We start from the raw sequence: 144,179 nt of genomic DNA on the forward strand, positions 1-144,179 counted from the left end.
TTAACAGAATCTAAGATATGCTTCCTGACACTACCATTCTTCCCCCAAAAGTCAATCCTGGGGCTTAGAATTCCATGATGTGATACATATTGTGATGTAATAGTGAAGGGGGAAAATAATAAGTAAACGTGTCTTTCATGACCCTTTTGCCGTTCTACCTTCTGACCTAGTGTATTCAGTCTAATCGTTCTTCTTTAAAAGGACCTGCCAGTTTCCTGGAAGGTGGCTATCATATTCCCAAGACTTCTCCCACCTAAGCATCCATTTACTTAACTGATCCTGATATACCATGTTCTCAAGGTCATTTGCCACCCTGGTCAGATTTCTCCAGATCTTCAACAGCCTCTAATATCATTCCTAAAAAAAACAATGTCTAGAACCAAATGTTCCACATTCAATATGGCTTGATCAGAACAAAGAATGGCAGGGCTGTCACCTCCTTTTTCCTTTCTTGACAATTCCTCCCATCAAAAAAAGACCATATAGAGCTCTGGGGTTCTGAGATGCGTGGTTTAAAGAAAGGCTTGTTATTAATAATGATTATTCATTATTATTCCTAGAAACTCTACCTCTCTATAAGGTTTATGATAGAATTAGAAGAATTTAAAATTCATTTCCTTTTTGTTGTGATGAATTTGACAAATGTCAATAAGTGAACAGTTCTATTCAAAGAAAAGCAGAAAAGGAAGACACGAAGTCATGAATCTCAGCTACTCTAGCATGGTTTTAATTTTTTTCAGTATCTCAGATTAAACATGGTAATTCTAATACTGCCAGCTTGTTTAAATTCCCTTCTATATTTTTAACTCCTCCTAATTATTTTAAGTGATTCACTCATTTTCTATTTGTCCCTTTTTTGGCTCATTATTAGTACTCTCTCTATTCCACAACAACTCTCTCAACTTTCTCCAAATAAAATTCCTCCCTTGAAAAAAAAAAGTTTAGTTAAAAAAAAATAAAATCCACAGATAAATTACACAAGAAAATGTTCATTTCATTCTGAACATCTAGTTCATCACCTCTCTGGAAAGAGGTGGAAAGCAAAATTCAATGTTGGTCTTTGGGAATGATGATTGGTCATTGAATTTATCATAGATCTTAAGTCTTTATATTTATTTTTTCTTTTATAAAATTTTAATCATTACATACATTATTCTTCCAGTTCTGCCTATTTCACTCTAAATCAATTCATGTGGGTCTTCTCAGATCTAAATCAGTAAAATCCCATTCCTTTCAAATATTATAATTTGTTCAGTCATTCCCATCTGATGGGGTACCTGTTTTGTATCCAGGTCTTTGCTATAGAAAAAAAAGGATATTATATTTTTTTACTTATTTATCTTTGATAAGCCTATTAATAAAATACAGAATAGTTAGAACACAAATCCATCAAGATTGTATTAATGTGTACCTGGGTATTGGCCAATCAACAATTGTTATGTTTCTTTTCTTTCACTTTTGCCAATTTGATGGATATGAGGTAGAATTTAGCAGTTATTTTGGTTTTCATTTTCCTTATTATTAGTTTTTGGAGTATATTTATATGACTTTTGACAACTTAGCCTTATGCTTTTGAATATTGAGTGTATGTGACATACTAATATATGTGAGATGCTGTAGGAGAAAGTATTCTGGTCAAGAAATAAAAATATCTGACTCCTGGTCTTGGTTATAACATGCATTTGCTCTAGAACCTTGTTACTAAATGACCTGTCACTTTCCCTCTCAGGAAAAGTATCATCATCTATAAAAAAAGGAGATTGAGCTGGATGATAGCTAAATTATTTTTCGTTTCTCAAATTCTTATGCATCCATATCCCACACAAAATATACTATTTCTTTTTATGAAAATTGAGCTTTTTTAAAGCTGTCATTCCTTGTGTCAAAATGAGATTTCTCCTCTCTTTTGAATAAAATAATAGAAAATGTCCATTGGCAATAGAATTTGACTTGTTATGGCAAGATAGTGATGCTTTATAAGCATTTTCTTGAAAATAGTGTATTATCAAGGGGATAATGACCAGTGATCCATCAGCAAATCCAGGGTAATTTAATTCCACAAACATTTATTAAGCAGACATTATATGCAAGGAAAGTGCTAAGAGCTTGGAATATAAAATTGAATAACACAAACATCTGCCCTTAAAATCTTCATAATCTAATAAGAAGAGCAGTCTTGCACAAATCTTTATGGTAAAAGGTACAATCAAAGGTGATAAGGTCCAAGATGAGCTTCAGATAAAATGTATACAAAGTGCTTTATAAATCATAATGTGTTCCATAATTTAAAACTATTTGGATTATTGTGTGACTGCAGTATTGACTTAAACTGAGTTTTCCTTCAGAGCTGATCCACAAAAGAGTACACCCTGCTCATTCACTTATAGTTTGTAGGGGAATGGGGTGATGCTTTCTTGATGCATGTCAAATGGAGTCCAGAACATTCAAGGCAGGCACAAATCTTCACTTGAATGTATAGAAGTAACATGATATCCTCACTGTCAGAGCATGCCAGTGCACCTGTGATCCAACAAACATTCATTCAGTGTACATTGCAGTGTGCTTGGGAATGAGGGAGTTAAGGGTAAAATGAAGCACAAAACTCTGCCTACATATTCACAAGTTAATTAAAGGAATGAGACAAACACAGTAATAATAATGATGCAAGTTATAATATGATTAAATGTATAAGAAAACTCCCCCAAAAGTGCCATCTTAGTCTACAGATGTGAGAGATCAATTTCAACAGAATAATGTCATTGAAGAGGTAGAACTGAAGCGGAGTCTTGAAAGAAAGAAAGGATGCTAACAAAAAGAGAGGAGAAGGGAGGCCACCCTAGACACAGAAGATATTATGTGCAAAGGAGAAAATGGAAAAAAGAAAGATTGAGAAATAAAAAAGAGTAGCATATGATCAATCTAAAAAGATAGGTTGGGCAATCATTTACTCTTTCTAAAGGACTGAATATAAAAAATTCTAACCACCTGGGAGGTAATAGACTAAAAAAAAAACAGAATGAGATAAACATTTTTGGTCATGGTCAATGTGAGAATTGATTTTGCTTGACTACACTTATTTATTGCCAGGGTTTTCTTTTCTTTTTTTTCCCATAGGGGGAAAGAGCATGACTGGGAAAAAAAATAAATGCTTTCTTAATTTTAAAAGTAATTAAAAAAAGGAAAGATGAGATGAAGGAAAGTGTTTTGGGACTATGAATAAAACAGACATGGTTAACAAAGAGTTGTGAAATATCTTACTTAGGTTTGATATAAAAAGGGAGAAAACAAACTAATTAGAGCTCTCCCCAAATAGAAATGCCTGTTTTGAGAGTGTATTTCCCATTACTGCAGATCATCCAGCAGCTCCTGCACGACCACAAGTTAAGAATGTTATAGAGGATATTCCTATGACATTTCCAACGTCCAGAAAGCATATATTTTATGGAGAGGGACTGACCATCAGTAAATGCAATATACAAGCTAGAGCTTACTCAGGAGTAAATACCAGGATAATGAAGATTTTTAAAGTCGTGTCATATGAGAATCAGTTGCATGAACTGGAATGATAATATTGAAGAAGAGTTTACAAAAGGATGGTGTAATCATTTTCAAATTTCTGAAGAATTACAACAAAGGGAAGGGTATAGATATATTTTGTTTGGCTCTCTAATGCCTGCATTGGACCCTTTGATAAGAACAACACAGATGAATTGAGATCAATCCAAGAAAAGACCTCCAAAAAAATGAAGAAGTTGAAAAACTAAAAAGGTTTGACTATTTAGGGTTGTAAGTTTACATAACTATAAGGATTCATGAAGAAGTTTCTAAATTAAAATTCTCAGTAGAACATCATTTTCTTTGACAAAAACAGAAACGAAATAATAGTTGAGTAAATTTCCTTCTCTCCTATTAGCTTTATAAAAAGTACCATTTGATGATAGGAAATGTGTATTTTTAATGTTCTCTTTCAGAATATAGATCTTTTCCAATTTTTCTCTATTATCATTTTTATTGATGTTTGTTAGATTTATCCAACTCTTAGGGAAAATAGTAACTAAATTCATATGAATGAACAAAAGGTTAATAATTTCAAGGGAATTGATGAAAAAAATTGCAAAAGAGGGTAGCCTAACCACACTAGATTAAAAATTATACTATTAAAGCATCAGTCCTAATAACTATTTGACTAAAAAACAAAGTGTGGATCAGTGGAATAGATTAGGTGCAAAAGAAACAGTAGTAAATGACTATAGTAATCTACTGTTTGAAAACTGAAAGAGTTCAACTTCTGGAATAAGAACTCACTCTTTCATAAAAACTGCTGGGAAAACTGGAAAACAGTATGGCATAAACTTGGCATAGACCAACATCTTGCACCCTAAACCAAAATAAGGTTGCAAACGTGGGCCCAGGATTAAGACATAAAAGGTGAGACCATAAGCCAGTTAGGAAAACAAGGATCAGATCTACAGAAAGGAGTGCAGTCTATGACCAAAGAAGTGATAGAGAACATTATAAAATGCCAAATGAATTCTTTTTCATTACATTAAATTGAAGAGTTTTTTCACAAATAAAACCAATGCAACTATGATTAAAAGAAACGCTGTAAGTCTGGAAATAATTTTTACAGTTAGTATTTCTGATAATGTCTCTGAAGCTTATAGAGAACTGAGGAAAATTTATAATAATATGTCATTCCTCAATTGATAAATGGTCAAAGGATGTGAACAGGCATTTCACAGATGAAAAAATTAAAGCTATCAATAGACATATGAAAAAATTCTTTAAATCATTATAAATTAGAGAAATACAAATTAAAACAATCTCATCTCTCAGATTAGCCAATGTGACAAAAAAGGAAAATGATCAATGTTGGAGGGAATGTAGGAAAACAGGAACACTAATGCATTATCGGTGGAGCTGTAAACTGATCCAATCATTCTAGAGAGCAGTTTGGAACTATACCCAAAAGGTAATAAAACTGTGCATACCCTTGGATCAGCAATACAGGTACTAGGTCTATATCCCAAAGGGATCACAAAAAATGATAAAAAGAAATCTCACATATACAACAATATTTATAGCAGGTTTTTTGGTAGTGGCAAAGAATTGGAAATTGAGGGGATACCCATCAATTGAAAAATGGCTGAACAAATTGTGGTATATGAATGTGATGGAACACTATTATTCTGTAAGAAATCATGAGGAACAAGACTTCAGAAAAGCCTGGAAAGATTTGTCTGAACTGATGCTAAGTGAAGTGAGCAGAACCAGAAGAACATTGCACACCTTAATAGCAATGTTGTGTGTTGATCAACTATAATAGTCTTGCTTAAGTCAGGAGTGCAATAAAGACAGTTTTAAAGTATTTTTTGTTGCTTTGGGTTTTTGCAAGGCAATGGGGGTTAAGTGACTTGACCAGGGTCACAGAACTAGACAATTATTAAGTGGATTTAACTGGATTTAAGTGGATATTATTTAAGTGGATATTAACTGGATTTAAACTCAGGTACTCCTGACTCAAGAGACACTGCTCTAACCACTGTACAACCTAGCCATTCCTCTAAAAGACTTTTAATAGAAAATACCATCCTCATGCAGAGAAGGAATGATGGAGTCTTAATGCAAACAAAAGCTTACTATTTTCAATTTTTAGAATTTGTTCAGGTATTATAGTTTTTCCCCATTCTTGGTGTTTTTTTTTCCCTTTTTATTCTTCTTTTACAACGTGATTAATATTTACATAGTTTAAACAGTTATATATATATATATATGTATAGTTATTTATGTGTGTGTGTGTGTGTGTGTGTATAACCTTTATTAGATTTTTTTCCGTCAGTGGAAGGGGAGGGAGTGAAAAGGGAGGGAGGGAGGAAAACTTGAAATTCAAAACATTACCAGAAATGATTGCTGAAGACTATCTTTGCATATAATTTGAAAAAATGAATAAAATATTTAAGATTTAAAAAAATTAAAGTACTCCATAACAATTATATTATCATTCCCCATCCAGAGGAAGTAAAACAAAACAAAACAAAATGAAATAACCCTTTAGAATCTGATGAATGCTTTATAAAATTATCTCTTATGTGTCTCTTTCCCCTAAGGAATTAGGATTCCTTATACCAAAAATGACAAATCTGTAAACATGTATCAAAAATATATATGTTCAATGCTAACCTGACTGTTTGACACGGGGCGGGGGGTGAGAAGGGAGGGTGAAAAGAAATTTGTAGCTTAAAAATGTACATTTAGGGGTAGCTAGGTGGTGCAGTGGATAGAGCAATGGCCCTGGAGTCAGGAGAACCTGAGTTCAAATTCAGTCTCATACACATAACAATAATTACCTAGCTGTGTGATCTTGGGAAAGTCACTGAACTCCACTGACTTGTAAAAAAACTAAATATATATATATATATATATATATATATATATATATATATATATATATGTATATTCCAGGTGCCTCTGGAAAAAAATAATTAGTTAAAAAATAGCAATTATATTGCTATCCAGTCTTTCTTTTTGAGGTCTGGCTAGTTGTTCCTCTATGATTTTAGTTTTGTTAACAGGTAAATGGATATTTATCAATTATATTGCTTCTTTACCTATGATGACCTTTAGCTTAATGTAGCCTTTCTGTCCCTGCCTTGTTTGATAACATGATTGCAATTCCTGAAAAAAAGTTTCTTGGAATCTTCTAATATATAGTAATTTTTTCCCCAATCTCTCATTTCAGTAAGGTATAACTTTATTTTTGAATGTGTTTCTGGTATCCAGCAAATAGCTGTGTTCTGTCTTCTAATTCACATTGTCATTCTCTTTCATTAAGGAGCTCCTGTCATTCTTTTACAATTATAATTGCAAGGTTTTCGTTTTCTTCCTTATCTTTTGTACTGATGTTCTTCCTTTCTCTTTCAAGTTATCCTTTTATCCTTAAGATTAACGTTGGTTACACTAATTTGATCTTATTTCACCAAGACTTTCTCAAATAGGCTCCCCACCTGCTTCTATCTACTTGCCTTATTCTAAATTCCTTGTGTTTTCTTAACTTCTTTATTTTTATTTTTATCCTTCCTTTCTTTCCTTTTTCTCTTTTTTCCTTCTTTCCTACTCCTTTTTCTTTTTTTCTTTCACAATCTGTCCTAGTCTTCTATCCTCTTAACTTGAATAACATTCATTTGTAGCACTTTCAATCTAGAAAAGGTTATATATCACTATTAATTTTATTCTTCCATTCCCAGAAACGTTTCATCTTTGCTGTCTAGTTTCCTTCATGAAAGGTAGAGATTTGGGAAGAAAAAATTTGAGCTCTTTCCTGTAATTCTTTCTGTCATTTTTACATTTGTTTCGCAACATCTCTACTCCCTCCCCTTCCATTTTTTGCTTGTTTCTTGTTTTGTTTTTATATGTTTGAGATCTTGGCTTGCCTCACTCCTAGGACTAGAGATTTATTTAGGAGGCCATGTGATATGATGAAATACATTCTATATCCCTAGTCATACGGTTCTGTCCAACCCTCTACTTTATAATTATCATTCACCTCTTATTTTTTCTTAATTTATTATTTATTTTAAACATTTTTTTTCTTTTTAAATTGAGCTCTAAATTTTTACCCCCGACCATGATTCCTTGACCCTCTGAGGAAGTAAATAATATATCAATATATATGTGCAATCATACAAAACATATTTCCATATAAGCCATATTATTAAAAAGTATGAGAAAAATGAAATGACAACATTATACTTCAGTTTTCATTCAAAATTTAATCAGTTCTCTCTCTAGATATGGACAGGATTTTTTTCATCAGGAGTGCTTTAAAATTTCTTTGCTCATTGTATAAATCAGACAAGTCACATCTTTAGTAGCTGATTCTTATGATAGCTGTGCTGTTATCTATTATATCAAAGTAATGCACAATGATCTCTCAGTTCTTCATACTTAATTTTGTATCAGTTCATTATAGATCTTGTTACGTTTTTTTCTGAAAACATTTCCCTCATAATTTCTTAAAGTACATCACAATCATGTCCCTACTTGTTCAGCCATTCCTCAGACCATTTCCAATTCTTTGCCACCAAACAAAGATATGTTACTAATATATTTGTACATATAGGTCTTTTCCCTTTCCCTTTTTCTTTATTCTCTTGAGATTCAGACCTAGTAGTGGTATTGCTAGGTCAAGCAAATTAATTTGATAGCCCTTTGGGCATAGTTCCACGTTGTTCTACAGAATGGTTGGACTAATTCATTACCAACAGTTCATTAGCACATTTATTTTTCCCTCATTCCTCCAGTATTTGTTACTTCTGACAGGTGTGAGGTAGAATCTCAGAGTTGTTTTAATTTGCATCGATAGCTTTTACTTTTTTTTCTTTTGAAAACATCTTGTTCATATCTTCTGATCATTTATCATCAGGGTGCTCTTATTTTTATATTTATGTCAGAACTATATATGTCAGTATATAGTTGAGTAATTAAGTTTTTATCAGAGAAATGTGCTGTGATTTTTTATATTACTTCATTATCTATGGTACCTTTTAATAAAATGTAGTTTCCCCAGATTAGCACTATTTTCCTTTTGCTTTAGCTGAGCTCATGATTGCTACTTCTAAATTTTTTTTTCTTTAGCTGAAGCAGAAAGATTTTGCTACAATTTTTCATTTTAAGTCAGTATGTATCTTTCTGTTTCCCGGTAGCACTCTCTCCAACCTGGAATTGTGACTTCGACTATCCCTGGACTAAGAGCTCCCAAAGCTGCTGCTGCTGCTGCTCCTGCAGCTGCAACTATTGCTGCTGCCTCCATATGTAGGAACTCCAGACATGACTTTACCCCAATGTCACAAAACTTCTCAGGACATTTTGTTTTCTTAGGTTTGAAAAATGCCTCACCTTGACTACCCCTCTCCCACTCAACTCTTCTAAGGCTAATATATTATTACTTTGGGCTCCCTACCCCCTTCCCCCATGAATGCCAGCTACTTAGAGTCCCACATTCCTAAGCTCCTTCATAGCAAGGGTTGTAGTCTTAGAATGAATGATTCCTAAAGACAATAGTCTCCCAAGGTGACTATTTTCACCAAATATCTTTTAATAGGTCCCTTTTGCTTTTCTTTCTCCCATATCTAAATGGTACCCCTGTATTTCCATCTCGGATCCTCTCTCCACTATTCTTACCCTTCTCTGACAATACTCCTCTCCATGGTTGACAAACTGTAAAAATTACCATTTTTTTCTCTACTTACACCTAAATGGGTAGAAATACTTCTCTGTCTCCCCTCTGTCTTGTTCTTCTTCCTCCTCTCCTCTGGATGTATGTGACTTATCTGCTCCCCACACACCCCCCCACACTCCTCAGAAAAATATTGATTTGCTGATAGGGAAACAGAGGTTTTGGTGCTGGGAATATTAATTCAAATCTTCCTTCTTCCTCACTTTTAAATTTCCCTTAAGCCAGGAGGCCTTTAAAGCCTTTTGTCTCTTAATGATTCCTTTCTATGTTTTCTCTAACCATGATCAAAACTTTTCTTAGACAACAACCTAGGCTTACCCTAGAAATAGGAGAGAATTCGTTCCATTGCTTAATCTTTTTTTGATAGTTTTAATTCTTCATTTTGTGAACATGTTTTGTCTTAGTGTTTACACTCAAATTCATGCTGTGATTTAATGATATTCTTTAAAGCAACAAAGAGAATAGCTCTTCTTGACCTGATACTTCCAAATTAAGAGGAACTGGTTTCTGAAGCAGAAATGATGTCAATCGTGGGAAAGAGTCAGCACTCAACTTAGAATTATAAGGGGGAATCAGGCATAGTCTGACATATAACTCCTAAGAAAGTCTTGCTTACCCTCCTCTTTAGGAAATGACTCAAAAATAATTACAAGTTTTGAATGATCATTTTTCTTCTGTTGTTTTTCATTTTCATATACTTCTACCCTCCAACCCTTTGATACAGGGTTTAGATTTTCCACTGCTTCTTCAGTTATTTTCCTTCTATTTTCCTTTCATAACACTTCTATTCTTCCTAGGAATATTTCATTGTCTTAGATAACCTGGATTCTAAGAAGGCATTCCTTCATCCCTTTAATCTTTCCCTCTAAGAAAAAAAAATGAACTTAAACTTCATGCTAGCCTAATTCTTAAATGACACTAGCAGGATTGCGTAAATAGGGAACTCTCTGCAGCCTGTTAAAAGGCTCCTTTTCCCTCCAAACATCAGAGAAGCTAGATCCTTCATTCTCTATAACTCTTGTTGATGGCTTTGGGGGTTAAATTCCTAACCGCCAAATCATGCATGTTGCCTTGTTTATAGATCAAGCTTGGGGAAATCAGTTGCTGGAGGTCCCTGATCCAGGCTTTAATTTGTTGAAATTTCCTAAGGTTTTTCCTTTCGATATGATTTTTTTACTTAATCAGTTACCTTTGGTTCATAATTAATAAATTAATACCAAGGATCCAGTAGAAAAGAAATTGCCCTCAGCTGTTATTTGGGAGAAATTCTGAAATAGAAACCACTTCTTAAAAGATTGAGAGAGAGATAGTTTATAGGAAAGAATAAGTGGTAAAAGAATCTGAGGAAGAAAACAAATACTTTTATCATATCATAAAATATATTCTTTCTATCCTCCCATACCACAAGCAAGTTAAGTGACTAGGCCAGCTAAGGTCCTCCTATCTCTGGGGATGGTGCCTTATCCACTGCAATACCTAGCTGTATGACCTTGGGCAAGTCATTAATCCCCAATTGCCTCACATCCAGAGCCATCTCCTGATTCATATCTGTCCACTGGACACAGATGGTTTTGAAGGAGAAAGTGACATTGGTGACTTTGCACGGCACCCCCCCAAATTCAATTCAAGTGCTTTTCATGGCCTCATCTTCCTAAGTCATGGACAAAGAACCATAGCCACAACAAGCAGGCTAAAATATCTTTATCCCAAAGACATCAAAAAAGAGGAAAATGTTAATAGCATTTTTTCTGTTTTTATTAAGAATTGGAAATCAAAAGGATGCATGTAAATTAAGGATGGCTAACTAAGCTTTGGTTTATAATCATAATGGAAAATCATTGCACTATAAGAAATGACAAGCAGGATGATTTCAGAAAAATCTGGAAAGATTTACATGAATTAAAGCAAAGTGAAGTGAACAGAACCAGGGGAACATTATGCACCGGGAAAGTAATATTATTTGATGCAGAACTATTAATGACTTAACTATTCTAAGCAACGCAATGATCCAAGGCAGTCCTAAAGAAATCATGATGAAACCTACTATACATCTCAAGTGAAAGATCTGTAATTGTTTTAATAAAGGTTGAAGCATTTGATTTTCACTTTTATTCTTTTTCTTGTGGATGTGAGAGTTGTTGATATTCTTTACAAATCCAATTTTCTCATATAAAATTACTAATATGGAAATGTTGTACATAACTGTACATGTATAACCTGTATCTGATTGTTTACCACCTGATGGGGGGGAAGGAAGAGAAGGAGGGATAGAACATAGAAGTCAAAACTTTAAAAAAAATGTTAAAAAACTGCTTTAATATATATAATTGGGGGGAATTATGTATGTATATATCAGAAATTCCTTCAAACTCAGTGATGAAATTTTTTTAATTATTTAAATTATTTTAATTGTATTGAGATTTTTGAAGTCATATAAAGGAGTAGAAATTTTCCAGTGAGCTTGACCATGTACTACTGCAGTCTGATCTGTTTCTTTAACTCTTAGGAACATTCATTGTACTGACTGGAATGTTAACCCAATCAGTGATATCACCAAAGTCCAATCTGCCAGACTTTCAAGATCATGAAGACCTGCATCCAAGTATAACCTCTAAATCAGGCTAATTGTGTGACCTTGAGCAAATCATTTCACCTATACATTTTCCAGGGGATTCTCTATAACCAGGATACAGATGAGTTGTTGATCTGAAACTGGGGCTTATTTCCATGCTGGGAGTTCCTCACAGCAATGAAATCAAACCCTCTCATGTCCAAAACGACTTTCAGAACTGGAAGGGACATCATGTGACTGCTCTACTTCTGACTAGAGAACTAGGCCAAGTTTGGGGAAATGTTTATAGATTATGTTGAGCTCTCAGAATCTGTAATGAATCAAACAGCCAAATGCCCTTGGCTGGAAATTCAATCTAGAAACCTGGTACTTGGAAATTCTGCCACCATGGTGATACAGACAGAAAAGTGAGTTCAAAGGAACAGTGCAACAGAGCTTAAATTAGCAACTGAAGCAATAGAATCTGCCAATCCTGGCTCTGTCATCCTTTAGCAAATATAATCACAGGAAACCACATTCACTTCCCTGTGAGAGATTTCCAATAAAATATTTCTAAAGCTCAAAACTGCAGTGAATTAATGTGCAATATGAACACCTGAAATACAAATGTTGATTTTGGATTCTATCCAATGCATCTCTCTGAAAATACCTGTTACTTATAGTTCAAATTCTGTTGACATTCCTTTCTACTCCTTTCTTACTCTGACATTACAAGGAAGTGCTTCATTTAGAAGGCAGTTGAGGACCTGAAAGAAGGCTGAAAATAATTTGTTTTCTATAATTTTAACTTATTAAAAAAAAAACTAGAAATAGGTAGCAAATGTATCTGTTTAAGTTTAGAAATCTGTCCAAAGGACTACTTCTCTGGAGAGGTTTTATATTATCATGCTTGCCAAGTCTACCCAAACCTGGGGAATTTAAGTGTCAAAGGAAATCTCAGTAGTGACAGTAAATGAATGATCTAAAAATACATATTCATCTAATCAATTAAGTGGCAAATGATGAAAGCCAACTGTTAGGTCTCCTTGAAATGAAGAATGAAACAAATTAAGGATACCACATGCAATTGACTTTGAAAATTAAGGGGGGGAATAAGTATGAAAATAACATTGTTTCATAGCAGATATATTAATATGTAATGATTATTTTATATAGAAAGAGCCCTTCCCCGCCCTGACAACACATACCACTAAAACCCCACTGAGCAGACATACCTGGACAAATTTCCTGATACTTCATCATGGAATAATTCTTAGATCAAAGGCAAAAAATTTACTGCTACTTAATATGCAAAAATCAAAGCATTGACTAACTTTAAGATATATTCAACTTTATTCATTCTGATATTCTTTACAAATCCAAATGAAGAAACATAAAGATATAGAAGTTAAATGAAAGGGTGATAGTGAGTTTCTTCTGGGAAGGGCCAATAAAAGAAGCAATGAAACTGGTTTTATTGCACATACAAAGATAGGAGAATGTGTTCATTTCTCATTGAAGGGCCACAATTAGGCAAATCAAAAGAACCTCAAAGAGGAAAATTGCTGTCTGTGCTAAGATACATTTGAAAGGATGAAAAGAGAAGAATCCCTGAAAATCTTACTATAAATCTTAATATAATATCCTCCAAACTAAGTTAACATGTATTTGGATACTCATTGATTTTAATATGAAAATAATCTTTAAAAATACTGTCAAAAACTATTTTGGAAAATGTGGATCAGGACTGAGGAAGGAAAGAGCCTTGTGAACTATTCAAAAACTTCATGTTTTATATTCTTTTTTAATTAAAGATTCAATTGGTACTGAATATGGTGATCAATCAATATTATATTATATATATGTATTATATATTATATATAATATATTATAACAAATATAATTGACTCTGCTAGGAAATAAAGACAACTCTCACATCCACAAGCCAGATTATTCAAAGTTTTTTCCTAAGCAATGATCCATTTAGTGGAGAACCTCTAAAGAACTGTCCCAATAACCTAATGTTACAGATATGCTTTTTTATACCTAGACTAAGGGAGAAAGGAAGAATTGGTGGAGCTGAAGGAGTTCAGGTGAAGTACCTGAAGGTAAAGAAAAAGAATAGAAGTTAGCAGGGAAAGGAGAGTCATTTAAAGGGGATCTAAGGGTCACAAAGGTAATAAATGGGAAATCCTTTCCTGCACACAGAAAGGTGACACAACTTATGGTTACTTCCAAAAAGAGGAACAAGATGCAGATACAATGACAAGGGAGAAAAACTGGAGCATATGGTTCCTTATTCCAAGCCTAATGAAAACAGTTTTTAAAAATTTTTAAATATTTAAGCTAAGCTGATCTCTACAATTATTTTAAAAGAAAGCAGATTACTTGTTATAATTGAAGCAATTGGTTTTAAATTAGCTGACACAGCAGTTCTATCAAGACTTGTTCAAAACAAGTTTTCAAATCCAAAGTATAATAGACAAAAAATAGTAAATTATCATTATTTCCCAGAAAAATTTAACTGATACAAAATAATAATTTCAATGAAGAGGAATGATCCTTGACTACAATTGACAGCAAGTACTTAATCTCCTTGCCAGGTGGGAGAACAAACATACCAGCTAAAGTCAACATCAGGCTATCTCTAGGGACTTTTAATGAACTCAAAATGCATAGTCTACTGATCTCAGGTTGCTCATGTTGTTCATGAGAAGAAACCCATAAATATTATATAGTATTATAAATGTATTAGATTGTTTAGTGGAGGAGAGTAAGTCAGAAAGGAGGTGTAGTTCCCTCTTCTAGATTGGAAAAGTTTATACTATATAGGATTTAGATAAGGATGCCCATACAAAAGTCACAGGTACACAGTTAAGCAATTGAAATGAGAAAGTAGCTTAAAAACAAGATAGATTGAGATAGATAGGAGAAATTAAAAGTGACAAATAAAATCTAGGTAAAACCAAAATATTATGGAATGCAAAACACAAATTTGGATGGACCCATCACAAGTCATGGGTGTGGTAATTCCCCCCCCCCCCAAGAATGGTTTGGGTGAATACAAGATGTAGGAAAATTCAAAATACTTTGTAGCCATCTCTAGATTTCCTAGAGAGTTCCTGGGGTCAGGAGATATTCTGGGTATGACAACCTTTAATAACATATGGTTATATTTAAATAGTACAATAATTTTTCTGAACAATATAATAAATCTATTCCAACAGCAGCATATTCTCCAATTATGGGTGACTACCACAAACAAAAGTATCCCCATTTCCCTCTATTTTCTATATTCCAACTATCCCTTGGCTTTCAAGTTCAATTAGTTCTCCACCTTGAACCTCCATTGACTCTCTACATAGCACCGTCCTTACTATGGGTCAGCCTTTTGTATCTTTTTTTTCTATCACAAGAAAGGTACTATAGGGTATAAAGGGAAAAGTAGTGTAAGTGAGCTCAAAATACTTGATTTTAAATCTTGGATGTGCTATTATGTATGTGATGGAGAAGGAAGGCACTTAACCTCTTCTAACCTTGTTCCTTCATCAACAAAATGAACTATCTACCTCATAACTGTATTGTGAGATTCAAAATAACATTTGAAACATGTATGAATTAAGTATGAATTGTTATATTATTATTATTATTAATAATGATACTAATAATATTTTTATCACTTTTTGTGTTCTTCTAAATATTGCAACTGGAACAAAAGCAATAGTAACCTCACCTTGGCTAATGTGAGACCAAGTAAAAGTTTGACCTTGGACTATGGTGACTAGTTGAATTTGATTATTCCTCCACAAACTTGAATTCTGCTTGATTATATCTTAATCAAATGCTTTTTCCTATGTGCAATTGCTTGATTAAACTTAGAGTTTCATCATGAAATACTATATTTAGTTTTCATTTTCAGTAGTTTGAGGAACATGTTTATGTCTCATCCACTATTCTGCCTTTATATTTTCTAACATTCCTACTCATAGATCAATCATAGGGATCAAATATAGCTTTAAGGACTTATTACACACAAATATACACATATATTTCAGCTAGCATGTAAGTTCTGAAATTATGATAGGTATTGCATATCTGCAACTATATAACAATACAAGAAGAAAATTAATATTCAAAGTTAGTTTTATTTCATTTTAAAATTATGCTAAGACAGTGACTAAAGTGTCCATACCACTTGACCCAGAAATCTCTCTATTAGACGTATATCTCAACTATGTCAAAAACAGAAAGATATGTCCCATATTAACTAAAATATTCACAGGAGCACTTCTGAGATAACAAAGAATTATAAATAAAATAGAGGCCTGTTGATTGGGGGAAAGCTTTAAAAAATATATGGCAAAAAAAAACCCAGGAATATTACTGAACTGTATGAAGAATGTAAAAAAGCATGGGAACAATAGTATGATACAGAGTAAAAGTAAGTAGAAAGAACAAAACACTACATAGCTAGGTAAATTGGAAAGAGAAAAATTTAACTGAATGCTATGACTTTGGTGACCAATAAGAAGATATGAGAAAATTTACTTTCCTCCCTTCTTCAGAGGTGGGGAACTATAGGTGTGGAACATGTATATTCCTTCAAGCTAATTAATTTGTTTTTAGCTTTGTTAAGCTTTTATTCTCTTTTTTCCCCCCTCCCCTTGATTACAAGGGATTCTTTACTGGATTCTTCTTTAATTCACTAGGAAAGGGGATGGAAAAGTCAGATTTCTCTTTAATGAAAATGTTTAGGGTCATGAAAAGCAACATGCAATTTCCCAAATACAATCCAATCTGTTCATCTCTTCCTGTCCAAGCCTATTCACTTTTGGGCCCCATTCACTATCAGCTATTATCTTTACAGAAGGGCTAATTTTATCCATTGTTTATCTAATCACATATTATAGTGGACGAAGAGAGAAAAAAACAAACATTTTTAAGTACAACTATATACTAGACAATATGTTAGGAGTTTCATAAATATCTCATTTCTACAACTGGACAATTACACATTCTTTAAACTTGGCTTTTCTTGAGTAGATTGTTGGACCTACCTCTTTTGTATGACTATGTACCTTATTTAGATATTTTTCTAATGGGCTAGAAACAATTAGGACAATATCATCCACAAAAGATTCATAAGACTTCACCATCTGATGACAAATATAAGGTTGTTTTTTTAATGCTGTAAACCTATACAACTCACAAAACATACAGAAACCTTAAGACATTTTAAAAATATACAAAATCTTACTGAACAAGTGATCCTAGGTAAATCATTCACCCCAAACACTTGCCCTAGCTGATCTGTAAAATGGTCATCTGATCTGTTTACCTCCTGGGGCTCTTGTGAAGATCAAGTGAGATGATATACTATAAAGTTCAAGACAAATCCAAGCTCTTGCTCCATTTAACATTCCCATCTCATAAACAGTGGACCCAAGAATATACTGTGTCATTGATCTCTGTGATAAACTCTAGTTCATCTGAATCTAAACAACCCAGAAAAGTCAAATTGCCAGTATTTTTTAAACTAAATAAATGATAAGTAAGCATCTGTCAGGGATTTTTCCAAAAGACACCTTCCTGAAGTTCATAGAGATCCACACTCTAACTGCTGCACCTTTCTCAGTGAGAGCCTGGAATAATAGTGAGAGCTGGCAATCACGCAGAGTACCCTGAGGCATTCATCAGTACATTGCAGGAGTCTGATTGCCTTCTGAATCATGGGAGTATGGAGAAATGGAAAAGATTAAACTATTCTCCATCTATTGTTAGTGGTCAAGGAAGGGAGAACTGGACAGGGAGTCAGAACCTCTGATCCTCAATAACCATTTGACTTTGTACAATCTTTAACCTACCTCGTAAAATGGGCACAATAATCATTGCGTCATTTTTTGTCACAGTGTTCTTGAAACCATAAAGTATGATATAAGTTATTATTATTATTATTATTATTTATTGACTCTTAATTGTAAAATAATAATCCATAAACTACATCACTCCTCCGGTTTATATTTTGATTTATTAACTGGATTTTAAATGTATTAAGTGCTATGCATTTTTATGTAATCTTCATACATAATGGCCTTGTTAAAACAGGCAGATGTTTCTTTGGTTAGATATGAATAATTCCTAGGTGATACAATAGATAAAGTGTGAAACTTGCAGTCAGATACATGCAAGCTATTAAACCCTATCAGGTCATTTAACATCACTACCTCAGTTTCCTTATGGGTAAAATAGTAACATTAATAACATATATACTTGTCAAGGCTGTTATGATTAACAAATGAGTTAGCATATGTAAAGAACTATGGAAATCTTAAGATCTTAAGGGGCTATGTAAATATTTGTTGTTCTGGTGGTGGTAGTGGTGGTCTTCTGTTACTGCAAATCCTCCTCCTGTATAATTTATAGTCTTAAAGAATTATCTAGAGACACTGAAATGTTAAGTGATTTTCTGACCATGCAGCAGGCAGGTCTCAGAGACAGACCCTGAGCCCAGCTGTTCCTGACTTAAAACAATTTGTATGCTTTAGGATGCTAGCTCTTTGGGAAGAAGGTAGGGCAAGTGTCAATATCATTCATATTTTTAAAGATAAGGAGTAAGGCTCCCCAAAGTCACATGACAAATAAATTACAGAATTCTCATTTGTACCCACATATTCTGACTACTCTTCCTCAAAATTTTAAATTAGAGGAAACTAGTTTGCCTGGATTGATTAGCATTTTATTTCTTTTTTTTTCTTTTTTTTAGGTTTTTTTGCAAGGCAAATGGCGTTAAGTGGCTTGCCCAAGGCCACACACCTAGGTCATTATTCGATTAGCATTTTATGTAATCCAAATGCAAACTTTAAAAGTTAGGTAATGATAAGGTGACTCATTCTGTATGTGTTAGTTTTTAAAAATTAATTCATCCTTTGATGACTGTCTAATTCAATGAAAAGATTATTTATTAAGATAGAATGCCTGCTAAAGCAGTGAAACAATTAGGCATTATCATTAATTGAGCAGAACTCTGGAAAGCATTCCTAAATATGTGACTAGAAAATCATTGAATATACACACAATAGAAGTTTAATGTATTGAATTTAATTTCATCACATCTGGTTGATAATTTTAGACAGCTTCAGGTACAACTGCAGCATTACAAATAACAACAGCCTAAAAGATGTCATACCAGCCTATCTGCTTTCACCCTCTCTCCAGGGGAAAAAAAAAATGACTTTGGGATTCTTTTGTTGCCTAGCAACAATGATTTTAAACTACCTAACAAAGTGGTTATAAACTGCTTTACATAAATGATCTCATCTGTTCTTCACAACATGCATGTGAAGCAGTTAGTGAGGTGGTTAATTATGTCCATTTTATAGAAGGAAAAGAATGATCTCAAAAGACAAATGGTTACCACTTCAATTATTTAACCTTCCTCTCAAAGTTTACCTTGTATTTTGCACATATCTCTATTTTTTCTCCCCCATTAGAACCTAAGGATATTTGGGGTATAAGGCTATTTATATTTTTCTTTATAATTCCAGTGCTTCATACAGTTTCTGCCATTTATTGATAGTGTTTACTACTTATAAGCATTGTGTCAAGTGATAAGGAAACAAAGAAATAGCATAAACAGTTTAAGCCCTCCAGGAGCTTACATTCCAATGAGGAAGACTAAACAAACATATCTGAGTGTATGTTTGTATATGCATATGCATCTATATGTGTTTGTTTATGTGTATATATTCATAATATTATAATCAATGAATACAAACTAGTTTGCAAGGGAGGGTGACATCTGGGTGAACCATAGTTCTGGATCATGGCAGTCAAAAAGTTATGAATGATAGTTTTATTGATACAGACCATGAAAAATGAAGAGGCTCAAAAACTGGGAAGCCAGGATGTTCAATATTTGTATTGAAATCTCTAAGTATAAATGTGAGAGTTGCAGAGGAAAAGAAGACTAAGATATACTAGTAAATGAATTTAAGAATGGAGAGACAATGATCTAGAGCCTTCTTTATGACAGTAGTCAGGTTTTGGATAGCTTTTGAAGATGGAGTGAACCTCAGTGAAGGTAAGGTTATTAAATAATGGTGGCAGAAAAAAAAACAAACTATGTTTGTGGAAATTAGGAATAATTAGTTAGAAACAACAAGTCTGTATATTTTTCCTGCTCTGTAAGGTATGAGAGAAGATATATCCTGTATTAAAGAGACTGCTCAGGGATAGAGTCTTCTAATGGGAATTAGACTTTCTTGAACATAATCATAATGATATTTATAAATTGCTTAAAGGTTTATGAAATATTTTGAAACTATCATCTCATTTAATCTTCATATCAACTCTGGGAGATAGAGACTATAATTCGCTCCATTTTTTAGATGAAGAATACTGAGACAGAAGTTAAATGGCTTGCCTAGAATCATACAGCTAGTGTCTGAGGCTAGATTTCGACTTATTTTTCTAACTACAAGTCCAGCTCTCTATTTATTGCTTCATCAAAGATGATTATTATCAAATGGAAGTTTATTATTGATAGAATAGGGGCACTAAAGAGAACAAAGAAGGCGATGACAGAAGACAGCAAGGGCTCTAGAGACCAAGATGGATGGATTTGAAACTCCAGCACTAGGTTGAGTCCAGGTAGACTTAATCCTTATTTCTAGGCCTTTGATGATTATAGAGAACTAAAGTATTGTTGATTTTCTCACCCTCTTTAATTTTCAAAACAAAATAGTGGGTTCCCCTCACTGGAAACCTTTGAGTAAAGGTTTGAGAACTACTTGTTGGGGATGCTATAGAAAGAATTTTATTAGTAATAGGTAGAACCAGATAATCACTGATATCCTTTTCAATTTAAAGAATTTGGAATTCCCTGGAATTCTCCAACCCACTTAATCTGTCCATCATCACTGGAAGTTGCAGCTCAGTTTCCTCCAATAAAAATGTGGAAACTGAACTAGTCCTTTCCAGCTCTAATATTCAGTGTTCATTTAAATGGCAAGTTGGTACAGTGAAAAAAAAATTTAGCCCACCGGTGCCTAACTAGAGCAATTGTTTATGTTGTCTCATCAGTAATAGATAATTCAGCAACTCAGTATACCTTTACCTCTATTATTAAAAGTTCTCTGAAATTATATATATATATATATATATATATATATATAATTAGTTGCTGGAAATATAAGTAAAAGAATAACTTTAGCTACAGATAATGTTCTTGAATAGCCAGAAGCATAACTGTGACATAGTAAATTTATAAATTGGAATTGGAAATGCCTTATATCACCTTAGAAGATATTTCTTGAATTTAAAAAATAAAGACTTCAATTCTGTTCATATTTAAAAAATTATAAAAATATATTACAACAGGCAGCACAGTCATCCTTGGATAGGTTGAGGCATTTCTTTCCTAGGTCGCCTTTTTACACAGATGAATCTTAGTTAAAATGAACATCAAACATTATTGAGTGGAATCAGTAAGATTTGTTGTCAAAAACAGTCCTCAGTGGATAGAAGGTTACAGGAGGGTTGTACTAAAGAGCAACTGATGTCAATCCTAAGGATGTGTTTTATTGTGCTACTAATTACTTTTTAGCCACACACCCTCATCTTCCTTAGCTACCACAGAGCCATCAAAAATGCAATTCTGGGACAATCACACAATTTTTCTGCATCCTAAGATTCCTAGTTGTAGGACAACCACTGTTACCATTTTATGTAGATATCTAAGTTTTCCATTAAAACTTTTTTTCAGCTAACTTGATTGCCCATTTGGCAATTCCACCACTCTGCCTGCACTCTAATAAAGCCTTCCTTTCCCCCTTTTCTTTAATTCAGATAATCTAGGGTTAATGCCTGTTCAATGGGATCACATTCCAATGGATCATTCTTCATATCATCTGCCCTCAATGTGATAACTTCTTTCATCTTTAATTTATTCATAAGACAGAGATTTCCCAGTAGAACAACCTAATAACACTGCTTCTGAAGCAATAGAATAATTGGCATGCTGAGAAGCACAGGTGTAGAAATTACCTAGAAATAGTATTTCAAACCACACTCATAAAGTGTGGTCAGTGCAACAAGGTGAAATTACATTTATGGCCAAATAACATAACTTGACATATTAGAATCAAGCAAGGTGACAGGCAGCTAAATGGTACAGTGGATAATGTACTAGACATAGATTTAGGAAAATCTGATTTCAAATATAACCTCAGACACTTACTACTTGTGTATCACAATCTCTGTTTGCCTCAGTTCCTTCATCTCTAAAAAAAGAATAATAATAGTAGCTACCTCTCAAGGTTGTTGTGATGATGAATAGATAAAATATTTCTAATTAGTTTTTCAAATTTTAAAGTAATATCAGTAGGTATATATGTATATGCTATTAGTAGTAGTAGTAATAATATTCATTTTGTGCTTGCTTCCTTTCTAATTGTGGGAACTAGCTATTTGCCTGTGCCATTCCCCCTGAGATATAGGAAGTAAGGAAAAAAATTTGGGGCTTAAAATTTGTCTTCAGGGATTATTTAGCACACTCAATCCTTTACTACTTTGGTTTGGTTCCTGATTCTACTTTCGAATTGCATCTTGTCACAACTGACTCCTCATTTAGGCCTTGGCAATGCCCCCAGTTTGATTATTTCCAACAAGCTCAATGGGAATCCCATTCTTGTGTCATAGCCTTTGGCTGCTTTTCTGACACCCCCTTCAGCCTTCTTTCAGGCTCCACCAAAATCAGTGATGAGTAGGTGTTACCTTTGTAGGAAAGAATAGAATAATAGACTTAAAAGAAACCTAATCTCTCTATTACTATTCAAGCCATGACTTTTTTCTGAAGCAATGGTTCTCAAAATTTTTTATCTCAGGATCCCTTTATACTCTTAAATTTTGGGGGGGGAATCCCAAAGAGTTTTTGATTATGTGGGGTTTTCTATCAATATTTATCATATTAGAAGTTAAAGCTAATAAGCTTTTAAATTTATATTTATTTATACAAAACAATATTTTATTTAATTATTTAAATGTATCTTTATTTATTTATAAAAACCATAAACTCATTACATGTAAACATGTGGTGGTTAAGAAATATGTTACCAAATTTATTTTTCTGAAAAATATATTTTTCAAAGAAAAAATTAGTGGCCAGCTCAGTCTTCTCTGACCATGGCCCAGCCAAAGTATCTTGGATGTTCTTTTATCTCTCTTTCTCTCTCTCTCTCTCTCTCTCTCTCTTTTCTCTTCTCTTCTCTCTCTCTCCTTAGCCCTTTCTATGTCTTATAACAGTTTTAATAATTTTTTATTTACATCCATGCTTTCCCAAGTCTGACTAATGATTCCTCATAGACAGAACTGAACCCAAGTAGCCAGAAGCTACATTTTGATGACCAAAGAAGGGATTGTCTCTGCCAGACTGGGAAATTGGATGGAGTTCCAGAGGTAAGAAGCAATACCCCCTTTTTTTTAGATGCTAGATTTTTAGAAAAATAGGAAAATTAATGATCCCCTGGTCCTCCTTCTTTATTTACCTTTTTTTCTAGAAAAATAGAAAAAGGTTGAGTTTGTAGGTTGTCAGCAAAGCTGAACCCATGTGGTATTTGGCAGTAGCCATGGTGCGGGTCTGTCCTGTTCAGACTGACCAGAGGAATGGCAGTTCTGAGGTGTGTTTTGTTTATACCCCACTGTGAGTGAGGGTTGTTAAGGAAGGACATTCGGTATATGTCCAAATGACATGTTTGCCTACCTACAAATTGATAGAGAATTAAAATGTGGGGAAAATCCAGTACCAATACTCCTCCCCAGCTGTGTGCTTGCACCTTGGAAGGAATTAGATTTTTGCTTTTCAAAAGTTCCTGGAAATTATCCTTGGGTGGTACTCTTTTTCTCTCTTTCTTTTTGAAATCTCTCTCATTCTGTGCCACCCCTACCCTCTGCAGAGGGAGGGAGAAAGGAAATCTCCCTTTTAAGAACTTTGAAACTCAAACCTTTGCCTCAGATGGAAAGCACGCCTCACTACAGGAAGGGTAAGAGCCCCCCAAAACTTGTTTTAGGAAACAGGGGATCCCTATGCCATTTTCCAGTTTTTGGTGGGGGAGTTGGGCAATGACCACGTTTTTCTTAGGCTCCACATTTAGTTGGGCTGAGAATGTCCCACCCTTGGGAGGGGGAAGGGGAGATGGAAAGATTGATTGGGAAGCCTGGTGGTCAATTAGTTAAAGAAAAGGGGAAGTTAACTTTTTCTGGGATTAGGAAATTTAAATCTCATCTTTTAATTAAGCCTGTTCTAATAACTAATAAGAGTAACTGGAGTTGAATTTTATAAAGTTACTTAATGTATGCAATTTTGACTATTGGTTGGCAGTTTCAAAATCTTAATAAATATATAAGAGATTCCTCAAGAAATTCTGATTGATTCTAAAATTTTTTTGACTGGTCTTAATTGGTACATTCAAAAAAATATAATATAACTATATAAGTATATGTGTATACCTGAATGTTTAAACATCAATGTGATGTTTTCACATCTCTCTACCAGCCTAGAGAGGTGGGAAAATATTTCTATATTCTGAGATCTGGTACTGGCAAATCAATGTCAGCTTGGTAAATTTGATACAAAAGAGTTGTGTCTGTGTCTAAACTCTTGTGCCTCTGTGTGTGTGTGTGTGTGTGTGTGTGTGTGTGTGTGTGTGTGTGTGTAATTCAGATCTGAAATAATTACAGTTACCTGAGTTAAATGTTACTCCATTTAGTTTGGGTTTTGAATTTAATTGCTTAAAAAGATTTAACTTAAAATTAAGTAATTAATGAAGTTGGGATCTGAGCCTATCCACTTATACCATTTGAAGGTTTGTAAGTGGCAAAGTTTGTGAAATGATCTCATATATGAGCTAACTCCCTGTCTCAAGAAGCTTTGAAAAGTAGACAGGAAAGCCTTTGATAGAGGAAAAGGTCACCACCTTGTGTTTAAAAAGAAACTATCTGAGAGCTAAATGTGAGTAATTTAGTCACCTAAGTTTTCTAAGAAGTCTTGAGAATTTGTGCATGTTAAGAAGGAAAATATAATTGGGATAAATTGTATTACAAGGAATTTGGGAATATTAAATCATATATAATCTACTGATTTCTTTTGGGGAAAAGATATTGTACTAAATTTTGTAATCTGATTTGTTTTGATGTTAAATTGATATAAATTGTCAACAATCTCACAAGGTCTTTTGTTGGTAAAGGAAGAAAGTTGTAATCTTTGTCTCATTTATCATATGTTTATAGAAGGGAATATATATGTATATGTATTTATTAATTATATGATATTCTTTTGTAACTTCAAAGAAATTATATTAGCAGTGTTTGGTTCTCTTGTGAAAACATAAGTTATTTGAATACTGTAATGTTAAAGCCTTGTTTTGAAGGGATGGTAAGGGAAATAACTATTGTTTTATTGCATTGGAATCAATAACACATGTTAGAAATTTAAAGTTACCTAAGATGTTCTAATGGTTTCCTGAAAGTAATTTGTATTCTGAAGATGGCTAGTAGTTTATAGATATTTCTAGCTATGGATGTAAAGTGGGATTAAACTGTGGTATTTTCTTTGAGGGGAAAAGAAGATAAAATGATGATTTGAGATTTCTCTGTGGCACTGAAAAGTATGGAGATGATGGGCAACCACCTACCCAGAAGGAGATGTTTAGTTCTTTTAAATATAGTTAATAACTAAATGGGTTCATTGCAAAAAGTTTATTTTGTTAAAAATATATATATATATATATATATATAGAATTAGGATTATTGTCTTTACATCTCAAAATCTGTTTATTGCATTTCATTTGCAGCACTGTCCTTAGTTTACATGAGCAACAATTGAATTATGATTTTTTCCCCTGGCACACTCTTGGTTCAAGCCACCTTATTTAACATGTTTTTAAATGCTTTCACCATCTTAATTTCAATCCAATTTATCAATTTTCTTTTTAAACTATGGAGTGAATGAAGTATAATCTGACCAGGGACACTGTACAAATATACAAATATGTGTATATCTCCCAAAAGTCTTGGTGCAATACAATAGATTAGCTATTCACTAAGAATTTATATAGTCAAAAATTCCATTAACTGTTTTGCTGTTGGAAATGACTGGAAACTCTAGGTCTTTTCTATGAACTAAATCAGGTCTCCTTCATCTTTTGTTTGTTCAGCTTATTTTTTAATTATTTTTTCTAATGATAGTTACTTTACTCCCTCACTTTCCCTAAACTGAAAAAAAGTAAGAAAATAAAAGTTCATGTAAAAATATGCATAATCAGGCAAATTAAATTTCCACATTAGCCATGTTCAAAAAGCAAGCAACATTCTTCATTATCTATCTTCTAGAATCATGGATGGTCATTATGTTGATCAGTCTTTCAAAAAATTGTATTTTTTTTATTTTTTACAGGGCAATGGGGTCAAGTGACTTGCCCAAGGTCACACTTTTAAGTAAGTATCAAGTGTCTACGGTCATATTTGAACCCAGGTCCTCCTGACTCCAGGGTTGGTGCTCTGTCCTCTGCATCACCCAGCTGTCCCTAGAATTGGTTATTTTACAAATTTGTTGCTGTAGTATGAATTCTTCTCCTACATCAGTTCATACAAGTTTTCCCAGGTTTCTCTGAAGCCAAGACCTCCATCATTTCTTACCTGAATATGAATCTTACTTCAAATCCTAAGTGATTAAGTATCTCAACCTCTTGTGTTTCAGTTTATAAAATGGAAATAATAGCATCTATCTCCCAGAGTTGTTTTGATAATCAAATGAATTAACAAGTGTAGATGGCTTGGGGAAGGGAAGGAGAGAAAGTTAAAAATATGAGCATACATGCATGTAAATATACACACAACCTAAATAACTGGTAAAATTTAAAAATGTTTCTGACAAAGTATTTCTGAGTTTCCTGTAAAAGAAATGATAATGAAAGCCTGTCAAAATTAATATATTTGCACTATGAATTGCAGGCATAACATGTAATACAATCTAGGAAAGAGCAAAACAAATAACTATATGAACAAGAAATAATAATGTAAGTGAAGAAAATAATGGAAAGAAAACTTGCAAAATAATGTCTACAACTATATGGACCAATGCATACATACATACATACACAAACACCCTTCTATGATTATTTGCTCATAGCAATTTACAAAACTGAGAAACACTACTCAGAGACTCTGTATTTCTGTCACTTAGGAGTGGGTCATATATGGGTGAATTTATATTGAGGTTTTAGGGGACTTAAAAATTCTCTCCCACATCCCAGAATTTCTCTCTACCATCGTACCACAGAATTTGAAATTCCTGGAATTATAGAATCTCTGATTTTACCTCAGACTTTGAGATACCTGATCAGAATTCTTTCTACAACATCCTCAACAAATGAGGAGAACCAGAGAACTTCCTATCTCCCTCCTAGGGCAGCTTGCTACATTTTTGAATGTCTATAATTATTAGGAAGTTCTTCCTTATATTAAATCTAAACATGTCTCTACAATTTCTCACCAATTTATTCAAAATTTTTCAAAAAGAACAGATACACTCTTATAGAAAACTGTCAAGCAACATGAGGAAGGAAAAACCCATGTGCTCAGGAAAACTTACAATTCTGGAACTATAAACTTTGGTTCCCTCTTTCTTTCTTAGAGCTGCTGTAAAATGTTTGTTGATAAATGCAGCTTCCATGATGAACAAATGATTTTATTACTAAATTGAGCTTATCTAAGCTGTGCTTAACTAACATATCACTGAGCATGATGCCTCAAGAAACTAACTGATCTGCAAAGTGATTTCTCTGCTTCCAATCTTTTCCTCTGCTCAACTGGATTTGCTTATCAACAAAAACCATAAAATCTATCATGCCTATTTTCAAACATAACTGAGCAGTTTAAAATCTATTACATTTTTCTCTTCTCTTATCTTTATGGGTTCAGATCTATTATCACATAAATTATATCTTTCCCATAATTATATGATACTTCTTATGTACATACCTCTCCAGTATGAAACAGCTTGCCATATAGCTGTCACTAACTACTGTCTCTGAACTCTGAGGCCAAAAATTGAGAAAAAAAAATCTTAGAATAACAATTTTCTTAGAATTCTTAGTAGACATATTAGTAATTAAACTTTAAAAAGACAGAACATTACATTTAAAAAAACTATCATGTCTTGTCTCCAGGTCATATCTTCTTTAAGATATTGCTAGAACCTCAATTGTTCCTTATATGATATGATCTTAAGGTCTTTAGTTATCCTGTTCACCATCCTCTGGAAACCCTTAGGTTTATCAATATTCTTTCTAAAAGATGGTACCAAATCAGAATAGAATAATTGAGATGTTATCTTTTTTTAGAACAGAACATGCCATAGCTCTAGACAATCCCAAAGACTGTCCTCATTTAATGTAGCCTAAATTTCCATTACCTTTTGTGCCTGACATCTTACTCCTGTTAATTTATTCAATTTATTATGTAGCTGAAACAAACTGACAAGAAACCACCATTAAAATGCAATTGTATTGTTGTTGCTGTGGAGTTATTTTTCAGGTATGTCCAACTTTTCATGACTCCATTGGGGGTTTCTTGGCAAAGATACTGTAATGGTTTGTCATTTCCTTTTCCAACTCATTTTACAGATAAGGAACTTGAGGCAGACCGGGTTAAGTGACCTGCCCAGGATATCACAACTAAACTGTCTAAGGTTGGATCTGAACTCATAAAGATGAGGCTTCCCAACTCCAGAGCCAGCATTCTATCCTCTGTACCATCTGCATTCCCAGAGAGCTTAATATGATGCATTAGGAGGAGCACTAGATTTGGAATCAAAGATCCATAGTTTGAATCCTGGCTCTCTTACATATAACCTATGTGATGTTGATCGAGGTTTTAACTCCTCTAAGCCTCAGTTTCTTAACTGCAAAATGAAGTCCCTTCTAGCTTTCAATCCTAAGGATACTGTGGTAACAAGCCATTCATAGATTCTTTAGCATAGCAGCTGGGAAGTATGAGGAAATTTCTTCTACCAGAGTACACCAGAGCCTTCTCTATAATTTACATAATTAGAGAGTTGCCCCAAATACTGAAAGGTGAGGTGACTTTCCTAGGGTCACACAGTCAGTATGTGTCAGAAGTAGAACATGAAGCCAAGTCTTCCTGATTCATGGTCAGTTTTCTTTCTGCTCTGCTGTCTCTCTGACTCTGTAGAATTAGGTTTCTAATTTCTCTCCCAGTAAAGCACTGAAGGAACATAAACAGAAAGTTAGTTTTGTTGAGATGAGAAACAGAAAAGGTCTTACTCTTGGGGCTAAGAAAAGTGCTATAACATGGATCTCTTTGAGGATAGGCAGATCCAAGAAAGGCTCCACAGGCAGCTGGTAGTGGGTGGGGGAAGTGAAGAAAGTGAAGGGGATGACAAAGAAGATAAGATGAGCTCAAAGAGGGTGGGGAGAAAAAAGACACCAAAAACAAATTTCACCTACGTCATATAATTTGCCTGGAGGTTTTATATATTTTCTTAGAAGACAATACATAGTAGAGAAAGCTAGGAAGACAAAGTAATAAGTTACCTGCAAGCATGCTATATACTATGTCAGGTCCTTAGGTCACTTCCCAAAACTCTAATAGGCCAGACTACAAGAGAATGACTTTCAAGAAAGAATTCAAAGAAAAATAGTCCCCACCCACAACACAATAAAAAAAAAAACAGCCTTTTCAGAGTCTGTAAAACTAGTTGTTTGAGGTCAGAGTGGCAAAACAATCAAAGAAGCAACCACTTTCTTTTTTATTTTGACTTGTTTTGGTTTTAGATAGAAGCATCCATGAAAATTGCTCTTCCTACCCATGCTATCCTGGTTTGTATCATTTCATCTAAGATATATCTTTGCAATGAGTTCAAGTCAGCAAAAGTATTTTAATTGCTGATGATATGTAAAATTTGAAAAATTGTCAACCTCAAAGGGTTTTAGAGTTGGGGAAGAGGAAAAACAAAATCTCTGACGCTCTGGAGAGAGAGAGAGAGAGAGAGAGAGAGAGAGAGAGAGAAGATGGCATAGCACTTGAGTTGCAATAAATTTGGAAACTCAATAGTTCAGCAGTATTAAAGAAATGACCTAACAGAATCAGAAAGAGTCTATATCTTAGCCTTTACAGCTGTCCATTACCTAAAGACAGATATCATTTAATTCATTGTTTCATCAACCTGTTATGCCCTCCACCTCCACTTCCTTAGAATTCCTTAGCTTCCTTCAAGGCTTGCCTCATGTGTCACCTACAGTCCAAGGCAAAAGTCTCATTTCCAATCCAAAATGATTAATACCTCTCCACCTCCACCACCTACTCATTTGATATATGCATATTTAATGAAATCACAAAAGTCCAAGGTATCTTGACTGAATCAATCAATCAAAAATAAACTAGATGTGAATAAGTCCCAAAACAATTTGAAAGAATCAGAGGGGTCTTATAACATTTGGGGAGGAAAAGCAGTCTATTAATTGGTTGAATCAAACACAGTTCTATAACTATGTATAATACAGCAAGTTGTTCTGAATTGAGCATACCAATAGTATTGAATCCAATTGTAGATGAATTCACTAGTAAGGTAATACTGAGAGGGAATTCTCCTTGCAAGAGTAAGGATATGTGCAAGTGAGGAAGGAATTTCTCCCTTTAATTCCCTAACCCCATCCAAGCAACAATATGAATTTGGGAGATCCAGCAGAGAACCCATGAAAACTGGGACTCAGTAACAGACCCTTTTGAAGACACCATTTATTCATTTCCCTGAAGTAGCAGTGGGAGCTGGGAGATATATGAAAGAAAGCCAGCAGAGAGTTATACCTAAGGGGACTATCATGAGAAAGGGAGAAAAGGAAGTAACCAGGAATTATGGGTTCACTTTAGCTACCTGTGTTCTAACTAGAACTCTGATGCAGGGTCCTTTTTAGAGATCTGGCCCACTAATTCAAATGGGATGGAGGAAGTAAAGAGAAGTATATATTGCCTTTTCTATGTCTGTGTTATTTTCCCCAGTAGAACACAAACTCCTTGAGGAGAGGAATGATTTGTTCTTTTGTTTTTGTATCCCAAGGTCTATTACAGTGCCTTTTGCATTAATAGGCATTTAATAAATGTTGATTGAAATGTTGATCCTCAGCATGAGGATCTTCTAGAGGACATTGTATTTTGAATTATATAGATCCATATAGGAAATTACTTGGAATAATTCTATCAAGGACTCATGAAAAATCAAGTCCAGAAAAGGCTACTTGCTTCCTCTGTGATGTTTCCATATACAAAATAGAAGATGGGTTTGAAACTTGGATCTGTCATTTATTAGCTGTGTAACTTTGGCCAAATCATTTGACTTCTTTCACTTTTAGTTTCCTCTTTTGTAAAAGGAAGACTAAATTATCTCTAGTCTCAAATCCCTAAATATTATATGGACCTCTTAATATTTTGCTCCCCAATACCTTCAAATGTTTCAGTCCTTTTTTGCCTTTTTGTAAAAGAATGCTTTAAAAATCAATGCTGAAATTACTTTAGACACCACTGATAATGTACTGCTCCTATAATTCCTGTTAAAATTACTTGTTAATAATAATTTTGATAATATTTGGAAATCTTAGTTCTGAATATAAAACAGCTATTTTCTCTCTGTAAGTCTTACAAGAGCTTGGTCCAAAGCAATATCATTTAAACTAAAAATTGTATCATTGGAGAGTCATGCCTACTACAGTAAAATGAAATGAGATTCCTCCAGGATTCAAGTGAAAGAGAAGCTTGCATGGAATAACCAATAATAGCTTTTGTTTATCTAATACCTTTCAGCTTATAAAATATTTTCCTATAATATCCCTTTAAAGTATACAGTACAAAAATTTTAATTTTATTTATTTTATCTTTAATTTATGGAATAAAACATGTATTTCTATAACATAGTATAACAAAAAATATGCAAATTATAACCCCAGTTTTACATATGGACATCAACAGGCTGTCATACATTATAAACATGGAGAAAACAGTATAAAGAAGAAACAGTAAAATATATCTTCAAATAAATGAATGATGTGGAGAAAAAGATAAACTGTTTATAGGATGAGAGTGAAGTGCAAACCAATGTGTGTTCTATTGGTATCACAAACTCAAAGAAATGAACAATGGATATATCAAATAGATTAAAATAGAATAAGATCTGCATCATTGTGGGGAATAGTTTTTTTGAAAAGATCCCAGACATATTTAAGTCTTTGAGGATTTAATGATGAGAGATCTGAGGCTCAGATTAATTATATTCCTTGTCCAAGACCACACACATATATGGTTGATATGCCTTCCCTCTCTGCCTATGGATGATAGAATTGGTTTTGTTTTTTCTTATGGTAAACACAATGAATGATTTATAAGTTGACATTCACTGTGGATTGAAACATGGAAATTATAAAGCTCCTAAGTCTCCAGAGATGAGATTCACTCACATTTCTGTAATCAGCCTCAGAAAATTAAGTGATGTTCCATGGATCAAACACAAAAAAACACAACCAGAATACATTAAAAGAAGACTATCTGTATTGGTTTATATCATAAAAAGCAATAAATTGAGATTGATTAGTAGCTGGAGAGAAGTCGAGAATTGCTATGAATCTAAAAGACCATTTATCATCTCAAATACAATTTGCCTGCTACTAAGAATAAGAACTTCCATTATAAAAAAAAAGCCAGTCTCTGAAAAAGGAAAGAAACATTAAATGATCCTTTGAGAAAGGTTCCTCAAATTCTGTATGTCCTTTATTACCCTTATAAAATACAATTCAGAAAACTTCATTTCAAAACCTGGCTCCATCTCTCTGGGTCTCAGTTTCTTCAACTGTCAAATCAAGTCTTGGATCTAGATGTTCTCTGTGGTCTCTTCCAACATGAAAACCTGTGATCCTCCTCTGTCATGAGCAAAGGCCAAGAATCAGAAACAGTAAGCCATCTAGTTTGTCTGGATTCTGGAGAGAGAGTTCAAGGACGGGAAAGAAGGGCATTCATTACAATGAACAGGCAGATGTATTCCAAGTTATAGGAAGCTCCGGGGGGGGGGGGGGGGGAGAGTTTTCCTATTTAAATTGGACTATACCTATAATCAGCTGGCTAGACACCCTCTACTTCATCCAGATATTAAACTCTGATAAAAGGGAAACTAGGAAAGGGAAGGAAAGGGAGATGAAACCTCACTTTCTTTTTTGCCACAGGACGGTCAGTAGGGGAGAACAGCATGTAAATTGAAGCTGTCTGATGCTAGATAGTTTGAAGATTGTTATTCTTGCTTTAATTTAAGAAATCTATGTCCAACTGAGCATGACTCAATAACTAAGCATCAAGCTTATGGGCAAATATATTTAGGAATCCTCTTTTTTATTCAATCAGCAGGTTTTTGTTAAGTGACTCCTTTGTAACATACTGTATGCTAGGTTACCAGAGATACAAAGTCAAAATAAAACATTCTTAACATACAAAAAAAATTACATTCTAACAGGGAACACAACATGTACCTCTAGAAGCTACAAGTACCTATACAGGTTATACCAAAAAAAAAAATTTACAAAATAAATGCAACTTTGGGAGGAGGGTGAACACATGAGCAGTTGTGGTAAGAGATATCAGGAAAAGCCCTGTTTGAATTTAGTCTTGCAGGAAGACAGGGATGCCAAAAAAGGGAAGAAGAAGAGGGAATATATTTCTGGTATGGAGAGTGGGGGAAGATGACCCCCTGATAAGACACAAGACTGAGAGTTGGAATACTATAAATCTGGAAAGGTAGACTGAAGCTGAATTTTCAAGGGCTTTAAGTATCAACAACAGGGTTTATATTTGACCCTAAAGCTTATAGAGGGTGATGTTTATTGAGTAGAGGAGGTCCATCTGACATTATAGTTTTTCCTCTTTTATCAGATAATTAATCAGGTAGTTTAAATTTATATTACACTTTACTGTTACAAAAAAGTTTTATAGATATCACCTCAGAGAGGATACTGCAGTGGACTTGGAGTCTGGAAGACCCAAGTTCATATACTTTCACAGAAACTTGTTAGCTATAAGACCCTGGAAAAGGCATTTTTCTTGTTTCATCATTTATTAAAAAGAGATAATAATAATATCTCCTTCATAAAGTTATTGTGAGGCTCAAAGAAGAGATGATATTGGTAAAATGCTTTATACAACTTAATCATTATTTAAATGCTTGTTATTATCATTACTATAAATTATTACTATTTTGATCCTCCCACCACCCCTTTGAAGTAGGTGCTATAATTACTCTCAATCCCATTTTATAGATGAAAAAACTGAGGCTGATAGAGATGAAGTGATTTGCTCAAAGCATATTAGTGTCAAAGCAGCCTTTCTGACTGACATGCTATTACACATTATTCATCTTTCACTTAATGTATAATTTCAGACTGATTAGACTAGGACACTTAAGCAATTTGCTGGTACATTTGAGTTTTCATGTCTTGCCTCATGCTATTTAAAAATCTCCTCCAACATATTTTTAGATTTTTCCCTAACTTCTCACCAGCTGGTGCACTAGATTCATATTTCATAAAATCTGTGATCCCTTTGCCTGTGTTCCTAACCTCTTCTGTTTTTCATCTTTATTGGGTTTAGCTAATCCAAAATCATCTCATCAACAAGCATGTATTAAACACCTACTGTGACCAATGTATCTACCACATTCTGGGAATGCACAAAAAAGCAGCCTCTGCTATCTACAATCTACTATCTAATAATTTGAAGAGAGAGAGAATTAATAATAAACATAATAATGTGAAGAAGGAGTTATTAATAGCTAGATAAGTAAAAGTAAAAATCTTCCCCTGGACAGTATATGATCTTAGCACCTAGAGCTTAGAAGGATTTCAGGAACTATCTAATCCAATCACTTAATTTTATAGATAAAGGTTCTGAAGGCCAGGATAGTCAAGTCCTTTGCCCAAGGTCACATAGGTAATAAGCACCAGAGGCAAGTTTTAAACTCAATACCTCTGACTACACAGTTGATGTCTTTTTACTGTACTTTTTACAGTACAGTACTTCCAATGAATTAAGGGTATCTAAAAGGTATATATGAAGTGTAAGTGGATTCTAAACAAAGGATATAGTTTGTGCAAAGGTATGGAGATGAAAGATAGAAGGCCAAGTTTAAGAAACATCAAATAGGCCAGAATAAAGCATCAGTCTATCAAATTATATTAAACACCTACTATGCAACAGTCACTGTACTAAAAAAAGAAATTACATAATTTTTCAATTATATCCAAATTGGAAAAGACCACTATATGTTCTAGGTGTAGACACTTTTGATCTATACAAAACAAAGAGATTTTAAGGATGGTTGAGATGATCTGGAAAAGTCAGGATTGACGAAATGGACTTTTAAAATAATTTTCTCATAGAAAATATCTCCAAGTTATTTTTGCTTTGACTCTTCAATGCAAGGTGAAGTGAAACTGGGGAAATAATTCATTCAACCTAATCTAATAAATATTTTCACAACATTTAGACAGATGAATTCATCTTTATAATGTAATCATCTCAGATCTTTAGTTTGTCATGTGTATCTGGATACTGACTTGTTCAAATGTTTGCTTAAACTATTGGTTCTTGCATTCATCCCTTTTCTAGGTTATCCCTAAGTTCTGAAATTCTGTGAGAACAGGCATCTAGGTGTCACAATGGAGAAGACCCTGCACTTGGAATCAAGAAGATTCTTCTTCCTGAGTTCAAATCTTAACTCTGACACTTAGTAGTTGTGTGACCAAGAGGCAAGTCATCAAATCCATTTGCCTCAGTTTTCTCATCTGGTAAATGAGCTGAAGAAAGAATTTCAGTATCTTTACCAAGAAAAACCTCCAGTAGGATCACAAAATGTCAGCTATGACTGAACAACAATTTTGCATGAACCATCCTTTCTTTGAGACTATTCTGAAATAGGATTTCTCTGTCTTACCCAATCTATATGTGTAGTGGTCAATATATAACCCTATCTCTCTACTTATTGCCTTGGGAATTTTGGCCAATTTTTTTCAGTCTTGTCTGGGCCAATTCACCCCTTCTTAGGCAGTCTGATGTTCTTTCCCCTTCTCCCCCAAGGGTTTACCATACTGGGGACATTATAGCTCAAGCAATCCACCAAGCTTCAACCTCCCCAGTAATAGGGATTACAAGTGTATGCTACCATACCCAGATAAATTCTCATTTAATAAAATAATACTCCCATTTCCTGACTTTCAAAAGACATATTTGTGGGGAAAAGGATTGACCCAGATTGTTGTCAAAAGATGGAGTTGAAATTCAGAGTATGGTAGGGCAAAGTAACTTCAATTTGTCACCCTAAAGTGTTCTTCCCTCTCCTTTTTTATGATCATTCTCTCCTATTGCCCACATATTAGTAAGGACCCAAAGATGATCAAGAACGTATATTTCTCCCCTTTCACAGTGAGTTCCATTTATATATCCCCAACCCTTTCCCTTCTGTCTCTCTCCATCATGGTGCCTGTCCTTTATGGTCCATTAGCCTTTTTGCTGGTACAGCTCCAGATGTCTTATAATTGGCCTTCTGTGGCCTTTGCTGTCCAGGCTCAATTTTAACTGTTGCTTTTCCTGTATACAAAGCCAATTTGCACTGATCCAAGTTAGGCCTCTGAAGAAATAATGTTCTCCCACAGGCCTGTTCAGGTCCACTCAAGTAGTAAGAGAAGGGATGAACATGTAGGCCCCTTCCCTGCAGCATCTGCCACCAGCTATGGGGACCTGGACAATAATCACTAATTCCTGATTGTGTAAGAAGTTGCTGGTGCTCATTTGCATAATTGTTCTCCCTTTTCACACACGGAACTTTTTCTTATAAAAGACAGAAATCAAAAGAAATAATTAATTCAATTCAGCACTAGGCTGCCAAAAGTCTTAAAACATCCTAACAGCTTTCAAATGTCACAATCATGGAAATAATTTGCAGCAAGCATCATTTTTTAAGCTGTTAAACTGTGTTTGATGGTAATAAGGCTGCAAACCTATTATGAACCCAAACAAAACATTTTTTATTCCTTATTTCCTATATTTTATTAATACACATTATTCAGATGATGTTATTTACCTTCAAGTGTTGAAATTGAACCCAAAAAAAGAGAAAGGTTTATGAACACAATTTTATAAATTGTTTAAAAAATGGAGAATAATTCCACTGCAATATACCTTCTCAAAATAACCCAAACACAAAACTCCTTATATATTATCTAAGAAATCCATTATAAGCCAAGTTATAATTGCAGAATCATTCTGCCAGTAGTGATTGTCACAAGAAAAGTCACAAAAAATGGGGAACTTGAATGCTAGCTGCCTATTCATTGTATGGCTTGCTCTAATCCAGCTCATTCTAGTCAATGAAAATTGGATTTTTACTACTCTCTAATTCCTGGTTAGTTTCCAAGAAGATGATCTACCCTAACATACTCATTTTACAAATGGAGGGGAAGATACAAACCCCTGGTCACATAGCAGATTAGACACAGAAATAATTGTGCATGTGTGTATGCATTTTGTGATAAACCTCAGTGGGTATGTGTGTGTGTATTTGTATGTATAATTTCATAGAGTTGTGATAACCCAATGAAATTATACATGTGAAAGTCACAATTATCTGCTCTACTAATCTCTTATGACACTCCCTCCTATAGACTTAACAAGTTAACAGTAAATAGATGTAACCACACGAGGTGGAAACAATAGGGTAGAAGTTAAGTCTACTATAGGGTGGAAGGACAGAGGAAGCATTACCTTTCAACCTCTGAATCATATTCCTAAACCAGAAAACAGCAACAGTTCTAGTGAGAAATCAGGGGTGGGAGTGGGAGAGTGGAGTTAAAGAATGTCCATCCACCGAAGAATTGGAAATCAAGGGGATGTCCATGAATTGGGGAATGGCTGAACAAATTATGGTATATGTATGTTATGGAACACTATTGTTCTATTAGAAACCAAGAGGGATGGGATTTCGCAGAAGCCTAGCAAGACTTATAGTGAACTGAAGCTGAGTGAGATGAGCAGTATGAGAAAAATATTGTACACCCTAACAGCAACATGGGGGTGATGATCAACCTTAATGGACTTGCTCCTCTCAACAGTGCAAAAATCAGTGACAATTTTAGGATATCTGTGATGGAGAATACCATCTATAACCAGAGAAAGAATTGTGGAGTTTAAACAAAGACCAAAGACTATTACCTTCATTTTTTAAAAATTTTTTGTTTGTTTTTTTAGGTTTTTTCAAGGGAAATGGGATTAAGTGGCTTGCCCAAGGCTACACAGCTAGGTAATTATTAAGTGTCTGAGACGGGATTTGAACCTAAGTACTCCTGACTCCAGGGCTAGTGCTTTATCCACTGAACCACCTAGCCACCCCACCTTCAATTTTTTTTTAAAAAAAAGTTGTCCTATGTGCTACATAATTTTGCTTTCTCTAATATTTTATTTTTTTCCTCAAGGATATTTTTTTTCCTCTCAACACATTGAATTTTAATCAATCTGTAGCATGGAAATAATATAAAGATTATCAGATGGCCTTCTATGGGAGGGAGGAGGGAAGGGAGAATGGGAGAAAAAAGTATAAAATTCAAAACCTTACCAAAAATGATAGGTAGAAACTACTATTGTACATAATTGGAAAACAAAATATTTATATAATAAAAAAGACATTACATTAAGAAGTCAGAATGAATTCAGTGTAGCAAAATGAATTCTCATTTGGAGTTCTGATATGACATTCAACATTAAAAAAAACCACTACTGAAATGAAAAAAACAAAAAAAGAATGGCTATCCACACTTATGATAAATAACTCTGGTGACTTGCCTGATCAATTAGATCTTATCTGTGCTGAAAAATGAAAGGGTTTCTGTGGAAACAGCAAAATGAATCAATAAATATCCAATAATTATGGAAATTCCTATATTGACATCATTGTGATAGCTTCATTCTGAAACCTATGCCATTGTCATTACTGTGAAGTCAGAACAGAGCTAAATCAATTGCCATCAGAAATTGAAGCACAAACTAAACTTGTAATACAAAATTAGTCCAACAGAGCCCAAATATCTTCCTAAATGGGACAGTAGTTGCATTAAGCCTATCACCCAGAAAGAAAGGGGGAAAAGAAATTTATATGATAATTATATATTTTAAAAGAATAGCAAGTTGCACACAACAAATCTGCAGTTTCATGTGCAATCATCTTTTTTATTATACTATGTTATGGAAATGTTTATTTTATTCCATAAATAAAAAATAAAATATTTTTTTACATGAGGGGTCCAAACTCAATGTTTCCTAATATGCCTTCCAGTTCATGATCTCACAATTTAAATTATTTATTGGAGAATATATCTTTAGTTTAAAGGAAGGAATCACTATTGGTGAAATTCTAATGATGTGGTTTTTTTTCTTTGTTTGTTTGTTTGTTTTTTAGGTTTTTGCAAGGCAAATTGGGTTAAGTGGCTTGCCCAAGGCCACACAGCTAGGTAATTATTAAGTGTCTGAGACCAGATTTGAACCCAGGTACTGCTGACTCCAAGGCCGGTGCTTTATCCACTGTGCCCCCTAACCGCCCCTTAATGATGTGTTTTTATAGAGGAGAGGACTGGCTACCTTTCTGGCATCCCTGAAATCATAAGATGAGCCTTAATCAAAAGCTAAGAAACAAAACGTCGCACACCTAGAAAGTTCTAAGGCTGAGACTCATATGCAGGACTTCATCTAAATTGCAATTGAGTTTCAATACCCCTAACTGACTTAGAGCTTAAGTGATTTGTCTGTGGTCATATTATTAATGTGTGTCAGATGAAATACTTGAACCCAGAGCTTCCTGACTCCAAAAGTGGCCCCCTACCTACTTCATCATACTGCCTGGAATTTTTGTGTTAAATAATCCATAATCCTATGATCAACCTTCTGTTGTTGAGTCTCTCTCTACTATAACATAGGTAGACTGGCCCTACAAGAACAGATGAGTAATTTGTTGCCAGGCTTCTGCTATATTTCTTACATTGATTTAGAAATGTCCATTATTACCAGAAGAAAGACTCATCAATCTAGGGGAGAGGCTGTAGCCTTCCTGATGCTTTGATGATATCTTTTGCTCATAAAGGAAATTTCTGCTCCCTAGGAAAGTAAAGATAGTAAGTACCCACTATCTTCAAGAATGCATCCCCCTAACAAAATAATGCTATCCAAGTGATTTCTGGGCTTTAGACACTATCATAGGCAGTTATCCTAGAAGAACGTGTCCCTTTATCTAGAAAGTTCAGGCAGACTTAATCACAGTTCAAGTTGTAGATCAGAATCAGGGAACTGCCATGACTGAGCTTCAAGGCTGGTGTTGGGGGTCAAGGTAGAACAGGGAAAGGCCATAGCTCAAGAGGAGAGGAAAGATAAAGAAAGAAGGAAATTGTGGGGAGGAGATAAGAAAAGGGAGAGAGAGAGAGAAAAGGTGTGGGGAGAGTCAGAACTGGGGCCTCTATGTTCTTGCTGCTCTCAATAATATTTCTTTTTTTCTGAGTTCAGTTCTAAAATTAGCCCTACTTCCTTTAGTTCCTAGCAGGGACCGAGTAGGGGCTGTGACATTCAACCTCAACACCAGAGACAGTCTTCTAATATTTACTTTATCCCCTGGTTCAAAAACTTTCAAAGGATTCCTATTTCCTGTCATATCATGCCTGACAACTGGCTTTCAAATCTCAGCCTGACTGTCTCAGTCTATTTCCCATTTGTCCCCCAATCTGCCCAAAGACAAATATTCTGTTCTAGTAAGGCTGGTCTACCCATGATCTCACGAGCACATAACTCATTCTAACTTACAAACTTTTTGTTCTAATACTCTTCCCAAACCATTCTGCCTATACAAATTCTTCTTCTTTCAAAGTCCTGCTCATCTATTGCAATTAATTACTCTGCTCATTGGTGATTTCTACCTCCTCTTGAATTCCTAAAACACTTATGGGATATTTTCAGGACTTATGGAATAAATGGTAGAAAAAGAAACATTACCAGGATTCTCTTTGCTATCTCCTCTGCTGTTTCTCATTAGGAATCTAGATGTCCAATTGAGATACAAAATTATGAAATGTCAAGTGTAAGAAGCTACCTAATCCATCCCCCCCACCAATTTTTCAGATTTGAAAACTGAGGCCCGGTGAGAAGTGACATGATCAAAGTCATTCAAGCTGTCTAAATTGTTGCAAAATTATTCAGTCAAGAAGTTAAGGCCCCTGCTCTGTACCACTAAGATCCAGGAATTCAAAGAAACACACACACACACACACACACACACACACACACAAACACACACACACACACGACACAACTTGACCTAGTTTCAAAGTGCTCATAGTCTAATGGAGTATTAGGCATTCTAAGATGTAAATAACTGAAAAATACTTAAAGGATGATCCCTACTATTTGCATTTAAACAAAGACAAAGGCTTTTACTAAAGAAAAGTGGTGACCAAGCATTCTTTTCAGGCATCAGGTCTCCCTAGAAATCACTGTGAAGGTAGTCAACTGATTAACACACAGGATTTGCAGAAACCAAGAACAAGGGGGGAAAGAGCTATCCTAAGCTCAAAATTTTTCTATTTAGATTTAGAAGCTCAAAATAGTGGTGTAACTTTACAATTATCTAGACTTATGATATAGTCAAGGGGCTTTAGGAATCATTGCTAACACAATTAGTGGAGGGGAAAGGATTCCAGCTGAGTTATTTAAAATCTTAAAAGATGTTTCTGTTAAAGTCATTCATTCAATGCACTAGAAAATTTAGAAAACTCAAAAGTGGCCACTGGGTTGATAAAAGATCATTGTATATCCCAATCCTAAAGAAAGGTAATGTTAAAGAATGTTCAGATTACCAAACAATTGTACTCATTTCATACCCCCCACTAAATTATGCTAAAATTCTACAAACTAGGCTTCAGCAATAGCTGAACCAAGAATTAGAAGAAGAGCAGCCTGGTTTTTAAAGAGGCCGAGAACTAGAGTCCAAATTGCTGGGTTAAACTGGGTTAAAGAGAAAGCAAATGAGTTCAAAAGATCTATTCCTGTTCATTGACTACACTAAAACCTTTGACTGTGAGGATCACAACAAAATGTGGCAAGTCCTCATGAAATGGAAATACCAGATCATCTTACTTGTCTCCTGAGGAACCTGTATGCAGGCCCACAAACAACATTTAGAACTGACTGTGGAACAACAGATTGGTTTAAGATTGGAAGAGAAGGATGACAAAGCTAAATATTGTCACCTTGCTTATTTAACTTATATGCAGAGTACATCATGCAATGATAGGCTGGATGAACCAAAAACTGGAATTATAGAAGATAGAAATGATAGAAATATCAACAATCTCAAAAATGCAGATAATATCACTCTGATGGCAGTAAGTGAAGAAAAATTAAGAAAATTCTTGTTGAGGTGAAAGAGAATTTAAAACTTTGCTTGAAGCCTACTAACAAAAAAATAAGATTTGGATGACTGATCTTGTCACTTCACAAATAGAGAAGAAATGGAAACAGTGTCAGATTTTACATTTTTGGACTCAAAGATCACTGCAGACAGTCACTGCAGGCATGAAATTAAAAGAAGCTTGCTCTTTAGAAGGAAAGCTATGGCAAATCTGGACAGCGTACTAAAAAAATAAATAAAACAGAGGCTTCACCTTGCTGACAAAGGTTCCTATAATCAAAGCTATGGTTTTTCCAGGAGGAATGTACAATTGTGAGAGTAGGATATTAAAGAAAGCTGAGTGCTGCAGAATTAATACTTTTGAATTATGATGCTGCAGAGTCCTTTAGACAGCAAAGAGATCAAATCAGTCAATACTTAAGGAAATTAATTCAGGCTCTTCCCTGGAAAGGCGAATACTGAAGCTGAAGTTTAAATACTTTGGCTATGTAACAAGAAGACAGGACTCTTTGGAAAAGGACCCTGATGTTGAGAAAGACTGAAAGTAAAAGGGGATGACAGAGGATGAGATGGAAAGAGAGGGTCATGGAAACCACAAACATGTCCTTGGATGGACTTCAAGAGATAGTGCAGGGCAGAAGGGCCTGGAGTACTCTACTCCTTGGGCTCATGAGAACTAAAAAACTGAACATCAGCCTTGTGATATTTTGCAAGAATTTTGCTCCAGGGAATACAAATGTCAATAAACAATAATCTTTGTGTGCTGAGACACAGATAAGATTCACTTGACACATAAATCGGATGAGGACTATACCCAGAATCGATCAATGAGCATTTAAATATCTCCTGTGGGTCAGGGATACAAAGATAGTAGTGACATAGTCTCTTCCCTCAAGAACCATACATTCTATTATGGGAAGCAACATACACATTTATTAGAATATGCAAAATATACACAATGTAGATTTAATACAGAGTGATTTTGGGGGGAAAAACCATTAACAACTAGGCACATCATGAAAGGACTCATGCAGGTAGTAGTCTTGATTTAAGATTTGAAGCAAGCTAGGGATTCTAAGACTCAAGTGGAAGGAAGGAGAGAAGTCTATGACTTTTACAAAAGACTTGGAGGTAGGAAGGGTGATGTTATGTATGAAGAACAGCAAAGACAGATTAATTAGACCATAGTTGACTATTAGTATAGACATAGAGTTTGTGAGGCTATGTCTAGAGATTGTTTGGATCAGCTGGAGACATAAAACAAATGCAAAAAAAGATGATTGTTAAGGTTACAGATGGCTCTCTTCCTTAGAGTTTGGGTTAAGCATGTGTAAAATTATGTCAGTATATAAAAGAATGATATTATTAACAGTGTATGCAGCAAAGGAATAAGACATATAGGACTTCTGTTGGAATAAAATTTGAGGGAGGGGGTGAAGGAGCAATGATGCCTTCAGAAGAAGGAAATAGGAAATGAGGGCTGTTAAATATGAAGTCTTCTATTTCTGGTAGAGGTTGGAATTCTACTATTTTGTACTCTGTAAACTCACTCCCAATAGTTGTTAAGAAAACATTTAGATAAATTTTATTTCCTCTACATAATTTCTACCCTGACCATGCAATAATAGCACTACATCTTGCTTGCTAGTCATATCTGTAACATTCAAATTAGCACTTTGGTTAGGTGACATTTCATGGGAGTTTTTTTGGCTTTTATCTTCTCAGTCAAATTGTAAGTTTGTTGAGAATAGGAATCAGATGACATACTTCTGAATATCACCACTTCCCATGTATACATGCAGAGAATAGGGCACACATAGTATGGGCTCAAGAAAATAGGAATAGATTAACTAAAAAGCTAAATGAATTGAAAGAAGGGTAATGTCCATTTTTTATTAAAGTAATAATTTTAAATCATAGAAGAGAAGTTTCTTATCCATCACATTGCAATAGTCTAGCATTTGATTTTTAAGTTTTAAATAATTTAATAGCTTCCCTGGTGAGATGAGATGACAAGTAAGCCAGAACTTAAAAAGAAAGATTCCTTCAAAGGGAGTAATGAATTAGGGGAAAGTTGATTCCATGTATAAGGGATGATGTCAGAAAAGGCCCAGATCCCTGAAAGGGAAGGTTTAGAATGGGGAATAGAAAGCAAGCCTGTTTCATTAATGCATAAATGACAAAAGGGAGAATAGCATGAGAATTAGTGTATGTAAATGCTTTGCAATGTTAAAACATAAGTTATGTGTCAGTTATTATTATTTCTGTATTGCTATCATCATTAAATAAGGCCATAAAGGTAAACTGGTTGTAGAATGTTTTCAATGTCAGAGACCATAGCTCACCATTGGGAAATGGGAAAAACACTGAAGGTTTCTCAATTGAAGAACAATTTGATCCGAGTGGTGTATTAAAAGATTATTGGGCCTGTAGTGCGTGGAGGAGAAAGGAATATTTTAGATTATGAATAGACTACAAGCAGAAAGATTAGTTAAGAAATGGTCATAATAATTCCCAGGTAACAACAGGTAACAACAACCTAAACTATGGCTGTTGCCTTGAAAATATAGAGGAAATATCATATTTCTCTATGTATAAGATGCACCCTTTTTCAGAAAATTTGGGGTCTAAAAACTGGGGGCATCTTATACATTGGATGTACATTTTTTACTTGCATTTCCTGCTTTTTCATGCTGGTTATCTTTGAGCTAATTGTTTCCCATTTGTTACTGGTATATTAGGTTACATTTTGCCACATTCTACCCAGAAATGGCTCATAAAAGATTTCATACAGTTCTGAATTTAAATTCAAAAGTATCCAATTTGCAAAAAGGAATGGAAATCGTTCTGCTGAACATCAGTTTGGTCCTTCTCCAACTGAGAAAACAAACCAAGACTGGCATCAGGTAGAAGAAATCCTACTGAAGACACCATGGGAGAAGACCATGAGAGCAAGTCAGCCAAATGGCCTGATTTAGAGAGGGAATTGAAGAGATGGATTGAAGAGCAAAGGGCTATTGGAATTCCTGTGTTCACAACGATGGTTCAACGGGAGGCAAGAAGAATTACTGATGAAAGAGAAGTGACTGATTTCAAAGGAGGCCAAATGGGTCCTTCAGGTTTGTGAAACTGAATGGAATGGACTAAACATACGTCCACACACCAGAGAGTGCTTGTGGTCAACAACAGACCAGAACACAGACAGGAGAGTGGTCAGAGCCTCTCCTAAGACAGTGATTCCTCATCAAACACAGATGAGGACAAGCTAATGGATGGGAGTTTTGACAGTGATGAGGAGTTAGATGAATTTTATGATGAATAAAACTTGAATTGAATAACTACGTAGTATATTTTCTTTTTAAATTTTGGGTCACAAAATTAAGGTGCATCTTATACTTGGGGAAATATGGTAGATTATATGTACATTTTTGAAGTAGAATTCAAAGAAATTGACAACTGATTCAAAATGGGGAGTGAGGGAGAGAGAGAGAAGAGATAAAGATGGTTCTGAGGACATGAGCCTGAGTGATCTGAAAGATGATGGTAATAATGCATGAAATAGAGGTTACAGAGAAGGGCATTTTTTTAGGAAGGAAGGAAAGAAGATATGTTGGATTTGAAATAGAAATCTGGATCTCCCAGTGAATGCCAGTGGAGTTATCCATCTGAGAACTAGAATTATGCTACTGCAGGTCAGAAATATGATACTCAAATATAGTTGGTGGGGAAGATATGGATTTTGAAATCATCTACAAATAAGTGATTATTTGGACTCATGGGAATAGATGAAATCACAAAAAGTACCAAGAAAAAAAAAGGAGCAAGAGGAATATAAGGAAGCAACAAGAGTTAATCAAAGTATTAGAAGAACCATGAAAACAAGTGTCACAGAAACCAAACCTTGAAAAATCAGGGATGAGTCTATATCAATGAATGTCATACAATCAGTATGTGGTAGAGGGAAGACTTGAACCCAGGTCTTCCTAGGTATCCATTATGCCAGGGCTTTGTGCTAACTGCCTGAAACAGTAATTGAGAGAATCAAATGAGGCAGTGTATATAAAGAGCTACAAACATATCAGCTATCATTATGAATATAATTAGAACAAAGAAATCCTATAAAGTCAGCATAAATTGATGGTGAGCCCAGTTAGTTTGGTGTTCTAATTTCTCCTAACAGACTCTGGCAATTCAGGATTAAGGAAGGAAAAAGCAAGATACTTCAGAAAGGATAAAGAACTCAAGGGAAGAAGAGAGGACATTTTTGAAGTCTTTGACCACAATAAAGTCAAAATTTAATAGGAATAAAAATGAAGTCACAATATAGCAGATGAATTCAAGGATCTAGAAGTCAAATGACAATGATCTAGAAAATAGCTTCATATCTTCTTTAGTTGTTATTTCTACTTTTATTCCTAAATTCTTTCCAGAACATCTTATTTATCTGTGCCAGAGTTTACTCATCAAGCTCATGACCTTTGTAGGGTGCATTGGTAAAACTAGATAGGCCTTAGGTGATAGGACTTCCCCGTAATCTGAGGTCATGAGCACATCACTGAAAAATATTTCAGAAGAACTGAATCTGTCCTGTGTTTTATTGTATTGTTCTTAATTCTCCACTTTATTTTACAGATGTTTGAACAATCAGAGCAGGCATCTGAATCTCTAAATTGAACATAAATAATGTGAAAGAAAAGTTTTAGGATGAAATTCACAGTGGAAGACAAAAGGCAAAGATGGAACTAGAAAAACAGTTAGGAAATGGCTTTAATATTTCACACTTTAACCTCAGTAAGATAGGCTGTCCTTGGGTTTCTCAGCAAAGGAATAATGAATAACATGCAGTGACAACACAGGCCTTTTAAGACCTTTGTGGGAAACATTTTTTAAAAAAACATATGCCAAGAAGACATAGAAATTAATAAAGGTTATATGAGCAATGAAACATCTAGTGGAGGACAGAGTGCTCTAACTAGTGGTATCAAACCTCAAAAAGAAACAGAGATCACTAAATTAGATGTGTTGATCTCTGTGGGTTATATACTAACTTAGAAAGATCACATTTTAATATTATCTATGTTGTATTATATTTTTATTAATTTGATAACTATTTCCCAATTACATTTTTTTTGCAAGGCAAATGGGGTGAAGTGGCTTGCCCAAGGCCACACAGCTAGGTAATTACTAAGTGTCTGAGACCAGATTTGAACCCAGGTACTCCTGACTCCAAGGCCGGTGCTTTATCCACTACGCCACCTAGCTGCCCCATCCCAATTACAATGATTTACAATTTACAATTTACAATTACGGTGATTTAGACCACTGGGCAGTATGTCTGACATGACCCTTGACCAATAGGTTAGTATGAAAAAATTAAACATCAAGCAATTTGGTCACATAAAAAGAAGCTAGTAAGTCTATCATTGGGGCAGCTAGGTGGCACAGAAAATAGAGCACTGGCCCTGGAGTCAGGAGGAACTAAGTTCAAATCCCACCTCATCAGATACTTAGCTGTGTGACCCTGGGCAAGTCACTTAACCCACTGCCTTGTAAAAAAAATTCTATCATCAAGCTTCTTTGTTAGTTGATGACTTTAAAGACAGTTTAGGAATAATAGATGAAAATTTCAATCAAATCACTAAGAGAATGAGAAAAAAAGAAAAAAGAAAGAAAAGAAAAGAGGACCAAGGGTGTACTTAAGGGACAAGAGGAAGATAAGGAACCAAAATGAACTGGTCAGAGAGATAGAAGAACCATGAGATAACAGGAAGTCAAAGTAAAATAATTTACCAATGAAGGAAGGAAAGTCTATATCATTGAATGGCACAGAGAAGTCAAGAAAAAGGACAGAAAAATAGCATTTCATTTAGCCACAAGGTAGTTATTGAAGATCACTGTTTCTGTAGAATACTAGTGATGAAAGCTAAACTACTCAGAATAGAAGAATGAGTGGATAGTGAAGAAAATATAATTCAAGTATTATTATTTTCCTCCATAATGGAGAGGGATTGAAAATGCTTATATTCTTCAAGTGATGGATTTATGAGAGACTATGTGGTTTAAGGGAATGACTACCAAAAGCAGGAAATTTAAATTCCAATTTGACTCTACCACTCCCTTTTTGTGTGTCTTTGGGCAATTCATTTAATCATGCTTTAGTTTCTTCATATGTAAAATGGGTATAACAGCATTTGCTGCCTTTTACTAGAAATCCTGGCATTTGAGTCAAATTCAGCTGAATGGGTATGTCATGGGAACCATATTACCATTGATCCGGTGATGCCATGGTGACAGGACCCCAAGACAATTACAAAAGCAAGAACTCTTCCTGCCTGTGCCCAATATAAGTATGCCTTCTAACATCATTAGCCCTAGACTAATTGGACAAAATGGCCATTTCCTATACTCAGCAAATATTTAGTAATTGCCCAATAGGCACCAAGTGTTCATGCCTATTGAGGGAATTATATATTTACAACTAGAAGCACATTAACAGTTACCTAGTGGGACTTCCAGCCAAGATGGTGGAGAGAAGACAGGAACTGTGTTAAGTGCTCCTCTTTCCCCTCAAATACAACATGAAAGAAACCTCTTAACAGTAATTCAATTGACACAACCCAGAAAAAGAAGCTAGGAGAAGAACAACTACCAAGAAGGTCTGCCTCAGAGGACCATGGGTGAAACAAGAGTAGAGGATCAGCATGGGGACAGCAGATGGGGGAAGCCAGAGGGCCAGCCTCAGTTGTAGAGGCTTCAGTGAGTGGTGAGTGCAAGATCCAACTTTAGCTGCAGAGTATTTGACCGGGGGGGGGGGGGGGGAGTTACAGGAGGGTGAGTTCCAGCACAGAATCTCAATTTTGTCATCACTCAGGATAAAATTACTGTTGGTAATATATCTAAAGTCAATTTGTGACTGCCATATAGTTTTCTATTGGGTTATTGGTAACTGTTTGTCTTCTGAGATTATATCATTTCCTAATCCTCAATTGTATTTCAACATGGGAATATTGATGTTAAAGAGAGAGACTCTCTAATTTGGACAATTTGGGATCCAATTGGGTTACATTCAAGCAAGATTTAATTATGTCTATATGCAAAGCACTGTGCCATTCACTCAGGTACAAAATAGAAAACAAAATAGTCATGGACTATTTCCTTGAGAAGCTGGGGAAATGGCACATAGCTAACAAATCTTGAATAACAATATAAAGCAATATTTAATTGAGTACAGACTGAGTGGTACAGAGAAGTGCTTCAGGTTTCAGAAAAAGGAGAAAGTTCAGAGAAGTCTTCTCAGAGGAGGAAGGAATTTAGATGGACCTTAAACAATAAACAGGATTTGAGTAGATTGAGAGGTAAGGGAAAGCAACAGTCCAAGTAAAGAGAGGAAAGTCTAATTTAAATAAAAACAGGCTCAGATGACAACAGGTATATCATTATGATTAAAATTATGGATGGATCATAAAGAATAATAGAAGCCAAGGTTGAAAAGGGGTAGGTTAAAGTCAAATTATAAAGGATTTGGAATGCCAGGTCAAAACATTTGGGTTTTCTTTAGTAGGAATTACCAAGGGTGAGAGTGACATAATGAAAATAATGTTTCATAAAGACTAACTTCAAAGTGTTGGGAGGGAAGATTTAGAGGGAGACAGGGAGATGAGAAAAGAGACCAGAAACAATAATGAATTCAAAGATAAATATGACAGACATTTTGAGGAAAGAATGAACTGAACTTAGTCAATGCTTGCTACAGGGGTGGGGTAGTAAGGGAAGAAGGAGTGATATATGATTACCAATATATGTGTGTACTCAATTTTAGTATTGAAAGAGGATTAGAGCAGTGGATTAAGAATAAGATCATTGCTGTTCTACCAACTAGATTTTGAACCATCATTTTGTCATATACCAGGTCCATTAGTAGCCACCAAATCCATCATAATGAAGGTGGATTGTCTTGTGGAGTAATCATTAATGGGATTCTGAATGGTCTGGACATTTAGATAAGTCATACAGGATCTGCAAGGAAAATGAGTTTGGGTGTTTAAAAAAACTGGACTTTTTATTCTAAGATATTGCTATCATTTAAGCTAAGTGGCCATAGTATAAATTGAAAAATCTTAGGGTAGAGGTTATCAAACATTGATATAATTGTGTTTCAGATATTTTGAGAAGTTACTAAAGCTCTTCTTGTTCCCAATCATGCAAGATCCTTTCCACCACACTTCTATAGTTTCTTACTTGGTTCTTCAAACAACTAGAAAAAAAAACTTTTGCAAATGGTTCACTCTCTCTTCCACTGGAATGTTCTCATCCCCAGTTAAAAGCTCATAAAGTACCCTTAATTCTGTTCCAATTCATGAGGAAGAAGGCTGCAATCCTGCTATTTTGCTAAGCAGTACCTTTCAGACTGAATTGGCATGCTCAGTATTCTGACAGGAGCTGAATCGAGTTAAATAGGGAAGATTTCTATTTCTATCTAAGTCCTCTCTTTGATGTCAAAAATTGTTTGAGCCTTTCCTAGTTCAATTTTTTGCTATGATGAATAGGGAGCAAAGTAGGCATTTTGCTCTTATGCCTTCTCTTTTCATTGACAATCTACCCCCTGGAGAACTGGAAAATTCAACACATTGTAAAACAGTCAGACTCATATCTCTAACACTCAGAGTTTAAAAGTATAAATACCAAATCTAAAAGATCAAATATCAACTATTGAAATAGTGAAATGAGAAATGTGTCTGTCATAGGATCATAAATAAAGAGCTAAATTGAACCTTTGAGGTTATTTCTTCTATCCTGTTCATGCTATAGCTAAAGAAACTGAAGAGATCAAGTGATAAATAATAAAGCTAATAAGAAACAGAGTAGAGATTTGAACTTAGGTCCTCTTGTCTACCATTCCAGCACACTTTGCTCTACAAACTATACCAAACAAAATTTATGGTAGCACCTAGAAGGCAGTCCATCTTTTGGAGGGGAAACCATATAAAAATATTTATCAAAGGCATGGATGAACTATTGGTGATTCTAGCCATGACATACCTGCTGCCAAGAAATTAGACCAGGAAGTCAATAGCTCTTGGACATATACTCCTCCTGAAAAATTCATTGATTGAATCTCTTTAACCTTTGCTGATTTGGTCTCAAAGGATTCAGATTAGGAAGGGACCCTAGAAATTTTGTCTAGTGAGTCCAATCTTATTTCACTGATGAGGAAGCTGTGAAAAGGAAATAATTTACCTGTTATCATAGATTGTAAGATCAAGGATTTAAAACACTATCCAGGAGCTCAGAAGTCATTTAATACAAGTCACTCATTTTACAAGGACCTAAGAGATGAAAGACTTTCCTGACATCACATTAGTAGGTCATAATAAAACAGGATTTCAAATAACTTCAAATCCAAGGCTTTTTCTATAACACAATACTGGAATTGAAAATCATACAAACTTTGTAAGTATCAGTCCCCTGTATCTCAAACCAAAACCTAAAATGCTGCTTTAAAAAGTATAGAAACTATTATTTCTGAATATTCAAGCACTGAGTTACTCAAATGATTTAGTGATTTCATCAGTGCATGTATTGTCACCCATGAAGCAAATCAAAGTCCATCCATATCAATGAGATCTATGACTTCACTTAAGCTTGTCACACCAGGTTTATCCAAAATTCCAGGAATCTTTTTCAAGTTCTCTTGAGGATATTGGATGAATATTTTGTTTAACTCTGTGTACCATGTTTTAAGAAGGACACTGGAAGGTAGAGAGTCTCCAGAAGAGAAATCATAAAATCACAGTTATCAAGCTGGACCAAATCTGGTGTGACTGTAGTCTACCGCCTTTATAGGCAATATGAGATTCAAAGGGTAAAGGACTTCTTCAAGGTCACACAGTAGTGACACAAAATTAAGTCAAACTTGGGCTTCACAACTCCATATTTATTTTATTTTTTAGTGGAGTTGGGAGGATCATGTGAGTATATATTTAATTAATTATTTTATTTTATTTTATTTTTAAACTAATGATTTTTAATACATTACTAAAATATTCTTGTTTAAGAGTAAACATAATACCCTCCCCCCCCCAAAAAAATATAGACACTCATGAGAAATAAAGTAAAGGAAAGAGAAAAAAAATTTGTTTCAGTCTGTGTTCCAACACCACCAGCTCTGTCTCAGGTGCATCACATTCTTCGTAATAAGTCTACTACAGAAGCTACTTCCATATTTTTCCACCATTGCTGCTGCTGATTGCAACTCCCTCCATTCATATCTCCCTACTACCACATACTATATTTTATCTCTCTTTTCACTGTGTCCCTCTTCTAAAATATGCTGTAGGGCAGCTGAGTGGCATAGCAGACTGATCACTGGCCCTGGGGCCAAGAGACCCTAAGCCCATATACCACCCCCTAAGGCCCAGCAACCACCTGGACCCATGGTCCTGGACAGCCACCCAATCCCAGCCCCTTGCAAGAAGTAAAAAAGAAAATGTATTATATCTGACCACTCTCCCCCACAATCCACCCTCTCCTCCATCACTCACACCCCTCTTCCCCCTGTTCCCCTTCCCTCTTTTTTTATTCTAGATTTCTATGTCCCATTGAGTGTATATGCTGTTTCCTTTCCAAGCCACCTCTGATGAGAGCTAAGGTTCCCTCATTCCCCCTTGCCTTCCCCCTTTTCATATCATTGCAATATCTCATTGCAATAAAAAAAATCCTATACAAAATATCTTAGAATATTCCACCTCTCCTTTCTCTTACTCCCATTACATTTCCCTTTTAACCACTGACTTCATTTTTACAATATATTATATCTTCAAATTCAGCTTTCTCCTGTGCTTCATCTATAAAAGCTCCTTCTACCTGCTCTATTAAACAAGAAGTTTTATATGAATATTATCAGTATCATTTTTCTATGCAGGAATACATGCAGTTCATCATCATTAAGTCCCTCATATTTTTCCCTTCTCCTCCACTCTCTATGCTTCACCTGAGTCCTGTATTTGAAGATCAAACTTTCTGTTCAGCTCTAGTTGTTTCAACAGGAACAATTGAAATTCCCCTAGCTCATTGAAAGTCCATCTTTTTCCCTGGAAGAGGATGCTCAGTTTTGCTGAATAGTTGATTCTCGGTTGCATTCCAAGCTCTTTTGCCTTCTGGAATATTATATTCCAAGCCCTACGAGTCCTTAATGTAGTTGCTGCTACATTCTGTGTGATCCTGACTACAGCTCCATGATATTTGAATTGTTTTCTTCTGGATGGTTGTAATATTTTCTCTTTGACTTGGGATTCCTGGAACTTGGCTATAATATTCATGGGGGTTGGGTTTTGTTTTTGAATCTCTTTCCAGGGGAGCTCAGTGGATTCTCTCAATATCCATTTTTCCTTCTGCTTCGAAGATATCAGGGTAATTTTCCTGTAGGAATTCTTTAAAAAATGAGGTCAAGGCTCTTTTCCTGATCATGACTTTCAGGTATCCCAATAATTTTTAAATTATCTTTTCTGAATTTCTGAATTTTTTTCTGAATCTTTTCTGAATTCCAGATCAGTTGTTTTTTCAATGAAATGTTTCATGTTTTCTTCTAATTTTTCATTCTTTTGGTTTTGAAGTGTTGTGTCTTGATTTCTCGTAAAGTCAGAAGCTTCCTTCAGCTCCAATTTAGATCTGAAGGATATGTCTTTCTCATAGGGCTTTCTTATCTCCTTTTCCTGGCCAATTCTGCTTTTTAAAGCATTCTTCTCTTCTATAACTTTTTTGAACTGTTTTATCCATTTGATCTAAGCTGGTTTTTAACAGTTATTTTCTTCAGCATTTTTTTGGATCTCTGACTAAGTTACTGGTTTTGTTTTCATGTTTTTCCTGCATCTCTCTCATTTCTTTTCCCAATTTTTCTTCTATCTCCCTTACTTGATTTTCAAAATATTTTTGAGCTCTGTCACAGCCTGACAAATTCTATATTTCTTAGAGTCTTTAGATGCAGAAGCTTGTACTTCTTCATCTTTAGATTGTGTATTTTAATCCTCCATGGGACTAAAGTAATTGTCTATGGTCAGATTCCCTTTTTCTCTGTTTACTCATTTTCCTAACTTGTCCCTAGTTTTGTGGTGCTTCCTGAGCTTTTGAGTGTTATTGGGACACCCCTGCAAGGACCTCAGTGTGTGAAACTCTGACTTTCCTCCTGGTCTGTGAATGACCACAAGTGTACCCCTCTGCCATGGGGTTGAGGTGGGGGGATTGTTCTGGGGGGGGGCAGACTTCAATCAGGATCTGAATGTGGTCAGAGCCCCAGAGTCCTTTTCCAGGTGCAGAGGACTGACCTTGAAAGTCTCTCTCCACTCCCCTACCTTTGGTGAGCTGAGCACTCAAGGCTCAGTTGCCTGGGGGCTCCTGCTTACTGGCTCCATGCCTGCTTCCATTTCCTAAATCTGGGCTACTGAGGCTGCTGCTGCTGAGTTGACCAGGCTGACTGCTTCAACTGCTGCCCTGAGGACCTGGGATTTGTGAGCTTGCTCTGGTAAGGGTCCCCTCCGTTGATCCTCCAATTTGTGCCCTGTTCTCCCCAAGGTGTAGGTCAGGAAACTGCCCTCGCCATGAGCCATGGCCTCCAGGTACCCTGGAGCTGCCTCTGGGAGGCTGAAGTTTCTTCACTCTGGTGGGCCACCCCCCTAACCCCGTGGAGCACAGCCCTTCCACTATTTTCCAGGTTATCTTGGTCCAGAGAATTGCCTCACTGGATCTTTCTGTGGGTTCTGCCTCTCAAAAATTTAGAGTCATAATTTTATGATCTTTGGAAATATTATGGAGAGAACACCTAGGAGAGGCTCTTCTCCTGTAACCATCTTGGCTCCTTCTTTCATGTGAGTGAGTCACAACTCCACATTTATTAGAAAAGTTAAACAATGTTTACAATGTACAGCCTGCTCCCTATATAGATGATGAAGAACCTCATGTTCATATCACATAAGGATCAATTGAAGGAACTGGTGATATTATCAGCTTACAGAAGTCTAGCAAAGGGGGGGAGAGACATGAGAATTCTCTTCAAGTATACAAAATTCTGTGGTAGTTTTGTTCATTTTGGTCATGTAGGGGAGAACCAGGAATAACCCATGGAAGCTACAAGAGACAATTTCAGGCTTCCTAAGATTTAGAGCAATGAAAAAGTGGAATAGACTGTCTTGGGAGGTGGTGGGTTTCCCTTCTTTTGAGTCTTCAAGTAAAGGTTAGATGAATTGTTATAGGTGGGAGATTCCTTTCAGGCATGAGTTACACTAAACAGTTGCTGAGATCATTTCCAGTCATGGAATTTACAATAATATTTCCATGATTCTTAGTCACAAATACTATCAGGAGGAAAGTAGTACTCAAAATAAAATGAATCTTTGTTTCTGGTAGGAGTTTGGGATTTTTAAAAGAACTTTATTATTTAAGACAATTCAACCTGTTTTTCTCTCCATTCAGCTCCCTATTCTATAATTTTCCATGAACAGAATTTGTCCATGATACATACATGCATATACACATAGATATGTACATATATATGTTTATATATAAATATATATTTCTAGATATATATAATGTATGTAGATAGATAAATATCAATATACATGTATAATGATGAATGAGGGTAAGGGAATAAGCATTTATAGAAATCCAGAAGGACTTTTTATACATATGATTTTATTTGAACCTTTCAACAACCCTTTAAGAAGGTACTATTATTACCTCCATTTTATAGATGAGCAAATTGAGATTGCCCAGAATCACATAACTAGTAAATGTCTAAGGTCAGATTTGAACTCAGGCCTTCCTGATTACAGGTCCAGTGCTCTATTTTCTGTACTACCAGCTACCTCTAATGAGAATGAACTCTATAGTCAAATTATAATTTGAACAATAGGTATTCTTCATACATTTGGCAATCATGCTAATAATATCAAGTGATGAAGAAGCCTGAAGAAGAAGTGATCTCATAGGCAGTGATTAGCTTTTGTCAGACTGAATATTGATTAAGTTTGGTAAATGAAATATAAAGATTAGATGATTTGGATATAATAACATGAAATACAGAATTGAATAATATAGGGAGAAATCACACAGATAATATAGGTAAATCAGACTTTTTGCTTATGACTCTGCTGTGTTTAGAAAGTTAAGAAAACGTATTCAAGATACATATTTAATGAATGGCTATTAGATTATGCATTCCTTCCACTCATCATTTATTAGAGAAACCTTCCTTGAATAAGTACTCAAATGCTTTCATTTACAAGGGGGTGTGGAGGTCATTCTAAATCTAACTTAACATTCAAATTGGAACAAAATTATGATAAGAATTTTGTGAATGCAGGTCTCTGAAATGTATCTAAAAGAAAAAATAAGAAGAGATTTATTTCTTATTTTCTTTTAGAAGAAATGATTCTGCCTGATCAAAAAGCATTGTGTAGGAAGAGTAGGTGGGTCCATTTCTCATCAACTGTTCCTGTCTAATTCCAATGGTGTACCTTCTAGTAGAACAGGTTTCCCCTCTGAACCAAAGACAAGGATCATGGAATGAAAACACATGGAAAAGTTGTAATATACACCAGTTGAGGGAATGTTGATAGGGATGAAATCACAAAGACCCATCAAATTATTGAAGTATCAAGTTTGCCATTATATGGGTATTTGCCATTATATGGGTGCCAACTAGAATGCAAAAATCTCTGAATTGTCAGATAGATTTGTATTGTAGTCCCAACTTTTCCTCTATCTTCCTGTGTTGCTTTGAACAAGCCATGTCTCTGAGTTTATTTCTTTTTCTATCAATTAAGGTGATTAGGCTAAATGATCTCTAATGCCCCTTTCATCTCTAACTATATTGTAGTCATGATATATACAATAATATTATATTATATATTATATATTATATTATATTATATATTATTGTATATTATTGTAGTCATTATGTATAATGACTAAAATAATATACATAAGATCAATACAAAAAAGCAATTCAATTTAGATACAATACCAAAAACAAAAGTGATAGTTGGAACCCTATCTCTGCAGCCTTCCTTTTTTTTAAATTTTATTTATTTAAAGCAGTGGAGTTAAGTGACTTGCCCACACAGCTAGGCAATTATGATGTGTCTGAAGTCAAATTTGAACTCAGGTCCTCCTGATTCCAGGGAGGTACTGCATCCACTGTGCCACCTAGCTGCCCCTTCTTCCTTTTTCTTAACAATCCACAAACTGCATAAGTGGAAAGTAGTATATAGAGGGTCAGGGATTTGTTAGGAAGTATCTATTATGCTAACTATAATATAAAAATATCAATGATTGTTTAAAGTATACCTTTAAAGAATTTCTCACTCTTTTATAATCTATTTAGTCAACATTTTAAACAGTTGTTTTCCATTTTTACTTTACTAGGTAACTAAGCTGTTTGGATAATATCATGAATACCATGTCACCATGGTTCTACACAGTATGTGCCTCATTAGCCAAATAAATGTGGTAATGATTGATGGCCTAGAGAGAATGAGGCAGTAAGTGGCTATCCCTCTAATCTGCCAGACATATGTACATAAATTTCAGGTTTTCATAAAAACTCAAAGTGAACCTCAATTTCAATGCCCAGAAGAACATATGGGATATAGCCATGGAGGATTTTGTGTTATTAGTACTTTATGGGCAAGACCTGACTGGATTCTACTCTATGTACCCAGACACTATTAAAACTAGTATATAACACAAGAACAAATTCAATCCCATATACATGCAGCATTAGGATACTGAAAACTTCAATTTGAGACAAAGGGAACACTTTGGACTTCATTAAGCAAGTCAAGTCAATAAACATTTATTAAACTGGTCACAAGGCTTACCACTACGAATATAAAGACAAGCGAAAAGAAAAGTCCCTGCCCTCAAGGAGTTAATTCTATTGGGGGAGCAGACAAAGGAGGGAAGAAGGAGAAGATATCTCACAAGGGCTTGGTGAACAAAGTCCACAGAGTTAGTAGAGCTGGAAGGGCAGAGAAGTCTGACTGACCTGGGTACTTATTCACAATGGAAGTTTGAGAAAGAACTGAAAAAAAATCAATTTATTCTGATTCTATTTTGTAATTGATATTTTGTATGACCTTCAATATGTTATAAAATTGCCTAAACTATGATTCCTTATCTTTGAGTTAAGTTCAGAAGTAATTACCATAATTCAAAGAAATATAGTGTGTCTACATATCTTATGACCCATGCACAATTAAGGGAGATTTATTATCACACTAATAAGCCTTGCAAGATACAGGTGGGTACCCAAAAGTCTGTTATATCTGCAATGCTGGTTGTGGTTCAAGAAATCCTGGATTATTATCTATCCAGGTAGACACCACCAATGAGCTTTCCATAGCAACAAGATAGAAGAAGGGACTGTTGTTAGTCCTGTATTCCTGACTTCCATCCAACCATGCTATTTTGCAACATCAATTATACTTCAGACTTTATAATCAAGTATTTATCAAATCCTATTGAATGAATGGAACAATTATTGGTCTTGGAGTCAAAAGACCTAAGTGTTCCACTTTCAGTTCTAACACTCTTTTTTGCTATTTGACTTTGAGCAAATTTTCAAACCTCCCTGGAATTTAGTTTGTTCCTCATCTATTAAAGGAAAAGGACTAAATGATCTGTAAGTCCTTTTCAGCTTTAATATCCTATGAATCTCTGATGAACTCTAAAGTGGTTAAATATTCCCCGAGGTCATTCAGTTCTATATTGACTATGGTTCACATCTGTTTTTCCTCAGGTCAGATTATAAAATGTAATACATTTTCAGTCTTGAGCATCATTACTAATAAGATGAGATAATTTCACATAAGCAATTATAAACTTTAGACATCTCCTTCCCAATTCATTCTTCTCCTGTAGATAAGGCATCACAATTACCATCTCCAGTCTGAATTTTTTTAAAGTGTGTTATTTTGAGATACAAGTAAAATCTAGACAATGGAACAATAATAGTCTCAGTGCTTTCCTGATTTTCTTCTTGTATCAAAACAATTTTATCTTTCACTTCTCCTTTCCATTTCCCTTCCCAAGCATTATAGAGAGAAATTGTTTTCAGACCTTTGAAGGTCTGCCTACAAGGATACAAGTAATTTTTAACTATTTAAAGAAGACTATGGGGCAGCTTAGGTGGTGCAGTAGATAAAGCTGGCCCTGGAGTCAGGATTACCTGAATTCAAATCCAGTCTCAGGCACTTAATGATTACATAGTTGTGTGGCCTTGGGCAAGCCACTTAACCCTGTTTGCCTTGCAAAAACCTAAAAAAAAAGACTATGCAATAATGATATTATCAAATTATATTGTTATATTGTGAGTAAGGACTACCAGATTCACTGAATGGGGCAGTGAAAAACATTGGCAGTGGCAAGTGACACCCCTCCCATTCAACTTTTTCAATTAATTTATATTCTTGTCACTTTTATAGATTTTTAACTGTGATGGAAAAAATATTTCAAAGGAAAGTGATCTCTTTTTACCACCTTTAAAGCTTTCTTTTCCCTCAGGTTCTTATATTATCCCCTTCTTAGAACCCCAGAGAAATATGCTCCCAGAGACATATGGTTGGAACTATGAGGAAAGAAGATAGTATGAGGAGAAATGAACAGGTAGGGAGAAAGCTCAAAGGGAAGTGGGGAAAGAGGGAAAATAAAGGACACAGGAGAGAGAGAGAGAGAGAGAGAGAGAGAGAGAGAGAGAGAGAGAGAGAGAGAGAGAGAGAGAGAGAGAGAGAAGAGTGAGAGAAGAGAAACAGGGAGAAAGAGAAAGAGCAGAGATTTTGAGGTAATGGTACAAGAACTTGGCAGTGGTAAAGATAGGTTTGAATAGATTTGGCAGTGTAAGCTGAAAAGAGATCAAAGAGAAAGAAAATCAAAGAACACAGGGAGAACTAAAGCATAAAAGGAAGAAATTGAGATCCCTCTAGGAATTAGTTTTTCATGATTACTTAGCCATTGATTCCACTTAAAGACCTATGATCACAAGAGACAGATTTTTCCACTGAACATTTCTTTCATCCTAGGGGAGTATTGCCAATAGGGAATGATTATTCAGGTTCCTCAATGTCAACTTTTTACTTCTGATTTCATTTGTCATTTGTTTTGTTGAAAATGTCAGAAATCCTATAATTGATGTTAATTAGTTTAAAAAACAGACATGAAACACAAATGTATCTTTGGCTTGTATAGTTAGAAATGATAATAGTTACTCTTTTTCACTACATCTTAGGACCAAATTATAATTAATTCAATATTTTTAAAACACCTTTTACACTTTGAAGCAAAATGTGTGGATGATAATGATGATATAAAATCAATGATATTGCCAGTAGTAAAGTATTTCTTTCCCTTCCTTCTTCCCTTTCATTAACTTATTCAAAAGTACCAACAGGCTTCTATTGAGGAACTCAGGAATTATCTCATTTCTAACGACTGCTAGGACATTCTTGTCACCTATTCTCAGGGAAAGAAACACAAAACAGAAAAGGCAAGTAAGGCCTGGTTCAGGCTCATTTGGACAACATTTGTATCATGCATAAGCAGATGTGGTGGTAGAGAGAGAAGAGATACCTCCAGAGCAAGAAGAGAAAAAAAATAGAGAGAAAGAAAAATGCCTCTTCTTTTAAAGTGTACTGGAAGGGCAACTCTTCCCCACACTGCCATTACGGGGACCACATCAATATAAATTCCAACGTGCCAATCAGCATTCAGAGTCCAGGTTACTCTCTAAAGGGTGGAACGCAGAGCAACTCTTTCACAATGGAGTCACCTCTACACAGACACAAGTGGATACACATAACTTACTTGGGCAACATATACCCCAAACTCTTCCAAATGTAAGATGCAAGTCCTGCTCTCTGAAATCTTACAGTTTAGGTGGGGAAATAAAACATATTCACAATACAGTTAAATCAATATGCAAGAAGATATGTGTCAAAATAAGTAGAATAAGCAAAAAATACTACAGTATTCCTCCAGAGAGGAAATGAAAATAGGCTGGAGCATATGAAGACCTGAGAGTTATATATAGTTCAGAGTAGGTTGACAAAAACACTGATTTCTATCAGATGGCATAATTTCTAATCCTATCTTTGGTAGTACTTATAGAACTTTAGGCAAGTCTTTATTCCCTTTTAGACTTAGATTTCTTTTCTGCAAAATGAGAGGATTGGGCTGGATGGCCTTAAACAAGGTAGGATAGGTAAATTATGGTTTTATGAAGGACTTTAAATAGTTTAGGATGAAAAATTTCAATTTTATCCTGCAGGGCTGTGACATAATAAAATGAATATTTTTGGAAAGATTGAATCATGATGGATTAGTTAAGGAAGCTCTAGAAACAGGTCAGTTTGGAGACTTAAAATATTCCAAATGTGGTATGGTAACAGTGGGAAATGAAGCAGAAGAGACATGATATTCTGAAGAATGAAGAATAGGCCACTGGTTAGCAATAGGGAATTAAGTAGGAACAAGTGAAGGTGACATTGTGTCTAGAATAGCGCTGGTTTCATTGTTGTATTGAAATTTCTGCTGAGTGACCACATTGTTTCAGTCTTACTTATCTTCCCTGGAGATACCTCCTAGTTAGCACTTGGTGAACCAGTCGGTCGGGAGAGGCATCAGCCAGTCTGCTACAAACACTTTGATCTTATTTGTTTCCTTGTCCTTTGTATTACCTGCTATTCGGCACAGAGTTACATGAACTTTCAACCTATATCTTTTATCTTTAAACTTAGTTCCTGAAAAGTGGTCTGGGGGGAAGAACTCAGATGCAATGATACATCCCCTTTCGAAAATGTATACCTATCAGATTGTCTGGCTCTTATTATGAAAAGTTATCTTTAAAAGAAATACCTATTTTAAATCTGGGGTTGGTTTCAAGGTCAGTTTTTGGCCTTAGTGTTTTTACTAAATTCCTTTTAATTTTCTCTTCTGAGTTTCATCTCTTTTATCGGGGAAAGCCCGAACATATAATTTTCCTTTTAACAGATGGAAACAAGGCAATTGGAAGAAAAAATCAGTTTAAGAGGAAATACTGAGTTCTATTTGGCAGATGCTGTGTTTAGTGATTGTTGAGGTAAGTATAAAAGGAAGTTGAAGTATCAGCTATTCTTTGAAGCAGGGCTCCTTAACCGTGTCTCTGTGTGTGTGTGTGTGTGTGTGTGTGTGTGTGTGTGTGTGTGTGTGTGTGTGTATGATGGAGTCCTTTGAAAGCTGATCTAAGGGGAGGCTAAGTGGTGCAGTGGATAGAGCACCAACCTGGAGTCAGGAGTACCTGAGTTTAAATCCGACCTCAGATAATAATTACCTAGCTGTGTGGCCTTGGGCAAGCTACCTAACCCCACTGCCTTGCAAAAAAATGTAAAAAATAAAAAAGGTAATCTAGTTAAACCTATGGACTTCTTTCAGAATAATGTGTTTAGGTAATTGAAGGAAATACAAAATTTCAGTTTGAGGTTAATAAAGATGTAGAGTTTTTTCCCCATTCATATTCACACTGAAATTCTATCCATGGACCACCAGTTGCCTACCCCAGATTAAGAATCCCTGTTGTATAACGTTAAAGATTCAGATAAGGAAGAATATATAAAGAAAGCAAAACAATTCAGGTCAGGGATGATGATATAAATTAGTGTTTCCCAAAAATAAAGGTGATAATTGAAGTTATTAGAGAGAATCAATTTACCAAGAGAAAGAATAGAGACTAAAAATTAACCAGTGTTGGATACATAAAACTAAGTAGACAGAGAAGGGATCATCACAGAGGATTAACATGATTGGACAGATTCTGGAGTTTAATTTAAGTTCCCCACTATGACCTTATCATGCTAGGTTTTTTATTTGTTTCTCATATTTCTAATTTTTTTCCTTACTTTTGGTAAAGTGGTTATAATAAATTGCCACAATAATACTGCTTTCATTTTTCTCACTATAGATCTTTACATAAATGTTTCCCACTATGCTTCTCACTCTAGGTTCCTAGATTAACTTAATATTCAGTTGTTCCACATAATTTTTTAAACCGTTTTATTCATTTTACAAAAGTCATATTCCAGTCTTGAATCTCATCCCATAAAGGCTCAGTGATACCTATTAGACCAAATTTGCTTTCTTGAAGTAGGATTTTTAGGTCAAACTATTTAATACTTGTGCTTTTTGCATTTTCGTGTAGACTTCAAGGTCTGAAGAAGAAGGGAAGAGTTCATTGGAATTTTCCCTCAGGGTGCACTAGTACAATAAGCCCAGACGCTAAACACAACTCTGATCAGGAATGTCTGATGTCCCAAAGATCCCTTCAAAATGGCATCCAGGGGCCGCTAGGTGGCGTAGTGGATAAAGCACCCGCCCTGGAGTCAGGAGTACCTGGGTTCAAATCCAGTCTCAGACACTTAATAATTACCTAGCTGTGTGGCCTTGAGCAAGCCACCTAACCCCATTTGCCTTGCAAAAATCTAAAAAATAAAAATGGCATCCAGCTGGTATAATAATCCAGTAGTGATAGATTTAATCCAACCACAATTGAGCATCTTGGGAATTATTTACAAGAACATACTTATAGGTCTAGAATAAGTATAAATTACATAAACCTAAGACTAAAATCTAAGTGGCCACAATAAACTGCCTAACAACTCCAGGATCAGAAATAAAATTATCTGTTTGCTGTTCAAAACTATTCATGACCTGACCTCCCTTTCCAGTCTTCTTATACCTTATACAATCCATGTACTCTAATATCCAGGGAACTTGACCTCCAAAAAGAGACTCCACTTCCTAAATCTGGACATTTTCATTGGCTGTCCCCCATGCCTAAATGGTCTCTCCCTTCACCTCTACTTTCTGCCTTCCACGTCTTTTGGATGGATATTTTATTTTATTTTTCCAATTACATGTTATGAGAGTTTTTCAACATCCATCCACATGTATATTTATGTTACACAATTTTCTTTTACTCTCCCTTCACACTCTCCTTCCCTCAGTGGTAAACAGTCCAGGGAACATTGTATGTGTATTTCTGTTTACATATTTGTCATATATTCTGTTTACATGTTTACATATTTGTCATTTTGCATATGAGGAGTTAGGAGTAAAGCAAAAGAAAAAAAACATGGGATAGAAAAGAAAAATAAGAGAATTTTTAAAAAAGTGAACACAGTATTTAGATTCTATAGGTTTTTTCCCATCTGAATGTGGATTATTCATAACAGGCCTCCCAGGATTGTCCTAGGAACTTCATCCATCATAATTGATCAACTCCCAACATTGCTGTTATTGTGCACAATGTTCTCTTGGTTCTGCTCCCTTTTCTCAGCATCAATTAGTGTAATTCTTTCTATGCTTCTCTAAAGTCTAACTATTCATGGTCTCTTATAGAACAATAATAATAATATACCATAATTTCTTCAGTCATTCCCCAATTGATGGGCATCTCCTTGATGTTCAATTCTTTGCCACTACAAAAAGAGCTGCTATGAATATTTTGGAATATGTATAGCTTTTTCCATTTTTTATGATTTTTTCTGGATATAGGCCTAATGTTGGCATTGCTAGTCAAAGAGTATGATTAGTTTTATTGCTTTTTGGACACAGTTCCATATTGCCCTCCAGAATGATTGAATTAATTCACAGCTCCATCAATAGTACACTAATGTCCCAATCCTCTCCAACACTGATCATTTTCCCTTTTTGTCATCTTAGCCAATTTGATAGGTGTGAGGTGGAACCTTACAGTTGTTTTAATTTGCATTTCTCTAATCAATAATGATTTGGAGCATTTTTATATGATTATATACAGCATTAATTTTTTTCTTTTTTTTCAGGTTTTTACAAGGCAAATGGGGTTGAGTGGTTTGCCCAAGGCCACACAGCTAGGTAATTATCAAGTGTCTAAGGTCAGACTTGAACTCAGGTACTCCTGACTCCAGAGCTGGTGATCTATCCACTGCACCACCTAGCCGCCCCTAGTATTAATTTCTTTGTATAAAACTGCCCGTTTATATCCCTTGACCATTTATCAATCGAGGAATGACTTGTAAGCTTATAAATTTGATTCAATGCTCTATATATTTTAGAAATGAGACCTTTATCAGAACCCCTAGTTGTGGAAATTGCTTCCCAGCTTTCTCTTGTCTTTCTTATCTGGGTTGCTTTGGTTTTATTAGTGCAAAAATTGTTTTATTTAATATAGACAAAAATCATCCATTTCACAATTTATAAAGTACTCTATTTCTTGTTTGGCCAAAAGTTTTTCCCCTTTCCATAGATAGAATATTTCTTGATCTACCTGATCATTGTGTATCATTCTAGTAATAGCTTATTGAAGTCTCTTTGCTAAAATTTTAAGATTTTTTTCATCAATGTACATTAGGGAGATTGGTTTATTGGTTGTTTTAATTCTTCCTGGTTTGGGTATCAGTACCATATTGTTGTCATAAAAAGGAATTTGGCACAACTCCTTCCCTTATTTTTAAAAATAGTTTATGTAGAATTCCAATTAATTGTTCCTTATAAATCAATCTGAACCTCGAGACTTTTTCTTAGGAACTTTATTGATGCTTCTTCAATTTCTTTTTCTGTAATGGGGTTAAGTATTTTATCTCCTCTTCTGTCAATCTGGGTAGTTTGTATTTTTATAAAATTCATCCATTTCACTCAGATTGTCAAATTTATTTGGGGCATACATTTGGGCAAAAATAATTTGGGATTATCTCTTTAATTTCCTCCTCATTGGTGGTGAGTTCACCCTTTTCATTTTTGATACTGGTAATTTGGTATTCTTTCTTTTAAAATCAGATTGACCAAAGGCTTATCTATTTTATCAGTTTTGTCATAAAACCAACTCATACTTTTATTCATTAGATCAAGGATTGTTTTGTTTTCAATTTTATTAATCTCTCATTTGATTTTCAGAATTTCTAATTTGATATTTAAATGAGATATTTAATTGATTCTTTTTTATCTCTTTTAGTTGCATACCCAATTCATTGATCTTCTCTTTCTCTATTTTGTAAGCATTTAGAGATATAAAATTTCCCCTAAAGTTTTGTCTGCATCTCATAAATTTTGGTATGATGCTGTATTGTTTTAAATCTTTTAAATAAAATGGATGATTATTTCTATGATTTATTGCTTGATCAACTCATACTTTAAAATTAGAGTATTACATTTCCAATCAATTTCTGGTTTATCTTTAATGGTCCCTTATTACAAGTAATTTTTATTGCATCATGATATGAAAAGCATACATTTATTATTTCTGCCTTTCTGCATTTGATTGTAAGGTCATTTTTTGGGTGGTAAGGAGTTAACTTTTGCAAGGCAATGAGGTTAAGATCGCACAGTTAATTGGGAATGTATGCTATTCCCTCTCTGGGTCAAATCTATTAAGAGTAGGATTTACTCAGTGATAACACCCTCCCTACTTTCTCTCAATTATAAAAGGTCATTGTGCCTCTTCACCTGTTATTATTTAACTGTTAATGTCTAGCCTTCTCCTAGCAAAGTTTTTCTTTTTATTTCTTTATTGTTTTAACCCTATCTTGTACCTACAACCCCTTTGTCAAAATATACTCCTTATATCTGTCATGATAGAAATATGATTCTCTTAGGTTGATTGATTGCTTGATTGCTTAACAGCACTGACTAATATTCATTAAGTTCACTCTTCTCCTTTATCCCATTAGAAATACACTTCTCAAGAGTCATAAATCACATCAAATTATAATCGATTTATACCATCCCCTCTTTTCAACTATCCTCCATGGACACACACTCCCCATGAGTCCAAGCATCATGCAAAACCAAATCATTTCATGAACCGTTTTATACCCTCCCCAAACATACTGTCTCCAACTGTAGCCAAAGCATCAAATAAACCAAAATCTCTTCAATATGTTTTCTTGTCCAGTCCCTCTAAGTACACTCTCCCTAATCTTTACCATACTCCAATTATAGACCTTCAATCCTCCCCCAACCAAAGTATTGACTATACTCTCTCCCTCTTTCCCTTAATTTCTCCAACCATAGCTCTGTAACCCTTGTTTACTAAGGTATGCATTAAGACAAAATCCCTTTCTAATCTATTCATGTCCAAACCTTCTAAGTATGTTCCCACCCTCTGTCCCAATTGTACCACCATGCTCCTTAAGTAAAATAATTAGTAAAGTTATTTTCTGATTTCATTATGAACCAAATACTCTCCCTCCTTTGTCTCTATAGGAAATATCACTCTCATAAGTGACATTGCATTCATGTCTCATTTATATTCATATCCTTTAAGTACATTCCCTTCAAGTATTTTCAACCATTTAATTATCCTAAGAAAAATGTGGCTAAGAGTTCTCAAGAGTTATAGGTGCTATCTTTGCTTGTAGGGATGTATATAGTTTAGTGTTCTTGACTAGCATTTTTTCCTCCTTTTTGCTTACCTTTTTATACATCTCTTGAGAGTGTACTTATGTATTTGAAGGTTGAATTTTCTGTTCAGTTTTGGTCTTTTAACCAGAAAATTTCATTTAAAATCCAACTTTTTTCCTTGCAGAATATGATGAATTTTGCAGGGTAGTAAATTTTTTATTGCAATCCGGGGTCCTTTGTCCTCTGAAATATGATATTCCAGGCCCTTTGATCATTTAATGTTGAAGCTGGTAAGTCTTGTACAATTCTGATTATGTTTCCTTTGTATTTAAATTGCTTCTTTTGGCTGCTTGCAGCATTTTCTTCTTTATTTGAGAATTCTGTAATTTAGCTATGATATTCCTTGGAGTTTTTAATTCTTGGGTCCCTTTTTGGAGATGTTTCTTTGTACTCTTTCAAGGACTATTTTTTCTTCTTGATCTTGTATATTAGGACAGTTTTCCATGATAATTTCCTGAAAGATATTTTCCAGGATCTTTTTTAAACTAGACCTTCTGGTAGACCAATAATTCATAAATTATCTCTTCTGGATCTATTTTCCAGGTTTGTTTTTCCTAAAAGGTACTTTTTGTTTTCTTCAACTTTTTCAGCTTTTTGATTTTATTTGATGGAATCTTTGTGTCTCATAGATTCATTAATTACTATTTGTCCTATTCTGATTTTTAGACTTTATTTTTTTCAGTTAGCTTTTGTATTTCCTTTTCCATTTCATTTTACTTTTCAGTGGGTTGATTTTCTTTTCCAGGTGGTTAATTTTATTTTTTGATGAGTTGCATTCCCTTTCCAATTGGTCAATTTTGATTTTTGATGAGTCATATTCTTTTTCCAGTTGATTGATTTTATTTTTTGATGAGTTCCATTCATTTTCCAGTTGTTATTTTTACTTTTAAAGAATTGATCTCTTTGGTCAATTTTTTCATAATTTTTCCTACATAGTTCTCAATTTTTTTTCATTTTATTTACTTCCTCTCTTCTTTGGTTTTTAAAATCTTTTTTAAGCTCTTCCATGAGGTGTTGGATTTGAATTCAATTCATAAATTCCTTCAAGACTTCCCATACAGGTAACTTGTTACTGCTTTTGTTTTCTGAGACACATTTTTATCATCTCTAACTGAATAGTAGCTTTGTATGGTTAGCACTCTTTTTGATTTTTTTGTTCATTCTGATTGTTGAGCTCTACTCCTGCAGTATAGGGAGTATAATCTGAGCTTTTTGTGCTGGGACTGGGGTCTGATCCCTGGCTTATAGGTTGCCAAAGTGTTGTCTATGGAGAGTTGTTTCCTCCTTTCTGTCCAGGCACCCCTATGCAGTGGTTTGTTCTCAATCCAGTTCTATCTATTGCTCTAGTGTTCAGGCTTTGTTTGGGGTTGGGACCCTCCCTGCTGGCCTGCTATATAGCTGCTGGGACCTGGGTTGCCGTCTAGAAGCTAGGACCTGGACTGCACTGTGGCTAAGAGCCAACAACTAGCTTTCCTACTCTGTATCTAGCTGGGTTTTACTTCTTCTTTTCTCTGAAAGAGACAGACCTTCCCTGAAGATCTTCTACTATGTTTACAATTGAAAATTTATTTCAATCTTTTTAAAATTTTTAGTGGGATCTATAGCTTTAATATCTGTGTACAGGCTTCATTTAATATTATTTAGGGGAAAGCTCTGGGAGTATGCTAACTTCATGCTGCCATCTTGAATCTACTCCAGAAGTCCATATCTTTCTTTAAGCCCCAGATAAAGATATAACTTTTAAAAGAAGTTTTTTCCTAATTTCCTTAATTTTAGTGCCTTCCTTTTGTTATCTCCAGTTCATTGGATACATAGTTTATTTATTTGTATTCAGATGTTTGCATGTTGCAAACATGAGTTCCATGAGGGCAGAAATTATCTTTTACCTTTCCTTGTATCCCCATCAATTAGCACAGGATTTAGAACATAGTTGATTCGTTTTTTTAGGTTTTTGCAAGGCAAATGGGGTTAAGTGGCTTGCCCAAGGCCACACAGCTAGGTAATTATTATTAAGTGTCTAAGGCCAGATTTGAACCCAGGTACTCTTGACTCCAAGGCCGGTGCTCTATACATTGCACCACCTAGTCACCCCATAGTTGATTCTTAATAAATATTTATTGACTGAGAGTTTATCTCTACCTAAAGCTTTCCAAGACTTGGCATCTTCACATGCCTTCACCCTCTGTCTCCTTTTTATTCTTCCTGCCTTTACTCTAGTTCAGATCTTTATTATCTCCCATGTGAACTATAGTAATAGCTTTCTAAGTGATCTGCCTCTTCTCAATCTCTCCCCTCTCAAATTCACTTTCCACATAATCTTCCTAAAGTAGAATATAATTTTGTCATTCCTCTGCTCAATATCTCCAGAGAATCCTTATTGACTTGGGAATAAAATGCAAATTCCTTAGTCATTCCTCATATCTAGAATGTGTTCCCTCCACTCCACATGGATCCCTGGCTTCCTTCATAATTCAGTTCTCCCTTGAGGAAAGTCTACACAATACCTGAAGTCTAGTGAAGAATTAGGAGGCAGCAGTACAGGGCTACCTATAATTGACCTCAGGTCAAACATCAATAAATGACATTGCAGCCCAGAAGTGTCCAGTAGTGGAAAATGACCAACAGATGATGGCAGTAGGAAGCACCAATGACCATGGAGGTCTTCTACCAGGGAGGTGGTGCTCCTAGCATGAGTCATCTTTGCTACACTCCCTAGCCATATCTTCTCCCTATGAAGATACCCTTTCTATACATGTTCCCCACATGTCTCTTATCCTCACATATTTCCTACACATGTTCCTTCTTCCATTGTGATGTCGTCATTTATGGGAGAGTATAGTCTGCTCTGTACAGTAGTCATTTTCCTTGTCATTTATTTTACTATGCAATTAAATTAATTATCTTTTGCTTTGAGTTAGTACGACCTTAAACTTGGGTGACCTTTCCCTCCCAATGTCACATATACACAGAACAGTTTTTCAAGAAAAGCAACACCACCTCAACATAGTCTGGCTTTAACTAAATCATTTAAGAACTTGGCTGCTCTATTATGGCCAATGGTAAAGCTTTGAATCAAATATTCTGAGACTCATAGTTACTTCCTGGGGGGGGGGTCATCCTGGATAAAACAGTGTTTATTCTATTACAGGAAGAATTCTTAAATTTAAAAAAGTTTGATAACTGTATTCAATTATAATTCTGTGTATTTTATGTATTTGAAGAGATGTCCAGAAGTTTTGCTAAACTGTCAAAGGAGCTCATGACACAAAAAGATTAAGAGATCCTGTTTTAGGGAGTTTGTAATCTGTCTGCCATGCATTTTAAATGCAATTACAGAGTATTAGGTATTTGTGATCTCCCTAAAGAGCTCTTCTAATGAGATGGGGACCATCTGGTACAATTCCAAAATGGCAGAGCTAGACTGGCTCTGACCCAATTTATCATCACTGCATGCTTCTCCCATTCTAGACACAATGTACAGGTAAAAACAACAAACAGGGACTTACAAAGATATATTTTGTTTGCACATAGTTTTATTTTTCATACATTGTCTCCCCACATCCCCCTAATATAAAGGGAGCTTTCAAGCTTTCTTTGTAGCTCCAGCAAATAAGATCACAGTGCCTGGCACATAGCAAGTATTTAATAATGGTTCTTGACTTAACTTGTTGAACCAAGCATGTATCCTATAAACTCCATGGAACTAATAAAACAGAAAAGACCCAAGACTAAACAAGATGGCAGTTATTGCCTCCCACCACTCAGCCTCTGCTCAAATTCCTCTAACCAATACAAGGATGGCTCACACTGTGTTGCCCATCCCATTTTAACCTCTCTTATCCACCAACCAGTCATACTCCAGACCCCCCTTTCTGGTACTTATATTTTTGGGAGAAAAACTCTGCCAATAATTTGTTCTCCATTTTATCAATCCCATAGCTGGATCTTCAATGTATCCAAGAGATACCTCTATTTTTTTCAGCTCACCACTCTCAAGTTACTGTTCTTTCCAAAGGAAATTAAGTTCCTTGGCAGCAGAGATTGCTTCATTTTATATTTCTAGTCCCAGAGCTTAGCTCAGGTACTGGCACATAGTAGGACCTTAATAAAGTTTATTGATGGATAGATTATAGCATTAATCTTGTTTTCTAAACTTCTCTAAGTCCATTAGAGTCATCAGGTTATAGAACCCAACAGCTATGAGAAAACTGAAAGAACCAGCCATCTTAGCGAAGGGTCACCCAAACATTTCATTGAATTTTGAAAAAGTCAAAACATATTCAATTACAATGCAATTTCCAAATGAAAAACTCTGCTATTATACTGGCTGACTGCTATGGACCAGCAAGATGAGGCTCCCCTTGGTACTGCAATTTCATTGCAGCAGATGGTTTCCACTGACAGAATGATATCAGCTCTTTGCAGAAGTTTGCTTCACTTTTATTTTTTTAAAAAGGAAAAAGTTATCTAAGTTAATTAAGAAGAAATCACATTTGCATAAGAAGTCTGTAAAAACCAAAGAAATTATAAAATAGTTACCTTATAATTTTGATTTATACAACAGAGACAAAAAAATCTCCTCTTTCTATGAAAAATGATTACTTCCTATGCTGTTCTTTATCATTCCTATTCAAGAAACAAAAGGGACATAGTAAGCTCTTATTTTTCACCAGAGATTCATAGAGTTAGAATCAGAAGGGCCCTCAGGGGTTATTGAATCTAATTCTCCCATTTTGCAGTTGAAGATACTAAGGTCCAGGGAGATGAAAGTACTTGCCCAAGGTCACACAGCTAGTTGGCCTCAGAGACAGGATTAGAACAGAGGCCCTCTGACTTGAGAGCCAGTGTTCTTCCTGCTATACAGCAAAATATATCAGGACCTTCCTGTGCAGTTACATCTTTTGGAATCCTATTTGTCCAGGACCAGCTGAAATGTTACCCTTTCCTCAAAGGCTTCCTTGATCTCCTCTGCTAGATGCAACCTCTCCCTTCTCTAGTTCTCTTTGTTTATACATGTCAAATGGTATTTACTGCATTATAGTTTGTGCTTTAGTTGTGTCTTATCTCTCTTCTAGGTGACATAGACATTAAGGGCAGCCATTGTGTCTCTCTCCCAACTTAACAACTACCTATGTGCTTTGTGCATAGGAGATTTTTATCAGGTATACTTGAATGCAAATGAAATCACATCCCCTTCCACCACCAGCCCCCAGTCTCTGAAGAGAGCAACTGATCAGGAAAGGAAGAAGGGAAGGAGAAGGAAGAGAAAAGGAGATAGAGATGGGAAAGGGGGATGGCCAAGTTTCAGAGAGAAGGAAGGGAGAGAAGTGGGAAATAGATAGTGGAGAGGAGAGCTGAAACAGAATGGAAAATGTATGGGGTAGGGGAAGGCACTAGTTGGACCAATCAGCCTATATCTTTGAAATAGCACATATTTCAAAAGGTCCAAAAAGTTTTTGCATGTGCAGTGGCCACACCAGTTAAAAAAACTGTCTTGACAAGCAAGATAAACAAGGTTGAAGGTGACCCACAGATCTAAAACCCATCAGTGAGTTAGGAGGATGTTTACCTCCTGCAGAATTGGCAGATGAGGAAAAATTTGTTCAAACAGTTAAACAGTTCAAACTGTTAACGAAGGCACTGTGGAACACTAAGAGTTTGGTCAGATAATCTAAGGTACCATAGTCATCTATCTACTGCATCCACTGCAACACTTTTGTCTTGTCCCTGGCCTTCCAGTGTCTTCCAAAAGAGAAAGGCTGATGATGAGCAAGTCTAATCAAATCCAATTCACACACTCATTGAATCATCATACTGACCCTCTTTGAAAACAAAGGATAAACAACAATAATAAAAAACATATACCCAATTCCTCCAGTTATGATAAATTTGATCATTTAGGTGTTGTATATACCTAATAAATATGCAAGTAATAGTTTAGTTCATTAATTAGCTTAATTAAATTGCCCCTGCCCAAGTGAATGAGGTCAATCCATATACCACTCCAAGAAGGCAGGGATTGACAGTCAACTCTTTTTAATCTGTTCTGCTTTTATCCAGGACAGCTGAAATAATTTATGATGAACAAATAGATTACTTAGTTGTTTGGGGGTATAAGGAAGCAAGATTATTTTTCTTTCCCTAACTCAGTAAAACATCTGTCTAGAAACCATAAATTTAGAGCTAGAAGATCCTAAAGATTATCAAGTTCAATTCATTCATTCAATAGATATAGAAAGTAAATCTCAGAGAAATATATATACACAAAATTTTGAATATTATTCATACATGTTCAACTTTTCATAATCCCATAAGAGGTTTTTCTAGGCAGAGATGCTGGAGTAGTTTTCCAGTTCTTTCTTCAGTTCATTTTTCAGAAGAGGACACTAAGGGTTAAGTAACTTGTCCAGGGTCACACAACACAGCTAGGAAATGCCTGAGGCTGAATTTGAATTCACAAATACAAGACTTCTAGATTTCCAACCCAGCATTCTAACCACTATGCCACCCAATTACTACTGATATTAAATAGAAAAAAGGACTCAAACCTAGGACTTCTAACTCCACATAACACTCTTTCCCCATCCTCAAGCCTCTTCAACAACTTTTCCTCACATTTGGCTCTATACCACCTCTTGGCATACTTTCCTGTAAGATTCAACTCAGACATCTCCTTCCACCCCAGGCCGTTCTGCATTTTCTTCTAACCAGCTTTCCCCACCCCCAGTGTTGCCTTGAATGTACTTTAAGCATGTTTTGTATTTTTTAAGCATATTATGTATACATCATTAGAATATAAGCTTTTTGGAAGATAGAGGCTATTTAAATTTCATAGTATCCCCAACATCTAGTCCTCTATCTGGCCCCAATGATTTCCAACACACCAAACTAATCTAGATTGTCCTAAATCCAAGGAGAAATTTACTTACCTGGAAGGAGGGTGTTCAACCAACCAACCTCTAAGGTCCCTTCCAACTTTATAATTTTATGTAACCCATACAGGTGTTAGATGATAGGCCCAACCCAGTAGCTCCTTATATGAATGTTGGATTTGTGAGTATATCATCTTGTGAAGCAGTTGTTGAAGGTGGCCTGCCCAAAGTGTATAGCAGTATAGCAGCAGTGGTTGTATAACAAGATGGTATCCCTCCAGAAATGACAAAATACTTTAAGGGATAGTGAATAGATTTCTATAATAGTCGAAGCAGGTTTGGACTGTGAACCATACTATTAGTCCTGGAAGTAGGGAAAACATCCTTTGAGAATCAATTTCCCCGCACACCAAAAGCAAGATGGCATTCCATCTAAAGCTTCCATGGCCACAATATGAAGGACCCATTCCTTCCCAGTCCCCAGAAGAACTCAGAGTTTCTTTTCTAAGTCTAGCCAGTGCTGGTTCCAGGGCTTCTCTAAAAGAGAAATGTAGGAAGAGAAGAAGCAGAATGAATATCTAGTATATCTAGAGGGATTCATGGGGAGGGGAGAGGTGGACTGTTCCATTTCTAGTTACCAGGATCTGCGTCAAATGGACAAAAGTCATGAAGGAATCACAGAATCAATTTGGCTCTGTCAACTCTGATTTTATTACAACCCCAAGGGTTCCCAGGTGTCTTATGTCTTGAGAACAAAAAGTATAAATTAATTTCATTTGGAAATAAAACTGGACATAAAGAGGGAAAACTTGGGTTAGAAATCTAGCCTTGCTTTTTATTCACTACCTACTTGACCTTGAGCAAGTGACTTCATATCTCAGGGCCTCAGTTGCTTTAGCCATAAAGTAAATATTTTGACTCCAGTCATCTCTAAGATCTCTTCTGAGTTCATATGCATACCATACAGCACTTTAGGGACCTATGAATATGGAGACAGAATGGGAACAGAATCTTTGAATGAATGAAAAGATGCCTGAACTCCAAAAGTGTTAGCCATGTGTTTCTTTGTAAAATGAAACTTAGATTCTATCTCCAACCCAATTTCCTTGGATTGTGCCTTAAGGGAATCTTGAGAAGGGTTAAGGGGGCATCTAGGTGGTAGAGTGGATAGGCCTGGAATCAGGAAGATTCCTCTTCTTGAGTTCAAATATGACTTCAGACACATACTAGCTGTGTGACTTTGGGCAAGTCATTTTACCTCTGTCACTTCCTCATCTGTAAATGAGTCAGAGAAAGAAATGGCAAACCACTCCAGGATCTTTGCCAAGAAACCCCAAATGGGGTCAAGAAGAATCAGAACAACAACAACAAAGGAAGACCAAACTCTCCTAAGGTCTAGAGATGTAACACAAACTTTGAAGATAAAATCTTACAACTGTATCTCTCTTCTTGCAGCATACTATGATGCACCAGAAATCTGAACATGATTCAGTTATTTAGAAACCTTCCTTTTAGTCCTAAATAGATAAAATTGCTGTAAAAAGAAACAGTTCATAGGTCTCAAAGAGTGGGAATAATGAATCCTCTGAAGAGTTTGTTCATTCTTAAATTTACATTATTAGATGCAATGTGAATTCCAATAATGGGACCACTTCAGAAGACTCATTATTGGCACTAATCAGGATCTAGCTTTACTCCAATTCTCCAGTGGATTTGAGATTGCATCAATGCAGATAGTCCTTCCAACAATGCATTTCACAATCTCATCCCACAGACAATCCCACTGTCTCCTGTGACTTAATCCATATCTTACCATAAATTGCCCCAGAAGTTGCCCTATCCTGTAGCACTTTCTCATGTTCTTTATTAATGTTGTATGTTAAGAAATGCTACCAAAATTTTTTGCAGTCAATTATATAAATGTAACTTAATTTAATCCTAAGTATTTCAGTTATGGTACCTACAAATGATGTTAAATCTGATGAAATGAATACTTTTTAATATAGAAAATGTCTCTTGAGAATAAATTTTGAATGATTCAGAATATAAATATCAAATGCACATTAGGGGACTTTTTCATAATAAAAAGCTACTTTTTTATTTATATTTTTTGGCTTTCCAAGGCAAATAGCTGAGCAGGTTTAAATGGTTCTTTTATTGAAATCAATTAATTCTTTCATTTGCCTAGCAAGAGGAGCAGTTGATTTTAACAGGGGAAGAAAATGACTCCTATGTCATTCTAACAAATAATTATGGTAATTGTACTGCATCCCACCTGTGTGGAAGTACACTAAAGGCAGAGTTTTTTTGACTGAAGTCAGGAAGAAAATAGAGTAACTCTTCTCCCTAGGAAGAGAAATAGGATTAAAAATAGGGAGTTTCATTTTGATCCCTGCTCACAGCACTATATGGAATGGAGAGCTCTCAGACTTTGAAAGAGAGCTCAGGTAAGGCAGAATAAGGGAGTAGATACCAGATTTGCCTCTACCAGCTCCAAAGGATTGGAAGTTGCCTTTCAATACAACATAGAAGTCAGCCAAGATGTTGATGAATTTTAACAAAGACCTTGTTTCTATGAATTGGCTTCAGGGAAGATGTTTTGCCTATTTCAGACTATATTGGGCTGAGATAATCTATCATTAGCTTCTCCTTACATAGAAGAATGTTTCTCCTGTTCTCCTCTTGGCTCATTTTCTTTCAAGATTTGATGTCCACTCCCAGACATATCTGGTTCCATCACCACAATTTAGATTCACTAAAGCAGATGATTGGCTTGTTCCTATTAATTATAGCTTCAAGAAAAGGAAGCAGTCATCTTGTTTTAATATTGCCTGCCGGAAGGCTGTGAAGATGTTTACCATTTAATGTGTCTGACAGTTGCTACTTGGGAACAGGCAAAGCCATGGGAAACATAAATTTAATCCATAGTGCTGGCCCCTTTGTTAATTCCGCACTGACTGCATGCCAGTCAGAAGGATATATTGATTCATTTATAGTCCATCAATTAATTCACAATTATGGAATAAGCCCCTGTCCAACTCTGATTCTCTTCTTTGTATCTTACAGGCCCATCCAATTAAGCTTTAATGCATTAGTCTTCCAGAGAAAGATTCTCAGAGCTATCAATTTGATAAGACTTTTACACAATTCACAAGTCTTGTTAAAGCAGTCTAAAATCTGATGTCAGAATTACTGCTGTGTAAAATGGTTCTTTTATGTTTCCCAAGTATTCATAAAAGGAAAATCATATATGCAAACAGTTTCTTTCTTCAGTTAAATCAGCCACTTTTTCACCTGAAAAATTGCCCTTCATTTTTGGAAATCAAGGTAACAGCAAGCCCTAAAAGAAAGATCTTGGGTTTTTGTTGTTGTTGATTTTTGTTTTGTTTTGTTTTATAACTAGGAAAATAAAACAAAGCCTACAAATCTGTTTTAGTATGTTTGAGAATTTTTCTGGCAAAGAAAATTTTCCAAAGTTTAAGTTTCAAGAAACAATTTATAATGAATGAGAAGTCCTATGAGGAATGAATATTAGGTTTCAGGCTCAAAATTAAGATAACTACTTTAGAAGCACAATTACCCTACTGTGTCTGGTCAAAAATCCCCAAATTCCCTGGCCCTGCCAGTAGATAATTATTCTCAACTGTCAACTCCACAATATTCATTCTGACCCAGTCTTCATCACTTATCCATATTGGTTGGCATGATCGCCTCTTGTTGACTCTGTACTTTTGCTTTCATGGATCTATCTTTTTCCTCTCCTTACATCCTGTAGGAGGTACTGCTTTCCCCTGCCTTTCATAATTCTATTTCCCAACTTTCTGAGACCTTAAATTATACAATGACAACAGACAATATAGAACAAAATAAAGAGAATAAAAAATAAAGCCTTAAGAAGGACATTCAAGTCATTCTGAGTTGACACTGAAAAGGAGGTTGGTAGGGTTGAAAATTAGTTTATACACACACACATATATGTATACACATGTGTATGGTATACATATTTGTGACTATAGGGAAAAAAGATTATAGAATTAAGAATGAAGGATAAAGAATTGCTGAATTGTTCAACTAGAGAGTCCAGACCAAAGAGAAGGGAGTTCAGAGCAGTGACTATGGCCTGGAAGAATTCATGGGTAGGGAGGGAAGGAGGAAGAGACCAGACATTACAGTCAGGATGAAGACCAGAATTCAGGAGGCAAAGAGGAGAGATGACAGAACAGGAGATTATGATTAAAAGAAATTGTCAAAGTTCAACATCATGGAAATTGTGTGGTTATGGTAATGATGATATGTAAAGGATGCCCATCCCTGCGGATGATTGAAGCAGCATGAAGTTGTTGCTTATGGAAGACCAGAACAATGATGAATGTTTAAGTTGCCAAAGAAGAGCATGAAAATTTTCATCAATTGCTCTGCTAAAACCTAAGGAAACTATACACAAAGCATTTCCCTATTTAACTAGTCTAGTAACTCTTGCAAAGAAGAAAATGAGGATTTATCTCACATGACCTGCTCTTGATGAAGACATGCTGGTTGTTTGTGATCATTATTTCCTTTATCTGCAAGTTCACTAACCACCCCTTTAATTATTGACTTTTGTTATGATAATATTGTTAGATAACAACATTATTTAGTCAGACTCCCTGGCTTCTTGTTTGCCATCTCCTCTCTCTCTCTCTCTCTCTCTCTCTCTCTCTCTTCTCTGTTAGAAAACTGGCATTTTTGAGAGTTCAGTGTAGCAGATAGAGTCCTGTGTTGACTAGTTGTGTGACCTTGAATAAATCATTTAAATTTCTGGACCTCAGCTTTCCTTCTTGCAAAAATGAGAGGATCCCACTAGATTTCTGATGTTCTTTCCAACTCCCTGATTCTATAGTTTTGAAATTCTCCTTCTCACTTGTGGCAGCAGGCTACAGTAATATATTATGGTTGACATTCCCATAGTTAAGGAGTTATCTCTACTAAAAGAAATATTGTGGTTTTTCTTTACCCAGAAATAAAAGAATTGATTGCTATGCTTTTTCTTTCAAAATAATCTTCCTAAAGATAAACAGGATTAGTGGCATCAGCTCGGGTTCTTTGCAGATTTTAACACAATTTAAAATTTATTTAAAATTTATAGAAACAAATAAGAACTTGGTATTACCTGAAATACTAATTGCCAAAAGTTAGCAATGGTACTAGTGTAATATTTTATATTTGATAAACATTTTCACAGATATTATTACATTTAATCTTCACAATAACTCTGGGTAATGAATAATATAAGTACTGTTTTCCCATTTTACAGATAAGAAAGCTGAAGCTTAAAAAAATCAAGTGGCTTGACCTAAGTCACACAGTTAGGAAGTGGCAAGAAATGGGCTTCCAATTTGCATTACAAATCTATTTCTAATCTTCTGTTCTTCCTAGGCCTTTAGAGTCTAGTCACCAATTTTCTATAGGCTATCTTTGGTTACAGTGGTCTGACACAATTTAAATGATCAATCCAAGCAAGAGGAAGGGGAAAAAAAATTTTTCTCACATCTTGAACTGTGTGCTTATTCTGAGTCATTGTTGGTTATAGTGGCCTAGATTTTAAATGATTGATGCTTTGACAAGCACTACAGACTTTAAACTCTTAAAATGTCATTAGATTCATGATGTATTGAATTGTATTTAAAAGAAGGAAAATAGAAACTATAAAAATGGTCATTTTCTATCCTTTTGTGTCTGCAATTTGACAAAAGGCACCATAAGAAGTGCCAAGTGACAACTTCCAATTCTTTTTTTAATATCCCACTGTGAACAATGATATCTGGTGGGTTTCCTAGTTCATTCCCTGACTCTAAAAATATGTAGTCAGAAAGGCAGTCATTTTTCTCTACCTTAGGGAATCAAGACTTTCCTGCTTCATTCTAGAATCTGGTTGTTATGTTCCTGCCTTGGTTTATGGATTAAAACAAAATTTCACGCAGGAAAATCCATACAGGTAAAACAAAGTGGATGAAGAATACCTATTATTCAGACTATGATAATGGACAAGTCACAGAGCATTTTGACAAACAATACAAAAGGTAAAAGAGTTGGACCCAGAATTAAATAAAGAATAAAAAGTTGGCTAGATTGCATTTGGAAAATTATGTTTATTAAATGTTAATCTTCTGCATGAAAAAAAATTCCATATATTTAATTCCAGTATTCTCTAGGTGTCATTGTTTCAACTACAAATTGCAGAATATTACTATCTTCAAGGAACTTTAAATTAATATCAACCAGAGATCAATGGAGGGATATGTGCAAGTAAGTAACAATACATTTGTCAAGGAATTATGAACTGAAATAAAGGATGTCATTAAAAAATTAAGCAAAAAAAGGTGATTGAATAAAATGTAAGAGGTATAACTAATAAAGAATAGCAAGATAGCAAGAATGCATTGTTGGTGGAGTTGTGAACTGATTCAATCTTTCTGGAGAGCAATTTGAAACTATGCCAAAAGGACAATAAAATTGTACATATCCTTTAATCCAGTAATATCATTACTAGATCTGCATCCCAAAGAGATCATAAAAAAAAGGGGAAAGATTCACATATTCAGAAATGTTGACAGTTACTTTTGTAGTGGCAAAAAATAGAAAATTGAGGGATGCCTCTATCGGGGAATGGCTAAACAAGTTATGGTATATGAATGTGATGGAGTACTATTATTCTGTAAGAAATCATAACCGGGTGGACTTCAGAAAATTCTGGAAAGACTTTCATGAACTGATGTAGAGTGAAGTGAGCAGAACTAGAACATTGTGTGCATTAATAGCAACATTGTGTCATGATTAACTATTATGGAGTATTGCTTGTCTCTGTCTCTTATCTCACTTTGTCTCTGTCTCTCTGTCTTTCAGTCTCTCTCTTCCCAAGAGTGGCAGTTTAGCAGGATTATGACGAAAACTCTCTGGAAACCAGAGTTTATATATTCCAACAAGTTCCCCAGCTGAAAATTCTTGGAGAAGCACACATTTCATTGATTTTGTCAATCAATCAACTGCTAATTATTGGGCTACTCTTGTAGATGCTTATGGGACAGGAAGGAATAAAAAAGAGAAATTAGAGAATAAGAATTATAGAATGTTTAAAAGGATAGAATAGAATGCTATTAGTGTGGTGAGTAAAATGCAACAAAGGCAGACTAAGGCAGTTTCCTCCAAACAAGATAATCCATTAAGAGTGATGCATGTAGGGCAGGTATGTGGAATTATCTAGCTGTGTGACCTTGGGCAAGTCACTTAATCCCTTTGCCTAGCAAAACAACAACAAAAAAAGGAATGATGCATATAAACTGCTAATAAGATAAATCAGACTGGTCTCAGTCATGTCAGTGACCATGAAGGGAGGGGAAAAAAAATCAGCTTCATTAAGTCCCAGAGAAGGAGGAGTTCTAGGTGGTTGGGTAATGTCACAATTGGCTATAACTGGGAAAGATAAGTTGGCCTTCAGGTGTGGATATAACCCCACTCTCTGACAATTAAGGAATGTTAATTGTTTTAAGGAGTTCAACTGCTACTTGTAATCATGACTAGAAAATCATAACCACCTAAATCAGGATCACCCAGTTAGGTCCCCTTGAGAGAGATCAAACTACTCCTAATTTTACAAGGAGAGACAAGGGCTAAAGAATTATTTTTTGGAGAAAGGCTCAGCCTAAACTTGTCTAAAGAGGTAATAAAACAGAAGTGACTAGGTTAAATTAATTAGAAGCTTAGACACTCAGCTATCTCAGGGACTACACCTTTCACCCAAACCCCTAAACTCACTCAGATTAAGACTTTTCAGATCAGCCCCAAAATGGGGCCCTAACAAAATGGGGAACAGGGCCAAACACAGAGTAGAACCAATTATTAAATGATACAGCATAATATTAATTTCTCCATTAGTGAAAAGGATTTGAGGCACCATCTAAGCAAATTCCTACTTTTCCAAATGAAGAAAGGGAAACCTAGAGGAATAAAGGGACATGCAAGGACACAAACTAATCTGAGATTTGAACACTAGTCTTTTAATTTCTAGTTTGGTGTCCTTTCCATTCTGCAGAAAAGTTTGGAGTTACTCCACAGTGGAAAAAGGACTGTATTAAAGCATAGGAAAGTCAAGGGTGTTTACAGGTAAAGGCTAATTAAGGTAGCTGACTATTCCAGGTGACTTGAAGGCTCCACAATGTCTATTATTACTAATATAAAACAATTTGACCCCAGGCTATCAAGAAGAGCTGCCTTCGTATTATCATTATCTGAAATTTCCTCAATTAGGGTCATCCTTATTGACTTGACACACAAAGACCAAGGCAGTACCTTCATTCCCTTCTCCAGCAAACCAACCATAGCTCTCCTTAGGGCTATTGCATCAAACACACATGTTCATTTGCTTTCCCATGTGAGTTTATTTCACCTGACTCACTGAACCTGAATCTTTACCTAGATACCAGAGAGTCTTTACTAAAGTTTTGACCAATCATAATCATGGAATTTTTAAGAACTGGATAATCACCTAAATATCTGAGCTGTACTGATTCTCTCTCCTTGGCATTTTGCAGGCCAAATCATCTCAACTCCACAAGTTAGAACTAGTGCTGACAAATACCAAAGCAGCTCTTGCTCACATCAAACCTTCTGAGTCAGAAAGAAGATACATTGGTTGTAAAAAAGGGAGGGATGCACTGGGGGACCTTGAAATCATCAGCTTCCAATCCTCAATATAACTTCCTAGCCCCTGGTATTCCATTGATCTACTTGGAAGAGCCATACTTAGAAATGTAGGCACCTGGAGCAAAAGTATAAAATGCACCCTCAAGTGAAATTTGTAACTTATGATATGAAAATAATATGAGAATTAATATAAAAAGCATTTGACTTAAAGGGAAGACCCAAGGATTAACAGATGCATAAGGGAGAGAAAAGAATAACAGCTCTGATTAGGTGACCTTAGGGTACCATCTCTGTGGGAGAACTCCTTGTCACCTGTCCCATCAAAGAGAAAAAGAGATAGACAGACAAACCCTGAGACAGCAGTCTCAGGAAGAAGGCAGAGAAGATGACATCAGATAATAAAATAGTATCTTAGAACACATCACAAAACTTGTATTTCTCAGGTGAAAGCAGGGTTAATTAACCTAGGTTAATCTCAGAAGTAGGTCACCTGGAATTCAGTTATGGGGGGAGAAAAGCACACCATTGAGTAGCTTTCCTTTTAAATTAATTATTCTAACCAATTAGGTACTAAACTTAATTGTTTCTAAACTTCTAGTATATAAATGCCTTTAAAATGAGAATGTAACAAATCTAAAATTTGCCCAATCATTTAAAGTTTATTATATTACACTTTTACATACTTCAACTTTTTTGTCCTTGGGTAAAACATCCAATTGCCCTGCCTTATTTACCAGTTATTTGCTAGTTTCAGTTCCATTTCCCCATATCTGAGCAGAACACTCCAGAAAGCTTTCTTACATACTCCTATCTCCTTTATTTTTCTTCCTTTCTTTCTCTCCTCCTTATTACTTTTCAAATCAAAATTAGTAAGTATGGGTAGCAATAAAACTAACAATTTGAAAATTGTCTCTCTAGGAAAAGGAGTAAACCCTTTCTTCTCATTCTCCTATCTGAGTAACCCCATGCCTTCCCCCAAATTCTATTCTTATTAAATAGGGAATATCAAGTGGACAAGACCACAATTCTACAATATTCACCTGGTTTTTTTCCTTTCTTTATGGTTAATTTTGCTTCTAACTACATTTTCTCCAAAACAGTGGGTCCTTCAAAGCCTATGACAGACACCAGCATCAGAATTGGACTTTATTTTATCTTACCTAGATATTAGAATGTTCTTTTACTCAAGTTTTATCCCAGAAGGTTCATGGAATGTTTGAAGACTAAAGATTTATTAAATATTTTCTGGTCTAATAATTTTTTTTCAAGGCAATGGGGTTAAGTGGCTTGCCCAAGGCCACACAGCTAGGTAATTATTAAGTGTCTGAGGCCACATTTGAACTCAGGTACTCCTGACTCCAGGGCCAGTGCTCTATCCACTGTACCACCTAGCCACCCCTAACAATTTAATTTTTAAAATGATGAATTCAAAACTCAGAGAGTATAAGAAATTTTCCCAAGGTCATGAGGTCATTGTATGATAAATTTAAAGCTGGAAGGGACCTAGTATTCCATCTAACCCAACTCCTTCCTTTTAAACATGAAGAACTGAGTCTCAGACTTAGCCAGGGTTATAAAGCAAGTCAGTGGCAAAACTGAGGGCTTTTGATTTTCACTACATCCTTTCTTCTACTCAAGGCAATGCATAACTAGGTTTGCCCATACATGAATAATATCCTCCCAGTAGGTTTTTTGTGTAATTGGGCTAGTTCACATGATAGGTGGAGCATAAGCAAGTAAAATAAGGCCTCAAATCTTTAGACCACAAGCCCATGGAATATGATTCTAGCAAAACCAGTGAACACAGAGCTTTGTGCAAAAACAAGATGAGATAAATCTATCAACCAGGAGACTGGAAAATGAAACTTAATGCTCAGCATGTTTTTTAAATTCTGCTTTTTTTTCCCCAGTTTGTGCAGAAGTATATAACTTCTGATCCAGACTGACAGTATAGCTGATGCAATGTTATTTAGCATAAATAATACAGAATAGGTGAGGCCAGGCTTGGTTTTCTCATTTAATTCACCTTAACCCTAAGAACTGCAGCAAGTCATTCCCTCTTCCTTTGACTCAATTTCCTCATCTGCTAAATGGAGATAATACTTAACTATCCATTTCCTTGGATTATAGGAAGAACCAAAGGAGATCATGGGTGAGAAACAATTAGGAAAGAAGGAAGAATTGGAAGAAAGGAGGAGAAGGAAGAGGAAGGGAAGAGGAAGGGAAGGAAAGGGAAAAGGAGAGGAGAGGAAAGACAAGGGAAAGGTAAAAAAATATCCTTATAGGTTTATATCTTGATTCTCCTGATGAGGCAGAAGGAGATAATTTGCTTGTCACCATTTTGATTTACAGATTACAAACACCAAACTGGTTTGTTTTATATAAAATAAAGACTGGACACAAGGAAAGAATATAGGAGTTTGAATCCCTTCTCAATTCCTTGTTCTCTGGACAGCCCAGAAGAACTCATTCAGCCTCTGTGGACTTCAATTTCCTCCTTTGCAAAAGCAATGGATTGGACTATTTGGGCTCCTTAACTATTTTTTTTAAATATCATGAATCCCTTTAGTCAAGGGACTAATGGAATAATGGACTTGGAATAATGATTCTCAATGAAAGAAATGAAATGCATAGAATTATAAAGGAAATCAATGATAATAAAATGTAGCTATCAACATAGGGTTTGTTTGGTTTTTTGGTAAAATTCATGTATTTCATGTTAAGACCCCCCCTTCCTGGACAAGATAGATCTGTAAGGTTTATTTCTATTCTAAATCCTAGTGTTTATGTTCCTCAGGTCAGCTGAGTTTAAATGAGATTATTCACTGTGTGCCACCAGGATTCAAAACCAGCCTGAACTGTTCTTGTGAGCATATGCTTATAGATTCACATCAAGTTGGATCAAGTTAAATCAAGTTTTGAATTTTCTTTGGAAAAAATCATTACCCTTGTTTTAAGAATACTAATTGGATTGAAGTAATTGTAAGTCGATTTGATATAGAATTCTCAAAGAGCACAAGACACATGGCATTATCTAGGGGAAGTTCAAACATTTTAAACTGTTTTCACTTTATAAGGGGAGGAAAAACTCTTTGAAAGGGCAGGAGGACTGAAAGAGGCATCCAATGAGCTACCCTTCTCTTCATCTCCATTGTCCATGCTTTCTGAAGACTATCCTGAGCTTCTAGTCCATTTGCATGACCAGATTAGTGTTGCAGAGAATAATCAGAGTTGAAAAGAAAAAGGGAAAAGGTGCAGTTTTATTTCCACAGTTTCAGACAGATTCAGTGGAGGAACTAACTGGAGCATGGATTGCTTCTACTCTGGGGCTTAGAAGAAGTAAATAGTCATCAGTTGCCCTAACAATTAAGAGAAAAAATTGCCACAGGCAGAGGCCATGGGTCATGAAAGATCAATGCTAAACACATATTGACAAGTCTGGGGCAAGTGAACCAGGTAGACCAAATCTTAGAGGAAAGACATCATTTTCACCAAAGTTGCAGCAAAAAAAAAAAGGTAGTGAACAAGATTAGTGGGGGGGGGGGGGGGGGCAGAGTAGGATAGGAATCTGTACTCAACAAATGAATCCCAGTAAGTGAGAGTTATAGTCACCCAGCAAGATTGAAAACATCTAGGTCCTAAGAGGGTGCCTCACCCAGCAGAGAGGTAACAATGCTTGAACCAGGTCAAGGAACTGGGGGAGATAAAGCTTTATTGACTTACACAGGAGTTTCTTGCTGGGATATGAGGCAGAGCTCTACCTCAGAGCAAGTCTTCCAGAGAATCTGTTATCTTCTCCAATGTCATGCAAATATATATCCCTGTGCATATCATGAGCTGGGAATCTTCACATTATTTAAGCTAATGAATTAATACACTTAAGTTCTTTTCAAATTTTAAGTACTATAAAAAGCTAGTTGCTATTATGATTGTTTGTTTGTTATTTACTTTGCTATTCTGTTCTAATTAAATAATTTGCTACTTTATTCTTATTTCCAGTTTGGTTTTTGCTCAAAAATTCTCTATATTAGGATACTAATCAGATAGTACTTGTTTTTATTTGGTGTTTTCATTCATGCCTGACTCTTATGGTCCTATTTGAGGTTTTCTTGGCAAAGAAGGGGTTTGTTATTTCTTTCTCAGATCATTTTACAGTTGAAGAAACTGAGGTACCCAGATTTAAGGGACTTGCCCCAGGGTCACACAACTAATTAGTGTCTGAGGCCAGATTTGAACTCAGAAAGATGTCAGCTTGATTCTCCACCCAACACTCCATTTAGCCACCAGTGTACTTCTACCCTGAACAAGCAGTGGTTTAATAAAAATTGAGTGAAATACTCTTTTATGTATCATTTGACCCCAAAATGTTTCTCCTCTATTTCATTTAACTTCTCTGGGTCTCAGGTTCCTTCTCTATAAAATTTTTAAAAAGCTGATTAAAATTTCACATCTATTTTGCTCAGGGCTCATGACTATCCAAAGAGTTGTTTTTGGAAGGGGACTGAGAACCTATATGCTCACAAAGCATTCTCATTTGGCTTTTATTTGTTTAGCTCTATCAAAATATATTTCACTGCTCAATGTAATCAATGAGGCTGAATAAACAGACCTTGTGACTAAATGAATAACTATTTTTCAATTGTTATGTATAAGCTGTTGTGAATTAAAACATTTTAAAAGCATTACTGAATCCACAGTAAATTTTTGACATTGTGTATTTTCTAAGTCACAGATAACAATACACCTTCTATCATGGGAAAAATCTATTAAATTATTTTTAAACATTAAAATATTCTTAAAGGCAGGTTAAAGATAAGGTACATGTTTCATATGAACAGTACCAAGGAGCCACTGTCAAACTGTCTCTAAAAGTATTTTCTGTACCTTTTCCAAAATAAGTTTACATATTTAGATAAGAGGAGAGGCAAAACCTCTTCAGGAATGTAGATTTAAAAGAAAATATGCAGAGGTGCGGCTAGGTGGTGCAGTGGATAGAGCACCGACCCTGGAGTCAGGAGTATCTGAGTTCAAATCTAGCCTCAAACACTTATAATTACCTAGCCTTGTGACCTTGGGCAAGCCACTTAACCCCCTTTGCCTTGCAAAAAAAAAAGCTAAAAAAAAAGAAAATATACAAGTACAATAAACAACAAACAAAAAGCTTGTATACTCTAGATAAGAATTATAAAATTATAGATGACTTTTATGTTGAATTGAACAAATAATTCAATATAACTTAAGCTCATTGATTCTCAGTTTCTATATCTGTAAAATGAAAGGATCCAATTAAATAATCTCCAAGATCACGTTAGCCCTAAATTCTACAAATCTATGACCTCAGTGTAGCTTCCAAGCACTGTCTACTGAACACCTTGTTTTAATCAATATCCATTCCACTTCTGAGTGTATTGATAAAGAAAACATTGACTTAGGGCTTCACTATGAAGAGAGGCATTGATAGATGACAACAATATAGTACCTACTATGAGCCAAGGGACTTGGAATTAAGAAGACTCCACTTCCTGAGTAAAAACCTGACCTCAGACACTTATTAGCTATGTGACTTTGGGCAAGTAACTTGCAATTTTTACCTCAGTTTCTTCAACTGTAAAATGAGCTGGAGAAGGAAATGGTGAACCATCCCAGAATCATCCCGAGTAGAGCCAAAAAGAGTTGAACACGCCTGAAAAATGACAAAACAACAAAAACATGCCAGGTGTTATATTATGTAGTTTACAGACATCATCTCATTTGAGATTCACAAGAACACTGCTATATGAAGGCTACTGTTATTCCCATTTTACACTTTAGGAAATTGAGGCAAATAGAAGCTGAATGATTTTCTAAGACTGGATTTGAATTTAGGTCTTCCTGACTCCAGGCCCAGAGCTCTATGTACTCAGCTTTTTAACAGAGTTGAGGGAGAGAAAGAGACAGGAATGGGGAGAGGGAGGGAGGGAGGGAGGGGGAGAGAGAGAGAGAGAGAGAGAGACAAAAGAGACAGAGAGATTTCTGAAATCAGGAAACTTTTGTCCAGAATATGACATCTATAGGACATCTTAAAACAAATGCCAAAAAAAAAAAAAGATTTCCCTCCCACTTGTTTTATAGCTCTCTCACCATAATTCCCTCTTCACTTAATGAACACATCCAATAGATTCTCAGTAATGTTATTATTTGACCAAGTGATTTCTCAGTTGTTTTCTTTCCATTCTCTTCATTACCACTTTGATGCAGGTCTTTACGCCAAGACTTCTGCAATAGTTTACTTATTAATCAGTCTCCTTGCATCTCAGAGACTACCTCTTAATAGTCAGACCCTTAAACAACTGCCAGAGTAAAATTCTTTTTCTATAATTCTGACCACATTAGTCATCAGCTCAAAAATCTTCAACATACTCCCAATGCATTACTTTTTATATTTCACTGGAGCCACAGTCTCATTAAGGTGGGTACTCCTTCAATGAACATTCAGTTGCAACCATATACTCTTCCATTGTCTGCAGGTCTTAAACATGACCTCCTATAAATCCTCCCTGGAAGGGTCAACCCATATGTTTATGTCCTTCCTCTAGCCAACTGGATACTCATTGCATGGCAATAAATGGAGCATGATGACTCTCCTAGCTCTTGGTGATCCCCTTTCTTTTCGCATTACACATTTTGATGACATTCTGTTCACTTCTTTGCTTGTGAAATTCTTCATTGGCATAATGTTCAGTCCTCACTTTGGTACTCAATTTGCACTTCACCACTGCACTTTGGGTAACCTGCAATTTTAATTCTTCAGGGACTTTGGTAGTCCATATCTTTCACCTACCCCTACCTATATAGCATCAGTTGAAAAATATTGTTTATATAAAAAAAAAGATGGACTTTGCCTCATTTCTTAAATATATAGGGAACTGAGGCAGATTTATAAAAAATAAGAGTACAATTGATAACTGGTCAAGGGATATGAATATAAGCAGACAATTTTCCACCTCATCATTTTGATAACTCTCTCCAGTTCATGACTTAGTATTATCTAATCAATTGCTAAATTTTCTTTCTAGTTCCTCATCTCTAATACTTCTCTCTACAAATGCAACCACCATCTGAGTTCAGGCTTTCACTTCCTCTTACTAGATAATGTCAGGGTCCTTCCTAATTGTTCTCCATCATTAAAATCCATCCCATCCCCATTTCACTCCATCTTCCCCACTACCATCAAGGTAATTTTCTCTAAGTGCTGATATGGCCTCTCTATTATCTCTAGGACCAAAAAGATGCTCTTCTGTTTAGCTTTTAAATCCCTTTACAACTTGGCTCTAACCCAGCTTCCTAACTTCCCTGGATATTACATCACATCTTATTCTCTGGAATCTATTGTTTTTCACATATAACACACCATCTCCCATCTCCACACCTTTGCATTGGTCTTCCCCCCATGCCTGGAATGTATTTTCTCCTCATTTCCATCTCATAATATCCCTCCTTTTTTACTTTTGAAAAATTATTTTACTTTTAAATTATGAGTCAAAAATATTTTCATAACATAGTATAACAAAAGAAATAATTGCACAAAACCTCCAAATCCATTAAGTACAACTTTCTATTTCTCTTACATATATTAATAAGGTTAACATAGCTCAGGCATTACCTTCTACATGAAGCCCTTCCTGCTCCTTAAAGTGCTCTGTATTTTTCATACTTTACATTTATTCTCTTTATATCAGTTCTCTAGATATTGATTTATATATGTACTTTTGTAGAAATGCAAACTCCTTGAGAAAAGAGATTCTTTATATGCTCAGAGCATAGCACACTGTTGGCATATTGGAAGTCTTCTATAATGCTCAGTGACTGATTGATCCAGGAATAAAAAGAAATATCATTTCACAGATCATTTGGTCATCTTGTACTGCCATGTTTATAAAGAGCATTTGGAAGAAGAATCCCATGAAAATACTTGTGGCTTATTGCCAACATGAGTTGCAAAAGAAAAGGAAGGAGAGAAATTCTCTGAAGAACTCTTTAAGAACCTCAGCATTACAGTGACTCAACATATGTTTAGTGTTCAGTGGCCTCAATAAAAGACTGGAATAATGAAAGATTGGGGAAAATAGTTGGAAAAAAAGGTTTTAGGTTAAAAAATGAAAATAATCAAAGGCTTATAGACTATGCAGAAAGAAGTCTCATGATTATGCAGCATGAATATTATTTTTAAGAAGAGAGATTGTAATATATATGCTAAATATCAATTAAGACAAATAAAAAATGAACTGATTTTGTTTTAATAACCAAGAAATAATTGGTTTTCAATATGGCAGTCACTCTCAAGCCTCCTGTTTGTGTACAATTCAAACACTATCTTGTTACAGGAAAGATCAAAAATCAACATCAAACTAGAAAAGCAAAAATTAGGCAATTCCAGACTATTTTAATAATAAATGCCACTACATTCCACCCCACCTGAAATACATGAGAAGCAAAATTTAAAAAAAAGACATGGATATAGACTATTACTATTTCCTAAGGAAATTTAACCCATGCAAATCAAACTGTCACAACACAGACTAAATAAAAGAGCCTAAAAACCATATCAGCAAGAAAAATCCAACTTCATCAGGTTAAAATGTGGCAACCAAAGATAAAAACTAGTTTAGAATATAAATTTATAAAACACTACAGAAGTAGATGGTGAAGATTATGAGCAAAATTGTCTTATAAAGCACAAAAGGAATTCTGCAATTTGCAGAAAGCTTGTAAGAAAACCCTAGTAAGCAAAGTCAACCCAAGATCATTTAAAGTCATTTAAAACACCCCATTGCCTTCTGAATAAAGACTGGATTTCTCAACCTGGCATTTAAAGTTCCTTAATAATCTATTCCAACCTACTTTTCTAGTTTTATTTCACATCATTTGCTTTCATCAGGTCCATGTTCTAGCCAAATGGAACTCTTTGCTCCTTCCCACATCTGCTTCTGCCAAAGGAGCATAGATGTAAATCTGGAAAGGGCCTCGGGGACCTCTATCCAATTCCTTCATTTTACAAATGAGGAGAGTGAAACCTAGGGAATTTAAGTGACTTGCCCAAGGTCATACAGATAGTAGGAATCAGAGGTGAGATTTGAACCCAGGTTCTATGACTCCATGCTTTCACAGACACCTTGCCTGAATCTGGCATTACTCTATAGCTTCCATCTTACCTTACTGAAATCCTTCTCTTCCTTCCAAGGTTAACTCAGGTGCAACTTCCTTTAGATATTTTCCTCTTTCTGTGAATTTCTCTAAGTATTTGGGCATATGGCTTTGCTTAATACATATTTATTGAATTAACTCCAGTTAAATTTAATATGTAGCACATTAATTGCCTTGCCTTGCACATTCAAGCCAAATTGTCATATAGATTTTTAGTTTGAAATGATTGTTATCAAATGGTTATGCTTTAGTAGCCTGAAAATAAAAATAATCTTTGTTTTGTCTATTTTCACTTATGATTATTTATGAAACAGAAAAATGCTAAAGAAATTTGTGATAATGATGACTTCATTTGCATCTGCTCCCCCTCTGCCTACTAAACATGGGTATAACTTCATCTTAGCTCCTCTCCAAATAAAGAAAATTCTATTAGTATATTTTGTAAATTATCTTCCTGCCCCCCAAGTCATAGATTTCCTTGCTCTATTTTTCTTAACTATTTAACTAATCCAGTGGTGTGTATGACTGTATTTTACACAATGCTAATTTTCTATCATAATATCCAGTCTAACACTTTACATGCCTATGGCAAATAATAGTAATAAGCCACGTTGCTTTAATACCTTAAAGTTTACAAAACACTTTTCTCATAGAGAAATAGGTAGCTTTGTTTGTTCTCTTTTTGACTCCATTTGGTTGACATTTTCTTTTCCAGCTAATTTTAAAGATGAGGAAATTGAGGCAAACAGGGTTAAGTGATTTGATGACAGTCACACAGTTACTAAGTCTCTGAGATCACATTTGAACTCAGGACATAGCAATCCACTCTAGTATATCTGCAAAAAAACCCCCACAACAACAACAAAATCCAAATGGGGTCACAGAGTCAGATTCAACTAAAATGATTAAACATCAGCAACAGGCCAAGCACTCTATTCACTGTACCACCTAGTAATATATGTATTATTATTTCCATTTTAAAAATGAGAAATCTTGGGGCTAAGGAGAGGTTCCTGACCCTCCCAGGATCACACAAAATTTAAATCTCAGAAATGACTTGAAGTCCAAGTCCCTCCTGCTTCCAAGGTCCCTCATTCCTCTCCACTATGCTAAGAAATCCATCATAGTCTAACCGCACTCTCCAGATGAATTTGGAAGCACTAGGCTGGCTATTCATTTAGACTGCCTTTGTCATAATGCCCACTGACATCAACCAAACATTGAAATTGGTTCCTGGGCTATTTCTTGAGACAAAAGCTCACTTACCTCTGAGTATAAAAGTGTCTTTTCCCCCAGCCCCCAAGCATGTGGTTCAATTATATATGACACTGTTGATGGAGAAGGCAAAGTTAGCAAGTAAATTACTACATAATCATAGTCTGGTAGCTCTTACAATGGCAGTGGGCTGGGAAAAATTAATAGCAATTTTGAGAATGCACTAGTGTGGGTTTGGAAATACCACACTAATGTTCATATCAAAAATGATTCCCCCCCCCCGCAGGAAACTTTTCATTGAAAATAGAAAATGTTCTCTTCTCCCCCTGACCATGATCCATCTTGGGTCTTTTTTCAAACAGATAATTCAATAACTGGGTGCAAGGAAAAGGAAGGAGTGAAGACACAATGTGGGGATTATTATATGTAACAATCTCTCATAAGGCTTGTTAAAACTTTGGTTTACTCTAATGTGATATTGTCTATAGAATAAATTCCAGGATCGTAAGGCTGGTAAGGTCCTTAGAGACCATCATTATCCACTTACTGTTGTTAAGTCATTTCAGCCATGTCTGAGTCTTCATGATCTCTTATGGGAATTTCTTGGCAAAGATACTGGAGCAGTTTGCCATTTCCTTCTTCAGCTCATTTGAGGAAACTGAGGCAAATGAGGTAAAGGGTCACACAACATGGCTGGTAAGCTAGAACAGATCTGAGCTCAGAAGATGAGTCTCCCTGGCCCAGTATTCTATCTACTGTACTGCCCTGTTGTCCATAATCATCTATATTCTGTTGTTTTTACAAGGGGAAAGCAAAGGCAAACACAAAAGAAGAGATTTGTCCAAGATCTCACAGCTACTATATGGTAGAGTCAGGACTAGAATCCAGGCTTCCTAATTCCCAGTGACCTGGTTCTTAGTACAACAAAATCTTAGTAGAAAATTAATTGAGGAGAGACTTGGCAATGACATCTATGCAATTATAAAATCTCAGAACTAAAAGGAACCTCAAGGATCAGATAGTTTCATCTGATTCAGTTGCCCAAGGTCACATAGCTAAGTAGCAGCAGAGTTGCAACAACAACTCGGGTATCTTGAGCCTCTTTCCTCTTTAAACTGTTAACAATATCTCAAAGGAATCTGATATTTTTCTTGTTAACAGTTCAAATCTGGCCTCTGACATTTACTGGCTAAGTGACCATGGGTAAATCGCTTAACCCCTCTGAAAATTGATTTCCTCATCTATCAAATGGAGATTATGATTGATACCTAAAGTATTCATATCACAGGATTGTCATCAGGGTCAAATCAGAGGAGATATGGGAAAGGTTTTGAAAACCTTAAAGCCTCATATAAATGTCAGTTATTATTCTTTCCACTGCACTGAAATCCTTAGACTCATTATTTCAAAGCCATAAATGGTAGTCTGTTGGTCTAACGACCTAACCAGGGAGAGGAGATGACTTCTTTGCAGTCACAGAATTTGACTCTAGATTTGATTCTTAGCCTGGCTCTCCTACTGCATAGATCATAGCAAATGCTTTATCCTATGGACCAAAGTTAAGGGGGGGGGGGATAAGAATGGGGATATACCAGGTATGATTCTTAGTCCATTACCCTGAATACTTCTTAGAGTATAATATCTGATAGACATGTCAGGGAAAAGATAACTTGCTGCCAGCCCTGAACCACCCCCTGCCACAAACTCTTTCTCTTCTTTAATCTTCAAAGTTTTTAATCTTTAAAAAAAATTCAAAATGTAACACAGAGAAAATGATAGAAAATTGAAATCTTTAAGTTTGAAATTATGTATATGTACATACACATACAAATACATGCATGTGCACATATAGCTTTCTACAAAGGATATATAGCATTATACTTATTAAAGAGGTTTTTTTGTATGTAAAATTTAAAAAACCATTTTCCAGGAATTGGACATGAATAGAAAAGAATTGAGTAGAAGAGAACAGAACAGAAGCTTTGCCCTAGACCATTCTATAGATTTCTGGAAGTCCTAGGAAAACCGACTAACAGGTATTAGAATAATGTAACATGGATGAGAAATGTCTGGAAATTCCAGACTAACTGCAGTGTCACAATAGTGAAGGCAGGGATCTTTTGATTACTGGAGAAAGTTCAGATTCCCTAGGAATCTTATATCTAGAAACCAGAGAGAAGAATTGCATCAAACAGCAATCGCACCAGAAACCTCTGGTAACAGAGGTAAAAAAATAACAGATAAAAAGGAAGTGCCTTGGGAAAGAAGAAAAGGAAGAAGCAGATGGCATGGAGGGGAGGGGAAGAACTTGGCATGCAGGGAGTCCTGGGGTATTCCCAAGCAACCATGAGCCAGAGAGGCAAGCTGTAGGCTGCATTTATTTATTAATTCATTCAGTCATTCATTTATTGTGTGAGGCAATTGAGGTCAAGTGACTTGCTCAGGGTCACACAGCTAGCATCCAGTGTGTGAGGTCACATTTGAACTCAGCTCTTCTGATTCCAGGGTCTGTGCTCTATCCCCTATGCCACAGGTGGCACAGGGAATAGAGCACTGGCCCTGGAGTCTGGAGGACCCGAGCTCAAATGTGACCTCAGACACTTTAATACTTACCAAGAGCAAGTCACTTAATCCCAGTGCCTTGCAAAAGCCAAAAAAAAAGAAAGGAAGGAAGGAAGGAAGGAAGGAAGGAAGGAAGGAAGGAAGGAAGGAAGGAAGGAAGGAAGGAAGGAAGGAAGGAAGGAAGGAAGGAAGGAAGGAAGGAAGGAAGAAAAGAAAGGAAAATAGAAAAGAGAGGCAGAAGCAAAGGCTGTAAATGGAAGCAGAGGACAGTACTGCCACCGAATCCCAGAACCCAAGAGCTCCTAGCAGATCATGCTCACCCTCTGGAGCCAGGCAAGAGACTTCAACAGCATTCTGAGGAGCATCAGAGATTCCAAGATTATAGGGCTCCCTATTTTCCAAGTTGCACAAGTTATCTTATGTTTGCACCTTGCTTATGGGGGGGGGGGGGAATGAGCAAAACTCCATTATGACTATTGGAAACATGCTAAGAGAAGAGAGGACAAATTGATTCTTTTTCCCTCTTCTCCACCTAAGGAGGTAGAGAAGATTTCATTCATTTGTACAGGGAGGAAAAAGGACTCTTTTACTTGATTTTAAAATCTGAACAAGTATTTATTAAGCTTTCTCATGATACAAGATACTATCATAGGCACTAGGCATACAAACACAAAAGGATAAATAGTCTCTGTCTTCAAGAACCTATTGAAGAGTTAAAACAATTGCCCAAATAAGTAAATTATTTGAGGAGAGAAAGAGCACTAGCTTGAGGAGACCAGGAAAGAAGACACATAGTAGGTCCAACCTGAACTGAGTCTTGGGGGAAAATTAAACATTTTGAGTAATGGAGTTGAGAAAGACCTGCATTCCAGGCTTAAGGATGTTGCCTGTTTTGTCCATGCAAAGACCTAGAGGGAGGAGATTGAAAACTAAGTTTAAGAAACAGAAAGTAGGCTAGGTAGACTTGAACATGAAATTTGTGAAGGGGAATAATATTAAATAAGACTGTACCAACAGACTGTAATGAGACTCTGGAGGTTTTAAAATGCTAAAAAGGGCAGCTGGATGTCACAGTGGATAGAGCACTGGCCCTGGAGTCAGAAGAACCTGAGTTCAAATCCAGCCTAGACACAATACTTACTCAGTTATGTGACCTTGGACAAGTCAGTTAATCCTGTTGCCTTGCAAAAACCAAAAAGTCAAATAAAATGTTAAATCAGAATTCTTTTTTTTCAGATATGGATTAAATTAAAGGGCCACCAAAGTTCCTTCATTTCTAAAATTATTTGACCTTGTGTGTCTTTGTTCTCATTAGCTAGCATTTTTGTTGCTCAGGTTCATTTGTACAACATACAATGGATTCCATTTGAATATCAAAATGAACTTTTTTTGCCTAGACTTCTACAAGGCTTTAATATTATTTTTTAGCTCCTGAAATAGGTTTAAGGGACATGGGAACACCATCAGAAATTAGGTAGCTGTCTGGGGTTATGGTCTTCTTTTGAATTGTTGTCTTTTGGACTCAAAGAAGACCAAAATGACATCATAATGTCAAGATCAAAATACTGTGTGTCCAGCTATGGCTAGTCCATCCAATATGAGCTCAGAAGGCTCTACCCTAGGTCGGGCAAAATACTCTGCTTGAATATTTGGGATAGAGCTGTCCCTAAATGTGTGCCCCTTGAATTTCTTTTGGTCTACTGCAGTAGACACTGGGTATTATATGAAGAAAAATTTGTTATTATTTGTTCTCTTCAGGTCAACCCACAACTGTCTAATAGTTTCCTTTGAATTCTTAGATGAGGCACAAAAGAGTCCCAAATATGTGCTCTCTCTCTCTTTCTCTCTCTCTCTCTTTCTCTCTCTCTCTCCCTCTCTCTCTCACACACACACACACACACACAAATACATTCTCTTTCTCACTCACACACACATTCTCTCTCACACACAGCATACTCTCTCTCACACACATTCTCTCACACACATTCTCTCTCTCACACACATACACACATTCTCTCACACACACACATTCTCTCTCACACACATATGCTCTCTCTCACACACACTCTCACATATGCTCTCTCTCACACACACACTCTCACACATATGCTCTCTCACTCACACACACACATTCTCTCTCACACTCACACATGCACTCTCTGTCTCTCTTGTACACACACTCTCACACACACATTCTCTCTCACACACATACACTCTCTCACAGAAACACACTCTCTCACACACATACACATTCTCTCTCTCACACACACATTCTCTCTCACACACATATGCTCTCTCTCACACACACACACAAGCTCTCTCTCACATATGCTCTCTATCTCTCATACACACACACACACACACACACACACACACACACACTGATCTACACCAAGAAAAAAGTGACTGAATAGAAACAGAGTGGAAAATCTACTAGATTTTGGAGTAAGAAAACCTGGCTTTGCATTCTTCAAGTCATTTACCCTCTCCAGTTCTCAGAGGCTACATAGCTGCAAAGATATTCATTGCAATAAAAAACCCATGATTCAGAGATGTCAGATGGAATCCCAGGACTATCGTCAGGGATCTTTGGGCATTCCAAACCAATTCAGGGAACAAAGAGAGACTGGAGTCCTCAGGGAATAACTCCTTTGGGAGTCCTGAGGGACAGAAGAGGTCTCATCCCAACAGACTGAAGGAGATTTGGACACGAGGATTTTAATTTTGAAACACCCTGAGGTTTTCCTGCCATCCCTGCAGCTTTCAGAGAACCAGCAGAGGTACAATTAAAGTCTGATTTACTCATTAAAGCTGAATTGGGGACAGCTAGATGGCGCAGTGGATAGAGCACCAGCCCTGGAGTCAGGAGGACCTTGGCCAAGTCACTTAACCCCATTGCATTAAATTAAAAACAAACAAAAACAAACAAACTAAATTGGAAGTTCCAGGATCAAGTGGCTTGCATCACTGATTTTAAGGGTGACACAGGGTTCACCAGAGTGGAGGACACAGACAACAGGATCAAGGAAAGCAAAAGAGGTCTTCTAAAATCCCCAACCTCTCCCCCTCCCCCACATTCTCAAGTGGCAGAATTCCCCTGGGTCATTCTAGTTCCACTATTATTTTTACCTCTAAGGCTCCACTTTTTTTCCTTTCTACATTCTCAAGCACTTCTTGTGGCAGTAAAAAAAAAAAAAAACAATTCACTTGCCTATGAGCTCCTGATGTGGCCTGACAAGGAGCAAGGATGGTGGCTTGGTCTTTCACCTTAGATTTCTCTTTCTCCTCATCTTATCCTTCTTAAACATATTGGGCAAAGCTCTTCATTCAGCCTATAGGCTTTGGACACATAGTATGGCATGGCATTTGCTGATATACTGTGCCATGTGATAGGCATGATACATCCTGAGATCGAAATGCCAAGTCAGTTGACAGAAATTAATGCCATATGAGGATGCACCATATCATGTGACAGAGTGACAGATGACAGGCATGCTAACTTTGTGCAAGGCTTCATTGTGTCACAAGACCAACAGGCCACGTCATATGCCGGGTCCTGCCCTTCACATGGAGGCGTAGTTTGTCACTTAGTGAACACAGCACCCAACCTGACATGTTACATGATGTGCCATTTGCTTGACACGTGCCAGTGTCGATGACTTAAATGACTTCCTGTCCTCTCAGTATACGGACAAGGTATTTAAGCTTTGGCTTTTTTATTTGACCCCAGTGACTAGCTAAATTAATTCCCTTAAGTATGGGCTGCTTGGGTCTCCCAGAAAAATAATCCAAAAGCATTGCTTCTGTGGAACTCAGTTTTCCTTACACTCCAGTTCTCTCACAATCCACATTCTAGGGACCTTCATTGGTGAAGCAAGGTTGCTGCTTTTTAGTCTGTGGTGGATCTGCCATAGCTTCCCATCCAAGGAACAAGTGGCTTTCAACTGCAAGGTTGCAGTCACTGTCTGCAGTAATCTTTGAAACCAAAAATATAAAATCTGACATATATATGTATATATTTTATACATATATATAATATATGATCTGACAGATATATAAAATCATTTCAGGAAGTGATGAGGCCAGTTGCCAAGATCTTGGTTATTTTGATATTAAGCTTCAATTGTGCATGATCAATGCAGCCTCTGGGGCAGAAATGCACCAGAGTATGGATCAGTTCTCTGCCATTGGAGCTAATTTCATTCTGACAATTAGCAGTAAGGAAATGTTCTCCACCAACCAGTGCCACACCATCCCAAATCCAATCACTGGTTACAGCAAATAGAGAAACTTTGAATGCTGTGGATTAGTTCACTTACCTTGACATTGACCTTTCCAGGGATGTCCACATAGATGATTTGAGGTTGACCCATACCTTTGCCAGAGCTAGTTCAGCATTTGAGCAGTTCTGATAGAAAGTATGGGAGTAGGGCAGTTAGGTAGCACAGTGGCTAGAGCACCAGTCCTGGAGTCAGAAGGCTCTGAGTTCAAATCTGCTCTCAGACACTTAATAATTATCTAGCTGTGTGACCCTGGGCAAGCATTTAGTCCTATTGCCTTGTAAAAACTTAAAAAAAATGTAAGAGAAGAAATAGAAATATGCCTAACAAATTGGAAGTTTCCAGAGTCACTACATTGTTAACTGGAAACCTGGACAAAATACCAACACCACACCAGAAAATTAAACTGCTTTTTTCTTGTGAATAAGTACTGGACAAAGGCATTAGAAGGATGGACAGTTTTGTCCTTGACATATTGAACCACACTGGTAGCTTTGGGCACTCTTTTCTCTCTGATGCCACTTTCTCCTGCTCTGCCAACTCCTCCTCTCAAGACCTCTCCACCACATTGACCTTATTGCCTCCACATCATACACTCAGTCTCATTGAATGCTCCCCCTTTCACTTTGCTCTGCCCAGGTGGTCAGTATTTGCCAAATTTGCATGTATTTTGTACATTTCCCATATGACCACTGCCTTGGGTCAGTCCATAGCCTGAGTCATGCTCTAGCATGTCCAGTGTCATGCGAATAACCACAACACAGATGTTTAAAGCTGGCAGGGTTGTTGGGGTCCTCTAGACCAACCCTCTTCATTTTGCAAATGATGAAATAAAAGGTCAAAGAATCTGAAAGACCTGCTGACCAAAGGAAATTGCCTAATGCTATACAGATGGCCATTATAAGAAATGAATGGCATATGGAAGCATGGGATCATGGATCTAGAGCTGTGAGGGACCACAGAAGCCATCCAGAACACTCCCTTGTCTCCTTAATTTGTAAGGGGGTTAACCAAGGAGGTTAAGTGATTTCCTCTTTGCCCCCCCACCCCCATTCTCTTTAAGCCTTTCTGGAATTAGGCAAAAATAGTAATGGAGTACATGCAGCAAGAGACTTAGATTTCTGGACTGTAGAGAGACTGCCTTCTACCCTATTGATTTTTCTTCATATGTAGCTTCTAAAGCCAAGCAATGAAGTGGCTCTACAGAGTATGGGCCCCTTTTAGTGTCCAGGTGTGAAGTCAGATAGTAAGGGTTGGGTGGAGAATGGAAGGGAAGAAGGGGGTAGAAGGAATGGAAATCATATGTTAAGGTTGGTAGGGAAGCCATCCCCTCAGGCCATCTTGACAAATGCTTGCCACAGTTGCTCTGCTCCTCCCTACCTGTGACTGGAAAATTAATTAGCAAAACAATAAACATATATAGAAGGACCTCCCATGTGGCAACATTTTGCTAGATAATAAAAAGAAGCAAAAGATAGTCCTTGCTCTCCAGGAACTTAAAATTTAATGAGGGAAGATAACATGCAAACAAATAAATAAAAGCAAGCTATAATTAGGATAAATAAATAATTATAAAGGGGAAAATGTTGGAATTAAAAGGGGTTGGGGAAGACTTCCTGTGGAAAGTATGATTTAGTTTGGGGGGTAGTGTAAAGAAAGATAGGGTGGTTAGTAGTCAGAGAAGGAAAAGCATTCCAGCCATGTGGAACAGCCAGGGGGGGTGAAGACAGACAGAGACAGAGACTGGTGACTTTACTGTTATAGCATACTCCCTAGGTGAAGAAAATCCTTTTATTAAAACAAAGCAACCGTATAAGATTAGATAAGCAGCTTTATTAAGATATCATTATAAGAATCCACAATCCTTCTCCTTCTCTTCTTTGGAATTCCTGATTTGGGTTCAGTGATCTTCACTAGGGAAAAAAATTGGGTGAACCAAACTTAGTAACACTTCTAATTGGCTTGCAGGGCAGACTAGATTGCCGTCATTAACTTCCTCTTCAATCATCCACCATGACCATCTCGTCATGTGCAGAACCTTGCTTGCATACTACCCTCCACCCTTGCTCATTTTACTTCCTGGTCTGCTCATTGTAATCAAATCAATACCCCCTTTGCTACTAGAAGGGGTATTGCCAAATAGCTGCCCTGTAGCATCATTTACAAAATCAGAATCTAAGTGGTTCCTTGATGCCAGCTACTATTATCTCACTTTTTGTGTTTATATCCTCAGGTTTAATAATTGTCTATTCATTCATCAATTCCATCCTTTCATAGATAAGGAAACAGAGCCCCAGAGAGATTTTCTCCATTCTGTATCTCAGGATAGGCTGCCTAGAGATAGACACTGGACATGAGATTTCACAGGTATAGCAACTCCTTAGGAGAAATAATTCCCTCCACTAATATAAAGCAACTGGTAGTCTTAGTGACCTTCAGCCCTGAAGGAGGCAAGTGACTCCCAAGGTCATACAATGACAAGCAAGATCGATCCAGCAACCAGTCAATTTTCATTTATTAAACACTAATTGGATACCAAAATACTCTTCTGATATGGGTCTTGATTTCAAATCCAGTTTTCTAAACACTGCATCACATCCTCTCTCTCTCTCTCTCTCTCTCTCTCTCTCTCTGTCTGTCTGTCTCTCTCCATATTATAGATATAGATATATAAATATATGAATAAATAATAATATTATATATTATATATAGATATATAAAATAGAGAGACAGAAAGAAACAGAGATGAGACACAAGCACTTGCGGGTCTCACCCAGATCTATTCAACCAAAGAGCAGTCTTGGGGTCTCCTGATGCTATTGGGAAATATCTACTTTAAAATCATAGCTTCAAAAATCGGTCTCCCTGTGAGCAAATGCTTCCACATGAACGGAGGGTGGGAGAGGAGAGCTACAGAGCTGCTTCTCTCTCTAGTTCAGAATTCTTTTATTTATGTGTTTGGAAGTCAATCCCCCCCCCCCCCCCCCCCCCCCCCCCCGCCTCTCAGTTTGCTGCTGCCATGATGAGTGGAATGAATCAGTTGGAATTTCCTGAGTCATCAGCTCCCTCTTCATGCAGCAGAACAGAAGAATGTCAGCCCTCTTGAGCCTTCAGAGGTGAAGGATGAACATGGAAAAAAAAGCATTGCATAAAAATATATTTTTTGGAGCCACAACAGAAAGGCACTACAATATTAGAGATTTGTTTGGAGTCTACAGGAAGTCAATGGATCAACTTTCTAAAGGGACTAGGAGAGAGACAGACTTAGTTCCCAGAGATATGGAAAAACTATATTTAAAAATGAGAACATCTCATTATAGGAATGATAGAAGGGATATTAGAAAATAAAAATCTCAAAAAGTTATATCTGGAAAGGACTCTCAAAATATATTAATCATAGAATCACAGGTTTAATCTTAGAAGAAACTCAGATGCTCATTTTACAACAAACTAAGAGTTTATCCCGAGGTCACACAAAGAAGACTTGTGATCAGGTAGACATGGGTTCAAATCCTACCTCTTACATTTAGTAGCTGTGTGACCCAAGGTAAGTCATTCACTTAACCACTCTATATCTCAGTTTCTTCAACTTTAAAATGAGGCAGTTGAACTCTATGACCTCTTCTGACCCTTAATCTATAATCCTGTGTATGCTGGATAGTTAGCATCAGAAGCAGGATTAAAATCTAGGTCTTTTGACTTCAGTGTTCTTTCCATTATACCAACCTGCTTTCCATGAGGATATTCGGTCCAACTTCTTCAATTTACAGATGAGGAAATTTCACCTAAAGAAATGTGTTGTATAGAAGATCACTTAGCAAATTATTGGCAGAGTTTGAACTAAGACTCAGGCCTATTCAATCATCCTTCAATTCTCAGTACAAATCTTGCTTTCTTTAAGAAACCTTTCTAGTCTCCTTTTCCCACCCCACAATTTCTAGTGCCTTCCCTCAGTAACTTCTTTCCATTTGTCCACTCCACATATCTTTTTTATGTACATGTGTTATTTCTCCGATTAGAATACAAGATCCCTGAGGGCAAGGAGCAGGTAATGGCCTTTATATATCCAGAACTTAAGGCACTGCCTCACATTTAGTAGGTACTATTGACTGATTGAGTCCATGGCCTCAAGGGCAGAATTCAAATCTATTGTTTTTGTCTCTAAGTCATAGATGCCCCATATTTCAGAACCAAATCATTTCATTGATCAAAACATCAAAATTTTTAAATTTAAACCTCATAGTAAGAACCAGGTCCCCCATATTTTAAACATAGGGAGCTTGTGGTATAGTGTAAAAAGCAATGAATCTAGGTTCCTATCTCACCTCTGGTGCTATTCAGCTCTGTGACCATGGTTTGTGAGAGGTTTGGTTATTATAATAATAATAGCTAATATTTGATCCTAGCCTGCACAATGATGAATCAATTGAATCAATATTTGGTCTCCCTATTGCCTATATTTTCATTTCATTTCATTCATAAAATTGGAAGTGCTCATCTAACCTCCAAAGGCAATGACCTCTCAATATAACTTTTGTTGCAGTTGTTGTAGTCGTTATTCAATTTCTTAGGACCTTAGTTCCTTCATCTTTAAAGTGATGGGTTAGGCAAGATAGTCTCTAAGGTCTCTTTCAGTGACTAGATGGTTTACCAATTTCTCTTCCAACTAGAAATAAGATCCTATGAGACTCAGATAATTGAAACCACTTGTTCAAGGTTATACAGTTGATAAATGAGAGTTAGGACACAAAATCAACCCTTCCAACTCTTAGATCAGAGGCCTTCCATTCTATCTCCCTTGAGAGGCCTTTCAATTTATCCTCAAGTTATCTAATGCATCTTTTTATTGCCTTCTAGCCTTCAAAAAAAGATCATCTAATATTAGATCATTCTTATGGCTTGGGCCTTACTCCCCTTCAGTCTCCAAGCTAGAACAAAAAAGGAGCCTGGTCTCATTAAATCCTTGTAAGGGATTAGGTTTATTACAGATTGAATAGGGAAACAATGACATTTGCTCTCCCTATTGTCTATATTTTCTCAGGAAATGTCCATGTAAGTTCCCAACCCTCTTCTCCTCAATTCACTTGTTCTTACTTTTTTTGCTAACAACTTCATTCCTCTACTAAAGTCTTTATTTGGTGCCTCATTATTGGCTAGGGGTGAATTTATATTCTTGGAAAGTTAATTTGTTAAAATATAAGCTCTGACAAATAAAATGAAACTAAAGGGCATAGACCTGGTGATGGAAAGTGGAGTTATGCTTTAAGAATCAGCCCCATTAAACCAAGACAAATGCCTACAAATGAGGTTAGCCACAGTAGCTCTTTGAGACCATCTACAACAACATCTATTGCCAACAGTGGGGAAACTCACCAGTGAAGCCACAAAGCTTTTGAAGAATTGAATGCCTTACAACAATTCATTTCCCTCCTCCATCGTTTTACAAATGTCAGCCTCCATTTCAAAGATGCTCTCTCTCCTCATCTCTAGCTCTTTGAGACACTGGCTCTATGGAAACTAATCTTAAATGGCTCGTCCTACATGAACTCTTTCCTGAATCCTTCAAGTATTAATTAATGATTCCCCTAGATACTTAACATCTATTTAACTGTTGAATCTTTTCAGTAGAATACAAACTCCTTGAAGGCAATGACTCTTTTAATTTTGTTTTTGCATGTGCAGTGTCTAGAGTAGTGACTCACATATTACAGACAAATAATAAATACTTCTTGAATGAATGGATAAGTGAATTGGAGATCTATTTTTTTCTATCAGTCATAAATTATAACTGAACAAAGTACATGGAATTTCATTTCTTCCACAACTCTAAGGGTATGTGAAATATCTCCAATCTTAAAATCTAGATGAAATTTATCAATAGTTCCAATGGCAGGGATTAGACACTTTGCAAAGAAATTGTTGTATAATGTTAGAAAGAAAGAAATATTATCATTCTTAAATGAATTTAGCATTTCGTGAACTCCCTCTGGGACCCAGAGGAATTTTAGAATACTTTCCTAATGGAAAACTCAGAAACACTTCTATAATATACACTTTATTCTTCTTCTATGGTCTATAGGTAGTTTTATTGATATCGCTTCTGTGAAGGATAATAAATTCACAGAAGATACTTTAATTCCTGTAATACAGCCTGGATGGTATCAAACAACTTAAGAAAGAATAATCCTAGAAACTTGATATTGGGAGGATGAAATAAGCAAGGTTTAAGGGAATACTGAGGGATCCCTGATTTTCTCAAAGCATCAATCTAAAACAGTCCCAAAGAGTTGGTCTATACCCCAGTGACAGAACAAAACACTCCAGTCACCACACTAAAGCTGTAAAGTAGTCAAGAAATAATGAATTGTAAATGATGATACAATGTCAAAATATCAGACCATAATCATTCTTGTTTCTTTTGGGGACTATTTTTGTTCAGCACATTATGTTTCCTTTCTATTCTGACTGCTAACAACAAAGTGGAGGCATTTTTCCCTTGGTGATTGGAAATCTGGGTTGATGTTCTGCAATTATTGTAGAATTGGTGTCCACTTAAGTTCATTTCTCTAGTAGTCATGGGCCTTTAGGAAATGGGACCTGAAATCCTAAAATCCTAGAACATAAAGACAAGAAGGAAACAAGAGAACATTCGAACTAACTTGTTTTGCAGGAAAAGAAATAAGGATCCAGAGAGTTCAGGTTACTTGCCCAAAGTCACAGAGCAAATGATATATAACTAAATCTCCTTAATATGCCGTCTTTTGTGCCAACCTCCCAAACATGAAGCTAGTACAAGCTTCCTCCTCCAAACCTGCTCTAGATACCACCATCCTTGCAGTCACCTAGGTTCAAACTCTCACAATCATCTTTGATTCTATCCTCTTCCTCAGATCCTATATCCAATCAATGTCTGACTAGACATGTCTAAGTTTACAACAAATTTTCTCATTTCTCTCCATTGATATGGCTCCCAACCTAGGGCAATAGTTCATTAATTGGACTACTAGCTTCCAGTCTCTTTATTCACCAGATCTTATTTCATAAACCTGCCAAGAACATCTTTCTAAAGTATGTCTAAACATTTGATTTTCCTGATCAAGAAATTTCCATGACTCCCTATTGTAAATAAGGTAAAATATGAGTTCCTTCACTTAATATTCAAAAGTCTCCACAATCTTACTCCAATCCCTCTGTTTTCCTTTCCTAACTCTGGGCTCTTCTCTAGCCAAATTGGTTCCTTGCTATCCTCTGATTTCCTACCTGATCAAATGCTGCAAAGACTGTTGGTTGACTCATTCTATACTCTACTTCTATTCCTTCATGTCTTAGCTCAGACATCTACAAGAAAGATCTCCTACCTCCACTAGTGGTCATTTCTCTCTCCCTCTCCAAATAATAGATATATCTTTGTTTGATTGCATGTTGTACTTCCTTACTAAAGCATGAGTCTTTTGAGGACAGGACTTTTTTTAATTCTACCTTTGTCTCCTCAGAATTTAATTGAATATCTTCTGCTTAATGAGTACTTAATAGATATTTGTTTAATTAGGTAGTGCTTTTAGACGTGTTACAAATGTATTATTAGACTGAAGGCTTAATTTCTATTTGAATTGATATTAGACCTGAATCATGGACAATAGACTCCAACCTCTAGGAACCTACACAAGAACTGGTATTTATGCATTGGAACTCCCCACCACCACCACCATCAACTTATTCTAGGATAAAAACTTCAAAGACCAGAGACTGTATATAGTGCTAGAACCTTACCCAAGGACCCTAATTCAGACCAAGGATTCAGATACCAGACCTCTTGATGCTGATCTCTGCATAAGACCACCGGCACCAGTACTAGTCTAAAGAGAAAAAGCTGCCCCAGTAGTTTCTAGTATCCATAAACATATTTACAGATAGATGTTCATTTATTCCTTCATTCAGCTGCAAAGGGGGGTTACATATCCAAATGCCTTGATTTGAATGGTTATTGATGATGTTCTATCATTTTTCAGTCATGTCCAACTCTTGGTGACCCCATTTGAGGTTTTCTGGGCAAAGATGCTGGAGAAGTTTTCCATTTCCTTTTCCAGTCTATTTTACAGATGAGGAAACTGAGGCCAACAGGGTGAAATGACTTGTGCAGGGCTCTATAACTATCAAGTATCTGAGGTCAAATCTGAACTCTGGTTTTCCTATTTCCATGCATGGTAGTCTGTGTTCTGTGCAACCCAGCTGATGATCTGAATGGTAACACTTTGTATTGTAGAAATAATAAATCCATCCACTTTCCAGCTGCTCAAATGATTTTCCTAATGTGCATATCTAGGTTTGTTACTGCTCTTCTTGATAAATTACAGTGCCTTCTTGTTACCTCCTAGATCAAATATTTGGCATTTTAAAATATTCACAAACTGTAAAATTCCACATGTACAAAAATATTCACAGCAGTTCTTTTTGTAGTGACAAATAATTGGAAAGTGAGGGGAAAGCTATCAACTGGGAATTGGATGGATGGAAAAATTTTGAAATATGTATGTGATGGAACATTATTGTTCTATAAGAAATCATAAGAGATGGGATTTCAGAAAAGTCTGAAAAGACTTGCATGAATTGATGCTGAGTGAGATGAGCAGAGCCAGAAGAACTTTATACACATTAACAATATCATGGGGTGATGATCAAGCTTGATGAACTTGTTCATTTAAGTAGCACAATAATCAAAGACAATTTTATAATACTTGTGATGGAAAATAATATCCATATTCAGAGAAGGAAATGTGGAGTTTCAATGCAGACCAAAGTTTACTATCTTCACTTTTTAAAAGTTATCTTACATCACTTTTTTTTTTCTTTATAATGTTTTCTTTCTTCCATTTGGATTTGATTGTTCTCTCACAACATGATAAATATGGATCTATTGTTTAGCATGGTTATAAATGTAAAGCCTATAGCAAATTGCTTTCTGTCGGGGGAGTGGGGAGAAGGAAGGGAGAGAAGGAGAAAAAATGTAAAACTCAAAATCTTGAAAAAAAATGATCAGTATAAACTATCATTGCATATAGTTGCAAAAAACAAATAATTAAAATATCAGAACTTTAAAAAAAAAGATCATCTGGGGGCAGCAGTATAAACATAAGCATCAGCACTTTAAGAGAAGGATGAATTTCCTGATACTATTGAAAATGAAATAAAGCAAAAGCTTTTTTCCCCCCTTTAAAAAAATATTCACAACCTGAACCCTTCTACTTTTCCAGTCTCCTTACAAGATTTCTTCAACCCAGCAACACTGGTCTGATTGGCTGTTCCTCAGAAGACTCCATCTCCAAAGCCTTTGCCTTGGTTGTCTCCCATGCCTGGAATGTTCCTCTTAGGTTTCCTGTTTTTTTTTCAAGACAGCTCAAATCCAGCCTTTTATAGGGAGTGTTCCTGGTCCCTGTGCTCTGTTGTGCCTTCCCTCATACATTACTTTCCTTTTTTATATAGTACACATCTTAGATGAGTTAGCTTCATGTTGTCTCCCCTCTTAAAATGAGGGATCCTTAATATGATTTTATCTTTCTTTCCATCTCCAAGATGTAGCATGGCTCCCAGCACTTAGCAAATGTTTAATATTTGTTGATCCTCAAGTTTCACACCACCCCCAGTAAAATAGAAAAGATGACAAAATGATGAGGTTGTCAATGATGGAGAAGTTGTAGAAAGACAGGCATTTAATTAATGCATTGTTAGTGGAGCAATGCTGTCATTAATTAGGGAATAGCTAAATAAATTGTAGTACATGAATGTTAGAGAAGAGTATTGTTCTATCAGAAACAAAAAGTACGATGAATGCAGAGAAGCATAAGACTTACATGAACCAAGGCAAAATAAGGTAAGCAGAGTCAGAAAAAGAATATACAGCCATGTAGATGGAAAGAAAAAACATAAAATAATAAAAAGTGAATGTTTAAGAATTGTAAAGGACAAGCTTGACCACAAAGTAAACATTTAAGAAGATACCTCCCCTTACTTCTTTGCAGAGGTTGGGGGGGGGGGTTCCTATTGATGTGGAACAATGCATTTATTGTCAGATTTTTTTTCAGTGTTTTGGTTGGATTTTGCCTATTTTTTCCTCTACTTTTTTCTTCTTTTTAAAAAATCTTTAAGGGATAGTTCTCTAAAAAGAAGAGAGATACAGAAGAAAATTTAGGTGACATAAAACAAGAGCTCAATAAAATTTTATTTTCACAAATAAATGCTTGTTGACTAACTTACTGACTAGCTATAAGGCTATGGAAAAACGCCAACAATACAATAAAGCAAAAAGGGCCCTGCACTGGGATTCAGGAAAATCTATAAGCTAGTTCCAATTTTGCAACTTAGTGAACAAGTAACCTTGGGGGAAATTGCTCAGTTTTCCCTCAACTATGCAATGGAATTAACAATTCCCAGAGGTACTGTAATTGGAATCTACCCTGATTTCTTTTGATCTGTGGTTTATTAGAAAGTTCTTAGGAAGAAAGGGATTATAAATATTAGAATTAAATAAATTCAAGGTTTATTCATTGTTTTTGTCACCTCATGGGGGGGTCAATACTAGGTCCTATGGGGTTTTTTTTTAATTCTTAACTCAATAACAAAAATAGCTAATATTCATATAATGCTTAATTAGAACACCTCATTTTATCTCACTTGACTGAATTCTTCAAATATCTTTATAAGGTAGAGAATGAAGATATTAGTATCTTCCTTATCTACTAACGTGCTTACCAATCCCTCCCCCCCTTCCCTGTTCTCTCTTCCAGGATTCAGCTGGCCCCCTTATCAGCATCCCCACAAGTGGAAGTCTGGAAAATTCACTCTACTCTGACTCATTCCCCACTTATGAATAGCCATGAGGCTGCTCTCCTTCCTTACACATGGATACCACTTTGATAATCAGGGAGCCATCAATTCCATTCCTTCTGTTAGGACCTTGGCCCTTGACAGCATCCTTCAAAACCTAGACCCCACCATCCATAAGAACAGCTGGATCTTTCCTTGTACCCTACAGCTGAGCCCTTAAGGCCTTCCAGGTCTTTCTGTTCATTCTAAAACTAAAACCTCCTATGTATGTTTTCTCTCCCAAATACATAATTCCTAGAGAGATAATATCATTTCTCTGCATATATACCCCTCCTTTTTTTATTCAATCATTCATTAAATTTCATAACTAAGGACACTAAAGTCTTAGGAAGTTAAATTATTTGTATAAGTTTACCTAGCTAATAAGTGGCAGCCAGGATTCAAAATCAGGTCTTTTGACACCCAATCTACTTCTCTTTGCACTTTTTCTCTGCAGTAGATCAGTAGATCACATTATTGATAATGTCGAGCTAGATGAGAAGCCTTAATAAGGCAAAGAAAATAAGGTGATAAAGTAGAAACAACACTGTCTCTGGAGTCAGAGAACCTAGATTCAAGTGTTGCCTCTGAAGTTTGCTTGGGCAAGTTATTCAACTGCCCTGGTTCTCAGTTTACTCATCTGAAAAAAAATGAGGGCTTTTGACTAGATGGTTTCTGGCATCTAATCTACATCTATGAATTGTGTGACTCTCACTTTCCCTATCTGAAAATTTAGAAAATTGAACTATTTGAATGGTAAGGTCTTTTCCAAGTTTAACATTTATCGACTCCCTAATATTCCTTTTTTTTGGTGATCTTTGTGGGGTTCCTTGTAAGTGCCATTCCTATGTCTCCTGTGATCAACACAGGTAACAATCAGCAACATCTCACAAACCCTTTGCCACCTGGGGGAGTATATATTCCAGAGAAGTCAGCAGAAGTCCTCCTGGGGACATTCTGTTGAACCAACAGGATTCTCCTCAGAGGTCTGGGCCAACCAAAAAAAAGTCAAAGACCTGGGGGACCTGATCTCTGCCATTCAAGACTCTAAACTACTGCATTGCAGCTGAAATTCCATCTTACACTGTGTGAAATCAGTCAAACAGCTAATTATGCAGATTCTTCTATTAGATTTCTTCAGCTTAACTGATTCTGAAAGCATTGGGCCATTGACGACAGCAAAAACATTGATTTTCATGGTTTGACACACACCAGACAAAAATCTTGGATCAGCCACTACCTAGAGGAATTGCAACAAGGGTTGATTTTTCCTTTGAATTCAGCCCTGGCTGTTGAGATTTTTATGGCAGGCTTGCTGCTAGCTCCTTGCCCATCTTCCTTCTGGCTGGTGCCAATATATCCTGGGTAAATAATACAAACTTAATTTCATTCTTTTCCTCCCTGGAGGGAGACTGAGCTTATTAAAGTGATTCCCCAAGTTAGTGCTTTTTTGAGCTAAATAAGGTAGAAATAGTCCTAATCAAAATAAACATTAAACCTCAAGAAACTGATATGAAGTCCCAATATATGTTTTAAAGGAAACAGATGGTACTTACAAAAGACTAGATTGTCTTAATTATTCCAAAAATAAATTAGGTGAATAACAAGTAACATTTAAAAGATAAAGAATAATAAAATAATTAAAGGGCATCAGCTAAGCACGGAAAAGTAGTAAAGATACTTTCTTGTTTAATTAATACTCTTGTTTCCCTCAAGAGAGAACTGGCATAGTGAAAAAAGGATCGACTGGGATATCAGAAGACTTGGGTTCAAATCCCAGCTCTGCCACTAACTTGCTGTGTGACCTTGTACACTAGGGAAATCCTCCCTCTAGACTTCCATTTCCATAGCTGTCAAATGTAAGTTTGGAAGAGATAAAAGGGGGCCGCTAGGTGGCGCAGTAGATAAGAGCACTGACCCTGGAGTCAGGAGTACCTGAGTTCAAATCTACCCTCAGTCACTTAGTAATTACCTAGCTGTGTGGCCTTGGGCAAGCCATTTAACCCCATTTGCCTTGCAAAAAAAAAAAAGTAAAGAAGAGATAAAAGATCAGAATATTCTTCCATGTGGTTATGTCTCCCTCTATTTCTACTCAGATACCATAAAGAATCAAAATGAAATGGATAAAAGACTTCCCCAGTCAAATAGCATAAGAACTTCAAATATACTTCCCTGGAGTCAATGTGCTTTTAGAAGAATAAGAAGTCTCTGGGTCCCTATAGGAGATAAGTGTATCTGCACATGTTCACTGTTTTGCCTTTCACTATACAGATCTTGTATCCAAAAGCTGTGTTTGGCAGAATTATAAATGAACCTGGAATTTTCCACTCTTCCATCAGCCTAATCAGAAAGGACTCAAAAATTTAATTAATTTGCATTAAAACTCCTCCTTCTTCCAAATTAATAATCTACTATAGGTCAACCATAAATCATTTAGTATTAGAAGTCATGTGTGGTAATTACTCCTTTTCATTTCAGTGCCCTAAACTAGATTATAATTATTAGTCACACCACAGTCTTTATTCAGTCTAGCTACAACCAACAGAAGACACAGGTTTCAAATGTTTGTGGAATTATTAGAATGACTTCCTCAAGGTCACAAGGTAATAAGTGACAGAATCAGTATTTAATATGGGTTTTTTCCCCTCCAAAAGGCCAATTCCAAATCTGACGATATTTCCACTACTCCTCACTTCCTCCCTCAAAACATAAAATGTTACAATACAGATCATTGAATGTTGGTTCTTAAAAAGTCCTCAATCATCATCTGTCCCAATCCTTACTTTATATCAGAATAAGAAACTGAAGCCTAGTATGATCAAAGGAATTCCCCAAAACACCAAAAACAGAGAGGATCTCCTTTCTCTCTAGTACCTTGATTGTAATGATATGTTCAAAATTAAGGCCCTAGGGAGACAATGTAGGAAAGGATCCCACACTTAGAGAATTACTATCTGGAATAGAGTTGAATTTCGGGGCGGCTAGGTGGCTCAGTGGATAAAGCACCAGCCTTGGAGTCAGGAGTATCTGAGTTCAAATCCAACCTCAGACACTTAATAATTGCCTAGTTATGTGGTCTTGGGCAAGCCACTTAACCCCATTTGCCTTGCAAAAAAAAAACAAAAAAAAAATAGAGTTGAATTGCCATCACTTGCTTGCTAGGTAGCCAAGAACAACTCAAGGGTTAGTGTCTGAAGCAGGATTTGATCTCAAGACTTGCTCAATCCAAATCCAGGGATCTTCCCACTGTAGACTCTAACTGTCTACCTATAATACCTAACTTTCTGGTTCAATGAGAGGATAAAAAGAGATAATATTGGCAAAGCACTTAGCACAGTATCTGGTGGTGGTACAGAGTACCTGGAGTTGAGGGGGGAAGAACTGAGTTCAAATCCAGCCTCAAATACTTACTACCTCTGTAACTTAACAAGTCACTTAACCCAGTTTACCTCAGTTTCCTCATCTGTAAAATGAGCTGGAGAAGAAAATAGCAAAGTACTCTAGTATCTCTGTCAAGAAAGCCCCAAAATGGGGGTCATGAAGAGTCATACACTACAGAAAACAACAACATTTAAAGTTAGTTATTATTATAACTAATTTGTGTGACATTTCACTACATTAATGGATCTATGATCAACTCATCAGTGTGAGTACTCCCTCCCTAAGTGTTAACCTCAGATCACCATCATTTTAGGTGGCTCTTTTCCATAACTTTCTATTAATCCACCATTGTGAAGGGGAAGGATGAAGATCTGTCCAATATGCAAGGAACCTTCTTCTATATTTTTTACCATTACTTGAGTACCATAGGTTTTTTATTAGTGATCCCTAACTATACTTAGTAAGACTGGCTTTTGTTTTTCACATAGTGGATGAGACCTTGTTTGTTTGCTAACTGACTTTATAACTAGCCTCATTTTCTTTAATACTTTTATGTTATTTCTTACATGAAAGTCATCAAACATCATATATTACAACCTGTTTATCATTGGTAGTTCTTTTCACAGCTGGTTCATTTTCATTTTCTGAAATTGGATTGTTTAATTTCATGCTCTGTTAATTTGGGTATTTTATATTTTTGTAGATAATCCATTTATTTGAACATCTTCAATAATGCTGGAGGATACTAGCATATGTTAGGTTATGTTGATTCTTTTTATTTCTTCTGTGTGTGTGGTGATTCTACTTTATTCATTTCTTTTTTTGCTTATTTGATTTTCCTTCCTTGTCTTTTTAATCAAGCTCATTAAAGGTTTATCTATTTTGTTGGTCTTTTCAAAGAATTTTCTTTTTTGTTTTGCTTATCCATAGTATGATCTTTAGTGGTTTCCAACTTATCTATTTCTCCTCTAATTTTCAAGGTTTCTTTTTTATGGGTTTCTTGGAGGAGTTATTTGCTGAATTTTAATTGTATATTCAGTTCATTAATCTCCTCTTTTTTGACTTTGTTCCTGTGTGTTCTCAGGGATATAATTTTTCTCTGAAGGTCACTTTAGCAGTGTCCTTAGAAGTTAAGTTCTAGTATGTTGTCTTCTCATTAGCAATAGTTTTTTTAATTGTTTATATGATCTGTTTTTCCACTCAGTCAATACTCAAGATGTTATTTTTAAATGTAAAGAGGTCAGGGAAGGATTTGACTCCTACCAACCATTGAAGTTTATGTAATTATGGAAATCAAAGACTAGATTGTGGAAGTAATAAGGTGATGATGTGCAACAAGGTGTTAACACCTAGTGATACATTACAAAGTGTGAACAACTTTGATGGAATTTAAGCAAGTCTAGTCATTAGAGGAGCAAAAAAACTGGTCATGTCTGAGAAGAAATTGCTCTTAGTGAGATAAGATGAGGGAAAAGAATTCTCTCTATGACTACTTGAACTCCAGATTTTCCAGTTGAATTTACTTTTTTTTGGTTTTTGTTTTTTGTAAGGCAATGGGGTTAAGTTACTTGCCCAAGATCACACAGCTAGGTAATTATTAAGTGTCTGAGGTCATATTTGAACTCAGCTACTGTTGACTTCAGGGCCAGCAGGTGTTCTATCCACTTCACCACCTAGCTATCCCTGAGTTTACTTTTAAGGACCACCCAGAGACTTGCCTATCTTTTGCAAAATGGGAAACTTCACATTGAAATGAATCAAAATTTTCCTACTTCCTAAAATGAGAAGGTGTTAGTTAACACCTCATTAAGAAACTAATGCCTTACTATTCTGTGATCAACTGAGCCTGGGGGTAAGCCACTCTTATAATAAGATTTCATTTAGACTTATCCCTCCTGTTAATGTTCTTGATATTAATTACTATTTTTCCTGAGTTATTTTCTTTACAGGATATATTTAGGGTTTTTTTTTTAGGTTTTTGCAAGGCAAACGGGGTTAAGTGGCTTGCCCAAAGCCACACAGCTAGGTAATTATTAAGTGTCTGAGGCCGGATTTGAACTCAGGCACTCCTGACTCCAGGGCCAGTGCTCTATCCTCTGTGCTAACTAGCTGCCCTGATACATTTAGTTTTCTGTTTTTTTTTTTCATTTAGTTACAATTCCTCTGGGTCCCTAAACAAGTCTATTTTTACATAGATATCATGAGGTACTTAAAACTATGTTTATTCTTTAATGATTCCATTTAGCAGATAAATTAAGTATTTCAACTTTTAAACTCTCCAACTTTGCTTTATTCTATCCTTTTCTTTTTGTTTCTCTTTCTTTTGGATTTGTTCAGCTCTAAGAGAACATTAAGTCCTACGATTATTATGCTAATATATATATAATATATATATGTCTTTTTGCAATTCATTTTAACATTTGTGAATGTAGACACTATACCATTTGATATATTTATATTTAATATTGATATGGGTTCATTTTCTATGGTTTCATTGGTTTGTATGAATAAAAAGTTGAGGGGAACCTATATTAAATGTCACCATGTGAATAGCATGACACTAGATGCCAAAGGAGATATAAAATATAGATAAAATTTTATTTATAAACTGACAGGGAGCACTATTGTTTCTATAATATAAAAAGATATACATCTGTAAAAAAATTGCTAAGGGAATGTTGTAAGGAAAAGGAATTATTGACTGGGTCTAAGGAAGGCTTCAAAGAGAAAGTAAGGATTGAGCTCACCTTTAAAGGATGACTAGTAAACTATTCCATAGGTCAGACTAACTAGAACTTAGAATGAAGGGAAAAAAAGGGGTCCATAAGTATTAATGGTAGTCATGTCTTCCTGATTCCAGATCTTTTTCTTTCTACCCCATCACCTAACTGCCTCATAACAAGGCTAGATCTACTCATACAGAAAATAAATTTTTGATTTGTTTGGACCATTCTTGTACAGATTTGATCAGAGAAAGGATGGTGATGGAAATATGAACAGACCATTGCAATAGTCCTGATGAGTGATAATAAGGGCTTATATTAAGCTCTGAAGAGTAGAAACAGAAAGGATGGGGAAGATGAAAGACAACTTAAGTATCAATATACTTTGAAAGATCATCAATAATGCAAATATCAAATTGTCTCTGATTGGGATAGGCACTTATACAGTATTCCCACTTGAAAGTTTGTTTCCATGCCTTTGAAAAAGAATTTATCCCACATGGAGGGAAAAGGTACAACCTTTTAAAAAAAACAATGATTTGCCTTGGTTTTGAGCTAAAAATTCTGATTTTATCAAGCTCTCAACAATTTTTTAGTATTGAACTGTCTGGTTGCATATAGGCAAGATCATCTACAAATAGGCAGGTTTCAACATGTAATAATAATACTATATAAAAGAAACTAGTATTGATGAAGCTGAATTGATATGAAAAAGCTTAAGTCTCTCAAGAACAAAATTCAAATAGCAACAAATATTTCCAACTGTGAATAAGTGGCCATATTTGAATATCAAGTATGTTATTATTCATCTGCCTGGTAGAGCCAGCTGTTGCCAACCAGACGCTTAATTTTTAAAATGAGTTTATTCTTACATTAGCAGTATGGAAAGAAGAGAACAAGCCAATAAATCTATTTGTTTAACAACGGTACTGAAAAATCTCATGACTCTTGCAAGTTTAGATTCCTTTTCATAGGGGATTTGGTGATGTCTCAGCAGAAGTAGACTTCAGAGATGGAATTCTAAATCTGTTTTTATACCTCTGTTAGCTTTTTTGAGTTTGCCCAATTTTGTGGTATCATTAAAAAGATTCTTAGTTGTGACTTTGGAGTTTGGGGGTCTACCACTACAAAAACTAGTCATGATGGGGTTCAGGGTTAGGAAGAGTTTAGTGTAGAGATTCAAATCCAAAAAAGGTTGGTCATCTAGACCAAAAGGGTCAAAGATGCTGACAGAGAGCACCATTTCCTACTGCAGAAAACCAGTTAAAATGTAAATGGGAAATATTTACCAAAATTATAAACAGATTATAGAATATAGATAATTTTAATATGTGGTCTTTTCAAGTCAAGATATGACTCATAGGGATCCTTTAATACAAGTTAATGTCTACCCCATTGCCTATTGAGTTTAATATAATATAGGTTATAGGATCTTAGACTTTTGTAGGGAATAAGAAAATGGATCAATCCCTGTACCTAAAACCATACCAGTTAGAAAGATGTGACTAGTAGAATTTGTACCAGGCCAAGAAGTGGAAACAGAGATTATAGAAGGAAAAGAATAAGAATAATTTCCGAGAGGTCAAAATGTAAACCATAATGAAAAGTCTCTGGGACCCAGCATGAGAAGAGGCTTCCCCATCAAGACATTGAACAGGGACTAGGAGATGCCCCTAAAGAATGACTAATTGGCAAAGAAATGATCGGCATCAAAGGAATGTGCCAACCCAAACCTCTAATTGAGGGCTTAGATTCTGGATAGCTCCAAAGTAGAAGCCTAGCCATTCAAATCCACAATAAAAACTGTTATTCAGCTAGCATCAAGATACAATCAGTAATAATAATAATAGATCAAGAGGAAAAGATAAGGAACCTGAGTAGATCTGGCAAGATTAAAGAATAGACCAAATCTTTACCCTTTTCCTGGGTTACTCACTATATCTTCCCTCTCCCATAATACTTTGCAGTTAAGTCATGGTGGGAAATAACAACTTTGAATAACTTTTATGTTATTTTAAGGGAGCATGGATAAGGAGGGGGAAGGCAGAGAGAGAGAGAGAGAGAGAGAGAGAGAGAGAGAGAGAGAGAGAGAGAGAGAGAGAGAGAAAGAGAGTCTTCTCTGGAAATAGAGTCTCCAGAAAGTAAAGAAAAGGTAATGGCTATGAAAGTCTAGTTTGTTATTGGTGATATGACGGTAGTTCACCAGATCCCAAACAGCTAGGACAAAAGTGAGAAATGACATTGTGGGGAAGGAACACCCCCAGAGGAGTGAAAGCCCCCCCCCAAGTCCAGCCCACAACCTCAAAATGGTTTTCAATGAAATATAGGGATGACTACTCAACAGGAAAAAATTCAGGAATTTGGATGAAGGTGGGGGGGAGTAGAAAGACGGGCAAGGGGGAATGGGGAGGGATTAAGCAGTTATTAAATACCTGCTATGTGTAAGCATTTTGTACAAATATTATCTCATTTGACCCTCAAAATAATCCTGCAAGAGTAAGTTATTGTGAAGTAGGCTTTAGTTGTCCCTCATTTTACAGTTGAAGATACTGAGGCAAATAGAGATTAAGTAACTAGACTAGGGTCATAAAAACATATGTCTGAGACTGAATTTGAACTCTGGTCTTCCTGATTCAAGGTCTCACTCTATCCTTTGGTTCACAAACTATGTCCAGTCTACAATTCCTGAGTTTGAGGCCTGTTTTCTTTTTAATCTTTGTGTTCTCGACGGGACACTGACAAATAAGAACTTAATAAATAAGTGCTGAATTAATTGAATTACATAGTTTGTATCCCCAGATGATACCAAGCTGAACGTAATTGGTAGCAGAAGACAAGAAAAGACTTCATGGTGTCTTAGACGATAATCTCATTCACGACTAGTGGAACACCATCCTAGGGGATAGGATTGTAGTAGAGAAAGGAGCTAGCTGAACTGAGAGGTCTCTGAGCTCTTTTTAGGACAGACTCCACTGCAGCTCTACTCCCTACCTGCCCCCTTTGGTTTCACAATTTACAGAAAGCTGGAAGGGGCCAAAGGTGAGTTTTCTTATCCTCTGTCTCTTAAGATATATCCTGGTCACACCTCTAATGATATATAATGATACATAAAAAACTCAAGTGCACTGCTATGAAAATTTTTTTTCCAGAATGATTTAATTATGGGAGGTTTATAAAGACATCTTCAGAGATTTTTTAGCAGCCCATTCTTCAGCTTCTTAAATCAGTAACTTTCCACTTAAGCAAATAATAATTTGATTTTGTCAGCATAGAGAATTTCCTGAGGGGGAAAATTCTCTCCATGGAAAAACTATGTCATTTACTTAGTAAGTGTAAGGTGGTTGCTAGAGGCACATGGAGGTTAAGTGATATCAGAAGCAGGAATTTGAACTTAGGTCTTTCTAACTCCAAGCCTATTACTATCTGTCATTCAAGCATCCTTTACCTGGGGTCTGTGAAGTTATTTGTTTTATCATGAATATTTTTAATAATTGTATTTTACTATAATTGGATGCTTTTATAATCCTATGTATTTTATGTTATACATTTAAGCAAATTCCTGAGAAGGGACCTTTAAGTTTCATGAGCTTACCAGAGGGTAATATGACACAAAAAAGGTTGAGGCTCTACACTTAGCCATATTATCCCCGTCTCTTAAAGTATTTGGGGAGGGAGGGAAAGAGTATCCTGCCTGGTATAGAAACTATTCTCAGGAATTAGGTTTTGCTTGCAGAAATCAATTCAACCAAAACAGAAAGTGAGAAGAGTGAATGGACCATTATTGTTCTTAGAACAAGTTCATTTCTCCCTCTGCTATCCCTGAAGTTAAATATCTGTCTCTTGAAATACCATTTTTTCTATTCAAAGTATCTTTTTTCACCTTATTGCCACCTACTTTTAGAAAAATGACTCTCCAGGGAATAGCAAACATTTGAACAATTTTATTTTCTTGGAAATATCACAGAAGAAATTCAATAGCAGGGAGCACAAGTGGAGGTATTGCTCTGAGATAAAGGAGCCTGGATGAAGCCCATGATTGCCTCTCTGTGAAGCTAGTATCCTAAATCCAAGGTGAATGAGGGTATGTGAGAAGCAATGAGCTGCTAGGTCAATATTCATTATTGCTCTCCCACATGTACCTCACAATCTACCACTTAACAGCCCACACACACACACACACACACACACACACACACACACACCCCTGCTACACCATTTGGAAGACCTTATGACAGTCAATAATAACTCTATTCCAGCTAAATGGCAGACCTCAGCATATTTAATATTTGCTAGAGTCTTTCTGCAGCCAGTTAATGAACCCCAACCTCCTCCCTCCACCTGCCTCATTAGTGTACACAACAGACTACATTGCTCCCAATGCACATCACAGCTTATGCCCCCACTTTATTCCACCACCTCCCTTTAGACCTTAACCTAAATCAGAAACAGTTACACAGAAATCTGGAAACTATTTATTCTGCCTATACCAATTTTTACCAGCAGCTTCTCTGCTCCACTCCCATACCCTCCCCATCATAGCTAAGGTTACAAAGCTAGGGTTTTTGTGAAAATTCTTTTTGAGTCTCTCTCATAGCAAGTGATGCTAGAATCAATGACTTGGGAAAACTCTAGGACTTGGCTCACTGGTGACCCCTTCTGTTTTATTATCACCACCTCCATCTTTCCTCTGGATTGACATCCTCTGTGGGAAAGGATGAGGGCTTTCCATTGGTCCATTTCTCCTGGTCCCAAGAAATTGCATACAAACCCTCTTTAGGGCTTTGGGATGGGGTGGGGCTCGGATTCACAGAATTTGTAATGAATTTTTAATGTTTTTAATTTGGAAAATACCTCAGACATCATCTAATTCAAGGCCCTCATTTTATTACTAAGGGCCCTAAGGCTCAAGGAAATAACTGGTTTTACTACCAAGTATTAGGGGGAAATTGTTATTTTTCATCCAAAGTTGTAATTTCATAGGTACAAGGGGACTCTCTCTAATGAAACGCTATAACAAAAAAGATCTGCAATGGTTCTGCAATTTATAATCTTAGAGAGATGCCTAGAGCACCTTAGAGAGGTTAAGCAAGCAAGCAAGCAATAAGTGTTTAATTAAACACTGATTTCCAGGCCCTGAGCTATAAGTTTAGAATACTAAGACAAAAGTGAAACAGTTTCTGCTCTTCAAAGGCTTCTATTCTAATGAAGGAGATAATGTGCATGTATGTAGGTATATACAAAACTCAAGGCACTGCCAAGGTATGTCAGAGGATCCTGACTCCTACACCAACTCTCTAACCTCTACCCCGACTGCCTCAAACAAGGAGCCTACAGGAAATTAAAAACTGTAAAGGAGAAAAGGCATAAACTTACCTGTACAGGTAAATGGGTCTACTTTCTTCTTCCCCTTTTTGTCCTCTGACTTTCCTTTCTGAGAGATCTCGCTCTGGATTCTGCCCCACCCAACGTTTCCATCTATATTTTAATCTTTCAGGCTGGGCCCTTCCAGGAAAAAATATCATCCAAAAATCCCTTACTGTGTTGTTTGCCTACCCTTCAGTTTGCCAAGTAGCATCTGAAGTGTCAGACAAGGGCAGATGTGGCTAATATGGAAACTGCCTGACTGGAAAACACTTTGAGATATACATTAATTCTTCCTGGGAAATCAGGTCCAGGAATAGTTAATATACATTTCACAGGATCTTCTAAATTGGCAATCTCCATATTAATGATTCCCTTGACTCAAGAGCCTCCACATAAGAACCACCAAAATGAGTTCAATTATCAGCCCTCCAGCTCTACATTTAGTTTCAAACAGTAACAGAAAGGGAAGCAATGAGGTAGCATAGTGAGAATAATACCAGACTTTGGAGTCAAGAAAATGTAAGTTAAACCACTGCTTCAGATGCTTACTAGCTATGAACTTGAGCAAGTCATCTCTCCATGCTGATGTCTTCTCTTATGTAAAATAAGAGTTTGGGACTTAGCCTCCAAGGTCCCTTCTGGCTCTAAATCTATGATCTCTTGAAATCTGGGAGTGAGTGGAATCACCTTCTCTGATGATATTATCATCAAATATTAGTCTAAATATCATTCAATCGTGTACGGCACTGCACCAGTATAATAGTGGGGCATAGCATGTCTCAACCCATTTGGCTTTGTCCAAATTTGAATACATTTATTATTACTGGAAAGCATGGAATAGTGAGAAAAGCCAAGGAAGGTATAGTTAAAATCCTATCTCAAACAGTTACTCAACTGTGTGAGTGTGTCAATTTTCTTGATGTCCCTGAGAATGTTTCCTATTAGAGAAACAGGAATAACAGTACCTAAAGTATCCATCACTTCACAGGATTATGAGAATCACTGAGATAGTGACTTTCTGTACTTTCCAAACACTATATAATAAACATCAGCAATAATTATATATATATGATATATATATATATATGTGTGTGTGTGTGTGTGTGTGTGTGTGTGTGTGTGTGTGTGTGCATGTGTTACTTTTAGGAAGGGCTAACCCTGTAACTGATACACTTTATTATACACTAAACCATATCCCAAAGTTAAGTTTATCTGAACATACAAGATAAGTTTCTATATATTGATAGGTTTGTGTTTTTATGCTTTCATATAACTATCCAATCCAAACCAATAAACTCTTACCTATATATTATGACTAATATTATGTGTTAAGGGTATAAAGGTCTAATTTTTAAAATGTCTCAACTGTCAAAGAAATTACATTCTCCTGGGAAGTTGTGGGGTAGGGTATGGAGAGGTGGACAAAGTGAATACAACATGTAAATAGAAAAGTATATGCATGTTCATTTGAGGCAGGAAGGAGTATTAACAAATAAGGGTACTAAAAAACAAGATTCATATATATATATAAAATGAGGAGCTTAGATTAGATGACAAATAAGATATTTTCCACTTTAAAAAATGAAAAATCCAATTAAAATGGACAGGGTGGCACATGATCTGAATACTCAAAGAATTCAGGATTACTAAGAGGTGAAGGGGTAGAAGAAGTATATTTTAGTCATGGATCCTGCTTGTCTAAAGGTAGAGAGGCAGAGATTAAATGTCAAATGTAGGAAACAAGTAGGTTAGTTTGGTTGAAGAGGAGTAACATGAATTAAATCTGAAAAGATTGGTAGCAGTCAGTCTGTGAGGCATAGAAATTTGTATTTTATCCCAGAGGAAATAGGGAAATCTCTCTATAAAAAAATCCAGAGGTATTGAAACAGGACCCCAAGCAAGGGTGACACAGTCAAACTAGCTTGGGGAGAAAAAGGGGGGGGGGAGAGAGAGAGAGAGAGAGAGAGAGAGAGAGAGAGAGAGAGAGAGAGAGAGAGAGAGAGATTTGCTATCTAGGTGTGGGAATCTGATTCCCCCAAGAGAAAAGTAGGTAGAGATGAAAAGAGTGCATAGGACAGAACCTAGGGGGCTATCCAATGTTAAGGGATAGAATGTGAGTGATGCTTCAGCAAAGCATGGAGAGAACTATGTTGCAAAAATTAAAATTATAGGGAAGGCAGAGTAGCTAGTAGAACAGGATGGCCAATACCAACAAATACTCAAAAGCTCAGAAAGGATAAAGGCCATGGGACTTAGCTATTAAAAGCTCATTTCTAAGAAAGGAATGCATATAGCTTTGCCTTTCACACAAACTACTTTTAAAATATTGGAAAGGTTTTCAGAGCCAAATTACACAATACCAGCTAGTTTTATTTTCTTCAAACTATATAATTGCTATTATCTTACTTCCTTTCTTAGATAAAGATAGAAACAGAAATAGAATAGTGTTCAAGGGTTCAGTTTTATTTATTTATTATTTACAAAAAGAGGCAATAATCATAAGGTACATCCTGCTGAAGTAATAGATAAGATATCTCTGAATAGTACTGGGACCACAGAATGTGAGAAATCAAAGCTCGTTGATTGGTTGATTCATCTTTTCACTATAAATAATAGAAAAACAGAACGATTTTGGCTGTGTTCAAATCAGTTTCTCAATTTTCAAGATAAAAATCTAGATAATTTCAATGTAACCTTTCAAATGGGGAAAGGAGAAATACAATTTTGAGGGAAGGTGTTAACGTTGGACGTCATATGGCTTTCTTTATTAAAAGAATATGAGCCATGAAGCAAGGCAGAGACAACTCAGAGTACTCAATTTGAATTATAATGTAAAATCCAAACATTTATTGTTTAAAAGGCAGAAAATATGTCATTATACCTCTACAAAGCTGCTCGGTGAATCAGAAAGACAGCAAGCAAAAAGATCAGATTAGCCTCCCATGTCATAACATTCACTAATATCAATTTAGCTGTAGACCCAGTATTCAAACCATTGTTGAGCACTGAGAGATGGGTGTTCAATTGGATTTAAAAAAACTCAAAGGAACTCTGAAGGAGTTCTTTGAGGGAGAGCAGACTAGGAACGTTCCATTGTATCCAAGTTAGTATATTACACTAGAAAATAAAAAGCAAGAAACCAGTACAAGATTTCATTCATTGATTCATTAATTCAACAGATATTTGTTAAGAGACTACTGAGTCACTATTGATACTATATAATTAATTTAATTCTCTTAAGTGCCTACTACATACCAGACATAGCAAATTAAATGAGAGTTATTATGATATAGGGAGAGGGTTAAGAAGTTGAACAACTTGTATTTGCACTTTATATTTTTCCACTTCTTTCCCTTGGGCCTCAGTTATATAAAATCTGAAATGGGGGGACCAGACAATATTAACTCTAAACTCCCTCTTACCTCAAAATCAAGGATTATTAAATCAGGCATCTGTGATGAGGTCTCAAGGGATCTGTGAACTTGGATGGGGGGGTAACTTTTAAAATCGCTAATAGATACACATGCATTTTCACATACATATATATGCATCTGAATAAATTATATGTATACAGATATTCATATATTTGTATAAATATATATACATATATATATATAATTTTTATTCTGAGGAATCCCTAGATTCCACCAGACTATCACAAAGGTTTTTGACACCAATAAAGATGAAGAACCCCTGTTTGAAACCACTATTCTGAAATTATTTGACCTGAAGCTCTTCTGTGCACTAATCATAATGCTAATGGTCATGTTGGTATAACCCACAAAGCCTAACCTCTAAGGCTAGAAAATTTTCTATGAAGATAAGCATCAACTATTCAGTCTTTTTGATTGAGAGTCCTCATATTTAAAGTATAGCCCAGGATTTCAGCAGAGTGGGGAAAAAGGAGTTAGCTTTCCTATATAGATGCCCCCATTTATCCTGACTCATTAATCCCATGAATAGAGGACTAATTTCAATTGCCTAATCATTCCTTCTTACTAAAATGTTATTAACAAATAGTGTCAGTCACATACCAGCATCAAAAAAAGCACAGAAAAGGGTTCCTGAACCAAAAAAAAAATCAACTAAAATTGGATTCAAACTTCAAAAGAGGATTTAACGCACCTAATATAGTTGGACTATCTCTTTTCTAGAGAGAAAATTTGATAAATAGCAACTACAAAATTACCAACTCATCATATTTCTGAGATATCTTGTATACATAACCACAGTGGGAGGAGGGCAATGCAATGAAGGGTCATATAGAAATTAGTCATTTAGCACAATATAGACCCTCCCAAAAAGTAGTTGATTTGTCCTATAAACCTTTCTGCCAATAATCAGTGGCTTCAACCACTTATGATATTCTTTTTTTTAGGGTTGTTTTTTTTTTTGCAAGGCAACCGGGGTTAAGTGGCTTGCCCAAGGCCACACAGCTAGGTAATTATTAAGTGTCTGAGACCGGATTTGAATCCAGGTATTCCTGACTCCAAGGCCAGTGCTTTATCCACTATGCCACCTAGCCGCCCCCACTTATGAGATTCTTATGAGAAATTGAGCATCATTTGGACTCCTGCTCAGCTCCTAAAACTTTTACCTCTTCATACCTATCAGGAGAGCTAGGGGAGAAAGCAGTTTGTCTCTGACCTTAAACCAGCAATCCTAAAACCTTTGTCCTGAATGCTAGGTCTCATTCATCCCTGGTACATCAGTGAACTAATCCTGATCTTTTTCTCTGGAATCTTCTTCCTATCCATCTGGATTCCCCTTCCTGCTTTCCTTTTTGGTCTAAACCTTTGGATACTAGACCCATCCTACTTATCTGGAACTTGCTTCATTGATAGTACTCTTACAATTGCATAGAACTGTTTATTCTGAACTCAGATTGCTATCCAGATGGATGGTATTCAGATCACCTCTTTAATATAATAGCATTTATACAGTTCTTTAAAATTTGCAATCACTAGGGCGGAGCCAAGATGGGGACAAGAAGGGATGGAGTCTTAGGAGATCTCTGATAAAATTCATCAGCTAAGGACTCTAACTAAACTTTCGAGAGACAGAACCCACAAAGGGACCCAGTGAGGCAGTTCTCCTACTCAAGGTAACCTGGAAAAGAGCAGAAAGGCTCTGCTCCCCAGGGTTGGAGAGGCGGCCCACCAGAGGGGTGGCTGACCAGAGCCAAAGAACCTCAGCCTCCCGGAGGCAGCCCCAGGGCGCTGGGGGTCTCAGCTCACAGCAGCAGGGGAGTCTCCTGAGTTGTACCCCGAGGAGCACCGGGCACAAAGTGGGGGAACAGCAGGGGACCTCTGCCAGAGAGCACATGGAGCCCAGCCCTCAGGGCACACAGCAAGCAGCAGCATCTTTCCCCAGCCCTGATCCAGGAAACAGAAGCAGGCAGAGCCAGTAAGCAGGAGCCCCCAGGGCATGAGCCCATTGAGCTGAGGGAGGGGAATGAAGAGAGACTGCAGAGCTCTGTCCTCTGCCCCTGGAACAGGACTCTGACCACATTCAGATCCTGACCACAGTCTAGGCCCCCCCATAGAACAGCAGCCCCCACACATACATCAGCCCCTTGGCAGAGGGGGGCGCTTATGGTCATTCACAGACCAGGAGGGAGGACAGAGCCTCACACACTGAGACCCTTGTGGGAGTGTCCCAAAAGCTCAAGAAACACCCCAAACCAGGCCCAGGCTGGGAAAATGAGCAAGCAGAGAAACAAAAAGAAGACTATTGAGAAATATTTTGCAAATGAGCCCAAGAAGGACCAAAATACTCAGTCTGAAAATGAGGAAGCACAAGCTCCTGCATCTAGACTCCAAGAAAAACAGAAATTGGGCTCAGGCTATGATAGAGCTCAAAAAAGACTTTGAAAATCAAATGAGGGAGTTGGAAGAAAAACTGGGAAAAGAAAGGAGAGAGATGCAGGAAAAACATGAAAATGAAGTCAGCAGCTTAGTCAAGGAAATCCAAAAAAATGCTGAAGAAAATAGCATGCTAAAAATCAGCTTAGGTCAAATGGATAGAACAGTTCAAAAAGTTATTGAGGAGAAGAATGCTTTAAAAAGCAAAATTGGCCAGATGGAAAAAGAGATAAGAAAACTCTCTGAGGAGAACAAATCCTTCAGACAAAGAATAGAATTCAGGGAGATTGATGAATTTAACAGAAATCAGGAATCAATACTTCAAAACCAAAAAAATGAAAAATTAGAAGAAAATGTGAAATATCTCATTGAAAAAACAACTGATATGGAAAACAGACTTAGGAAAGATAATTTAAAAATTATTGGAATACCTGAAAGTCATGATCAGGAAAAGAGCCTTGACATCATTTTCAAAGAATTACTACAGGAAAACTGCCCTGATATTCTAGAAGCAGAGGGCAAAATAGAAATGGAGAGAATCCACCGATCCCCCAGAGAAAGAGATCCCAAAAAACCAACCCCTAGGAATATTATAGCCAAGTTCCAGAACTCCCAAGTCAAAGAGAAAATATTACAAGCAGCCAGAAGGACACAATTCAAATATCGTGGAGCTGCAGTCAGGATCACACAGGACTTAGCAGCAGCTACATTGGAAGCTCGTAGGGCTTGGAATACAATATACTGGAAGGCAAGAGAGCTTAGAATGCAGCCAAGAATGAACTACCCAGCAAGGCTGAATGTCCTCTTCCAGGGAAAAAGATGGACTTTCAATGAACCAGGGGAATTTCAAAGGTTCCTTTTGCAATGGCCAGAGCTGAACAGAAGGTTTGATCTTCAGATACAGGACTCAGGTGAAGCATGGAGATTGAAGGAGAGGGGGGAAATATGAGGGACTTAATGAGGATGAACTGCATGTATTCCTGCATAGAAAAATGACACTGCTAATACTCATATGAACCTTCTCAGTTAATAGAGCAGGTAGAGAGAGCTTTTATAGTTGAAGCACAGGAGAAAGCTGAATTCGAAGATAAAATATGGTGTAAAAATGGAGTCAATAGAAAAAAAAAGGGAAATGGAATGGGAGAAAGAAAAAGGAGAGGGGGAATAGGCCAAGATATTTCACATAAGATTTTTTTTTTATTACAATGAGCTATTGCAATGATATGGAAGGGGGGAGGCAAAGGGGAATGAGGGAAACTTTGCTCTCATCAGAGATGGCTAGGAGAGGAAACAGCAAATATCCTCAATGGGGTATAGACATCTGGAGTAAGAAGGAGGGGGGAGCAGGGGGAAGAGGTGGGGATGTGAATAAAGGAGGAGAGGATGGACCATGGTGGGAGAGTGGCCAGATCTAACACATATTCTTTCTTACTTCTTGCAAGGGGCTGGGAATGGAAGGCCTGCACAGGACCACAGGGCCAGGTGGATTCTGGGCCTAAGGGGTGGTATGGGGGCTCAGGGCTTCTTAGCCCCAGGACCAGGGATCTGTCTGCTGCGCCACTCAGCAACCCTACAGCAGAGTCATAGTGAAAGGAGAGAGAAAATAGAATATATGGTAGTGGAGAAATAAGAAAGGAGGGAGTTGTGATCAGCAATGGCAATGGTGGAAAAATATGGAAATAACTTTTGTGATGCACTTATCATAAAGAATGAGATCCACCCATGACAGAGTTGTTGGTGTTGGAACAAAGACTCAAGCACATTTTTTGTTATGATTATTTGGGGGAGGGTGCAAGGCAAGTAGGGCTGGATGGCCTGCCTGGGGCCACATAGCGAGGTGATCTTTGGGTGTCTGGGGCCGGATTTGGACCCAGGTGCTCCTGGCTCAAGGGCCAATGCTCTGTCTGCCACCCAGCCACTCCTACTATCATTACTATTTTATTTTATTTGGGGTCTTTTCTTTCTTTTTTTTTGGTTTTTGCAGGGCAGTAGGGATCTGGTGGCTTGCATGTCACACGGCTGGGTGATTGTTGGGTTTACGAGAGGCTGGATGTGGACTTGGGTGCTCGTGGTTCCAGGGCTGTTGCTTTGTCCATTGAGCCACCTGGCCATACCTACAATTATTACTATTATTATTTTTTTATTTTAATTTTTTTCCTCTCCCCTTTACTTTTTTCGCCCAAACAAGTCTATCTATATTCATGGGGGAGGAGGAGGGGTATTTTGTTTACTTGTAAACAAGAATATTTTATTAATGTAAAAAAACACATTTGTACAAAATAAGAATAAAAAAATAAATTAAAAAAATTTGCAATCACTAAACATGTGTGATACCAATTTATCTTCTTAACAACTATTATTCTCATTTCACAGATAAGGAAACTAAGGTTGATTGAAATTTTCTCAGTGTCATACCACTAATATGTATCTAAGGTGGGACGTGAACTCAGGTCCTCCTGAGTTCAGAGGCAGGTAGAAGCATAGTGGATATAGTACTGAGCCCTGAGTAGGAAGACAAGTTCAAATCTGAAATCACTGAGTCCAACACCTACTTATAAAAACATTACTTAGGAAGCTGCCAAATACTGAGTTTTCTTACTTTCTCTTTTCATTCAGAATGATGAAGTTCTTCTCCTCTACCTCTTCTTCTTGACTCACTGTTCTAGGTTTCTTTCTATCTCAGAGTAAGTTTGTCTCATAAATATTATTTAATGGCACATTTAATACAAATTTCCCAGGCATATTTTAGAATTCTTGTCCTACATTCAAAACTTGCCAGTTACAGGCTGAGATCTGGCTTACTCTTGATCTTAGCCCTTCTTGATTCATCCTTTCTTAAAGCTATGGATGAAATGATTCCAATCAATTGGCCAAGATTTGGGGTTTAGGTTTCAAAGAGAAAGAGGGAGAGGAAGAGACATAAAAAGAGGGAGGGAGGGAGGGAGGGGGGGGAGAGAGAGAGAGAGAGAGAGAGAGAGAGAGAGAGAGAGAGAGAGAGAGAGAGAGAGAGAGAGAGAGAGGAGACAGGGTAGAGACAGGAAGAGATCTACAAATAGATGTGTAGATAAGGGTTTATTCATCTCAATCCTCCATCCAGAATTACTCTATTCCCAAATTTCTCACTGGACCTACTCTCCTACCAGAAGAGAATCAGTCAACTTGAGGGATGATGCTTTTTTCCCTACAAAATAGTCCCCTATACCAATGGAAATCATAGATCAAATCTCTACCTTTATCTCTGCTATTACTACTGTTCAATTTTTTTCTTAGGTTTTTGCAAGGTAATGGGGTTAAGTGGCTTGCCCAAGACCACACAGCTAGATAATTATCAAGTGTCTGAGGTCGAATTTGAACTCCAGGGCCGGTGATCTATGCACTGCGCCAGCTAGCTGCCCCTACTACTGTTCAATTTTAACTAGTTGCACTCTTCTGGATTTCTCATCATTCTTCAAGGCCACCTTGATTATCAGGTACTCAAAACCTTATCAGTATCCACTGCCCCAGCATCCCTCTGATTGGAAAGGAGAGCATAAAACTTCTTTATTTAAGGAGACAGTTAAGGTCAGCCATTTCCACTTCCCTCCCAGATGCCCTTTTTTTGGAATTCTCTATCCTTCTCCCTGGTATCTTCTCTTCCTTCCTTCCTCCCTTTTATAATTCCCTTCTGTGTGTTGTCTTTCCCCATTAGATTGAAAGCTCTTGAAGGGCAGGTACTGACTTTCTTTTTCCTATTTGTATTTCCAGCATTTAGGCACAATTCCCAGCAAGCAGCAGCTGCTTATTGTGTTTGTCATGATAATAAGTGTTGATTAATTGCTTGACTAAAAGGTTCTAATCTAATTTTTCAGCTTATTTCTCCCTCTGAAACAAAGTTCTCAGCTTCTCATGAAACTCATTGGGAAAATGAAGTTTGCCTCATAGCTAGCTTGGCTACATTTCATAAGTGCCAGAAAACTATATTTATCTCCCATCAGTCTTCCTGTTTCTGGTTTGACCCCCTGAAATGCTAAGGGAGGGGTGATCATTTTGTAACTGGTAACTTTAGGAATTTTGGGACACTTGTTAATACCTATAATCATATTTTTCTTTTTTGATACCACGCTTGAAAACAAAAGTAAGTCTACTGCAAATAAAATTTAATTTTCTATTAGGACACATTGGCTGAGATTGAAAAGCACTTTGGAAAACTTTGCAACTCTTCATTTTGTGAGATGTTGTTGACTGTGCTTAAAAAGGGGATTTTTGTGGATTTTTTTTTTCCTGAAGACCCAAGTAGGAGGCAAAATGTTCCCTACTGGCCTCTAGGCAGCACCAACTATGCTGTCTTTGATCCCAATATGTATTACCACCTGTCAAAACCCCTTCTGCAGCTAAGAAAGATACTCCTGGCACAGCGGGTAAGGATTTGTTTGCTTTGTGTCACAAGACTCTAAGAAGCCTTCACATTCATGCTTAGTTTTTCATTTCACAGAGATCTGAAAAGTAGAGTTAGCAGGGGCAACTTTCAAATTGATATGTAGGGAATTTAATGCCAACACTCAAGAGATATCATGCATGAAAATCATTGCCAACCCTTTGATAATGTTGTAAAAATACATTCTCTGGCTCTCGCAAGGGATATTTACCTCTAATTAGCTGGAGCCCAATAAGAGGGACACCAATGGTTCATTATGTCTATATTCTCCTTAATCATAGGGAGCCTGGTAGGAGAGTGAGCCAAGCTCATAGACAGACAGTTAGTAAAAGAGCCCTCATTCCTGGATTCATAATTTAATAACCAGCTGTGCCATCCTCAGGGCCAAGTCAATTAGTTCTTCTGATCCTCACTTTTCTCACCTGTAAAATGATAATACTTGCATTGCCCCCCCCTTCATATTGAGTTAAGAATCACATGAAATCATAAAGTACTATGCAGATATTTTATACCATTAAAATAGATTATATTAATAAACTATAAAATATTGCTATTAAAATATAAAATAAATTATTATAGTAATAAAAATTTAAAGAATATCATTAAAAAATTTCTTTAAGACTGTTAATCCTAGTTCTTTCACTTATTACTTGTATGAACTAAAGTAAACTCATTAACTTCTCCGGGTCTCAGTTTAACCACTTGTGAAGTGAAGGGGTTGGACAGAAAACTTTTAAGACTCATTTTAGTTCTAAAGTTATGAGCCGATGAAGCTTGAAAAATCAAAATTCAATATTGTTTAAGCAAATTATTGTTAGAATGAAAGTATCCCAAATAGGAATTATTTCATTCTTATATTTGTATCTCCTACATCTACTACAGTACCTAGCATGCAGTAGGCATTAAAGAAATGCTGATTGATTGTTTGTCTTACTCTTCTCCTTTATCTGACGTTGACTTTTTAGCAATATTACTTAATTGGGGGCATCTCATAAACTTGCATTATTCAGGCTACACTTAGAAGATGATACTGATATTTTTGTAGGTTTTAGGTTTTCCTAAGATTTTTACAAACATTATCTCATTTGAGTTTCACAACAATCTTGTGAGAGTTATTATCACCCTATTTTATAGCTGAAAAAACTGAAAATCAGAGAAGTTAGGTGACTTGCCCATAATCACATAGTAGCAGGGGTCAAAGGTGGGACTGGAATCCTGTCTATTCTTGGCTTCAACCATAGTTCTTTTTCCACACTCTCAAATCCACAAAGCAAGCCCCTGGTCTTCAGAGGAAATGATTCCTTCCATGGTCAAGTCTTCACTTGAGAGTTCCCCATTCATAGATTATAGATTTATACTCCCTTTGCTATTACTAATATTATTATTGTTCACTTACCCCCTGGTTTTGCTCCTCTAAATTTCTCTATTAACCCCCCCACCCCAAGCCAGGGATCCCATCACCCTTCAAGATCGCCTTGATCACCTTGATGCTAAGGCCTCACAATACTTTTCCCCTGCCCTGGGATCTGCTGTACTCTATACTGATCAGTACTGACATGAGAGGCCTTTCCACAGACTTTCAGGGAAAATGTCCTATTTTACAAAGAAGACTGCCCTTCTCTAATCCATATTCAGCAGAGGACTCTGCCCTATTTTTGTCATTTCTGTGAGCTCTGATGTAAATCACAGGTAATCATTTTTATTGTCTCTGCCTTTCAGAGCTGAAGAGTTCTTTATAACAAGATCACAATTACAGATGATTATCTCCAAAGACTGGGTTGTAATCACCATGAAATCAAATTGAATTTCCATAATTTCCAAATATTATAAAGGACTTTAGGAATCTGAGTCATCTAGACACCTTTGGATGGATGTTTCCCTTGTTTGTTTTTATGCCCAAAGACAGTTTCAGGTCACAAACCATTTTCTGCTAAAGCTTAATGGGGCAGTCCCATGGTTTACACAAAGGGATTTCCTCAGAAAAATTCCCATCAGGCAAACTGAAGGAAAAGCACCCCTCAAGGAGCAGGCACTTCCCATTATGCTCACACTAAATTCTCACAGAAGGACAAGTCAGCTGAAATCCTTCTCTAACACTGGATCTTTTCCACTGATTTGAAGGGGTTAACATGTTGTGATATAAAAATGCTTTTCTCTCCGTACCCCCCCCCACCATATGAGGAACACAAACCTTCCCCAATGGAGTTGAAAAAGTGGTGGTTCTGAAGTCAGAGGAGCAGAGTTCAAATCTCCTCTCTGTTACAACCTGTATGACCTTTAAGCTGTTGATCCTTTACTTTCACCTCTATAAAAATAAAGAAATTGGACCTGATAACCACTGATATTCATGATCCTATGAGATACACTCCTGGTTCTTGAATACTTCTTGCTGCTCAGGCATTATCAAATTAGAAGTATCCAAGATTTAATGATGCTGCTAAACATGTGACAACAGATGATGGAGGGATTAAGGAAAACCACTAACTGACAGAAATCTGGGCTTTTTTAAATCTTACTCATTTAATTTTCAATTTGTGAAATAAAACAAGCATTTCCATAACACAATAGAATAAAAAAAGATGATTGTACATGAAACTGCAAATCTATTATGTATAACTTGCTATTCTTCTTAAATTTATAATATTTATCATGCAAATTTCTTTTTTTGTTGTTGGTGGTTTTGGTTTTTGCAGGGCCATAATGGGGTTAAGTGGTTTGCCCAAGGCCACACAGCTAGGTAATTATTAAGTGTCTGAGGTTGAATTTGAACTCAGGTCTTCCTGACTCCAAGGTCAGTATTCGATCCATTGTACAACCTAGCTACCCCCATAAATTTCTCTTATTTTTCTGTGATTGAAAAAGTTTCATAAACCTTCTGTCCTCTCTCACATAATCACAGTTGGTACCTCCGGTGGCATCACATATCAATGGACACATTCAGAATCACAGAATTTGAAAGCTGAAAGGATTTCAGTAGCTATGTAGTCCAACCCATATATAAAAAGAATCCTCACCATAATATAATGTAAGTAGTTGTTCACCCTCAGTTTGACCCTTCCAAAGAGAAGGAAACCATCACCTGTTGAAGAAGCCCATGCCAGTTTTTAAAGTTCATTGATTTTAAGCTTCTCTTTTCTTCTGGTTGTACCCTCTGAGGTCAAACAGAATAAGTCAATTCATACTCTGCAAGACCTTCAAGTATCAATAACTATCATGCCTCTCCTGAGTCTCTTCTTCTCCAGGCTAAACATTACCAGTTCTCATTTCAAAGGAATGATTCTGGAAAGGTTTATTTCTTTAGGTCTTTACAGAATCCAAAGGAGCTTTTATAGTTTCTCCAGGTGAGGCACATTTCATGTTATGTTAGGGTTCCCTTTGACAGCTTGGAGTCACTATGATCAGGCACATCTGGTCTCAACTTATTTCCTTGTGACTTCTTTAGTTAAACCCAAACCAAACCAATGATTCAGAATATGTTAGTCCAGACATTCCAGACCATCATGTCATGTCCTCCAGTTCTTCCATCTGCTTTTTGATAACTTGGCAATTTTTCACACTTTTACAGTCTGATAGCTGAAGCAACATAGACATTCACCTGGACTATTTTACTTTAAATAAGGATGTTAATTATTGCTTGATTTAATCCCATAAAATCTGATTTTAACTCAAAATTTAAATTATTGATTGACTCATCAAAAGCATTGGATTTGAAGGCAGAAGACCTGAGTTCAGATCCCCATTCTACTTATTTACTACTCGTTACCTAGGCAAAGGGTTTTCTCATTCTGAGGCTCATTTTTTATTTTTAAATGAGTTGAAGTTGCATAATGGACTTGAGTGAAGGACTTTGGTTGGGGTTCTACACCAACGATGAAATTTTGAAACTTTGCTCAGACCTAAGAGGTATTTAAACCAATTTTGCCCTGTCTTCAGTGCTTGTATACTATGGTCAGACCAGACCAATCTTGTGGAAGCCCTAGAGTGGTGAAGAAGATGGTAGGGAAGTAGCAACAGAAGATGCTGCTAGTGCCTTTAGGAAGCTCAGATGTGGTTAACCTAGAATGGTTCCCTCTTCCCTGATAGTGGGGAGGGCAGACTTGGCTGTTGTAGCATAGTCTGATACTGGTTTAGATACTAGATACTGGTTTAATGTAGTTCGTGGTTAAGTTTAGCACTTCTTGGAAGCAAGGACACAGAATATACATATATATCCATGAGGGGATCAGAATGGCAATGATACAACAGATTGGTAGATATACTAAGAGGCTACTCCCACTCCCAAAGCTGGTTATATTGATTATTGATTAGACTAAAGTAACACAGTCACCTTCTTTTTCATCTTCTAAGCAGCTAGGTGGCACAATGGATAGATTGCTGGGTCAGGAAGAGTTAAGTTTAATATTTACTAACTGTGACTCTGAAAAATATCTTATTTAAGAAATTACTTAACCTCAATTTCATCAACTGTAAAATGACAATAGTAATAACATCTACCTTCCAGGGTTGTTGTGAGGATCAAATGAAGTAATATTTGAAAAGCCCATAATAGGCACTTAATAAATGTTAGTTTTCTTCACTAATCATAACTTATATTATACAGCATTTTAAGGCTTGCAAAAGCACTTTCCTCCAATAACTAGTGATATAAGTACAATATGTATTATTATCAGCCCCCATTTTCCCCATTTTACAGATAAAGAAACAGAGGATGTTGAAAATTAAGTGATTTTTCTCATTTTCACAAAATTAGTAGGTAGCTGAGGTAAAATGAACTCAGGTTTCCTGATTTCACAATTCCAAAAAAATGCCTATTATAGACCAAATTCTCTGGTTATTTTGAAGATTTGTATTAAGAATTGGAAATTGAGGAGATACCCATCAGCCAGAGAATGACTGAACGAGCAGTGGCATTTGAATGTAATGGGATACTATTGTCCTATAAGAAATGATGAGCTGGCAGTTTTCAAAAAAAGCTTGTGAAATCTTACATTTGAAACTCATAAATTTGCAAATGGATGAATGTTGAAAAACTACTTTTTAATGTAATTGAAAAAATGATATTTCATTTTAAAAAACAAAATAAAAGCTAAGTTCTATCTCAGACCTTAAAGATTAGAAAATCTGAAGGTCTGAGGAAAGGAAAAAAGTGGGATTACATAGCGTTGAATCAAGAACTAGTTTCCCTAGAACAATCAACAAGAGAATGAGAATATGACTGAGTTGTGGGAGAGAAGGAATCTATTTTGATGAACACATTGGTGTTCTATATACCATTCTCTATAGGTATCTTTGACAGAGCAGATCTAAACTAACACTGCTTTAAGGCTACCCTAATCCCACAAACTCTCTTCATATCCATACCCTTGCTCTAGTTTAGGAGTTTTACTTATTGATTTCTTTTTTTTCCCCTATGTAGTTATCTGTAGTTAAATGTCTATTTCAAAGTCCACCTCCTCCATCCTTCCCTTCCCATTTCTGCTGTCTGGTTTTTTCTTTTCACTGACTTTTTCTTAGGATTTCTTTCTCTTCATTGATTCCTTCTCAATTCTCTTTCTTCTGAACTTGTGTTCTTTGATTCATTGGCTTCGTTCTTATTTATTCTTTCTTTAGTTTCTTTGTATCCTTCTGAAGTGCCAAGTTTGAGACCCTCTTCCTTCTTATTGATTTGTTATTGCCTTGGTAGATCTTGTCTCATAGTCCCTTTTTTTCTGATGTTTCACCCTTATAAGTTATCAGTTCATTAAGTAATAAGAATAAAAGCATTGTTCCCAGGTTGAAACTACCCTGCATCCCAAGTCAAATGGTTTAGTTCTACTCCCTGCCTTCACTACAATCAATCTTTTTTCCTATTCACCATGCATTTTTGGATAAATTGCCCCCCACCCACCCTTCTGGGTCCCAAGTACCTCTAGTAACTATTATTTCCCATCTCCTGAGGCAGGGTGCTGTCCATTGAGCTACAACTCTTTCTCAGAGAAATTGGCCTCTCCATGCATTAATACCCATTATATTAGATCCACTGTAAAGACCCTATCTTCCTGTAGACAAAAAACACTTCACCCTGGGAGCATTCTTCAATATGACCTATTTTCCCATTGAGTTAAGATCACTCTTACTTAGTCTTTTAGCCTATTTCAATCCCTCCTTTTTTTTGTTTTATTGCTACCTCTGCCATACTCTTGTAGCTCCTCTTTGAATTGAGACTGTAGAAGTTTCTTACCCTTCAGTGTTCATCCGTGAATTTGCTTTAAATACATTCCACATTCTCTTCTCTTCTACAACCCCTCTACCAATGTATGCACCTTCAAATTCTGCAATTGAGCCCCATAACCTACAATGATTCACCATAAGGGGGGCTGTGTGATTTAGTCTTTGGTATTCAGGCTGTTCCTCGACCAGACCATCCCTTCTATTTATTTGAATTCTAATTTTATCTTTATTCTTTTGTGTTCTTTTCAAAGGAAATCTTTCAGTAGTTACTCAGTTGTTGGAGGCTTTTTTTTAAAAAAGCCAATATGTCTGTCTCTTGTTTTCTTTATTTTTAAATAACCATTAGAAATGGGATAATTTATTTGATTATTCTTTTCTTCATAGTTGTATTTATTTACCTTTTTATATTTCTATTGCTTGAGGTGTTTGCAAAATCAAATAATCTGCTCATGTCTATTTTTTTAGGAATACTTCAAATGTCGCTTTTTTTGGACATCAGTCTTTTTCATTGATGACAAAGCTCTGATATACAGTGTATTTCATTTGGGTTATATGTTGAGATGCTCTCCTTTTTTCAGTCTATCATTTAATTCACTTTTGCATTTTCTAGTGAATGCAGAATAGTCTGGTGTTATTCAAATTTCCTTTCCTTTGTATTGGAAGGTCTTTCTTTTATCCATTTGCAGAACTTGTTATTTATCTTTGAAATTACTAATTTTAGCAACTATTGCCTTGGAATTTGAAATAAGGTTTTGTTATTATTTTCTGGAAACAATATGCAGATTTCTTTGATTGATGCTTTGCTTTCTATAGTAGGAAGTTCTGAGAAGTTTCCTTGTGTTATTTCCTATGCTATATTGTTTATCTTTTTCAATTTGTTATGTTTTTCTGGGATACCTGTGATCCTTACATTGTTTCTGCACATCTTGTCTTTGAGACCACTGACTTTTCCTCATGTAGAGATCAAGTACAGCCTTTTGCTTAATTTCTTCCAGATTTTCTCTACATATATGTGTGTGCATGTGTATATGTATATGAGTATGTGTGTATTCTAAATTTATGGTTCAAAGATTTTTTCCCCTATTCAGCTAATTATTTCTACTGAGTAGGTTATAAATTCTAACATTAGTTCCCTTCTAACTTCTCTCAAATTTTCATTTTCTTGAAACATTCTGGAACATACTGATATTATTCCATGCTTTCTTGGGATTCCACCGGGTTCTGTGTTTCATCAAACATTGGCTCAATTTCCTTTGCCTTACAATATTTACTTTAAAAAGTTTGTCATCTTTTAGATGTTTTAATATTCACCCTTTCTTCTAATTTTAGTATGGTCACAATTGATTTATCTGCTTTTTTATCTAGTTTTTTTTAATTGAATCATATTCCTCTTGAAATCTTAGGTAGTTATAGCCTTTTTCCTTACATTCCCATTATTTACTTTTTGATTCATCCTGCTTTCATGAAAGCCATATACTGAGGGGGGGGTGGTAAACCCCAATGCTATCTCAGCCTCTGGTGTGGTTCTCTACCATGAGTAACTTTTAGGACTTCCCCCAGCTGAATTTCAATATCCTTCCATTAGCCCCAGTATAGCATATACATACTGGTTCCCTGCCCCAGTTCCCTCTGTTCTTTGCTTTTCTAGCTAGACTAAGTCATCTTTTGCCACTTTTTTAAGGATTGGGTGAGGGTAGAATAGATATTCCAGACACTTTCTATAAGCGTAAGATGTCCTACTCTAAAAAAAGCCCTTCTAATGACCACCTTCTCTTTACTTAGTTGGTCAGCATCAATATCTACTGCTTATCTACTGGGGTAGGGTGTGAATTGGGAGTAAGAATGTGCCAGCATGACCTCTGAAAAATTAAGGAAATCCATGAGAAGGTCCAAAAGCACAAGCTTTGTGCTCTATGCAGGAGTAGATTAGATGAAAAGGGGTGTTGAGTGAGCATGTTAATGATGGCTATTCTCCTGTTAATGCAGAAGGTTGCAACTTTGTTTTCTTATCCTATGGATTCAGTTTTATTTTTTCTATTTCTAATATATAATTATCCATTTGCTTTGTTTTTGAGAACCAGTCTGTTTTCTTGTTAATTATGTGATGACCTCTTATTATTGATGTCCCCCATTAGAATGTAAGGTCCTTTAGGGCAGAGGCTGTATTTAGAATTATTCTTTTTCCTCATGTAGATACAGTGATATTTTTATGTTTTTTAAATTGTATTATTACATGTAGTCACTTTATCTAATGTAAATGATATATCCATTCAGGACTTCTCATGATAATCTTTCTGTATCTCTTTGCGACTATGTAGTGGTCTAGAGGCCTTTCTCAAGTTCTTTCTAAATTTTCATGGATACAAGTAAACCTGTCCATTTGGTATCCTTTCCTCTTACTTTTACCAGTCTTTCAAAACTTCCCAGTGTTTTTAACTCACTTTTTATATGCTTTTTTTCCCAAGGCAATGAGGTTAAGTGACTCGCCAAGGTCACACAGCTAGTAAGTATTAAGTGTCTGAGATTGGATTTGAACTCAGATCCTCCTGACTCCAGGGCCAGTGCTCTATCCACTGGTCGCTTAGTTTTAGTTACCTCCATATGTCTTTATTTTTAAGAGGCTGCAGATTACTTTTGCCAGTTACCTATATTTCCAATGTCTTTTGTGTTACATGTAAATCATTCCTCTGACATTATGGCATTCCATGAATCACAGTCATAAAATGTCCCCGGAAAAAATAATGATGTTTAAAAGAAGAGCTTTAGATACAAGGAGCAATTTGGGATCATTGAGAATATGCTGCAATTTCCTAAATGCAATCCAGCCAAACTTTTGGCAATTAGGTGACACAGTAAAGCTCTAAAGTCAAATTAGATCTCAGACACTTACTGGCATTGTTACCCTGGACAAGTCTGCTGCAACTGTAAAAATGGTATTGATAATAGCACCTATCTTCTTGGGTTGTGGAGAAAATAAAATGAGATAGTTACAAAATATTTAGTACAGGGACTAGTAGTACAGTACTATGCAGGACTTTAGTACAGTACATATAATAGGGAATTAATAAATGCTTGTTCCCTTCCCTTCTTTTCCCTTTTCTCTGGAATTTGCAGAGGGAAATGTAGATTCAATGAAAGGGAAATCTTCTGAATTATTTTGATATATACAAAGGTGTAAGAAAGCAAGAATGGGGGAAATTTGTAAAACTCAAAATAAATAATATCTTTCTTTAAAAAAAAAAGAAAGAAACTGTTTCAGGAAATTTCAAATTCCCTTTCATCAGGTTTTTCCAAAATAAATCTAGATCACTACTTGTTGGCATATATCATAATCTGGTGTTTATAATGTGTTTAATATGTATTATATTTGACATGTATTTTTGATATATATGTGAATTCTTGACAATTTAAATCAAGAAAACAACTTAGTGTCTAGTATTTTATCCTGCCAAGTGATCTTCAGAATCTTCCAAAGACAATTCAAATAGAAGTGATTTCAGCTTCCCGGCATGGCACCAGTAGACTGGCCAGGTTTCACAGACATGTAGCAATGAGGTCAGGCTCTATAAATCTTCAGCATTGATAACCAACCTAATATTTCTTCTCTCTCACATTTTCCTTCAGAACCTCCCAAACACTCAGCAAACTCTGGCAATGCATGCATCAACCTCATTATCAATGTTCATCTCCCTGGACAGTATACTCCCAAAGTAAATGAACTTATGCACAGTATTCAAAACTCTCCTTTGCTCTAACTGATGATGCGGGGCTGATTGATGAAGCATCATGGGAGACACTGGTACAGAACTGCCAGGTTTAACATGCCCTTATCAGAGAGGGTGCTGTTTTGTTTGCAAAGTAGAATGGAAGCAGCTCAAAGGAAATGTGCGGGATGCACAAGTTTGGAGAAACCACCCCAAATGTTCTCATGGACTATTTGTGCCTGACTTTAGTAGAGCGTTCTGAGCCTGTATTGATCTGATCAACATAGTCTGACACATTGTAACTTGTCTCTAACATAGTGACATCATTTTGGTCCTTTTTAAGAACAAAGGACAACAACAAACCAACCAACAATGATATGTAGATAGATAGATAGATAGATAGAAAGATATATGTATATATGTATATATGACACATGTGTAGGCTAGATATGATGTTTATAATAATGCATACATATAATTGTATCAATTTGTACATATATTATTCTTCTAAATATTATAATCTTCCATATATATGATACATATAAGAATATTTGTATATATAAACATACATACATACACACATATCTTCTGAGATTATGGTGTTCTATGATTCAGAGTAATTTATAGATAGATACAAATACATTGATATATACCAAAAATAGGCAATGATTTGGGCTTAGAATTAAATAGAGAAGAATCACAAAATTCTAGTATTAGGAGGGAACTCATAAACCATTTTCTGAAACCTATGTCTACATAGGAATCCCTTATATAGCATCTGGACTACCAAAACCTCCTATTTGGACTTCCGGTTTCAATCTCTTCCTCTTCGTTCCAACCTTCACGTAAGTACCCAAACCATCTGCCAAAAGTAAAGATCTGATCTCTCTGTTCAGGAATCTTCAGTGACTCCTTACTCCTTCTAGGATAAAACAGAAACATTAAGCTTAACTTAGTTCATAAAAACCCTTCTCAATCATTTCCTGGACAGTTTACCTGTCCAGATCTATTCTACATAACTTCCCTTTATTCTTTATATGTTCTAGATAAATCAAACTATTGCTGTTCCCCAATCATGTA

Source organism: Macrotis lagotis, chromosome 4 (genome assembly GCF_037893015.1).
Source record: "Macrotis lagotis isolate mMagLag1 chromosome 4, bilby.v1.9.chrom.fasta, whole genome shotgun sequence".
NCBI lineage: Eukaryota > Metazoa > Chordata > Mammalia > Peramelemorphia > Peramelidae > Macrotis > Macrotis lagotis.